This window comes from Crocodylus siamensis, chromosome 1 (assembly GCF_052110815.1).
Source record: "Crocodylus siamensis isolate JL-2025a chromosome 1, ASM5211081v1, whole genome shotgun sequence".
Taxonomy (NCBI): Eukaryota; Metazoa; Chordata; order Crocodylia; family Crocodylidae; genus Crocodylus; species Crocodylus siamensis.
Genome location: NC_143395.1, coordinates 424,193,887 through 424,322,844, shown reverse-complemented (window position 1 = coordinate 424,322,844; position 128,958 = coordinate 424,193,887). Strand labels below are relative to the sequence as shown.

At 51.5% G+C, this 128,958-nt stretch overlaps 1 protein-coding gene and 1 pseudogene across 2 annotated transcripts; both read right to left on the bottom strand.

Annotated features, from left to right (window-relative positions):
- Nucleotides 1-37,417: 37,417 nt before the first annotated feature.
- EPHX2 (epoxide hydrolase 2) lies at nt 37,418-120,365 on the bottom strand. Of its 2 annotated transcripts, XM_090031115.1 has the most exons (19): nt 120,125-120,358; nt 114,935-115,019; nt 114,300-114,459; nt 108,124-108,314; nt 107,810-107,932; nt 105,682-105,756; nt 105,085-105,180; nt 100,754-100,832; nt 96,847-96,881; nt 96,454-96,480; nt 65,281-65,366; nt 62,540-62,651; nt 54,726-54,800; nt 46,795-46,840; nt 43,030-43,132; nt 42,612-42,681; nt 41,075-41,155; nt 40,300-40,358; nt 37,418-38,373 (listed from the first exon to the last, which is right to left on the bottom strand). In XM_090031115.1, the coding sequence occupies exons 1-19, from the start codon at nt 120,223-120,225 to the stop codon at nt 38,289-38,291; spliced, it is 1,689 nt and encodes a 562-aa protein (XP_089887241.1). In that variant the 5' UTR covers nt 120,226-120,358; the 3' UTR covers nt 37,418-38,288. The 2 variants fall into 2 exon arrangements, 1 of the variants encoding a protein (XP_089887241.1); XR_016439749.1 differs by lacking the exon at nt 42,612-42,681 and having other exon boundaries at nt 38,293-38,373; nt 120,125-120,365.
- Nucleotides 120,366-124,036: 3,671 nt separating this feature from the next.
- Nucleotides 124,037-124,174, bottom strand: LOC149875719 (U2 spliceosomal RNA; annotated as a pseudogene).
- Nucleotides 124,175-128,958: the final 4,784 nt, after the last annotated feature.

Here is a 128,958-nt window from a genome sequence, read left to right as displayed (position 1 = left end):
GCAGCCGCTGCCAGAGGCCGCCCATTGTTCCCGTCTGGGCAAAGCGAGGCGGCTCCCGCTGGACAGTGCTCGCTGACGGGCGGGAGCCGCGGCTGTGCTGGGAACGCTGGGCCCGGCAGGGCCCTTGGGTCCCAGGCCGCTCACAGCCAGCTCCGCGCACGGGCCTGTCTGCTTAGGGCAGGTGCAAAACATGCATCAGGTGTGTTTTTCTTTTTAAATCTTGCTCAGAGGCTCTGGGTGCTGGCTGCAGCCCCGGCTGGAGACGGGGACTGGGCTGTGCCGATGCAACCCCGCAGGGTCCTGGCTGGAGGGTCTGGCCCCTCCGCTCAGGGTCAGACCGATGCTGTATTTGGGCTCAGGATGCAATTTCCCCTCCCTGGTACAGACTGGGGGGGTTGGCCTTCCTCCGTAGCAGGGGCACGGCCTCTACCTGGCATCTCTCGAGAGTCTACTAGCAACCTTCGCAGCAGCAGGACGTTGGCTGCCGCGGTCCCCCTGCTTCCCGTGGGGCAGGGCAGGCGCGATGCCCAGTGCCGTGTCAGAGCTGGCTGTAGTTTTGCTAAGAGGCTGGACCGCGGGCTTGACCAGGCTGGTTTGCACAGGGCAGATCCTGCCTCAGGCAGGGGTTGGACTAGATGGGACCTGTGCATCTCCCTGCCCGCCCCGTGTCTCTGGGATGTCTATGAAACACCCTTCCGTGCAAAAGATTAGCTCAGCTGCAATGGGATCACATCTCCCCCGATCGCCCAAGTTTCAAGGCATGCTGAGTAATCTCTGGCCCAGGCTATGGAGGAAGGCAGGATCCCACTGATCCCTTCTTCTGCCTTTACCACCTGCTCCGTGTATTAATTGCTTACAGCTTACTGCTTGCAGCCTCCCCAGAGCTGGCTGCATTTCTCTCCTCTGGTCTATATAATGTGCAGTAGGGCTTATTTCATGTGCTCGTACAGAGGAGGCTGCGCCGACACTGAACAAGGAGAAGGGCCCCGCCTGGAGCAGCTTGCACACGTGCACACACACACACACAGCCCGTGTCTGGCTCCAAGCAGCATCATTTTCAATGGGGAAACCATGCGCTTACCTGGCAGAGGATTTTGTGGTTGCAAAACTCATTAGAGGGCATAAAGCAAAGCTTCCTTAGAGGAGAACAAGTTGCAAAGCACTGGATGTGAAGAGAGAGGCCGAGTCCAGCTGCAGGGCACAGATGGCAAGGTACAGCTCTTGCAATACAGACCACTCCTGATCTGAATCACGGGCAGCAGCCACAAAAATACCCACGCTAGCTTTAAACAAGCTGGATCCCAGCAGCAGCCTGGCTGCACAGCCCAGGGGGAAGGCCACCAAGACTACACTGGGGTTGGTGCTGCTGCAGGACACAGAGGAGAGCATCCTCCGCGACCTGCAAGGGCCAAGCCCATCTCCTGCCAGGCTGGATCCACCCAGGGATTGACTCCAGCACTGAGAGAAGCCCAGGTGCCCTGCTTCAGCTAGAACTAATGGAGTTAATTAGCTAATTACAGGCGGCAGCAAGGGATGTGCTAGTGAACCGATGGGTCCCTGGCTGGAAATCTCCAATTTTGCCTTGAAATCCCCACCCCAACCCGCCTGACAGCAGCAATTACACGGAGGTGAGGCCGCCTCGGGAGCTGGGGCTCCTGGGCTCTCTAGGTCGCTGCAAGGCTGCCCATGCAGTTGTTTTAAACCCAGAGGGAAAAACCGGAGAAGGGGCTCGGCGGGGTCTGTTTGCTGAACCGGAGACTGAGCGGCTGCTGAGAGCAAGCTGCCGCCTTTGCTTGCATAAAGTCCCTTGTTCAGTGCTAGCAGAAAGCACTTCCTCCTGCGATTCCTTACCATGCTCCAGAGACCCAACCCTGCCCTGCGAGCTTGGCCCATCCTTGAACCTCTTCAGACTTCGTCTCCCCTGTCTGAAATGGTGAAACACAATACTGGAGAGACCCGGAGCGCTGGCACAGGAACATCGGCACAGCCCAGGCCCCATCCGCAGCTGCCTTCTGCAATGCAGAAATGAAACAGAGCAACCCAAAGCCTGTTAGGAGGAAACCAGAGCATCGGCGGTACCAGCTGGGCGGCTAAAGGAGTGGACGAGAAGGCACTCCTCCGCGGACGCCGCCCAGATGGACGCGCTCCTGGGGTCGAGCGCTGCAGCTGTGCCGAGCGGCTCTGAGCACCCCCAGCCCACCTCCAAGGGCAGTCGGTGCAAAGAGAGGGTCAGAGCGCTACCGGGCCCACCCGTGGCTGCGGAGAGCGAACGCCCTGCCGTGCGCTCAGCTCCTGGGTGCTGCCGCCCGCACCGACACGGCCTGGCCTCGCGCGAGCACAGCGAAACGCCAGCAGAAGTTACACAAACGCAAGGACAAGGGCCGACACAAAAGGTGGACGCAGGGAGGTACGCCGTCCTGCGCACGCACGTGCCGACCTATCAGATGGCCATTTAGCACGGTGCGCTTAAACCCCGATCTTCCTCGCTGCTCAGAGAGAATGGGCGCCATCCCTCTCCAGGCACCTCAGCTGGGATGATGGAGCCGGGGCTGCGCCTGCTTGGAGCAGGGGGCTGGGCGAGATGTGACCCCCTGAGCTCCCTTTCAGCCCTCGTTGTGTGTGATTGGTGTTTCCCTCCCCCCCCTTGCTACCTGCCCTACAAAACCCATGCACCTTCCACCAGCCCCGCTGCTCGGGAAGCCAGCAATGAACACACAAACCAGCCCCGGCTTCGGCTGGATGTCATTCAGGCGACTCTGTACCACGAGCAGCTGCCAGCTGCCAAGTGCGCTGCGATTTCAGGCAATCTGGAGAAGTCCGAGATAATATTGTTGTTATTAATATCCCCCGGCACCGAAGCCTGGCTGGAAATGAGGCGCACAAAAGGGGACAGGCCTTTTGTGTGCGAGACAAAAGGGACATGGCAGCGCCAGGCAGGGACTGCGAGCAAATTGGCGTGAAATAGATGGGCTGGGGGAGCTGCTTCCAAAGTCAGCCTCTGTCAGCGTGGGGGAGGGGAAGGAGCAAAGCAGGGACATAGGCTCCTGGGCGTGGGGAGGGAAGGAGAGATCCAAAACACAGGGCACATCACCCTAAATTTAAGGTGCATTGAAGTGCACATCGACACGTGCACACCCTTAGTGCACTTTAAAAATGGCAATCTGGGGCTAGTCGTGCCTAACTGTGCTACCTGCAAATGCAAGTATCATATTTAGGTTAAAAAAGTTAAAGCGCATTAACACGTGTAGACACGTTAAAGCGCATTCATGCTCTGTGCGTAGGGACTGACTTGGGACTAACTTTAGTCCAAAGTTGGTCCAAACACAGCATTAACGTGCTTTAATGTCTGCATGTGTAGACGCTTGCCTAAACCTGCTTAATCCGCAGTAAGCTACTGTATAGTCAATTTAGGCGTGCTTAATTGAATGTGTAGACATGCCCAGAGAGGTTAAAAGAGCGGCCAGACCTTGCATGGTAGGTTCCCCTTTAAAAACAGCTATTCATGCAGGGCTTCCCACCCTGTTTAGACTCGAGGCCCCCTCAGAAAACGCCGGCTCTTAGTTTTCACTGATTTGGGACTTACAGGAAAATAATTGAGCAATTCTCCTGTTGTGAAAAACGTAGTGAGCCCACAGCAGGACAGGATGGGTAACACAGTGGTGCTCAACCTTTTGGCCCTAAGGGCCACATGAGTGGCACAGGGCTGGTGCACGGGCTGGATCAGGTCTTGGGCCGCAGCACCACCGCCTTCTCCTCCCTGCGCGCGAAGACTGGATCCTGGGAACCAGGCACGCTCCCACCCTGATGTGCTGGGATCGGGTCCCAGCAGGGCTGGCGTCACGCTCTCCTACCTGCCATGTGCTGGGACTGAAGCCTGAGGCCTGATGCCTTCCTTGTCTGGCCCTGCGTGCTGGGATCTGGGATGCTGCCGGTGCTCTGGGCCCAGGGCACTCCATGGGTTCAGAAATTCGGGAGCAGGGGAACGAGGCCACAGCTCACCGTCACCAAATTTCCAGATTTGTGGGGCATCATGGGCTGGATTTGGCCCACGGGCCAGAGGTTAAGCAGTCCTGGATTAACACTGTCGGAAACCTCTGGGTTGAACTTGTGAATCATGTTCATGCACCGCACAGGGCACCCCACAGCCCCTTTGAAGGGATCCCAAGGCATCTCCGGGTGCAGAGACCCCTGGTCGAAAATCACTGCTTTAATGCCATGTCTTCCTGGGCTCTGCAGAGGTGGGATCCAGAAGGATATAAGGACAGGGCCAGAGCAAAGAGTATCCAGAAATCAGGTCAGAGGCACAAGTGCAGCCAGGTGGGAGCTCGCTTTGACCTAGGTGATTTGGGTGCTATCAGCAGCGCGGCTGCACTGGTGCAGCCCCCGCAAGACCGTGCCGACAGCCCACGGCTGCCAGCCCAGTCCAGTGTCCATGCCGCGGGGGCTTTGCTGTGGTTGCCTACGTGTTAGTTGAATGGTACTTCTGCAAAGAGGTGCTCGGAGAAGGACCATCAACTTTGCCTACAGAAGATCCTTCAAGTGCAGCGGGAAGACAGATGCACCGGTATTAATGTTCTCCCGCAAGCAAACACCATGGGCATTGAGGCCATGATCATTCGACTTTGCCGGGCTGGCCACATCATATCGATGTCTGCCTCCAGACTCCCAAAGCCAGCTTTATTCTCCCAGCTCAGACAAAGCTCAAGCGGAGGGCAGAGAAAGTTACTTAAAGATGTCCTCGAGGCCAGCTTGAAAAAATCCAACATCGACATCAACTCATGGGAGACGATTGCCCAGGACCGGCCCAGATGGAGGGAGCCCTCTATTTTGAAACTTCATGACGACAACAAGAGCTAGAAAAGTGGGAGCAACAGACACAGCATGTCATGGACCAAATCAAGAACCAAGAGCCACCCCCTTGCACGGAAACACGTGCCCGAGTTGCACCAGCAGATCCCAGATCAGCCTCGTCAGCCACTGATAAGAGTCATGGACGACAATCATCCTCAACTACAAGGATTTGGCCAAAAGAGCTGGATTAAAGTTCACTTGAGTAAAGTCCCGCACACAGTATGCTTATGCTGATGCAAGCAAGGCATGGACCCCTGATATACAGCCCTATCCCTGTGCCGCTTGTAGAGTCGTCCGGTGCAGAGTCCTCCGGGAGAAAACAGGGATACTCTGCACTGCTGCAAGTCACCCCAGGGCAGCATGTGTCTGTTTGCCCTTTAGCAAACAGGCTACCATATTTACTCGCATACAACTTGCCACCAAATAAGACGTGCACCTGGTTTTTCAGAAGGCAGAATGAAGAAAAAAAAGATTTCCCCAGAATTATGGCTGCATACGGCAGGGATGGAGCCAAATCTTCAGCTCACTCCCCCTCTCTTCTGTGCTCAGGCAAAAGCTGCAGCTTTAATCCTTTTGCAGCTGAACTGTTTGCAGCTCTTGGTTGTGCTGCCAAAAGCTGAAACCATAGCTGCTGCTGAAGCCTGGACTCCATGGGCAGATCTGGGGGTTTGGAAAGAGCTAAAACAGCAGCCTCCAGGGCTGTGAAATAAAGGGAGAGAGACCAGAAGTAGCTAAGTTGCAAATTCTCCAGCAAAAGTGCTGAAGAAATGATAGCTTCATCAGGGGAACAGCTAGACCATCACAAAAAGAAAGAGGGCTGTTATCACCTATTGAGGGAAGAGCAAGGCCCTCAGCACTGCTGAAGTAGAGATGCCACTGCTTGCTATTCTGGAAAGAAAAATCAGCTCCCCGCTAAGACACACATGCCCTTTTTGGAGGGCTAATATTCTGGGGGAAAGGTGCCTGGGGTATACTAGTAAATAGGGTATTTCCTGCTTTGCTACCACCCATCATGAGGCCAGTAATAACCAGGGATCCCAGTTTTCTCCCATTAAAAAAAAATCCCTAATTTTTGGTTTAAAAAAAATGTAACTCCAAATCCACATTTTTCCATGATTTAAATGAAACACCGCTGTATACATATCCATATATTAGTGGTGTTTCATTTCAATCATGGGGAAATGTGGTCACATTCAGTATTTTACCGACGTGCTATAAGCTGCTGGTGCCATGCAGTGTGCAAGAGGAGCTTTCCCTGGCATAGGAAAGTGGTTCCTGGCTCCCCACTGCCCCATCCTAGCACCAGGTGTGCGCCAAGGGCACGACTGAGACCAGGGTACATCTGATGCCCTTGCTTCAGTGGATTCCCCTGGAAGGCATTGCCATCAGGAACAACCCCAACGGCCTCGGGAAGACCTTAGGGTTGGAAACAAAACCGTGGCCTTGGCCCTCACTTGGGAAGGTGCAAGATGGACCTAGATGGGTGGTGGGAGAGGCCGTGTCCCCGCACCCTGTGCGGAGGATAGCTGGGCCAGACCTGCCATTCATTGCCGCGGTGTCTTTACCACACATAACAAATCTTTCGCCACAGACCACACTGAGGGCAAGGGGTGAGGGTAGCAGTGCGGTCCCTGGATCAGCACAGGGGTCTCCAACTCAAAGACAACCAACGATGGAGGACTCGACCTCGATCACACCCCAGCTTGCAAAGCAGCTTTGGAGAGGTGCAAGGCAGATGCGTGTGACTTAAGGGTGTCTGGTGGTCTCAGTCTAAGGACAGAGTTAAGGCTGTTGGGTGGCAGGGTGTGGGGGCAGAGTTAAGGACATCTGTGTGTGTCTCTTTTTCCCCCTGCCTGGTTTTCTTTTCAGAAACAACCAAGCTGGATTCTCCGCTCGGTGATGCCTGTCCCTCACTTAGCCATTGGGATGCAGTGCTTGACCATGAATTTGGCCCCCGGGGTCTGGGGGTCTCCAAGGGCTGGAGGTACAGCTACCACATCTCTGCAGGCGTCTTGCCCCTCACCCACTGAACCCAGCCTGGAGCAACGTTGCAAGGGTCTTTTCCTCCCCAGGGGGGGAACCTTTGCCCTTCATGGTTAATTGGTGACTCATAAACCAGAAAGGATGGGGCCTCTTTCGCTGCCTCTGCAAAATCCCCTTGACAAACTGAGGGATCAGCATCCCCCGGGCCACATGCTTCGTGGGAGTCAAGCACCAGGGCAGGGGGCTCCACCAGCCTGGCCCAGGCTGGGTCGGCATCGAGGGAGCATCCGCTATCAAGCCAAGCTCTTCCGCGTGCCGACGGCAGCCGGCTGGGGGTGGAAGGCAGCTGGCGCGGCGGCCGCAAGCGGCTGGCCCCAAACACAGCTCCTCGCACCAGCAAATGCAAATCAGGAGATACTTAGTGTCCGGCTGGCATAAACTTCTGGTGACAGAGAGCAGAGGAGGCCTCATTAGCAGGCTGTGAAGTTCGCCTGCCACTTGTACCAACTTTTGTGAGTTGGTCTAATAAAAGGTTTACCCAACGAACCTCGCCCACCTGTGTCCTTTGACCAACACGGCTACAACCCTGACTCTTTAAAGCACCTGTAGCCCCCTTTTACTGCAGGAAGCTCGCCTCGGGCTGACCGTCCACCCGGAGTCCTGGAGCTGCATTCAGGCACACGCGTGTCCCATTGGCAGCAGTAGTGTCCCTACTCGCCCCATGCGCCAGAGGGAAGGTGCAGAGATATCACTGGGGGGAGCTGCTGTCCCGCGTGCTGGAGTTTTCCCATACGGCTACTACCTGGATACCTGACACATGGAAGATATTGAATTTTAGCCGATTTTTTAAAATGAAATCTTCATAATTTCACAAGGTGAAAGCAACTTTGACCACCTGAGACCCTGCTCCTGCCTTTGCTCGAAGTCACGTGCCTCTTCGCCACGAAGCTCAGAGACACTGGACCACATAAGAAACGCCTGCCCGGAAGAGCATCCTCTCTCTTGCCTCCTCCGTGAAGTATGAAACGCCGCAACCAGAAGGGAACACGACTGCATCCTGCTGACCACCAAGACTGCTCCAGCTCGTCTCTGAGCCTACTCTGCATAGCAAACGAACTTTTCCCAACAGGAGATTTTACCGCCTTCGACTCTCCTATGACATATGAACTTTCATTTCCACCCAGGAGAACTTTTACAGTCTTTTCTCTCGTGACCGATGAAGGGTGTTTGTGCCCGAAAGCTTGCAATTAAAAAGAATTTTTTTGCAGAAATCTAGTTGGTCTAATAAAAGATACCACCTCCACCAGGAGTCCCAATTGCAGTTTTCCTTGCGCACTTCGGTGGCCGCCTGAGAATATGCAATAGGAAACTCTGGCATCTGTGGACTGGATGGGACTGATCTGCTCGCGGCGCCCCCCAGGCGTCCGTGTCGGCCGGGTGGGGGGATCCCTGCGTGGCGGGAGGAAGGCTGCACTGGCGTCGGCTGCCGAAAGACACACGGACCTGGCAGACACTTCAGCCCCCCCAGATGCTGCATTGCTGACCTCAGGGTGGCTGTTCTTTGGCAGCAAAGCTTTAAAAACTAATTTGAATGGGAAATTGTGGAGCAAGAAGCCACTTAGTCTGGACTGTGTTAAATGTGGCTCGAAAAGAGACTGCTGAGTCTTCTCCGATCACCTGATTTAGCTTTGGTGACCACTGTGTCCCTATGGATTTGCTGCTCGCTTGTTTGCCTCTCCCGGCACTGCCCCCCACCCCGTCCTTTCTCTCTCCCTCTCCCTTGCCTTTTGTATTCAACCCCCCTCCTTCTTGTCCGCTGCTTTGTGCACATCCTTTCACAGCAGCTGATGAAGTGAGCTCCAGCTCACGAAAGCTTGGGCTGCCTGTGTCTCTACTCTGGTTAGTCTGCAAGGTGCAAATCTCCCCGGCCTTCTTCTTGACTTCAGACTCACGCAGCTAGCGGAGCGGCTCTCGCCTAGCCCAGAGCTTGCCTTCAGCAGTGCCCAGTACCAGATGCATGAGGGGAAGGTCGAAGGACCACTCGATGCAGCCCTTAAGACATGAACTGTCTCATCTTGCCCCCCGGTAGGCAGTGGGGGGATCGGGGCTGGTGCAACCCCAGAAGGCTGGTCAGCGGGGGTGTGACTGCACAGAGGAGGATGCCCCGAGGGAAGGCACTTGACATCTGAGCCTCACCTCCATATGAAGGACGTGGCCTGGCCCCTGCCTAGACAGGTATGCAGGTTGTAGCCGTATTGGTCTAATCTCTACCAGGAGCCCCGCTTGCCCCTACCTATGCTGCATTTCAGGGGCAGGACTCTCAGCTCACACGAAGGAACTCCAATTTCAGACCTCTGCATACAACCCTGATAGAAATAATGGCTAGGTGAAGGCTTCCTCTGAGGGCTGATGTTTTGGCTAGGCACCTTCCCACTCAGATGCATGGTCAATGAGCCTCAGATGTCTTGAGGACCCCCAACAAGAAGCATCCCTTCCCTGCAGAGACCCCAAGCCTGGTCCATCTAGCGCAGTATCCAGATGTTGACAGCAGCAGGAGTGGATGCTTGACGCAGGCAGGAAATCGTGCGATCATACAGAAATCGGGTTGGACGGGAGCTCCAGAGCTCACGTCTAGTTCAACCCCTGGCTGAGGCCCTGTGCAAACCAGCCCAGACCATCGTCTAAACTCTTCATGAAACTACCGTCAATCCTGACACAATCACACCCGAATCTGCCATAGGTCAAGCAGGGGGACCGTGGCAATCAATGCCCTGCTTCTACAAAAGGTGCACTCACAGCATCCCAGGTAGAGGCCCTATCCGTCACTATAGAAGAAAGCAAACCTCATCTGGTCCATAACCTTTTGACCATGGGGTCAAAAAAATTCCTTCTTGGCCCCAACTATGATCAGTCTGACCCTGCGAGAGGGGCAAGAGCCTCTCGCAACCAACCTCTGGCTTTGGTGCCAGCAGGAGCACTGGCACAGCCCAGTCCCCATCCCCAGCCTGGGCCACAGCCGGCACCCAGCGAGCGGGGTCTATCTAGAGTGACGCATCCTCTGTCCGACCTCCCTTGGCACCCACCGGCCTTGATTTAGGACCGTCAGAGGAGACATATTCACTGCAATCGCTCTCTGCTCCCAACCCTGTTACATCATTTTAATGTGCGTTGGCTCCTTTCTCCAGCGCTATCTAATTGTGGCGTATCACATCCTGTTCGTCCCAGCGTCTGGACAGCTTAGGGCAGCTACGCCAGTGAAATTAGCTCTCAGCAATTAGCAGTGAGACTAAACAAACCTGCACAAGGGGAAAAACAGAGGTTGTGAATTGAACAGAAATGGAAAATAACGTGGGTGGGCTGGTGTTTTTCTCCTGGTAGCAGTTGTGTGTCCATAATGGAGCTGCGGGCGATGATAATGCAATTCCCCCATAACAGCTCTGTGGTTTTCAACCAACTCTTGCTTTAACGGTACATTGTTTTAAATGCAGCCACTGCAGCCATTAATACAGTGGCTGAGGCTGCTGTATTAATAAGAGGGTTTAGGAGACCTGGTGTGAGCACAGCTTGCATTTTTTCACACAATGGCCAGCAAGCCATAGGGTGCGGTGCTTTCTGCATTTAGCTCTTTCCCTCTGACCGTGGGTGACCAGCTGGGTCCTAGCAGAGGAGGTTTTGAATGCAAGAGGCAAGGAGGTGGCTGGGTCCGGCTGAGTGGAGCATGCTACATCACAGCATGACCAGGATGCAAGCCCACGTCTAGGTGCATATCGGTCCAAGCCGCACTATGCTGGCATCAGAAGGATTAAAAGGGGTACTGGCATTCACAAGGCTTTGCCAAAATCCTGTCCTCTGCCCAATTCAGGACATACCTGCCAGCCCGGAGCATCCTACAAGCCTGGCGTTCGCTAGATGGAAAAGGCTGCTTTTAATCGAGCTAACGCCAGTGAAAGGATACAAAATCCCCGTGCAGAGGAGGCAGCTGAGGGGGTTTCCAGCAAGCACCCAGGTCGACTAGGCCTGAGTCCCCCTCGCCTGCAATTTTTGACCTGTGTGGACAGCACAAAGTGCCCCCCTGTCCACCTTGGTCAGCCCCACTCGACAGCTGAGCAAGGCCACGAGTGGGCTCAAGCATCAGAAGGGGACCCCGAGGCCACCTTGCTCCAGATCAGCCTGTAGCACAGGGGTCACAACCATGTCTGGTAAAGTCAAGGAGTAACCCTAGTAGGAGACAGCTGTAGGAGGCTGTTATCCACCCATTTAGGCCTGCCACTCAAAAGGGAGGATACGATGCGCTGAGCGAAGGTCAAGGAGTCACTCAGGGTCGAGCGACTGAGGCTCTCTGAGGAGGAGAGGTGCCATGTAGATGCAATATATGCAGGCAGCGAAGGACTTTCCACGTGCGGGAGAACCCCCCCACCCAATGCAACAGACCTGACAGCAACGGCCTGCTGAGCAGGCAGGAAGAGTCTCATGGGGACGCCTAGTGAAAGGAAAGCCCAGGAGATGGGTTGGGTGAGGGCTGGGCGATGGACTGCCTCTGGATTCAGATCGTCCTCAGGCTGCTCCAAGCCCAAGGTCCAGCCCGAACCTAGGGTGCCCCTTGGGCCAGCAGCGCGAACGTAGGCGACAGGCTATAGCCAACAGCAGTGTCCGGCTGGTCCCAGTCGATGACCACTCAGCAGGGTGCAACAGCTGCCTGAAACAAGAGACCCCAGCTGGCATCACGCTCACCCTGGTTAGCCCACATCCCAGCCCCTGAACCGACCCAGCACCGCCCCCGCCCCGAGGAGCCTCCAAACCCCTCCGGGAGGCTGGATGGGGCGGTCCTGCCCAGACCGCTGATGCGTTGCAGACAAGTCCTGGGAGGTCTCCAGCCTCCTCCCAACCCACTGCCAGACTGGGCCCGAACGGGGGAAGGCGACTTGCTCAATGCAAGCCCTATGGCGAGGACCAGGACACCCGGGGTCCAATTCAGGTTGCGTTGGAGGCTTCCTGCACAACGTGGGCCAACTGTCTGGGACTCATCCCTTATTCCCAGCTTCCCAAGATGATGCAGCTAAAGCTGGAAGACCCCTTTAGGCAACTGCACAAGCATCCAGACTTTCCAAGACCTCATCCTGTTGGGTGCTGAGTTCCTTTAGGGAATCTAGACATGAGCTGATGCTTGACAACAGAGACTGAGCAGTCCCAGCACCCAGAGACTTCAACTGGAGTCTACAACCACCGCCGAGAGGCCAGGCCGTTCAGACCAGGCTCCATGTCACCAAGCAGATTTAGGCACCTTCCCACCCTACTCGTGTCAGACAGTCCACGAATGCACCTGCCTCTGTGACATGTCAGCGTCTGGCCTGCCCACGTGAGTCACGAAGCACTGCGAGGAGGAGAAGGACCCTCTGCCTTTTGCATGAACTGGTTTTCAGATTCAAGTGGGGTAGACCAGAATCACACTTAGAATCATTGAATCAGAAAATTCAGGCTGGAAGGGACCTCGGGAGGTCACATCTAGCCCAGCCCCCTGCTCCAAGCAGGACCACCCCCAGCTACATCATCCCAGCCAGGGCTTTGTCTTCCCGGGTCTTCAAAACCCCCAAGGATGGAGACTGCACCACTGCTCTGGGGAGCCTGCTCCAGTGCTTCATGAGAAAGTTTTTTCCTAATGTCCAACCTCAACTTCCCTTGCTGCAGCTTGAGCCCATTGCTCCTTCTGATATCTGCTACCACTGAGACCAGTCCAGCTCCATCCTCTTTGCAGCCCCCCGTCAGGGAGGTGAAGGCCGCTATTCAGTCCCCCTCGGCCTTCTCTTCTGCAGACTCAATCAGCCCAGTTCCCTCCTCCTCTCCTCACTAGTCCTGTGCCCCAAACCCTGAACCATTTTTGTTGCCCTCCACTGGACTCTCTTCGATGTGTTCACATCATTTCTGTAGCAGGGGGTCCAGAACCAGACACCGGACTCCAGATGCGACCTCCCCGGTGCTGAATAAAGGGGAGCAATCACATCCCTTCATCTGCTGGCACCGCTCCTCCCAACGCAGCCTTCCTGGCCCCAACGGCACACTGCTGGCTCCTGTTCAGCTTCTTGTCCCCCGTCCCCACCACTCAGGTACCTAGGTCCATTCAGATGCCTAAAAAGTGGAATAAACCTGGCCCTTCGCAGCTAGTGTGGGTCAAACGTGTCTCCAAGTTTGCACCCTCTGTGCCCCGTGAGCTTTCAGCCGTGGGAGTTCCCCAGCACGTAACACGGCTAACGTGGGGGTGGCGAAAGCAAAGACTGAGCTGGCACTCAGACCTCATGGGGGGGGGGTTCAGGGCTGGAAGGTCAAGAAACCAGCTCTCTGCCTTGCATTGCAGTCAGCAAAAGGAGCTGGCAATGCAACCCTCGATACAGCCCGTTTCACAACCTAGCCAGGCCTTTAAAGGCCCCCCATGGCAGCCTGCGGACAGTCAGCACTCTCCAGCCCAACTGCATCCCCCACCATTAGAGGAGCGGGGACAGGAGCACGTGGCCAGATGTCTGCTCTGCAAACTGCCGCGACTCCTTTTTGGCGGGGAGAAAGCAGCAGTAGAGCGGGCGACGCTGCTCAAGCAAGCGGGGCTGATCGTAAGCAGAGTCTCACCGATTGCCCGAGCTGCGCACGGCTGCGGGAGGAGAGGCCAGGTCACGTAGCATTGCCCTCCTCATCCGTGATGGGCGCTCCACCGCTTTGCTGAGGGGCCTTTTCCTTCCCACTCGGAGGACGCTTCATGATTTGTCAGGGGAGCCGAAGGCAACGTGTGGCGCTCGGGGAGCAGCCGGGCTCAGCCCCTTGATTACTGCTGGTCCTTGGGCAGGTGAAAACCAGGGTCAGGAATAGGATCGGGCGGCTTCTGGACCCTACAGTGCTGCACCCACTGCAAAGGCATGACCTGAAACAAATTACTTAACTTTGGCATCCTCCTCTTAAAATGGGGAGGATGGTATTTAACCTGGCTGAGAAGCAGGCATCCCTAAATGCTCTCCTGAGGTCCCTTCCGGCCCTGCTGCTGGATGATCCATCCGGGTAGGTGGAGCATTTTCTCACAGGGACGTACGATGTCCCATGAGTCATGTTGCAAGGGATGCTGGCGCGCTGGGATGCAGCAGCAACGGGAGCTACGCGGAGCTCTTCTGTCCGTCGGCGGGTAGGGAGACAAAGCACCAACCCTGCCGCTACCACCTTTCCACCGACTGCCTGAAGCTGAGTAGACGCTTGCTTTTGGGTTTACGTAAGATGCCAACCCACAACAAGCTGCTCAGGGGGTAGTTTGACTTGACTTGGCAATAAAAACGGAGCAGACATGTGACCCAGAGCCTAGGTTTGGTCTAAATCCCGTCATTGCGGCGTCACGTTGAGCCAGAACGGAGTGACCCTACCCCGGTGTAAGTCACAGCAGCGCACCGGCTGCGTCCCCACTCCCATAGCCCATCTCATCCCAGAACAGCCCATTTCACACAAGCCAGCTCCCCTACTCCAAGCTACAAGAGCACCCCCAAGCTCAGGGGAGTGAGTTGTGCGTCCGCTTCTGAACACGAATAAAATCCAGGGTAGATCCCTGCGTAATAACCCGGGCAGGCGTCTGCTCCCGTACACCAAGGGCCTGGGGCAGGGGCTGTATCCTGGTCTGTGCACAGCACCAGAGACAAGCTACAGATACGGGCAGGTGGAGGAGTGCAAGGAAACAACGGGCCAGCGTGGACCAGCATGACTGGCCAACGCATGGTGGTGAAGCTGGGCCGGCCACTGGCCCCAGGCAGGTTGGGGAGAGCATTTCTATGCCTGGGATCGTCAACCCAGAACAGAATCCATTTTTTCTTTTTGTTGCAAACAATAACCAAATTGGCCACTAACTAATGGGCAAATGAAGGCTTTTATTTCTGCCGACAGAGCCGAGCGCATGGATAAATCTTTTGTTGTGCGGAGATGTCATTTTCCGCCTCCGTCCCGGGAGAATTAATCGCCGGTGGAAGGCAGCCAGCCGTTTGCAGTAATCACAGCTATAGATTCAGGCGGCTTCGGGAAGCTGAAAAGATCAACCCCGCCGATGGATGCCTCTCTGACCTTTGGGAGACGTTTGCAAACGGTTTGATCTACGGTGGCAACGAGCTAGCTGACATCGTGGCGGACTGCGAGAACGCCCCCGTCCTTTGATGCATGTGCGGGGTGGGAGCAGCCCCCGACCACCCCACATCCCTCTGGACTGGGTGCTGTCCCCAAGGCGAGGGAGCATCTGCATCCAGGTGAGCAATGCGTGGGAAGGGAAACAGGCACAGAGAAGCAAAGTAACTCGCCCCTGGTCACACAGCGAGCCAGCCGCAGAGCGAGGAATAGAAATCAGCTCTGGCTTCTGCCCCCATCCAATCCTCTTGACCCCTAGTTAGCCACCAGGCTGGTTGCCACACCCTGGCACCGATACTCTGCAATGCCTGGATCCAGAGTGCACTCATGTACCCCAACAGAGGCCATGTCCTTTCCAAACCAGGGAGTTCCCCAGGGGATGAAGACAGGGATGCAGTACCAGCTCCTCGTCCTGTGGTCACTGGGTGCGTCTACACAAGACGCTTACTGCGCATTAGCCTAATAACACCGTGCAATAGCATGGCAGTTAAAATCGGTGCTAACAGCCTGCTGCATGGTGTTATGAGGTTAATGCACAGCGAGCAGCACAAAATAACTATGCACCGGTGCTACTGCACAGTAACTCTAGTTACCGTACATTAGTACTGAACTAAATTAGCCGTATCAAAGGTGCATTAATGAACGTGTAGACGCGCCCACTCCCCGGCTGCTTAGCACAGCACAGACTAGCAGCCAAAGGAGCAGGGGCTAGGACGGCGATGAATCTAGTTGCCACCTGAACAGCATAGAGTGAAATAATTCATCCCCAAACCCCTGGAGAGGCAGGAAATATTGTCTCCCCGGGGGCCTCGGCTTCCCCTTCCCTAATGACAGATTCTCCTCCTCTACATCACAGACAATGAGGGCTGAAGGAGGTCACATCGAGTCTAACCCGCTGCTCCAAGCAGGACCAGCCCCAACTTCATCATCCCAGCCAAGGCTTTGTCCACCCGGGGGTTACAACCTTGCCTGAGTCTGTGACTACCAAAGGAAACGAAGACAAATCTCTACACAGCAGCAGCACTGAGGGATGCCCTTGACTCGGGGCTTGGATGCAACCGTTTTCCTCCTTGACTCCACATCGTGAGCCACGGCGGGGGGTGGAGACCTGTAGCTACGTCATGCCTAGCTCCAAGCACCCACAGCTGAGGTGCCCTGGCGTCAGTTTAACCTCGTGCCCGACAATGCTCCTCTCCTCCGCTCAGGCGTTCCCACCTACTAGGCCCTGCTCTGCTTGGCCCAGGTCAGTCCACGAAAGGCCTTTCAAGGCATATCGGCCTCTGTGCCACAACCAGGAGGACCACCACGGAGCAGGCTCTGCCCACTTGCTCCCGGTCTCCAGCAAACTCATTAGCACGTGCTCAGCAATGCATCTGCCTCTTTTCATGCCGGCACCCACGGGACCTGCTACTTGGTCGTGCTCCAGGAGCTCAGCCCCGAGGGAGGATACAATCCCCTTGTAACCTATCATGGATGTTTCTTCCCAGTCCTACTCTGCCCACATCCAACCACTCGTGGCTCAGGTCCTTGTTCCTGGGGATAGAGGTGACGAGGGAAGGGAAAGGCCTCCTGGGGACAAGGGACAAGGCCCTCAAGTGTCCCCCTGCTCACGTGTCTGAACCGCTACCCCGTCAGGCCTCGGTGGGGGATGTCTGTGCCCCCCGTCACTGGCCTCAAGGCCAAAACCACTCATTGTGCCACGGACGCGTTGTCCCCGGGGTCCGGATGGAGAATCCACAAGGCTGGAGCCCGACTGCTCTCACCTCCTTGCTCCTCCCCTCCCAAATTACCCACCCAAAAAGCCTCAGCTTCCTTGCAGCAAACACAGGCGATGTCCCCTACTGGGACGAGCGGGATGGATTAATGGCTGTCGCCGGCATGATGGGGCTGGCCGGGGAAGCCACGTGCACCAGGAGCGGTGCTACGCCTCGGATGCGTCGTCCTCACGACACTCGGTGCCGAAGGAGCCCGAAACGCCGTCGGGCTGCCACAAAGGACCAGCAACCGAATCAGATGGGTAATCCATCTCGTGTCTGGCGGCAGTCAGGCGGGGATTTCCAGCGGAGGAAAAGCCTCGCCCTCCACCGAGTAATTACTGAGTTGTGCAATACAATAATGGGGTTTCCTCCTTCATCGCAGCTGTGGATTAGCTTATGCCTCAAGCGTGGGGGTCTGCGTAGCATTACAAGATATCTGCTAACCAGGAGTGACAGCTTCGCCTGGGGCTGGGATCCTCCTGCCACTGTCCTTAATGAACGGCACCTGGTACCACTTTACGCTCATCCTTGCACTGGGATCAGGCTCGCTCCTTGGCATCTGCTTCCCAACTGCAGCAGCGCCGGATAGCCTGGCGATGTGCACGCGCTGAAGGCAGTGACCCCAACCCCCATCACCCCGTGCAGGGAGCTGATAAGGGATTACGCAGCTTTTCCACCCATCTCACTGCCTCTCCAGCGCGGGCCTTGAGGCAACTCAAGGGATGCAGAAAGGGAGTCTTGTCATCGAAGTGGACCGCCGAGAGCCATCTCTCGTGGGCCTGAAGTCTTGCTCATATAGGAGCCTGTTTCACAAATGTATCCTACACGGCTTCGAGTCCAGCTTTGTCTCCCTCGTTTACCAGGCCTGACTTGAAGCTGAACCCCAGGCGACGTGTAGCGGTTGAAGACAAGTCCAATAAACACAATGCAGCGTACAGAAAACCACGTAACCCAGACCGAGCCTGCTTCAGGCTTTTTGAACGTCTGCACCTCACCATCGATATAGCAGCAGAAGGCATCTCCCCCTGCTCCCCCCACCCCTGCTCTCATAACCCCATCAGCCCGAAGAGCTGTGAAGCCTCATGGCAATACATAAAGCATCCGAGAAAAGTACAGCGGCTGAAAGGAGCCCAGGGCTGCAGATCAGGCCGGAGATGGATGGACTCAATTGAGGGCGGTTATACAGAGAAAGCAAAGTCTTTTCTACCCGTGTCACCCCTGGGCCCAGCTGCTCTTCCATCTTGCACCGCTGACTACAGCTGGTCTCTGGGAAAGCCAGGGGCTGGCGCTGGGTATGTCTGATGCATGGCTGGGCATCAGCTGCATGCTGCCAGCACTCCTCCATGGAGGCCCACGAGACCCCGACACTAATCGTCTCTGCCGGTAGCAAAGCCAGAGCCCATCACGCTGCAGTGCCCGAGACACGGCTAGCTCCCCAGCTAACACAGACTGCAGGAGGACCGCACGCACCCCTGGCAGCGAGCAGCGGACAGTGGCCAGTAGCTTCCTGCCTGCTGGTCCAGGGTCACTGTCCCGAGAGGGGAGGGGATAGCTGGTAGCCACAGCTCTGAATGAGAAGCCCTCCACCTCTCCAAGGAGAGGAAGCTGCATTGAACAGGGAGCTGAAGCCCAGAGGAAGCGATGGGCGCAGGTTATTGTGCCCTGTTGCCTTAGGAGTTGTTTCTTGCATGCCCGCCCGAATGCCCGGCTCGCTCCCTGCCATGCCTTGATGCTAGTAATGAAGGTGCCATCTGGTCTGAAGGCGACAACACTGAGCGCCCGTCCCGCTTTGCAATGCAGATTCCCCTTGGCCCGGCCCTTGCAATGCCCCGTCTTTGCAAACCTTGCTCCGTCCACCCAACAGCCCCAGAACAGTCCCAAAGACTTGTAGCTCCAAACCATCCCCCCGTCACGAGCCTGGGCTCGTTAGACCACCGGTTACAAGGCTTAGCATCCCCAAAGCGGTCTGCCAGTGGTACCCGAGCTGCACCCTGCCTGCTCCCCTTAGTCACCCCATGCCTCGCAGGTCAGAGGCAAACACCTCGGGGTATTTTCCAGCTCAGGTCTTACCCCAAGTCTTCTGAGACAAGGCTGGGCCTCACCCAGGTCCATCCCCACCACTGATTCGGGGAGCCAGCTCTGTCCCTAAGGAGCTCCTTTCCCTACTGCTGCCAGGACCCTTCTTGTCGAGTTTGTCCTAGCGGAGCTGGGCTTTTCATTGCCAATAGCCGAGCGGCTTTTGAATAACAAGCAGCAGGACGGCTGCGCTCTCTCCAAACGCAAGCGCCGGCCTGACCGTCTCTGTATCACTGGTCCCAGACACGGTGGGTGTCTTTGCGGTGACATAACCGTTCATTAGCCCAGCATCCAGCAGAGAACAAAGCCCTGAGGCTGGAGGGGGCACAGAGACGCTGGCACAGCTTGAGACAAAGGAAGCGTCACAATTTCCATCGTGATGTGGGTGATGCTTGCTGGTGGTAGAAAAAAAATCTCGTGACTTCCAAGGGGATTGTCCCTGAAGGACCAGTGCAAATGGAGTTGAAGGGAAGTATCTGAGTTTAGTCTCTGCCTGTTGTCTCTTTCTACAGATGTACAAGAAGAGAGCTATAAGCATCTTCCACTTATGGAAACCCAGAGGCGGGTCAGCCGCCTACGTACAGCTACTTAAGGTGGAAGCCCCTTCAAAGAGTCACAGACAAGGAGGGTTGAAGAGACCTCGGGAGGTCACATCCAGTCCAACCCCCTGCTCCAAGCAGGACCAGCTCCAACTACATCATCCCAGCCAAGGCTTTGCCTACCTGGGGCTTCAAAACCTCCAAGGATGGAGATCCCAAAACCTCCCTGAGGAGCCTGTCCCAGGGCTTCACCACCCTCCTACTGAGAAAGTCTTTTTTCCTCATATCCAACCTCAACCTCCCCTGCTGCAACTTGAGCCCGTTGCTCTTGTCCTGTCATCAGCCCCCACCGTGCCCTTGCGTTCTGTGTCCGTGCAGCACCGAACACCCAGTCCAGGAACTGTGGACTATTCGGGTCCGACTCCAGCCCCGGAGAGTGAATATTAACTAGGTTTGCCATCTGCTTCTATCCTTCTGGGCTGAAACAAGCCCAAAAGAGTCAACCCAAGGCAGACATCGAGCATAAGAAATTTTAGCCCCAAACAGTTAAAGTCTGGCAAAGATCTTAACAAGGGGGAAATTGGCTGAGGGCTTTGCTACAGACAGCCCTCCTGCTTCATCTCAAATGTCTGCAGGTGGAACTGGTAGCACGCAGCATATGGCTCTGGTCCTGCTTTGGGCAGGGGGTTGGACTAGATGAGCTCCTGAGGTCCCTAGGCACATCAATGGATTTAGGTACCTGTGGTGGTGTCACACGTTCAACTTAACACTTGCTAAGTGCAGTTAAAACTTAAGCCGCTGCATGCATTCAGTGCCCTTTTAAGCACTGCAAAGTCATTCCCTTCCAGTTGAGGATGATCTCCTTAATTAATGATCACCACAACTTTAATAGGTCACTGCATCCCAATAATTTGCAACCACTGGAAGGGAACTTGTGACCCAAAAAAAGTGTGATCACCCAAAAAAGTGTGATTCACTCGCTCTGCTCAAGTCCCTTAAAATAGTGAGTGCAAAAGGTATGGGCGGATCTAAGATTTTGGAAAGTGGGGGCAGGTGGTGCGGTGCATCATCGCACGCAACACAGATTTTCTCCAATTAAAGAGAAAATGCTTTACTAATATGGTAGGGGGCCAGCATTATATAATGCCATATCAGATCAAAGCAAAACCAAATATAACAATTGGAGTGTTTAATGTGACACGGCTACAACCTACACCCCTGTAACTACTGGAGTGTGCACTCACTTGCAGGAGTGGGAATCCCTCCCTCCAGAAGTGGAATTTGCACAGAAACAGAAATCCTGACACACTGGCACCATCCACATCCATGGGAAAATGGGTTCAGTTCCAAACATTTTAGTGAAACCAATACATGTCAATAAAACCAGTCGGATATCAGTACAAGCCATCAGTACAAGCCATCTATAACACGGGGTACGGTATGGGCTGGAGGGGAATCTGGAGAGCTCTGCAAATGCAGCTCTGCTGCCGATCCGCGTGACACCTTCCTCCCACCTCGCGAGTGTCTCCAGCCGGCAGAGCGAGAAACCATGTTGAGCTGGCACGGGTATCCGGGTAGACTCTGGGATAAAGGTTTGTTTCTGTTTTGGGCTGTTGGCCTGTTTCCACCTCTTTTATCAGTAGCCGACCTGCCGAGTGCCCTGTACTCTGGGTAACGGTCCCCGCTGCCCTGGTGAATGGATTGCACCCCGCCGTGGCAATCCTCCAGGGCCACAGCACCAGCACCAGGGAGCCAGACAGCTCCGGCGGCGAGAACAAGGCCCGGGCGCTGTTGATTCATCCCGTCGTACACCCGTGCGGGGGGGGCTGGCCATTTGCTCTGCCTTTTGACTACTGTGCGATCTCCCTCACATGCCCAGTCACTGCCTAGGCGCAGCGTCCCGGTGGAGAGACGCCTGCATGTTCGTCTCTGATTTGTTACGGCACTGTACTCTTTGCTCCTCATTAGGAAACATTATAGGACGTCATCTTCGCTGATACCTGCCCACTGGAGGGATAACGGAGGCACGAACACGTGCCCGCGAACGCTTGCAGAAAGCTGCCTAGAAACCAGAGATGGACGTAGGGTGAAATGAAATCCTCGTCAGAGGTCTAAAATTGGGCCCCCCTGCCCCCCTCCAACAGCGTTCAAAACAGACCTAAATTACACGGGTTACTTTTTTTTTTCTTACTATCATTTAAGATGGTCATTTATTTCACCTGAAAGCCCCACAGGGCTCCAACAAGCAGAATAGCAGGATCCAAACATCTCCCGTGTCGACACGTTAGCACAAGGGTGTTTTCAAGGTGGATGGGCTTTCCCCGCCAACAAAAACAATTCTGGTTGCAAACCCTCCACCGGCTCGACCGCAGGCGCAGCCTTGTCGAGCTGGCGAGTGAAACCAGCCCCCCAGACCGGAGGCTCCTACTCACTGCCAGCATGGGCAGAGGACATCCAGCCACTCCAGCTGGTAGACGCGGGGTCAGGAAGGAAACCTGCCCCTGGCTCAGTCATAGGATCAGAGAAATTAAGGGTTGCAAAGGACCTCAAAAGATCATCGAGCCCAAGCCCCTGCTCTGGGTAGGAATACGGCTGAGATCAAATGATCCCATCCAGGTGTCTGTCCAGTCTCCTCTTGAAGATTTCCAAGGTTGAGCACTGCACCACCTCCTTGGGACGTCTAGTCCAGATCCTGGTCACCCTCACTGTAAAAAAGCTCTTCCTTACGTCCAGCCTGAAACCATCCTCTAACAGTTTATGGCCATTGCCCCTTGTCCTCCCCTGGGCCGGTCCAGTGAACAGTTTATCTCCCAGCTCCCGATATGCACCCCTTTCACACTTACGGATGGCCACCAAGTCCCCCATCAGTCTTCTCTTCCCCAGGCTGAACAGTCCCAAATCTCTTAGTCTTTCCCCATAAAGTTTGTCCTCCAGGCCCTTAGTCATTCATGTGGCCCCTCTCTGGACCTTTTCATGGTTCTCCACTTCTTTTTTGAAATGCGGCACCCAGAACTGGACACAGTCCTCCAACTGGGTCTCACCAGCACTGAGTAGGGAGGAAGTATCACGTCCTTAGCCGTGCTTGCGACACATCGGCTAATGCATCCCAGCGTGCCATTAGCTCTGCTGACTGCAATGTCACTTTGGCACCTCCTGTTCATCCTGTGATCAACCATAACCCCGAGGTGCCTTTCAGCCATCATTGTGGCCAGGACGTCTCCTCCCAACCTAGATCGATGTTGCTGGTCACTTCTCCCCACATGAAGCACTCTGCATTTATCCTTATTGAACTGCATCCAGTTCTGCTCCGCTCGTTGCAGCTTGTCCAGGTCCACTTGGATCTGCATCCTATCCCCTAGCGTGACCGCTTTTCCCCATAACTTAGTATCATCTGCAAACTTGTCCGGCACGCTTTCAACATCCTAATCTAAATCACTGATAAAGATATTGAACAACATGGGGCCAAGAAGCAAACCCTGTGGGACACCAGTGGCCACCTCCCATCTATTAACGCTCTCTGGGTTCGACCCCTTTTTCCAAACCCCCCTCACCATGGACCCTGCCAGCCCACAATCCCCCAGGTTTTTAATAAGAGCATCACGGGAGACCACAACGAAGGCCTTTTTTAAATCCAAGTGTACGACATCAGCTGCGTCTCCCGCACCCAAGTGGTTGATTACATGATCATAGGAGTCCCGGTTGGTCAGACACGACCTGCCCGCAGTGAAACCACGTTGACTATCCTTCAGCATTGTGCCTTCTGCCAGTCTCTCACAAATGGACTTCTTGATCATTTTTTCCAAAATTTGGCCTGGTATTGAGGTCAAAGTGACCAGCTTATAGCTTCCTAGATCTTCCCTCCTCCCCTTCTTAAAGACTGGCACCACATTGCCCCTTTTCCAGTCTTTCAGGACCTCTCCCGAGCACCATGAGTCTTCAAATACCTTCACCAATGGTCCTGCAGTGTCTCCAGCTGATTCCCCCAGCAGATTCGGGTGTCGTCCATCCGGTCCTGCCGACTTGAGGACATTCAGCTGCTCTAAGTGCTCCCTCACCAGGTCAACACTGACCACTGGTTGGCAACTGCCCCCCACCCCGCTTGGCATCCGTCCAGTATCCGACCAGGTGGACGACCACCATTTATATGCCGCAACACCGACACAAATATTCTTGGACGAGTCAAGGCTTTCTCTTGACTGCCTGTTGCAGCTGTCCCATCCCGTCCTGCAAGGGCCCCCCAGTTCCCGGGGTCTTCCTCCTGCTCCCTATGTACTTAAAGGACTTCTTATATTGTTCTTGATTGCAGTGCTCGTCTTTGTCTTCCTTATCCTCTCCCTACAAATACGAGCGATACTTGTGTATTCCTCCTTGGTGAATACCCCTTGTTTCCACTGCTGTACGCCTCCTTTTTCTTCTTTAAGCACTCCTTGACTCCTCTGGTAAGCCAAGAGGGCACAAGAAGGGTTTACTAAATACTAAATGGCGAAGTGCAAACCAATGCCTCCATTGGTTAGGACATGTGAACCATACAAGCCATAGCTGAATCCCCAAGGACATACTCTACAGTGAGCTGGCCACCGGCAAATGTCAACTTGGGCGGCCCAAACTCTGTTTTGCTGACGTCTTCAAGAAAAACCTTCATGACCTGTGCATTGATGGCCAATGCTGGGCATCAACTGTGAGTGTAAAGCCGCCATGAAGCAGTCAGTGCCTGCATTGCTTGAAGATGAAGAGGGTCAATGATGAGCTAGAGAAGAGGCGTCCAAGGTGGGCAAGACCAAATGGTACTCAGCCTGCCAGTGCACGCTCAACTGAGTTTGTACGGGCAGCTTGCCGGAGGGTCTGCCAGCCATTCAAGAAGCCTACCAAAGGTACAACCCCATGGTCTCCGGAGACCGACAGCTGCCAATGAATGAATGAAATGGCACAAAGTTCATAGGGATTGATTCTTGACTGTCTCTCACCGAACAAGAAACAGGGGCCACAACATGAAAGAAGTAGGTCATAAGTTTAAAACTAACACCAGGAAGTTTTTTTTCCACCCAGCATGTCATTAAAGTGCGGGCTCGGGGCCACCAGATGCGGTGGGAGCTGCGAGTTCAGCCAGATTCACCGAGGGACTGGACACAGGTTTGGAGGAAAGGGGCAGCCGTTGCTATGAGCAGTGGCGTGAGGGGAATGGGACCTCACTCCTCTTCTGTATCGCACCTCATGCTTGACGGTCGGCTGGATCGCCTTCTGCACTGCCGTCTATCAGGATTCACCGTCCTTTGGGTATTTGTGTCTGCATCAAAGCAGAAAACAGGATGGCTGGGAGAGCTCCAAGGTCCAATGGTCCCAGCTATGAATCATATTAACTTTCCATCTACTTCCTTTTCCACATCATTAATGCGAAGGAGCCTAACCCCGATCCATCTAGCCATCTGCTTAACGAACCCGCCCTGGAAATACCGCGAGCTGCTGCGTGACCCCACCTCGATTGGAGCCAGCTGGAATTAATTTTTCAAGCTAAGACTTCATGAGACTCGGGAGCCAATAGCTTAATACTATCCCAATGCATCACAGCAACGGGCACCTTATCCATCGCCCTGTTTTAGCATCCTAGCAGGAAAGCAATCAGATTTGTCAAACAGGATTTATTCCTTGGAAACCCTTCGCTGCTCATGGCTTCTGAGGCTCTGTTATCCCAGAGATGCTCATCAATGTTTCCCTTTTTTTTTTCCATGAGGGATGAAATATAGATGCACAGAGCAGTAATTACCAGGGTTGTTCTTCTTAAACAAAACTGGCGCTGCATTTGTTTTTCTGTAATCCTTTCATACTTCTCCATGGGCTTTTTTGCATGGGGAATAAATTGCTGGTATCACGGTGGACTTGGTAGCTAATACTCGGAAGGAGCATGTCACAGAGACCAGTGGGTTTCACCAGATCCTGGGGCTGGACCAGACCTTCACCTGCGCTGTCCCTACCCCAGTCCGGGCAGACGCTGCTCGTCCTCCGGTACAAACCTGCGGGACGGAGACCCCCCCGCTCCCCCGGGCGGCTGGTTTCACCGTCCTGCTGCTCTGACTGCGGAGAAGTTTCTCTTAAGGCTTGATCTACATCTCTTTGGGTCCAGCTTAAACCCCTGACTTGCCCTCTGCAGCGGAGAGGATGGTGGTTCTCCCTCAATGGCAGCTTTTCAGATATTTGAGAGCTGTTGTCTCATCCCTCCTGAATCTCCTTGTAGCTAAACGAAACCCACCTTGCTCTCTGCGTCTTGCTTCAGACCCTTCTCCACCTCCACTGCTTGCATCTGGTTCCTCTCCAGTTTCTCCACTTTTTTCTTAAAATGCAGACTCAGAAGTGCACGCCATACTCCTGAGGAGGCCTGACCAGCACTTGGCAGAGTGGTGAACGTGTGCTGAGTTTTCCTGAGATTTCCTTACTTGTTCCCCCTCAAAGAAGTGAGCTGGGACCTGAGACCACAAGTCTAGACCCTAGGACATGGCCACACTGGAAGACATCCCATAGATTAAATGCCCCAAACCTAACACCTAAGCCACATCCACGCTAGAAGATATCCCATAGATGACATGCCACACACATCGGATGTACACACGAGGGCTGGGGACAGAAGTTACGCATAAACCGGTTTAAGTGAGCAGAAGCTGGTTCCAACTTGTAACAGAACAGAAGTTCAGCGTGCATAAACCAGCTTCAAAATGGCTGAAACTGGTTTAAGATAAACCTGGTTGAATGCAGCATCAGACTTACTAGTAACTGATTTGAGTCAAACCCATTGATGAAACTTCTGTCCCAGCCCCCTTCCTGGTTCAAGTTAAATCAGAGTCCCCTGGCATCCCAGCATGCTTTCCAGCCCTGGGCTGGGCTGTGCAGTTTTCCTGAGATTTCCTTACTTGTTCCCCCTCAAAGAAGTGAGCTGGGACCTGAGACCACAAGTCTAGACCCTAGGACATGGCCACACTGGAAGACATCCCATAGATTAAATGCCCCAAACCTAACACCTAAGCCACATCCACGCTAGAAGATATCCCATAGATGACATGCCACACACATCGGATCTGCTCCAGCCAAGGAGGGTCGGTGGGGGTAGAGGCAGGGACTTCCCCCTCCTCCCCTGCCAGCAAACCCCAGCCGGGGTCTGGGGCCAGGAAGTGGGGTTAAACTTCCCTTCCCCTCAGGACAGAGCTGCCCTGCCCTGCTAAATACTTACTGCTGGCTGTGATTGTGGACTACAAATCTACAACCTTATCGGGGCCAGCAGCAGGGACTCGGGGAAGTCTGTTCCCCAGGGCCCCCCTCGGAGTCACCAGGAGCAGTGGCCACAAGCTGAGGGAGGAGAGGTTTAGGTTGGATATTAGGAAGAACTACTTCACTGTGAGGGTGGCCAGAGCCTGGAACAGGCCCCCCAGAGCGGTGGTGCTCTCCCCTTCCCTGGGGATCTTCAAGAGGAGACTGGACAGGCACCTGGCTGGGGGCTTGTGACCCCTGTCACCCCCAGTGCTCCTTCCTGCCCATGGCGGGGGGTCGGACTCGATGATCTGTCTAGGTCCCTCCTGACTCATTGACTCTATGATTCTATGAAATCCCAGAGGCACCTGGAAGCAGGAAGAAGAACTGATGAGCAACTCTGCAGAGTCCCGCTGCTGTGATTCTGGATTGGAAATCCCAGAGACCTCGGGGGCAGCAGGAACAGGAAGCAAACACACAACCCCTGCCGGTTACATGCCAGAGCCATGCTCTAGCGCCCTCTGGCTTCTGTCCTGAGCCACTGCAGATATGCAGCTGCATTCCCCGAATCAAAAGGGAATGTCTGTTCAGTCATTTCTCAGTTTATTCTAACCTTGGGGTTTTTGACTGTCTGTCCTTAGCCCAAAAGGACATCCCATGGATTACACACCACATGTTGAGAACCACACTAGAAGACATCCCATAGGTTACATGCTCACTGACCTCTCTCTGCCATTGCTACTCACCCTCATTTTAAGTGTGTCAGCAAAAGGCTGTGCCAAGACAGTAGGCCTCCCAGCATCCTCCATGACACTACCAGCCTGCTGCCCCATTATTCATTATTGGTTTGAGTTACATGAGTCTCTTCCCAAGAAAGGCTCAGGGCAGCTTCCCAAAGAGAGCAAAACCATGCGTAAAGCAAGAGCACACCACAGGAGAGAAGCAAAATCCTCTTCTAAACTAGCAGAGAATTTGGATACAGAGTGCACGAGTGTAACGTTAGTGCACTACACTCCTGGATGACATACCACAAGCCCTGCACCTCAGCCACATCCACACTAGAAGACATCCCATAGGTTACACACCACATATATATACAGTGACTTCTACCGTAATTATGGGCTGACCCCCCAAACAATATCCCAGCTTAACCTTTCTTGCTAGACACCTGCTGTATAAATAGGAAGATCTCATAGTGCTTCCAGAAGAGGTCCAGGCCCAGGCTCTGATGTGGCTCAAGGGGGAGGGAGATCTAGATCTGGGAACAACTTCAGCCACATTTTTGCCAAGCAAACATGGTGCATTGGTGGCGTGTTCAGGAGGTTGCTCTTGACTGCATTGTGGGAGACTAGGACTGCCCTCTGGGAATCGGGGGAGGTCAGAGTCAAGTTCTCTTTCCTCCTTCCCATCATTTTCACCCTCCTCCCAAATTCCCACAGTCCCTGCCCTGCTTTTCAGCATCTCGGCCTGTCTGTCTAAAGCAGTAGATGCCCCATGACCTTGATTCAATCCCTGCCCTGCCTTAGGCAGAAGAAGACTCTTGACTCCCATAAAGACGTCCAGCCCATGAGACCTGCCTTTGGTTCAGGGATGGGACTCCCTTCGTGTCTTCTGGGGGAGCTGCCCTACTTTGAAGAATATGCTTATGTAACTGGAGGCTGGGAGGGTCTGATGGTGAACACGATCCCCAGGGACAGGGGACAGACGCGCTCCAGTCTTCGCTCCAGTGACTCCCTGCTCATCTAAATTAAAACAGCGTCTGCAAGGGAGATGAGCGCTCCCACTCCTTCCTGGCTGCCCTGAAGCATGCTCATGGCCTTGGGGATGGGGTGCTTTCCTTGGGGCAGGAGATGGAGGTTCAACCCCTCTCAAGCATAGCAGCTACTTGGACCCAGGTCTCCCCCCATCCCAGGGGTGTGCTTCAACCCCCGAGCTGCGGGGCAGGAAGGTGCTAGCAAAACCCCCTCGCATCCACTTTGAGAATCTACTTTATTTCCCCCCCAGGGTGAATTTCCAGTGAATTCCCCCCAAATCTGCAGATATTCTCAAGACATCAGATGCATTTTTGGCTCCTTCGCTATTATTCACCCGATTTCTTCTTCCTCCTGGCCCTACCTGCTCAGGGTATTGCAGGCAGTGGTGATCATAGCCAACCTGTCTGTCCCAGGATGGAAACAGCACAAGGAAAGGTGAGATGCTCAGCATCAGGTGCACCCCCTAGGTGTTCAAGGTGTCTACTGTGAAGGAACCAGCAAAGCAGGCTGGAAAAGGTGTCTTCCCAGAGAAGAAATGAGACCACCCTCTCTGGGAGTGGGTCCAGGGGTATCTTCTCGGACATTTAGTCTAGATCAGGTCTCAACACCCTGGGGCCTATTAGCTCCTTCCAAGGGCAATGCGCAAGATTAGCACCATTAGGTGTGCAAATACTTGCACACGATTCACCAGAGCTTTTCCAACAGGAATCCAGAGCATCCAAACCTTCCTGCCCTGTTGTGCAACAAAATGGCTCTAGGATTTTTCCGTGATCAAGAAAGGAGTGAAAGCTCAGAGCTGGCAGTTTCTAAGAAGGGTTTGAAGTCTAAAAAATAAATCTTTGGTCGAGATCAGGGCATGTCAAACTCACTCCCTGCCCCAGGCTGGATCTGGACCAGCCTTTGTGGGCCAGATCCATCCCAGAGCATGGGCTGGTGATGAGGGCATTGGGAGACCAGTGGCAGGGAGGGTGGTGGCTGTGACGAGGACACCAGTGGGTTGGTGGGGGAGAAGGTGACCGCTGCACTGGGACTCGTGGTGGCAGCTAAGCAGCTGCCAGATGAGTGCGGTCGTGTTGCATACCCCTCACGTGCCCTCCTGCCACCAAGCCCCGGGGCCCCAGTTTCTGCAGCAGGCTGTGTCCCCTCTAGCCCCAACACCACCGCTGGGAGCACAGCAGGCTGGATGAAGTGGCTTTATGGGGTGGATCCAGCCTGTGGGCCATATCTTTGACACCCCTTGTCTACTGATTGCAGAGAAGCAAAGCAGCACCGCATCCACACAACCCTGTCTGGGACTCGGCCCTGTGGCCAGGCTCGCTTCAGTCATGCTCGCTGCAATGCCAGGGGTGCCAGGGCGCCCTGCAGAGAGGATGCTACATTTCCTCTGTGTTTTAGGTGTAATTTTCAGCATCTTCCATCTGCTTTTCAAATTGCCCCTATCCTAGCTTTGGTTTTATGATCCAACCAAAGCTGACAGCTACGAGATGATTCTCCTCTTGCCTTTAAGAAAAAAAAGCAAATGAAAGAAATACTGCCATAATGTGGGTGTTTTAAAAGCCAAGTCCATCAGTCTCTGACCAGGTGCTAAGAGTCAGAAGAAGGAAGGAAGGAAGGAGAGGGGGGAGGTTAGACTAAGAAGAACCGGACTTGGAGAGGCCATTTCATCCAGACCCCTGCTCTCGGGAGGATCACACCCCTGACCAAACCAGTCCAGAAAAGCTTCGTCTAACAGGACTCAACAAAACACAAGGTCATTATACTCCCTCCCTGGTGCCCAGAGCTCCTTGCCTCTTCCTTGCAAGGCTCACATTGGACTCCCCCTTCCTCAGTTTCCCCCTCTCCAGCATGGCTTCTCCCTGCCGTGGCCAAGCTGTTTCAGTGTCTGCATAGCACTTAGGTATCCAGGTTGTAGCTGTGTTGGTCTAAAGGAAAAGGCAATCGGGACTGATAGTAGAGATGATATCTTTTATTAGACCAACAAAATTTTTGCAAAAAATTAAAAATTTTTTTGTTGTTGCAAAAATCTTGTTAGCCTAATATAAGATATCATCTCTACTACGAGCCCCAGTTGCACAGGACTTCCTCACTTTTGTTGCTACCCTGATGCTGCAACTCAATCAACTCATCAAGGAGGCCCAGGTCATCTTTCCTTGTCCAGGGAGCAGTTGGAGTCCTCTTTGCACTGAACTCTATTTTTTTTTCCCCATTACAGAGACTGGTTACTCGTCAGCACTGGGGAGGCCACATCTGGAGTCCTGTGTCCAGTTTTGGGCCCCTCACTACAGAAAGGATGTGGACACATTAGACAGAGTCCAGCGGAGGGCAGTGAAAATGGTTGTGGGCTGGGGGACAGGACTGGTGAGGGGAGGCTGAGGGAACTGGGCTGATTTAGTCTGCAGAACAGAAGACCGAGGGGGATTGAATAGCAGCCGTCACCTCCCTGCCGGGGGGCTGCAAAGAGGATGGAGCCGGGCTGTTCTCTGTGGGGGCAGGTGATGAACAAGGAGCAATGGGCTCAAGCTGTATCGAGGGAAGTTGAAGTTGGATATTAGGAAAAACTCTCACGAGGGTGGTGAAGAACTGGGACAGGTTACCCAGAGGTGGTGGAGTCTCCATCCTTGGAGGTTTTGAAGATCCAGGTGAACAAAGCCTTGGCTGGGATGATGTAGTTGGGGCTGGTCCTGCCTTGAGCAGGGGGTTGGACTAGATACAACTTCCTGAGGTCCCTGCAACCCTCATTTTCTATGATTATATGCAGTACTCAGCACCATCCAGCTATGGGACCAATGTAACAGCTACTCCTCCCCTTCCAACAACTTAGCAGATTCAAGCGAGCTTATTGCTGCCTGCTCCCACCTGCGTCCTCTGGAACCAGGGCTGTCGAACAGAAATCACCCGAGCAGTGTTTAGAATTGCTAAGTAAAACAGCCTGGAGGACTTACATCCCTGGCTAGATTTATTTTCCCATTTCCCACTTTCTTCCTTGCATGCAGCTACGGCACTGCACAGATAGGAGTCGGCAGTCACAGCCACCTGCGAGTCACAGTGGGGACAATTATTAGCTTGATACAGTGTGACCCATCACAGAGAAAAGAAATCTCTTTGGGTGCTCCACCGCCTACAGCTCATTTTTATGGCTTGTATATCGCTCCGAGTAATAAACCCTGGGAGAGAGGAGCAAGGACATCGGGGCTGGCTTGAGAGACAGGAAGCGTGGAGAGTCCCTGAATCTCTGTGATAGCCTTTGCATTGCGATGGAAGTCAGTCCCAGTCAATAGACACACACTGCATTAATGCACATTCGCGTGTCTACATGTTCGGCCCAAGTCAATGGACGTACACTGCATTAATGTGTGTTTGCACGTTTGGCCCAATGGACATGCACTGAATTAATGCGCATTAGTACATCTACACATTTGCTAATGCGATGTAACTATTTGCACAGAAATATGATACCTGCTTTATGCAGGTATCCAATTTAGCCTCAAACAGCCTTAAATCACCATTTTTAAGGCACATTAAGGGCATGCATATGCACATGCACACGCACCCTTAATGACCTTAAATTGAGCAAATGCTCATTAAATGTGCACATGTAGACATGCCCAGAGTGTACCATCTCAAGTAGGCAAAGGGTGCGGTATTTCCAGTGCAGACGCACAGAAACTTGCCCAAGGATGCATAGGAAGTCAGTAGCAGAGTGGGCCACTGAGGTTGCAGGTTCAACCAACGCAATTGTGCACAAATGAGAAGAGCTCAACCACCACTTTTTACGGTGGAGCAGTAGGTAACCTCTGCAGTCCCTGCATCTCTAACAAACCAACCACAAACTGAGGGACAATGTCTCAATTCTGAACTTCTTCAGCATTTTAGGTGGGGGAAGCGTTGCTAAATTATAATGTCTGCCACCACCAGCACTCTTGGGGGGTGACGGGCTGGGGTTAGCTCTGAGCCACTACTGGCCCACGGGTCTGAACCAAGCAAAGTCACATTTCCCAAGCAAACTGCACAAGTTAAAGTCTGAACTGCCCTTAGCTAGTGCTGCTCACTTTTCCAGGAGGCTTTTGGGTCTGGACAGCTAGCTGGTATCACTAGTGCACCAGGGGCTGAAGCCTCAACCAGTGCAACTCGGAGCCTCATTGCAAGGGAAGCTTTACCCCAGCTGTGGGGTTGGCCCAGCAGGCCCAGCTCAGAGCTGCAATACTTTCATAACAGCACAAGGAGCCCTCATACTCATTATCCTGCAGTACTGCGTATTTTTTTGCAGCTGGGACCCTACCCTCCAGCCAGCTGCTTTTAATGCACCCCACCCTGCCAGGATCTTCCCCCTCTCCACAAGCCCTGAAGCAAATGCCCCACAAACTTAGCAGTATGTATTCCAGTGCACAGGCACACATGTATATAATTAAGCCACCCTTGTTAGGAAAATCATCCTTATTCCTAGTCTAGACAAAGTCCCGGTGCGTCTGGGCTTTCCAGCTTTTCAGACTAAAAGCTCCCCTAAGCTGGCGCTGACTCTTTTGTGTTGTTTGCACGATGACAAACACAATTACTAGGAGCACAACTAGATGTTACTCCGAATCAGCTATCCAGAGGAGGGAGCAGTGGGTATTTTGGCACAGGTACACACAAAGCCTTGGCTGGGATGATGTAGCTGGGGCTGGTCCTGCTTTGAGCAGGGGGTTGGACTAGATGTTTTTCCAACATCCATTTAAGAAGGACAAACGTCAGGAAAACATTCATTTGTTTGAAATGTGGCCACACTTGATCATCACTATTGCAATTATTTTTACATTACAGCATGTCAGTGTATAAAATGCCCTTCAATTTTAGTAGAGGGTGGGCTGCGTATTATGCACTGGAAAATCCAGTTGTGCCCACCTTGGAAACTGCTGCTGGACGTCTCCCCCTGAGGAGCCACGGCTACATACATGTAGCCCTATATGGCTTCTTTGCAACCGCCCTTCATGTCTCTCTTGGAGTCCTGCCACATACCCTCTCCCGGGACACCCATGAAAAGACGACAGCACCCACAGGTGCTCTTTGCAGCTCAGTCCTTGCTGAGCCCAATCACCCACACCATGCACAATGGCAAGCTCTTTGGCTGGGTTACTATTATCCACATGGGGAAACTGAGGCACGGACAGCAGTCGCACATCACATCAGCACAGATTCCCAAGGACTGCAGCCTTTCTCCCTGGACAGCCTTGATATGCCTCATGGTCCCTCCATCTGACTGTCTAGGTAGCATCCAGCACGGCAGCATCTTAGCACTAAGCCTTTATTAACTAATTGATGAGTCCAACCTCTCTCACAGGTGTGGGCATACTGGCTCCACGGATGGGGAGCAGAGGCAGGATGGAGTTGAGTGACTTGACTAGGCCGCGTGGGGAAGTCAGTGGCACGTGCCAGGACTCCAACTCCCCTTCTACCGCCTTGTAACTCCAAACAGCTCCATGCACAGCATCTCAGCCTCTGCCTGACACCAGACCTTGCAATCTGGATGGCTTTGGCATGGACACATCACTCAGGCCAGCGGGGTTCAGTTCTGGATCATCCACAGATCCCCGCTGTGACGCTGGCTGAACTGTTCTGTCTCCCTGACCCTTTGCCCCTGCCTGGAAAACACAGAGGTTCATCTTTTCCTTGCCCATTTACTTCCTACCATGTACAGCACCTAGCGCGCTGGGCTCCAACCTCCGACTGGGATTCCTGAGTTCCCCTCCCACGCCCAGGAGGGTAGCATGGTTTAGCAGTGCCAGCATGGGAGGCAGTAGGGAAGAAGAACAGCTCTGCTGCCTTCTGGGCTCTCCCACCGACTCACCCTGCAACCTTGGCCAAGTCCATTTACCTCTTGGCATCGTGTTTGGCTCAGAACCTGGCATTAACAATGTTCCTTGACTCGGAGAGCCTTGTTCCTGAAGTCCAATACGACCAATTGCCTAACTGGCCGATAACTGCACGGTCCCCATCAACGGCGCCTGTTCTTTGACAGCAAACTCTTTAAGGCAGCTCATAAAATCCATTTCCAGGGCCGGCGGCTGGCGGTAATTGCCAGCTCGCTCGGATCACACGGTTGTAGCTCAGCCTGCCAAGGGCTGGGAGCTGAGATCAGAACAAGGGAAGCTGGCTGCGATCCCATGCGATGGCTGGGGACGGCTCCAGGATGATCCAGAGCTGGGGGGAGTCTGTGGGGCTTACCTTCATGCTGACGAGAGGATAGATGCAACTCTTAGCCTTCAAGCTAGTGGAGTAGGAAACGGGCATCAGGTGTTCTGATGGGACCACTGCCACTGTGTGCCCCCGTAGGCAACCCGGGGAGCTAAAATCCCTGCAGCTTTCACCCTTTACAAAACAGGGTTAACATTGCACTGGTCTCACTACACTTATATTGGTATGGGGACATGCAGTCCACTTAGAGGGGACATGGGTTGATGCCAATACAGTTGCTACGTTTTTCTATTTTCTTCATAAACTTATTATGAATGATCATGTTCATCTTCTCATCCATCATATATAAATGTATTAAGCCCTCTCTTATCCTGGAGCTAAGCTACACCCACAATGCATTTCACCCTATTCTAAGTGCAGCTGGAGATTGTATTCCTAAAACCTCTGATTTTTAGCTTGGGTGCGGTGGCAAGTGCTGCAAGATCCTCTTAAGGGTGCTGCATGCTATTCGCACTGTCAGGTGTACAAATGCCTAGATGTGATACACAAGGTCAAGCAACAGGAGTCCACCGTGTCCAAACCCTCCTGCCCTGCTGTGGGCTTATAAAATCCTAGATGGTGAGGGCTGGAAGGACCTCAGGATGTAGCATCTAGTCCAACCCCCTGCTCCAAGCAGGACCAGCCCCAACTACATCATTCCAGCTGAGGGCTCAGGTCCCTGAGTTTGCAACAGAATTTATCTGGGGTTTTTCCATACTCAAAAAAAAGGGAGTGAATGCTTAGAGCTGGCATTTTCTGAGTGGTGCCTTCAGAAGTTGGTGCGATGCTCAAGAAACGCCTCTGCTGATTTTCTAATCAAGGGCATCGCCTCGGGGACGAACTAGCACAAAGTGAAATCACTCATTTACTATGTATGTAACCCTGGGGTTAGAGCGAAGATAAATCATTCCCAGATAAACCCATCTGGGGAAAGCCTAGGACCTTACAGATGACAGACGGTTAGGACGTAGTCATTTCACAATGTAATTGGTTTCAAATATTAAATAAAATTGGTACACCTTACAAGAAATGCACACCCTATACACTTTTAATCATTTGCTTAACATCTTGGCTCTGTGCTGTTTAGTCAGTCATAGCAAGTTTAATATTAACATATGGAGAAGCTATTAAAAGGGCTATGTCTTCTTATGTTGCATTTAATTTGACTAGACTGGCTCTTTGAACTGTTCTTGGTTCTCAACACCTATCTGAAGGTCAGCAAACTTCTCCTGGTCTGCTGGGCCCTCCAAGGATGGAGACTGCACCACCTCTCTAGGGGGCCTGTTCAGGTGCTTCCCCACCATCTTAGTGAGAAATAATTTCATAATATCCAACCTCAGCTTCCCTGGCTGCAGCTTGAACCCATTGCTCCTTGTCCTGTCGTCTGCCCCCACTGAGACCAGTCCAGCTCTGTCCTCTTTGCAGCCCCCCTGCAGGGAGGTGAAGGCAGCTATTCAATCCCCCTCGGTCTTCTCTTCTCCAGACTAAATCAGCCCAGTTCCCTCAGCCTCTCCTCACCAGTCCTGTCTCCCAGCCCCACAACTATTTTCATTGCCCTTCACTGGACTCTCTCCAATGTGTCCACATCCTTTCTGTAATAGGGAGCCCACAATTGGATGCAGGACTCCAGATCTGGCCTCACCAGTACAAAACGGAGGGGAAGAATCACTGCCCTCGACCTGATGGCACCGCTCCTCCCAACGCAGCCCTGGATGCCGTTACCCTTCCTGGCACCAAGGGCACACTGCTGGCTCCTGTTCAGCTTCTTGTCCCCTGTCCCCCAGGCCCTTTTCTGCAGAGCTGCTGCCCAGCCCATCCCCCCCAGCCTGCACCGGTGCATGGGATTGCTCCCTCCTACGTGCAGGACTTTGCACTTGTCCTTGCTGAACCTCAGGAGACTCCTCTTGGCCCAATCCTCCAATTTCTCCAAGTCACACTGAATCCTAGCCGTACCCTCCAGTGTACCTACTATACACCCCAGCTCAATGTTATCCACAAAGGGTGAGAGCAGGGCCAGGGGCCCAGAAGCTGAGGTCCAGGGCAGTAGACCTAGGATGAAGGGGGCACAGCTGGAGAAAAGCAGCCAAAGCCAGGAAGGTTGAAGCCCCAACAAAGGCTTGAGGCCTGAGGGGGCAAGTGTTGCAATGGGGGCCAGGGGACACCTCCAAAATGATCAAGTACCACCTGCAAGGCATGGGCATGACTGTATGGGTGGACAGAGGCCACAAATAGCCCATAAGGTGACTAGCACCCTGGGGCAATAATAAGGCTAGATGGAGGGCCACAACTAAGGGCCCCAGGGGCAAGTGGAGCTGGACCTTGGGAGCAGGTTCTCTTTCACATTAAAAGTACATCAAGGCATGGCAGACAAGGGAGAAAGGAGGGCACCCCAAGGAGCCAGACTGAACGGCAGGAGTTGAGGGGCTGCCCTCAGATGCTTGGACATGCTCCAGGGACATATACACACTCCTCAGGAGGCTGGTTGTGCAGGTAGCTCCCTGCTCGCTGCTTCTAAGGCTGAGACTGTGGCAGAGTTGGCCATCAAGTCCTGGCCAACGCTGATGCCAGGCCACCAGAAAGATGGCTCAACCCCAGCTGGTGCAGTGACTCCTCACAGGTACATGGCTACAGGGTTGGGTATGTTGCCATAGCCCAGCTCGCTGGGACGTCAGACAGATGTGATATCAGTCCCCCATTACCATGAGCACATGCACACAGAAATGCTGTCATATTTGGCTTAGAAGAGTCCCTTACTGGGCCCATCCGACATGCACGCCACAGGATGAGCTAGGGAGTCATCTCCAGCATGCACCTCCATGCACTGGGGCATGCCTGGCAAAGTATCTCTACCGCCCCCGGAAAAAACACGGGACACCACAAGAGCATTTTTCTGTTTTATACCGATTACTCATTCACAAAAGACTGTCAAGGTGATGAAAGCAAAATCTCATTTCCAAAATACTTATTAACAGTTATACATAGCAAACTCCATGTACAGATCTTGCCTTCCCAATGCGCACGGGAAGGGAGCAAAACGACTGTCCAGGCGTCTCAAATCACAGCAGAAATTAATGGCAGTAGACCAAGCAAATCACTCTTTGGGTCCTGACCCCCATCATCTAATATGCAAGGTGACAAGCACATGCCTGTAGCTGCTCTTGCAAGATTTCCGCTATCCCGAGACATACTCCTGGCTACGTTTTGGATATCAGATGAACTAGAAGGCAAGCCTCTTCTGCTTCAGGATCCAACCCAAACCCACAGCACTAGAATTTGAAGCTTAACCCTGGAAAATTCCCACAGGGCTTTAGATTAGAAAAGCAGTATCATTAATAGCACATTATCGATGCATGAGGGCACAGAGTTCAGAAGTCACCTCTCCCCTCAAGCAACCTTTTCCTCTTGAAACCCTCTTCCTCAGGGGCTATTCCCCCTCCTCTTCTGGCCCCCCTGGTAAAGGCTGCCTGCCACTTTGAGATCGAAGTGTAGCTTCTTCTACAGATAAGAGACCCATCGGCGTTCAGTGCCATATGCCAGAAAAAAAGGAGGGAAAAAACAGCCCCAAATGCAACACAGATGTGCAAAGGAGAGACCAACAAGCTTAGTAAGAAAAGCTAAACCCTGCTTGACCCCTAATTTCCACCAACAAAACCCCAGTCCAATGGCAAAGATCCAACTTATCGAGAGAGCAATGGCCCTGAAAATAGAAAGGGCCCTGCCACTACCATGGCACCAGCAAGGAGAGGACAATCTCAGAGCCGGGAGATCCTTTGCAGCAAAGCCTTGCTGTGAATGTCCTCCAGCCACTTGATGAGGATCTTGTTCAGCGCAGCTGGCCTGGAAGGAGAGCACACAGCGTTGAGCTTGGAGGCTAGGGCTGTTCTTTACAGTCTTCTAGCTGTCATGTCCCAAGTGACCCGAGCTCCCTTTACAGCCCCATGGGAGCCCAGAACAGCTAAATGGGCTTCAAGGCCAAGCTGGAGTTGGTTGGGGGAGCTCTTTCCCTATCCCCTCACCCTCAACAGTCATTATTAAGCCAGAAGAGCTGTTATAGAAAAGGACAATCCTCTTCCTCCTCCCTTCCTACCTGTGGCAGCTCCCTGCTACCAACGTTCACAGCCTCCAAACACCTTGGGCACAGGTTCTCATTCCCCTTGGCCTCCCATGCGTCCCACTAGGCTTCATCTCTCCTTCTCCAAGACCAGCCCTCTGGCCCCTCCACTGCTCCTACTGAGGGAGGCTTACAGTCTGGGATCAAGTCACCCATAAACCCTTGCCGACTGTCATTAGCTACATCTTTTTCTTTGCATCTTTATTCATAGAGTCATATCAGCCATCCCAGTGTCTTCCCTGGCATTGACATTGGGCTAACAGGCTTGCATTATCCTGTTCAGTGTTTAGCAGCACTGCCATTACTTCAGCTTTCTTTTAGTCCACTGTAAATTCCTCATTATCCCCAGAGTAAGTTACAAAGAAAAAAAAAAGAATCAGTATTAAGGATCCACAATACACCTTGGCCAGATCCTTTAAAGTTCTTGGAGGCAAGTGACCTAGAAATATCTGATTTCAAATATCTGAAATAGCCCAAATTCTTGGGTCTGCTGACCTAGACGGATCTGATTTCAGTCACTGCTGCTTCACGCGCTCTTTAGGCACCGCATGAAGGGAAAGCATCATCATCATCATCGTATCATTGGACTTCGCCTGCCTTTTCCCTACATGCAGGTCAGCACCGACTCCCTTCCTGCCTGTCCCCATCAATACGGACAGCAGAGAGGAAAAGCATATTTGGGCTCACTGAGAATGAGCCCAAGCAGCCCTGATGAAGTACCACGCAATATAACTTCCCCAAAAGCCAGCTGAGGTTGGGAGTGCCCCAGCCACAAGGATCAGAGCGATAAAGAGAAGTGCAGCTCATGCACCTGCTGTCGGGAGAGCCAAAACTCCCCATAACACTGGTCCTTGTTACAAAGCCAGGTCCTTTCCAGGATGTAGCTGCAAACAGGGGATTACTCTTCACTACAGCTCTATCCCTGGAGTCATATTGGCTACAAGCCCTTCATGCACCTCAGGGGATTGCCAAGAGCCAGTATGCCCAGAAAGGAGGCACCTAGGTCAGAGATGACATGTAGAGCGGGATGGGGTGGGGGGGACACTGAGGCCCTGCCCCTCAGCAGTTCATTAAGGAGCTGTCTCTACTTGGGGAGCTCAGTCCTTGCTCAGAGAACCCCCCCGACTTAAATGGGAGCTCTGCCTGAGCAGGTACCACAGAAGCCAGCCCTGCCATGCAATGTCACAGTCCAGAAACAAAGGATTGTGGATAAAACCAGTTTGTGCTCAGCTCAGCTCCCCCAAGAGCCACAGCTGTGCAGGTAAGGTGCCCTGCTGCATGCATATAAAGGCCTCCAGAGGCTGCTGGCAACAATTAGGGTCAAACGCTCCTTACTCTGCCCCCAGGCTGCCCCACGCAGCACTGGCCAAGGAAAGGGGTTGCAAGCTTATAACCCATTTAACTCACTGGCCACGGTGGCATCATCTGCTGGACAAAGTCTTTGCTGAACCCTCCAAGCAAATCAGCTTCTGCCTCCTCCTAGCCTGTCGGGCTCCGAAAAGTTTCAGCAGCCTTTGAGCCACCCTGCCTACAGAAGCTGTCTCTGAATCAACATGGACCCAGCCCAAGTACTGGTCACATTCATGGGCCCATTAGGGGATGAAGACACGAGTTTCTGAGCTAGCAACCCTCCCAGCAATGACCGTGGGTACCTCTCCATCTGCGTCCAGTGTCCGCACTCCTCGATGTGCCCCCGGGTCAGCTGGGGAATCTGGAAAGAAATGCACAAGAGCCATGAGATGCCATTGGGACTTCTCAAAGCTAAGGAGGCTTTTAAACACCGTTGGAGCTGCAGCCCAGGTCAGGATACTGACCCACCCCTCTGGTCAACCACTGACGTTGCAGAGGCACTGTCCTCCTAGACCTCACCCATCCCTGCGCGAGGGGCAGCTCTTCCCTGACCGCTGCATGAAGGGGTCTGAAGCGGGAGAATCAACTGCCCTTCTCCACAGCTCCAGCATCCATTTGTGACACTCAGGCCCCAGCCACATGTTACATGTATTGCACAATAAACTGGTAATCACGCAATAAATTTAGAAAGGCCATAAGTGCGAAGTAGAGACCAGCTATGTGTGCCAAGTAATGATTACCTTATTAACTGGCGAATCGCACAATAAATGTAGATCAGCCATATGTTCAGAGTACTTACCATGCTAAAAAAATGGCTGTCCAGCTATGAAAAAGCTGCCCAGCTACACTATTAGTGCTAGAAAATGTATAATGACTTCATAGCTGGTTTCTATCCAGCTTTCATTTGAGGGCCGTGTGCCGTCCCATTTTAGTAACAGCTGCAGGACTCTTGTGACCTGCTACTGGAAGCCTACCCGGGGCAGCTTTACACCATGAGTGATTCAACACGGTCCTCTCAAGCCGCATGAGGATGGTCGGGATGCATCACAGCCCAGGAGGGAAACACTGGTCACTTACCCATGTCTCCATGCCTTTGCTCATTTTGTGATGGAGGATCTGGTCCTTACCAGTGGTCACCATCAGAGCGGGGACCATGATCTGCAAAGGACACAGACAGAATGGGAGGAATTGAAACAGGAGGCACCCATGGGTCTGACTTTCCAACCAGCAATGTTGTGCTCTCCCCCACGCCTTCACTCCTGCCTGGGGGCAGCTCCTTGTCATCTTGGCTGCCCCACTCCAAACTCTCTTTCTCTGCAAACCCTGCAGGGAACCAGGGGCTGCAGGAGTCACTGCCTGACCACGGTGTCATTGTCTCCTTGAATCCCCCATCTCCTCCATTATCCCTCGTCTTGCACTGTCAGGTCTTTGGTGACTATCGCTGGGCTCTGGGGGTGAATGACACTGAGCGCGGGATGCTCTAGAGCTAGGACTGGGGCTCCTTGCTGCTAGGGTGACCCAAACAATAAGGTACCTCTCCAGGAGGCTGGTAGCTGCTGCTCAGAAGCACAGCTCTGCCTCATTTACCATAGGGAGATGGATCTCTCCCCTCTGTTTGGGCTGAGTGGGACAACACATACAGGAAATGGGGTTGGTGAGGACAGTGTTGGGACGAACCATCCAGATTTGCATCACCTGGAAATGATCTGTGAGGATGGGACAGGGGACATGACCCCAGTAAATTACCCCTGCTTGGAGCAGCATCCTTTCCCCTGTCTGGGGCCCACAAGGACCAGTCAGGATCGGGGCCACGATGCAGTGCACAGAACTGGCAGCCTCAGCTCCTTGTTGCCAGTCAGGGGGTGATGAACTGCCCACGACACCCTAGGAAGGGCTCTTTAAAACCCATGCACGAGGGCAGCCTGGGTTGTGCTGCGGATGGTCCTGGCTGGGACTGCCAGCCTGACTAACACAGCACGGGGACAGCCATCACCCTGGTCTGGGATGCAGCAGACACTCTCCCTAGGTAGAGTAAGAGGATCCCAGGGCTGGAAGGGACCTCAGAAGTCATCCAGACCCAGGCTGTGCAGCCCTTACTCCAGTCCAGACAGACTCCTGCCCACCCCTTCTGGGACTCCCCAGGGATGGAGACTTCTCCAGTACCCTGGGCAGCTTGCCTCGTGTTTCTTAGTCTCAAAGCTTTTTCCAATTTGCTCTCTAGCTTGACTGCACCTAGCTCAGAGGTGTCCCACAAGCCCACCCCATCCACGGACAGGCTCAAGGTAGGAGGCCTCTATCCCATGGCTGGCCAGAGGTCATCCCTTCTCAAGGGGATCCAGCCCTAAAAGGCCACCAGATCTCTGGACTGGGCTCATTGTACCCTGCAATCACCCACCAGGTCAGTGCTAGATAGGTGCAATCACCCACCCACCAGGTCAGTGCAATCACGACCAAATCAGTGCTTCTCCAAGTAATGAAGAAGGCCTGGGCTGGTCTCAACACAATCCCTCCTTGTTCTGGACAGCAGGCTGCTAGGTAGGTCACGCTCCCTGGCCGAAGGTCCTGGGGCTGGAGTACAGACAGCAGCTCCTAAGGCAACCCCGGCAGCTCTTACCTTCCTGCCCCTTGCAGAGCACCTCCAGCTCCAGTTGGTTTGCATGTTCCGGTACCAGTTCAACGGTCCTCTGAGAGAGAGGAGAAGGGCCAGGGGAGGGGGAAGGATGGACATCGTTATGGGGAACCCTGCAACGCTGCTCTACCTTGGAGGGGCACCTGCTACCATGAGCCAAGGTCTTGCCTGACTTTATTGGCACAGCCCTCCCCATCTGCTCCACAGGGATGCATTAAGGAAGCCGGTCAACACTGGGTGCCCATGGAAACCTCAGCTAGACTCTAGTGTAGACAGCTCATCTGCAAGCATGGCGAGATTTCTACAGCACCCTGCAGAGAGCAGTCCATTTGCATCAGAACCAGTCCACAGGATGGTAACTGCATCCGTGGTGCTATACACCTGGCCCCCACCATCCTCGTACCTGAAGCCGGACTTCTTGTACTGCTGGATGTAGTACTGCAGGTCAGGTTCTGGGAGGATCAGGCTCGGAGGGGGGTCTTTGGGCAGGCCGACCAGGACGCCTCCTGCAGAAAGGGGCAGAGGAGGGAGACCATCTCACAAGCAGTTGGAGAGGCCATGTGGCCAAAGCACCAACAAGCAACTGAGGCCTTGAAGCGGGATTCGGCTGCAATGGAACAAGTCACCTCTTCTTCCTCTTTATCCCTCTGTAGGTCTTTCCTGCTTGTCCCACCTCACCCAGGGATGCAACGCTGTGCTACGCGACCCCCGCCATCTCCTTGCTGGACATCCTTTCCTCTAGCAGCCAATCTACGCTAATACACCAGTGCAGCTCTCTCCAGCAACACCTCGCTTTGTTATGGTAGAGAGGCCTGTGGCGGGCCAGTAGGGGGCGCTCCTGCGTTGAGCCGCCCACCTCCCTGCGCCCGACCACCTTCCCGGCTCCGAATGCCTCCCTAGGGGCGCCTTATGCTCGGCCGACCCCTCTCCCGGAGCACACTCGCTAGCCTGGGGGTAACATCGCCGCCACCACCCTGAGAAGGGACTGTCTCGGCCCTGTGTCCTCGAGGAAACACAGGCCTAATGTCCGACGGGTACTCGACCCAGTACAGGCACTTGGGGCACTTCCCCAAGTCAGGGGGCAAAAAGTAAAGTCTCCCTTAGTCCACAGACCTAAGGGGTCTCTTGGGCATAATTTAGACCCACCCCTCAATAAGTCTCCCACACCAGTCAAAAAGGAGACCTTCATTGATTACAAGGGGTAGGGGAAACTAGGGTACAGGGTTGAGCAATATCTTAGAAATCCTAAAGCGCAAACAGTCTGGCGGAGGTGGCCTTTTGATCACACATCTGTGTTACTGCCAGCTAGATATCTACCCAGATCTCGAGTAGCTTACTCACAAGCATCTTCTGAAGGCAGGTGAAGTTTCCCTTTGGAGGCAGGCAGTTCCTTGCTCATGAGTTTTGGGGTGAGAGAGAGCTAGTTTCAGATGGTTAAGCTCCTCTGTGTCCCCCGCATGGCTGCTGCTTCACCTCATGGCCCAAGAGAGAGCCTGCCTCCTTCCCCCCCCCAACTTATATAGCCCCTGTGACCTCATTCACCTGGTCCAGTGGAGGTCAGCCCCAGTTGGCTGCCAGCCAACCAACTTGAAATACATCACCTGTTACCAGGCAGATCCCAGCCCACCAGGTAGATGCCCCTCACCCAGGTGGCTGATGCCAGTCCCGTGGGCAGAGGGAGCAGGTTTCCCCCCTCCCTCAGGAATGCAGCCAGCTCCGGTTACCTAAAGAGACCGGCTGAGGTGTGAATCCTCTGTGCTGGGCCTATTTTAATCTCATTGTCACAGGGCAGAGAATCTGGGGAGAAACCAAGGTGGCTTTCTGCCACAAGGCTGACACTTGCTGTGGCATGGATGGATCACCAAGTGTGGCCTCTGCACTGCCCCTTTCAGGCCCAGGAACAGTGCAGGCTCCAAAAACCCAGTGGGGAGCTCCAATGGATCCATATCTCCCACCATAAAGGACCCACCACCCCATGTCATAGATTTCATAGACATTCGGGCTGGAAGGGACCCCGGAAGATCATCAAGTCCAGCCCCCCACCCGAAGGGCAGGAAGTCAGCTGGGGTCATAGGAGCCCAGCAAGATAAGCATCCAAATTTCTCTTGAAGGTGTTCAATGTAGGTGCTTGAACCACCTCCGCTGGCAGGCTGTTCCAGACCTTGGGGGCTCGGACAGTAAAGAAATTCGTCCTTATGTCCAGCCTGAAATGGTCTCGCAGGAGTTTGTGACCGTTCGACCTCGTCATCCCTTGGGGCGCTCTGGTGAACAAACGTTCCCCCAGATCCTGGTGGGCACCCCTGATAAACTTACAGGTGGCCATCAGATCACCCCTGAGCCTGCGCTTTTCCAGGCTAAAGAGTCCCGTGGCTCTCAGCCTGTCGTCGTAAGATCTGTTTTCCTGATCTCTGATCATGCGCGTGGCTCTCCTCTGGACTCTCTCCAGCTTCTCCACATCCTTTTTGAATTGTGGAGCCCAAAACTGGACGCAGCACTCCAGCTGTGGCCTCACCAAGGCCGAGTACAAGGGGAGAACGACGTCCCGGGATTTGCTTGAGAAGCATCTATGGATGCACGCCAGCATTTTGGTCGCTTTACTAGCCGCAGCATCGCATTGCAGGCTCATGTTCATCTTGTGGTCAGTGATGACCCCCAAGTCTCTTTCTTCCGTAGCGCTAGCCAGCGTAGCACTGCCGAGCCTATAAGGGTGCTGCAGGTTTTTCCTCCCAAGGTGGAGAACCTTCCATTTTTCGGTGTTAAACACTATCAGGTTCTCATCTGCCCATTTGCTGAGCCTGTCCAGGTCTGCCTGGATCACCCGCCTATCTTCTGGCGTGGATGCTTTGCCCCAAAGTTTGGTGTCATTGGCGAACTTGGCCAGTCCACTCCTGACTCCAATGTCCACATCATTAATGAAGATGTTGAACAGGATGGGTCCAAGGACAGAGCCCTGGGGGACCCCACTGGTAACCGCACACCAAGGAAATTGGCTCCCATTGACCATCACCCTCTGGGTCCTACCACGGAGCCAGGTCCCCAGCCAGCGGATCATGGTGTGGTTGAGGGCACAATTGGCCAGTTTTGCCAAGAGGTGATCATTGGATACCAGACTGAATGCTTTTTTGAAGTCAAGATATATGACATCAATCTCTTCTCCCTTGTGCAGGTGATAGGTCACCTGGTCATAGAAGGAAATGAGATTGGTTAAGCAATATCTACCCGCAACAAACCCGTGCTGGCTATCCCTCAGGATGCTGCCATCACTCTGTTAAGATGGCCTCTTTGATAATCTTTTCTAAGACCTTCCCCAGGATAGAGCTCAGGCTGATGGGCACCAGAGGCTGGAAGAAGGCACCACATTGGCCTTCTTTCAGTCTTCGGGCACTTCACCAGAGCCCCAGGAGCTCTCGAAGACCCGTGCCAGGGGCTGGGCTATGATGCTCGCCAGCTCCTTGAGTACCCTGGGGTGGAGACTGTCAGGGCCGGCTGACTTGAACGTGTCCAGCCTCTCAAGGTGTTCCTTCACAAGGTCAGCACTGATGAAGGGCAGGGGATCTCCCTCACTTGGGCCTCCCTGTCCTGTAATGGGCAGGGGCATCCCATGGGACTGATGAAAGACCGGTGCAAAGTACCCATTTAACAGGTTGTCATAGAACTGTGGAGTCATAGAAAATTAAGTTTGAAAATTAAGGGATCTCTAGTCCAATCCCCTGCTCAAAGGCTCAAAGCAGGACAAGCCCCAACTACATCATCCCAGCCACGGCTTTGTCTACCTGGGTCTTCAAAACCTCCAAGGATGGAGAGTCCCCCACCTCCCAGAGTAACCTGTTCCAGTACTTTACTACCCTCCTGGTGAGAAAATTCATCCTAATATCCAACCTCAATTTCCCTCGCTGCAGCTTGAGCCCATTGCTCCTTATTCACCACCTGCCCCCACTGAGACCAGCCCAGCTCTGTCCTCTTTGCACCCCCCTGCAGGGAGGTGACGGCTGCTATTCAGTCCCCCTCGGTCTTCTCTTCTGCAGACTGAATCAGCCCATTTCCCCCAGCCTCTCCTCACCAGTCCTGTCCCCCAGCCCCACAACCATTTTCAATGCCCTCCTCTGGACTCTCTCCAATGTGCCCACATCCCTTCTGTATTGGGGCCCAAAACTGGACACGGCCTTACCTCGTTGCTGGACATTGTTGAGTTTGAGTGGGACAGTCAACCAGTCCTGAAAGGGAAGCACCTCTAATTAGCCTAGATCAGCCTGGCAGAGGAGAGGGGTAGAGCAGAGCCCCCAAAATGGGATGGAAGGATGTGCTTTGGCACTGACTGAGGCATGAAGCCAGGGGAAGATGGTAGGGACGTGAGAACAATCCATGATGGGTGCAAGGAAGGGAGTAAGAATATAAACAGTGCCACACTGCATCAGGCCAATGGTCCATCCAGATCAGGGGGGGCTAACCCGTGGCACACGTCACTGCACAGCATGTGAAACCCCATGTGAGTAGACGGAGGTACCAGGATGGAGGCAGGTGGGCTTGAGTCTCTGGCCATGCAGGGTTTGGGATGGAGGAAAGGGCAGGATGCTGCTGTGAGAGACATCAGGTGTCATGACCAAGGGCCACCAAATTCAAGGCTTTGGATGCTCTCTTGCCATATAAATTTGCAGTCACCACAGGTCAGGGAAAGATAAACCTGGGTCTCAGCTGGGACACTTTTCCAGTGCTCCGGGGGGAAACCATTAGATAAGCCAGCAGAAAAGAGGGGGGTGGCAGCTTAGTCCATGGCACGCCTGCCAAAACCATTAGTTACCACTGACTGAGCCCAGCACCCCAACTCTGACACTGGTAGCAGACATTTAGAGAAAGAGCAGATGAACAGGGTGTATCTAGAGCGATCCATCCCCGTCAGACCCTCCATGGTCTCCACCAACGTTGGTGTAGGGATGTCCAACTGGTTTGCCAAACAGCTCTCAATAGACCTGCCCTCTATGCGCATGGCTAGTCCCCTTAGACCAGGGACCCTCAACTAGGGTGCTGCCACACCCTGGGGTGGCTTGAGATCCTGCCAAGGGTGCTGCAGGGTACCGTACCGTGTTCACACTGTTCGTTCGGCACATGACAAGATACACCCAGAAACCTCCAACTGGAGCAGATGTCCCTACCCCATTAGTAATGGTTCTACAAAAGTGATGCTCAAACTTCCAGCCCCATGGCCCGGAGAAGGGGTGCACAGTGAGTTTGGGCCCATGGGTTCAGACATTTGGCAGCAGGGGAATGGCAATTCACACCACCAAGTTTCTGGACCTATCGGGGGACTCTCAGGCTGGATAATATGGCCTCACAGGCTGGATCCAGCCCACTGAGTGCTCCTGGTCTAAAGGATGCTCAGTGAAGGCCAGTGGTGGGACTGCAGTCCCTATGGGAGAAGCACAATACAGGCACCTGGGTGGGTGCAATAATCTAAGAGGCCTCTTGTGATTTCCCCAGTGCCACAAGCCTGATTGCAACTTGCTGGGAACGGACATGACTATGGCACTGAGCGCCGGAGAGGATGCTGCCCTTGCTAGCACCCCTCTCCCCCTACAAAAACTGCAGGGCTACGGCCCAGTTTGGAGTTGGACGTCAAGCCCATCTGCATGGAATTGAGGAGGGAGAGGAAATCCCAGCTCCGCGCCTCGGGCAGGGGGTTGGACTGGACAACTTCTCAAAGTCCTCTCTAGCCCCACTCCTCTCTGACTCTTCCCAGCTATCCCATCTCCCCCCTAGAGCTGTTCCCTGTAGATGCTGGTTTGTTCCACCCTAGGATCCCGTTCCCAATTAAAGACATCTCCTAGCTAAAAGGGAGGCGCACACCTGATGACAGGGAGGGGTCATCCCCAGGGAGGATTATACTGCAGTTGCTCGGGGATGCGGGGGAGGAGGGTCAGGAAGGCCAAGGCGGAGATGGGACTGGGACTAGCTTCCTGGATCAAGCACAACAAGAAGTCCTTTTTTAAATACATCGGGGGTAAAAAGACGGTACCGGGTAACATGGGGCCCCTGCAAAACACGCTAGGAAATCCAGTCGTCACATCAGATGACAAAGCCAACATATTTAACCATTTCTTTGCCTCCATTTTCCTGAGCAGGGACCAAATCAGCCCCCCCACCGGGACCCCCTCAGGCCCCAGGGGAGGCGCACCCAGGCCCAGGGTCAGGCGGATCTAGTCAGGAGATGTCTGGAGGGACTGGACGTATTTAAATCAGTGGGTCCTGACGATCTCCACCCCCGAGTGCTGCGGGAATTAGCTGCGGTCATTGCGGGACCCCCGGCACGGCTGTACGAGCACTCGTGGGGCTCTGGTGTGGGGCCGGGGGACTGGACGAGGCCAAGGTGGTTCCCATCTTTAAAAAGGGGAGGAAGGAGGACCCGGGAACTATAGGCCAGTTAGTCTTACCTCGATCTGTGGCGGAAAGCCACCTTGTTTCTCCCCAAAATCTCTGCCCTGTGACACTGACTAAAATCTCTGAGCAGCAACCATTTGATTAGGGCGGGTCAGCACGGAGGGGACCGCACCCTGGCCCGTCTCTTTAGGTAACTTGAACTGGCTGCAGTCCTGAGGGAGGGGGGACCTGCTCCCTCTGCCTCTGTGACTGGCATCAATGACCTGGGTGGGGGGTTTCTACCTGGGGAGCTGGAATCTGCCTGGTAACAGGTGATGTATTTCGAATTGGTTGGCTGACAGCCAGCTGGGGCTGACCTCCACCCACCTGATGTCCTAAATACACTACCTCAGATAGTGCCCACTGGCACTTCTTAGCTTTCACGGTAAGACCAGCGTGCTTGATCTTGCCTAACAGGGTGGTCAGATGGCTCAGGTGCGATTCGAAGTCTTGACTAAAGATGGCGATGTCATCGATGTACGCCATGGCAAACTGCTCGCACCCTTGTAGCAGGTTATTAATCAGCCTTTGGAAGGATGCAGCAGAGTTGCGCATACCAAAAGGTAAAACTGTGAACTCATACAGTCCCACCGGGGTGGTAAAGGCAGACTTGGCTATGGCATCCGGATCCAGCGCCATCTGCCAGAATCCTTTGCACAGATCAAGGGTAGAGATGATCTTGGCTGGGCCCAGGCGATCGAGCGAAGTGTCCGTCCTGGGCATAGGGTATGCATCGGGGTGGTGATAGCGTTCAGCTTCCCGTAGTCCACACAGAACCGGACGGGCCCGTCCTGCTTCCGGACGAGTACCACCGGGCTGGCCCAGGGACTCCCTGAAGGCCGGATTACCCCTAACCCCTCCATCTCTGTGATCTCTCGCAGTATCGCTTGCTTCACATTCTCATTAATTGAGTACAGTCTAGAGTGTACGGGGCAATGGCTGCCTGTGTCTATGGATTGCACCGCCAGGTCCGTTTTACCTGGTTTGTTGGAGAACACTGGCCCAAAGTCTTTGAGTACTGCCAGCAGCTTGTCCTTGTCCTGGGAGGGCAGACGGTCCGGCAGGCGCGGTTCCTCCATTCCTGCCTCTCCATCCCAGTCACCGGACACGACCGGCTCCTCGGGGTCCTCGGGCGATCCTTCTACTGAGGAAATCCAGAGCACCACATCCCCTCTATCAAAGTACGGTTTAAGCATGTTCACGTGAACAGTCTCAGGCTTGCTCCCACTCCTGGCCACAACATAGGTCACATCATCCAGGTTGTCCAGGACAACATGAGGACCTTCCCAAGCGGCTTGCAGCTTGTCTGTCTTTAGTGGCAGGAAAACCATAACCTTATCACCGTGGTCAAAGGTACGCAAACGAGCCTTTTCATCGTACCAGGATCTTTGCTTCTCCTGGGCCTGTCCCAGGGACTCCCGTGCCACTTTCGTCACGTCAGTCAGTGTCTGACGAAAGTTCAGCACATACTCCACCACGGAGGTCTTGGTGGGAGGGATTTTCCCTTCCCACTCCTCTCTCACCAAATCGAGAGGACCTCGAACTCGCCTCCCAAACATCAGTTCGACTGGGGAGAACCCCGTGGGCTCCTGGCGCACCTCCCGGGAGGCAAAGAGCAAATGCGGCAGTTTCTCATCCCAGTCATTGGGGTTAGAGTCCACAGAGGCCTTTAGCATCCCTTTCAAGGTCCCACTGAACCTCTCCACTAGCCCATTTGTCTGAGGGTGGGAGGCTGCGGTCTTGAGGTGTTTCACCCCACAGCACTCCCACAGGCACTTCATCACCTCCGCCAGGAAGTTTCCACCCCGGTCGGTCAGGATCTCGGAGGGAAAACCCAGCTGACAGAAGATTTTGGTTAGGGCATCAGCAACCACAGGTGCCTCGGTGGAGGTCAGCCCCAGCTGGCTGCCAGCCAACCAATTCGAAATACATCACCTGTTACCAGGCAGATTCCAGCTCCCCAGGTAGAAACCCCCGACCCGGGTAATTGATGCCAGTCCCGTGGGCAGAGGGAGCAGGTTCCCCCCCCCCCAGGACTGCAGCCAGCTCAGGTTACCTAAAGAGACCGGCCAGGGTGTGGTCCCCTCCATGCTCGGCCCACCCTAGTCAAACGGTTGCTGCTCAGAGATTTTAGTCACAGTGTCACAGGGGAGAGATTCTGGGGAGAAACAAGGTGGCTTTCCGCCACAGATCCTCAGAAAGCTTTTTGAGAGAGTTATCCTGGCACACATCCAGGAGGGGCCAGCAGGGGACTGCATGCTCAGGGGCAACCAGCACGGGGTCATCAGCGGCAGGTCCTGTCAGACCAACCTGGCGGCCTTCTATGCCCAGGTCATCAAATCCTTAGACGCAGGGGGAGCAGTGGACATCGTCTTCCTGGACTTTCGGGAGGCCTTGGACACTGTCGCTCACCCCGTTCTCATTAAGAAACTGGGGGGGCTGTGGTGTGGACACCCACACAGTCAGACGTGTCGCCAACTGGCTGGAGGGCCGCACCCAGAGGGCGGTGGTGGACGACCTGGAAGGACGTGGGCAGTGGAGGCCCCCAGGGCTCGGTCCTCGGGCCCGCACTGCTCAACTTCTTCATCAGTGACTTGGACGAGGGGGTAAAAAGCACCTGTTCAAATCTGCTGATGACACTAAGATGTGGGGGGGGGGGCCACACTAGAAGAGAGGAATAGGCTACAATCAGATCTGGACAGGTTACAGGGGTGGGCGAATGAGAACAGGATGGGATTCAACACCGACAAGTGCAAGGTGCTGCACCTGGGGAGGAACAACCAGCACCAGACCTACAGGCTGGGGAACTCCCTTCTCGTCAGGGCAGAGGCGGAAAAGGATCTTGGAGTCATCATTGATGCCAACATGAACATGGGCCGGCAGTGTGGGGCCGCGGTCAGGAAGGCCAACCGCACCTTGTCGTGCATCCACAGATGCATCTCGAGCAGGGCCAGGGAGGTGATCCTCCCCCTCTGTGCGGCCCTGGTCAGGCCGCAGCTGGAGTCCTGCGTCCAGTTCAGGGCGCTGCACTTCAGGAGGGACGTGGACAGCATGGAGAGGGGCCAGAGGAGGCCACTCGCATGGTCGGGGGCAGCAGGGCAGGCCCTACGAGGAGAGGCGACGGGACCTGAACCTGTTCAGCCTCCACAAGAGAAGGCTGAGGGGGATCTAGTGGCCTGTTACAAACTAGTCAGGGGGGACCAGCAGGCACTGGGGGAGTCCCTGTTCCCGAGCACCGCCAGGAGTGACCAGGAATAACAGTCACAAGGTGACAGAGGGGAGGTTTAGGTTAGATATCAGGAGGCGCGACTTCACGGTCAGGGCGGCTAGGGTCTGGAACCAACTTCCCAGAGAAGTGGTGCTGGCTCCTACCCTGGGGGGCTTTAAGAGGAGGCTAGACGTACACCTTCCTGGGGTCGTTTGACCCCAGTACTCTTTCCTGCCATGGCAGGGCGTCGGACTCGATGATCTGCTCAGGTCCCTTCTGACCCTACAAACTATGAAACATCAGCTGCACCTGAACGAGAACCTAACCAGCTTGGAAATGCAGCGTTTACCAGCAAAGGCCTTCGGGTAATGGAGCTAGATGGGGCTGGAAACTAATCCAGCCATGAGGCAGCTCGTTGGCATGCATGCGAAGTGAGGCAAATTGCACAATGGGGCAAACAGAGCCTCGCGCAATGAAGACAGGTTTCACAGCTTGTACCAGAGCGTGAAAGAGCTGCTGAAAGAGAATTGGTCCAAAGGACAAGGAGCCTGTGAGGTCACACATGCAGCTCCTGGGAAAGAGGAGAGATGGTGCCGAAGGGGTCCAGGGCAATCAGGACCCTCTGGGGGTTCAGGCCCATCAGGCAGGAGGTTATTTCCTTCTCCTCCCCCACTTGTTACTGTCCCACTTGTGTCCATAACGGGCATGATGAGAGCTCCAAGCAAGGCTGCCCACAGAAATGTAGGGGCTGGGGACCCATCCTTGAATTTCAGGGGAACATGGGCTGGAGGGTGCCAGCTGGGACATCAAGTCCAGCCCCCTGCATTCAGAAGGCAAGGGGATCATCCCCCAGAGCTAACAGCAAGGTGCCTCCATGGCCCGCAGACCTCGTGTACCTCACCCAGCCCCTCCTAGCCCAACGAATGGCCAAAGCATGCTGGGGAAGCAGAGCTCCCTAACCCACCGAACCCAGACAAGAGCAGGGCAGGAGGTGCAGGTCCAAGCACACAGGGCTCAATGCTCTTTCAAAGTCAACTGCTTTGGCACACTGCACATAGCTGAGTGCCTCAGCCCCAGACAGCCAGGGCTCCCCATGCCAGGCTGAGACACTACAACAAGATCAATTGCTCTGATCAAGCCAGATAACAAGGGCAGGAACTTCAGGGTAGGAACTGCCATTACCCCGGGTGCATCAGGCAGGCAGTGAGCTGGCTCTGGTTAACGTGCCCATAGCTCTCCACTCTCCGTTCAGGAGAGAGGCTCCTCTTACAAGCCTGCGGGATGTTGGATGGTGCATGTAGAGGAGAGACCACCCAAGCCAAGCTGTGCATGTAGGAGCTGATCTGCCTCCCTCCATCCTCCCTTGGAGCCACCTGGGAGGGACCTTACTTTCTGCTGGGACAAAGGAGGAAAGAGAGGTACCCCTGCTTTCCTCCTGGCACCTCATCCTGATCTGAGAGCTGGCACCAATTCCCAGCCCTCCTCAGGATTGATGCCAGGAGCTGGCTGAGACCCCCACAGGGCAGCTGTGATGGGCTGTATGTGCCTTGATTTAGGTAAACAGCTTTACCGCCCGTCTCCATCAATAACACAGAGCACAACAGTCAAGGACCTTGCAATTCAAGGCCAGGCAGGGAGGGAGCTGGGATTTAAACATATTCCCCCTCCCAGTGCAACAACCTTGGAATTGTAACTGCGGAGCTGCTGCCTTTTAGACTCAGGAGAGATCTATTGAAGGTTTTTGCCCTGAAGTGCCTAGTGACTATTTAGAGCTGCCGTTCAACGCTAATGAAGTTATTTGTATTGATGATGTTCTTGCAGAAGAGCTACTGAAAGACCTCAGGAAGCCCTTGGAGAAAGTTTTGGGGGGGGGGATGTATGTCCCAGGCATTGTCTGTCCCATTATCCACGAGGCCAGGCCGCTGACAGCGAGAACATCAGGGCAGGACATGGATGCAAGCCAACACACTGTTGTCTGTCTACATCCAAAGTGAGCCTAAAATATCACCCCCAAGAGTGGGGTGAATGCAGATGCTCTTCACTTCACTAGTGTGTTGACTCTGAAGCCTACTGTTGGCAATGTATGTTCCAGCATTAAATGGGCATCCTCTGGATCCAGATGCCTCAGCAGAGCTTCCGGCTCCTGACTGGGTGGTGAGGGCAGCAGGGAGAAGGGGAAGGTGGGAAAGAGGGTGAAGGAGACGGGGGAAGTCGCCAGCACCAGCACTTAAGCGACTCTCATACTTAGGATGTCCAGCCAAGGGACACAAGAGGGAGCAGCATTACCACATCTCTTCTTCCTCCATGCCTGTCTGTTCATCCTTTGGGTTGCGAGTGGGAAGCTTTGGCTACAAAGAAGGCTGTCTACTGATGCAACCCTAGGGACTAGTCTCAGGAAAGCCAGGATTGGATCCCCTGCCTTTGCTGCCCGTGAAGTTGCTCCCAGGCCCCTCCCTACACAGCCACATGTCCAGACCTACCTCCTTCTTGATGGACCGGATCATGATCTTGAATGTCCTAGCCAGGTCCTCCTCCAGCTCGGCCTCGGCCACCCCCTGAGAGGGAAATAAAAGACCAGCTGCTTTAAAGTCAACCAGCGCAAACAAGATTGCTGATGGGCCTCTGTGGGAACAGGTCTTCTCGGTGCTAGGCATCAGTGGGGTAACATGGAGGAATCTTAGTCTAAGAAGGCGACAGATCAGGGCTTTGGGGAATGGATTATGGACCTGCTGAATCTCTGGGTTACCTGGTGAGACCTGGTCCATAGTGCCAAGGACAGCTGGCTGTGCAGTGATTGGTTAAAAAAGGCACATGAAACAGTTTAGGGGGGATGGAGACAGTGTGGAAGACAGGATCCTGTTCCTCCAACCCAATCAGGGATCAGACACATGACATGCTTACTCTGGAGTAAACTGACTACTGCCTAATAAGAGTGAGGCAGACACACATGCAAACACTCTTTATTATGGAGCAAATCACTCAAATCCAGGATCAAACTACCCAAGTAACACACACTGGGTGTGTTTACACGTGCATTTAAGAGCGCCTAAATTTAATGCGCATTAGCTTAATGCACATTAACCAGGTTTAGGCAGGCGCCTACATGCGCAGGCGTTAAAGCACATTAACATTGCGTGTAGACTGACTTGAGACTCAAGATGGCCCCAAGTCAATCCACACGCACATTGTTAACGCACTTTAACATGTCTACATGTGCATTAACATGCTTTAACTATCTGCGCCTAAATTTGATACCTGTCTTTGCGGGTATCAAATTTAAGTGCGAATAGCTTAAATTTTGCCATTTTTAATGTGCATTAGGGTACACATATGTAGACACATTCCCTTAATCTGCATTAATTTAGGCTAATGCACATTAAAGCATCCTGTGTAGACGTGCTCAGTAGCTTCCATACTACGTGTCCGTGTTTTATCCTGGGACAGCTGTTTGCTCAATGCAAAATGGCTAACTCACCCCTTAGTGGCTAGGTGCTGTACTAGCACCTATAGTGAGCATCTAACTTGGGAGATACTGCTCATGTGTCTGCTCCTTACTCCAGAATCAATTTACTATGGATTAAAATCCAGGGTAAATTCCTTTGTAATAACAGGTTTGTGGGCCCTTAAGAGGAGCCATATCCCAGGCTGAGAGGGTGGTTCAATTCTGCTAGCATCCTCCTCCGTGTTTCTGCAGCTCCCTGACCCACAATTTCCACTGTACAGCATGGCGATACATCCCTGATATAGAGTTAACCCAAGGTGGAGAGAGAAGTCAAGCCACACCAGACAATCCAGGAGTCCTGGCTCCTAGTCATCTGCTGTAACCCTGAAAGGAGAACGAGAGTGGCAGCTAAGGAGCCAGGCAGGGAAGCAGTCTGGTAGCACATGTACCCACCCTCGAGGACTGAGACTCAGTCATATCCCAGAGAGGCACTGAGCAGAGCAACACAAACACCTCTGGCAGCTGCAATCTTATCACAGACTCATAGGGCTGGAAGGGGCTGTGAAGGTCTCCTGGTCCAAGCCCTGGCCCCTATCCATCACCTAACGCCATCCACCCACCTTGTCCCAACCTCCTCCAGAAGTCAGTCCCAGACCCAGGGGACTGGCTGTCTGAGCTGGCTCTTGGTTGGGCAGACCCCCAGTGCAATATATCTAATGGCTCTGGCCCTTCGGTTCCACTTTTGATGTCTCGAGCCGTCAGCAAAAACAAAGCGCCAATTCCAGGAGCAATTTGTTTGGGAAGAAGCCGAATGCTCGCAGGAGAAAAGAGAAGGAAAAGATTAATTAGTTCAGCACTGGGCAATTATCTTGCTGCATTGCACCGCACCACCGGCAGTGACAACGTATCAGGCCAGCAAACACCAGCGTCAAGCCACAAGGTCTCTCCCACAGCAAGCCCAGTGGGGATACTGGGTTGTGCAGTGGTCACACGTGCACCGAAGACAGGGGAAAGAAGGATTTACAGGGATAGGGCGGGGGGTCTCTCTCTCTCCTCCTGTCCATGCTGGGCAGAGCCAAGGAGCCCTGACATTTGGCGAGGTGAATACAAGGCTGGATCCCACAACTCAAAAAGGATGTGGAAGAGCTAGAGAAGGTCCAGAGAAGGGCAAAAAAAATGATTATCCCTACGGTGGTTTCTATATGAGGCTAAAGAGGCCAGGCCTGTTCAGTGTAGAAAAGATGCTCAAGGGGAGACCGGAGAAGGGTTTACAACATAGTAAATGGTGAAGAAAGTCAAGAGGGGTGTATTATTGACTGTCTCTTACCATGCAAGAACTAGGGAGTCACAAAATGAAACAAGCAGGCAGCCAGTTTAAAACCAACACAAGGAAGTCCTTTCTCCCAGCATGTCATTGAAGCGGGGCTTGCACTCATGAGTGCAAGGGCGTCTGGCATAGAGCCGAGGGCTCAAAGAAAGGGGCTTCAGCCCTGTCACCTCTCCAAGACAGTGCTGCTTTTCAGCAACCCTGTGCAGGGCTGGGGCGCCTGTCACCCTGCCGGAGATTGGCCCCTTCCCCAATGCACCAACACTGAGGGCTCAGACTACAAGCACCTGAATAACCGCACTGAGGAAGGGCCTGCCAGGCAGTTCGTTTGGTTCTGCACAACACAATCGTTCGTCAGCGCGGAGCGTGGATAAATAGCAAGTGACAGGCTCTAACGCTCCAGCTGTTCAGAAGTGAGCAGCATGGGAGCAACCTGCCTACTGCAGCCCGGCGCGGTGCGGGAAGATCAATCGTGCCTGTCACACGTGCTTGGGGCCTTAAGGACGGCTGCAGCATGTGCCAGGCATAGGGGACGTGGGGGGAGCCTGCGTGGCTACCTCAGCGCCTTCTGCAAGGGGTATTGTGAACTGCAAGCTTTGGTGGGGGAAATGCCTCCATGCTCTGGTAGGAAAGGGGGGCATTATCCTCATGTATTTAGCCACACAAACCAAGGCATGAAGAGGTTGAGGACCTTGCCCAAGTGAGGGAGCAGAGAGACCAACCACGTTGCTTTAGGGGAATGTACTTGCCACTTTTGAGCATGCATCAGTGGAGGTATTACCTATGACATCTGTCACAGCTTCACTGATTTACCCCAAAAATGAAACACATCATAATTTGTACCAGTTTGACTTCCACTTACCATGGGATAGAGAGGACAGATTAAACCATTTTGGCAGTATGCGCATCGCTGCCTTTGAAGCAGTAGGATGGTTTCATCTGTTCGCACCTGGATTTAGCAGCAGAGCCCAGGACCAAACCGAAAAGCCCTGGCTCCCTATCCCATCAGCCACTGGCAAACCACGCTCCAAGAAATGCTGGGAAATCGTGATTTTTCCTGCAGTCGCTGGGAGCTGGAAGGAATGAGGAGCAACAGGAGCCGGGAACTAGGACATGGAAGGAGCTTAGATGTTTCTTTAGAGACACCCTAGGGAGACGGGAAGTAAGGATCCAATCCCAGCAGGAGAGGGAGGTCCAGCATGGGGGAACAGGAGAGCCAGGCGCTGTACCCAGGGATGCCGGGAGAGAACCCAGGCCTGCGAAGCAGGTATGAGGAAAGAGAAGAAAGACCAGGAGAATCACAGAAAAATGAGGGTTGAAGGGACCTCGAGAGGTTACATCTAGTCCAACCCCCTGCTCCAAGCAGGACCAGCCCCAACTACATCATCCCAGCCAAGGCTTTGTCTACGCGGGTCTTCAACACCTCTGAGGATGGAGAGTGCACCACCTCTCTGGGTAATCTGCCCCAGTGCTTCACCACCCTCCTAGTGAGAAAGTTTTTCCTAATATCCAACCTCAACTTTCCTTGATGCAGCTTGAGGCCATTGCTCCTTGTCCTGTCGTCTGCTCCCACTGAGACCAGCCCAGCTCCATCCTCTTCGCAACCCCCTGCAGGGAGGTGGAGGCTGCTATTCAATCTCCCTCGGTCTTCTCTTCTGCAGACTAAATCAGCCCAGTTCCCTCAGCCTCTCCTCACCAGCCCTGTCCTCCAGCCCACAACCATTTTCACTGCCCTCCACTGGACTCTCTCCAATGTGTCCACATCCTTTCTGTCGTGGGGGGTCCACAGCTGGACACAGGACTCCAGATGTGGCCTCCCCAGTGCAGAACAGAGGGGAAGAATCTCTGCCCTCCATCTGCTGGCACCACTCCTCCCAATGCAGCCCTAAATGCCGTTAGCTTTCTTCAATGAAAGGAGATGAAACATCAGCCCCAAGGGAATGGGGGCGACCAGCTTCAACCCAAAGAGCCAAGCACCAGATCAAAGACATGAACATCTTGCTGGGGTAGTTTGACCCCAGTACTCTTTCCTGCCATGGCAGGGGGTCGGACTAGATGATCTGCTCAGGTCCCTTCTGACCCTACAAACTATGAAAGACAGAAGTTCACAGAGCGATGCTTTCTGGGCCCAGTCTTCCTGTGTCAGTGATTAGAGAGGCACTTAGTTGTGTTAGGCTGAAGCCAGGCAGAAGGCAGGGTAGAGGTGCACCTTATATCCTGAATCAGTGATGAATAAGCTTTTGTGAGCCACAGCCCCCTCCATCAGATGCTCTGATATAGCATCACTGCAGACAAGATTGGCCTAGAGACTAAAATTGTTCCTTCCCCTTCTACTTCCTGCACATTGTCCCACCAACACGACTCCCAGCACAGTCCAGATTCAAGCCCTCGCAGGCTTCAGGTCTCATCTTAGCATGCCCGTTGCAACACCACCGCATGATTCGATCTGATGGGTGCATCGTAGGCAAATCTTGGGAGGGAAACAGCTGGGGTGCACGAAGCCCAACACACCGCTTTGTGTCAAAAGACCAGACCATTTCCATCTCTCTGCCTGGACACAGTGCTACCATGCACTTCCCATTAGCAGCCAATTATTAATAATTCACTGCCCAGTCCAGTGATGAGGAACAGGTGGCCAGTCTGGAGCCGTGACATGCCAAGGCCTACTCACATCTGCGCGACCCCAGGTGGGTTTATGGCAAGTGTGTGGACACGACTTGACACTGATGCTAAAGACTGCTGATCTGCTAATGCCCACAGGGACCCAAGCATGTCCACAGCACAGGCAGAGCAGTGCCAGAAAAAGCTCCAACAGGCATCACACTTCAGCAGTTTCCACCGCTTCCAAGTCTTTCGCCAACTCCCCATGGGACAAATGCAGACCTGGTCCACTGTATAGATCCCAGCTCACTAGGAAACTAAGCAGAAAGCTCAAAACAACTGATTAAGCACATGCTGCGACTCCACTGTTAGGGTTTTGACTCAAAACTCAGGCAAGGCAGGCAGGAGAGGCCACCAAACCACAGCTGGCCAGCAGGTGATGGAGGGAAAAGTGCTTTCCATACAAAATGCAATCGGTATCCCTGTTTCTTTTAGAAACATGTAAACTGAGGCAACTGTGAACTGACTAAGCCAAGACAACAGGGAAAGTCTGTGCCAGACCAGGAATGTAATGAGTGGTCTCAGAGCCCATGAGAGAGGGTGGGCAGTGCTGGTACCCCCGTTACAATCGGGGAAGGAGGTCATTTATCTATGGGGGATTCGCGGGTCAAATGGCAAAGCAGAGCATGGATGAAGACAGGATTCCAGCCAGGAGGCTGCAGCATCTGGGGGTGCAACGAAATCCTCTGAAGGATGCAATGGGATGCTGAACACTACCAGCACTGTTAGGTGTACAGACACCTGTACATAAATTCACAAGGTAAATCCAGAGATTTCCCATAGGAATCTACCATGCCCAAACCCTCCTGCCCTGCTCGGGGCTGGTCAAGGCCTTTGCAACAGCAAAATTGCACTAGGATTTTTCTGCAGTCAAAAAATGAGTGGAAGCTCAGAGCTGGCATTTTTGCAGAGGTGCCTTGAGTCTAACAAGGTTGAAAAACCACTAGACATGGGTCTTGCATGTGCCAGGCCATTAGTGCCAGGTTACACTGTTCTACTTCTTCATTTATCCCACGATGGAAGATATTATAGTAGAGGCAAGAAGCATGCAACACACGTGGGCAAACAGCTGTCTAGCTGACCTAGCTGTGTTTGGAGCTATGCTCCAAACAGCATTTTTGCTTCTCATGTTTGGCCTCCCATCTCCAGAAAGCAAAGACGTACTCTGGCATGGCTCTGTGTTCTGTCCCCAGGCCGCGAGAGCATCGCTTTGGCTGAAAATCAAGCATCCTTGCACCACCTTCTCCATATGACCCCTGTCCAAAGCAGTTCATTCTGCTCCCACCAGCGGGCCGTGACCAAGTGCAGCTCCAAACACAGTATTTGTACTTCTCATGTACTCCCTCCTAGGGTCTGAAAGAGACCCTCAACCAACTCAGCCTGACTGGTCGCCCCTGCTGTGAGGTGCAATGAATTGTAAAGCCACACACTTGCAAAGAGGTGACAGAGTAAGAGCACAGTCCCCATCCCTGCCTGGTCAGACCTGTTCACAGCCCCACACTGAAGACCAGGGGCTAGAAAATACTTACCAGGGTGTGGTACACCTGCCCTTATTGAAGTCTGGCCTAGCAGCCAGGAAATAAATGCAACACATGTCATGGGGATCACAACATACATGTCATGACTGCCACAACAGGGCACCTACCAGCTGCACTGGACCAGAAGATAGATTAGGGCATAGAAAAACCTTAGCAAGACAATCCTTGCTTAGCCCAGTGTGGATTTGCTCCTCTGTCACAGCCTCTCAAGCTTTCCAGGCTTTGTCTGTGCTCCAAAAGGCCATCAAAACCCTTTCCTAGCCTCTTGGCCTTGTCACCATTACAGCCCATGCCTGTCACCTCCTTTTATGACCGCTGCCTATGTCCAAGACTGTTGTTGCATATACATAACCCCCACTTAAAACCCCATGATGCCCTGTAAGCTGTAATGCCTGCATAGCATTTTCCAGCAAAAGCCCCATTGGCTTCAAAAGTGATAGCAGGAACTAGCTACTTGGGAGGCTCTTCAAAAGCTCACATGCAAGCTCCTGAGTTCAGGATCCTTGAGGAAGCCCCGTGGCTCCTTCCATTATTAGATGATGATTTCTACATCCTTGGGGCCAGTCCTCTTTGATCCAATAGACACATACATGGACTTAGGCAAAAACAAAAAACACTTTGTGCAAGAGGGAATTCCTCCTCCTCACCACTGCGTGACTTACGTCTGAAGGGTCAGATGATGGCACACTGCAGAAGTAGATGGGCTAATATTTTTCCAGGGACTTGAGCAGGCTGGAATGGAGTCACACTTGGGCACCTTAGAGGCCAGAACCCATCCATGTACCATGAACAGACTTTCAAATGCCTAGTGGCCAAAGTGGAGGGGGCGTGCTGCACATGAGCTAGGAGCTTAAACCAGCTGCCTTGCTATGCTGGAAGTGGGTCCTGGGATCTCTTGAGTCTCTCAAGACGTGGGACTGAAGACAAGAGTAGGTGAATCTTGCTTCGAACCACCTCTGTTGGAGGCAGCATACCAGCCAGTATAAGCCCCAGCATCAGTGGTAAACTGGAAAATCAAGGCACGGACATTTCCAATGGAGACACCCATAAACACTGCACCGTGCAAGCAGGTCCTCACCTTTTTGCTCCACCCACGAGACTAGAAGTTAGGTCGTCAGCTAGCATAAAATCTTCATTCCATTCACTTCAACAAACTCCGTCACTTTAATGCAGCTTCCATTCACTGAACCTTTTTAAACTACATTTTCTTAAAATAAGAATTAGGATCGCCCCCCCTCTGCAAACCTCCAACCATCTGGTATGGTCAGGGAAATGAATAGAGCCCAACCAGCACACTTAGCAGAGGTATCACTTGTTTGTACTCACCGGCTTCTGGAAAAATAGCTGGTAATCAAAGGCTGGATGGGCTTTGATGGCCTCCATGATATCCACGTTGGGGTCTGCAGATTTGTAGGGAGTGTTCAGCGAAGCCACGGCTCTGTAACGCAGGAAAAAGGGATTGGGGCAGAGGCATCAGAGACACTCAAACTTCACTCAGCCTGGGAATCTGCATGCTGGAGTTGGAGCAGCAGGTACATGGGGAGGAAAGCAGAGCAGAAGCAAGGAAAGGAGAGGCAGGTGTTTCCAGCTGTCGCACCTGAGCGACATATTTGGAATTTATAACCCTTTTTCCTTAATTGGGTGGGGGGAGGTTTGCCCTTTCAAAAGCCAGCAGAGCTGCCTTCTGTGCTGGGATGGCAGCAAGGAGCTGGACAGTGAGTGGAGACTGCTGCACGCATGGGGCACAGCGAGCACATGGGCTGTGTTCTCAGACAGGAGAAACACCAGAGCCAAGCTGGCCTAAACAGGGCAACATTTAGTTGGCACATGGATATGTCCAGATCATCTCCTGTTGGGGGAGGTGCTGCTTCCCAGGGAGGGGGAAGACTGGAAGAAAGAGCCCCAGACCCCAAACAGTCACCAGCAAAGCAAATCTGCTGCAAAGCACATTGTGCTAGCCCAGGGCTTCAGTTATTTCATCCCTTGAGGAGTATAAGCTATTTGTCTTCATCTGCAAGGGCACATCCTCACCCGGACATCCCAGCACTAACTAGAGGTTAGCTCCTACCTACTTGTACTCAGCTGAGGGTCCCAGACTCCATTATCCATGTGTTAGATTGTCAAGACTGTGCCCCTCTGGGACAGGAAGTGTTTTATTCCCAAACTGGGACAAAGGAAGATTACTTTGTCAGAATAAAGAGAGACTGCACTTGTCTCTTCTCAAGAGCATCACTTCACTGGAGAGCTAAACATGAGTGTGACTAGCATTTGGACCAGGCAATGGAAATGCAAAGAAATACTAACACCTAGGAAGATGGGTGTAGGCCGGGATCTTGCTCTGTTCTTCCACAGCTCAGGTTTACAATTCTCCACTTCCCCTGGGTTTACAAATCACTTCCATACAATCATTAATGACATGCATCTATCTACAACCTGATCAGGTCTATGGCAATGCAAGGGGTTGATCATAAAGACCTCCCCACCTCAGCACAGCAAGGAATTTAGGACAAATTCTTAACAACTCTTGAACTAGGATGGCCTTACAAGTTATCAGTCCAGCTACTGCTCTGAACAATGCTTGCTCTTCTTTATAGTCATGGGTTTCAGTTGCTTTGTGTGAACCCCTAAATCAGCATTTACATTAGTAAAAATATGGATGCTGGCCTTGCAAGCCTATTTCTCTACAAGGTTACCCAAAGTTCCAATCTTTACATAATGGAGGATGTCTACAAGACAGAAGCACCTATGTCAAGGCCTCCAATATGTTCCTTGCACCCTGCCCTCTCACCGAGTTGCCTGGTCCTTGCTTAGGACTCCCACATGCTACAATAACATCAGCAAACCCTCAGCATCTACCACCGCCTTCCACGCCTTCCCCTGCCAGCTTGGCAGGCAGCTCCCACACTTGGCCAAGATCAGCAGGGACAGCCGTAGCCTCAAGAAAAACATCTCTGATGCAGAGCATTAATGGAGGGTCAGAAGTGGAAAGGAGCCCATTAGTGTATCCAGGAGAGATGGTACAGCAGACGCGCAGGATAATGCAAAGAGGCAGCTTATTATAACATTTGTACCATACTTATGCCTAAATAGCAAGCCTGCCTTCACAGCTGGCCAGCTTTCCCCAGCATCAGCATCACCTAGCACAGCTCTGCTTCAAAGAGCTGATGCTTAAAAGGGTGCTCGACCTTCTCAGGGCATGGGCTGGATGAGCGGGGTGCAGCCAGTTCATGGGCTAGACATGGTGCACAAACCAACCCTACATGCCAGATCTGTCCTGTGAACCATTAGATCCAGACCCACACCCTGGCTCAATGTGGCACATGGGGCCGTGTCATCCAGCCTCCCCATGGGTCCAAAAATTTAGCATCAGGGAAGCAGTGGAGGCAATAATTATCTCCTGGAGTCAGGGCAATAAACACCGCTACTTCTCCTGTATCACCAACTTTTTGGACCCTTTTCAGGCCAGAGGACTCTGCTCCATGGGCAGGATGCAGCTCGGGGGCACACTGGTCTGGAGGTCTAGCCAGGAGCAAGCAACTGACTGACATCAAATTCATCAAGTGGCACCAGGCTGAATACTTTTCTTTGTCAAAGAAACTAGTAGGACAGTATTCAGACAACGCTAATGCGTTTCCTTAGCAAAGCAATAGTTATTTAACAGGAAGCCACTCAGAGGGACGGAGAATCCAGCCAGGTCTCGGATGCGTGTCACTTCTGCACAGTCACCAGTCACCAAAATCCCTTTTATCCCTCAAGAGAGTCAGAACAACTGACACATGGGAAACAGGGAGGAAGAACTGGTGAGTAAGATGACAAGAGTCATTTTTCAGGCTGAAAAAATGCATTTCAAGTAATATTTTCAAAATTCAATGTTAGCTGGGCCAATGAGATATAACCTAGCAAAAAAATGATGGTGATAGCAGGGGCATTTCCTTAGCAATGTGTTTCAAAATTATCCTGTTTCAGAAACGATTAGGGGTGGACGGGGCAGGAACGGAGGTGGGTCAGAGAGCTCCAGAACTCCCTCTAAGGCTAATGACTAGGTGAGCGATCACAAGGAGACTTACTTCACTCGCTCTGGGTAGAAGAGAGACATGTTCCACACCACAGAGCCACCCCAGTCGTGGCCGATGAACACGGCCTGGAAAATGCCCTGTAGAAAAAAAGGGGACCTGTGAGTGGGTTGGCAGAGCAGAGCTGCAAGGTCTGTGCAGTCACCAAAAGCATGAAGCAGCCTCAGGAAGGAGGGCTGGAAGCCCTAGACAAGTTGAGCCAAGGCGAGGGACACGGAGGAATGGGGAAGGAGAAGTGGGGGGTATTCTCTCAGTCAAAGGACAGGTGTTAAGCATCTTCTGGGCACCATTTCCCCCTGCTGCCCAAGGCTCTCTACAGACCCAGGGGTCTGGACAGCAAGGTGTGGGGGAAAGGGGTGCCCATCACTCCCCAACCCTGTGGAGATCAGCTGTAGCTGTGTGTAATATCTCTCTATATATTACATATACACACACACAGGTTGGCCCTTCCTTGATAGCGTATGTTTTCATACACACATGTATGTATGTACTTATATGTATACATGAACATCTGTATACACACACACACATTATATATATATGTATATGCATCTGTGCATAGATTACACACATTGCACACACAAATACATACACATGTGGGTGGATATATTAGACACAAATACATATACATAGAATATGAGGGTTGGAAGGGACCTCAGGAGTCATTCAGGGATCAAATTTATGCCCAAGTCAGTGCAAGTCACCATCATTACTGGGCAGTACGGGCGTGCATGTGTAGATGCACACCTGTACTGTGCAGTAATTTTCAGTTTGTGTGCAGTAACCTAAATTACTACACAGTAAATGTGCCCGTGTAGACATACCCAGTGTAAACCAATTTCCTGGTGACTTCTTAATCCTCTGAGCACTAAATTTAGTGCATCAGGCTATTACAAATAATTTCCACTCGCAATGCCCTGGCTTTATTCAGAGACAGGGGCTACAGTAGAGGGAACAAAGCTATCTTCTCACCCATTCACGGGCAGGCTGATGGCAGGGACAACAACTGCAGGTCAATGAGCTGCTTGCTTGAGCTTTGCTGCTTCTGAGAAAGGAAGTCAACAGCTCTGAGGGAGCTGGGAAGTCTCAAGGCAAGGACCCAATGCAGAAGAGATGCATGATGTGTTAGCCAGATTCTGTGGCAAGTAGCTCGGCCGGCCAGGTCCCAGCCCCGCATGGTTTGACTTTGTCTCTGGTTTCTTGCACATGGTACTTATTAGACCTAAGGAAGTGACTGGCAGGCATGACCAGAGAGCCTGTAATGTTAGCCGGCTGATTAGACCAGCTGCCAGAAGGAAAACATGCAGGGGTTTCATGTCTGAAGAATGCTAGGATAGTTTCATTCATTATACACACCGGATAACAAAAGAAACTAAATCAGATTCTAATGACTGTATAAGACAACCAATTGCCAGCCACCACCCAGGGACCCATGGAGCTGTACTCTATTTTACCACTTCTACCAACTAGTTGCCCCATCAGTGTTGAACCTTCCTTCAAACCTTCCTCTCCTCCTGGGAGATGTGTCAACTGGTATATTCTCCAGGTGCAATCTTCAAAGGCCTCGAAACTCCCTTCTCATCACACTTCTGGCAGCTCAACCCAGCCTGGTGCTAGCTTCCAGGAACGAGGAGGAAAGGGGTAACTTGATTGGAAGCAGAGACTTTATTAAAACTACGGAAAGAGGGAAAGATGTCTGCTAGAAGGTGAGGCCTCCAAGGTGTTGCTAAAACATTAGCAAGACAATGCTAGGGCACAGGGTCTATCTCCTGGTCTGTTCATGGCTATCACTGTAAAGCCGTCATAATTAGCATGATTTATAAATAAAGGAGCTAGGAGAAGACCCATCTTGAGTCTCATACAGACATTCAGTTTCTCCTGGGAGAGTCACTGCTTTCCCAGGAGAAACCATGAGTGTTCAGATGTTCAGGGTTTTTCCTCCCAGAATAAAAATGGCCACTCCAGCAGAGAAATAACCCAGGAGCAACCAGAGTTAAAGCACTCCCAGCAGAGTTTCTCCTGGGAAAGTGAATGTCTGTATAGGCTGTGGCTTCTCTTAGAAGAGAAACAGAATGTTTCTGCATCTGGGTCTGATCTATGTACTGCCACCTCCTGTTGCAAGGCAGACTAAAGGGAGAGTGCAAAGCAGCATCAGCACTGCAAGCTCTCCACTCTTTAAAGCCTCAGTATTTGCATATCTGTACATGCAGCTCTAAGTAAAGTTTCTATACCAGGAGAGCAAGCCTGGGAGAATTTTCCCAGATTATCTGATTGTGTGCACGAAGCCTTGGATAGTTACTACTTTAACTTGAGCCTTCTGACTATCTCCTATAGAGCTGTCCTCATCAGGGCCACCCCTAAGTGGGTGTGAATCGGGGCAACCGCCCCACGCCCCATGCTGTATAGGACCCGTTGCAGCTGCCACGCACCGCTGCTGCCTTGAGCCGCCGACTCTGCCACCGCTGTTGCCAAGTGCTGCTGGCTCCAGCTGCTTGCCACCCAAGGATGTGCCACATTTTAGTGGCCATTTTCCCAGCAGCCATTTTCAAAGCTGGAGTGGAAGTCACATATCAGTGAACAGGTATGAAACAGACCCACCCTCAAACTGAACTGACATGATGGTCTTCATGTTTCTACAGAAGGCAAAAGTCTGTTCTCTTACAGGTTGGCTGATCTCCTATGCAGGGCTTTAAACTAGGTTAATCGGGGGACAGGGATGCAGACACAGAGAACCTAGGATCAATAAGCCACGAGCCATGTGCTGGAACAGCCCACGTAAGTACTAAGGGGCCCAATGGGCATCAGGACACGGGGGCAACAAGGGCACGAATCAGGGACTTAAATGTATTTACACTAATGCTAAAAGCATGGGGAATAAGCAGGAGGAACTCACACCCCTGCTTGCAAACAAAAATTTTGATTTATTTGGGCTAACTGAAACTTGGTGGGACCCTACCTATGATTGGGCAGTAAGCATTGAGGGCTATAGGCTGTACAGATGTCATAAAGTAGGGAGAAAGGGGGGGGGTGTTGCTGTCTCTGTGAAGGAGCAATATATATCTTCCATAATCAAAATGGGAGCAAAGAAGGGGCAAACTGAGGTACTGTGGGTCAGAATATAAGGGGGTCAGGTGGAAAGAGACTTGGTAGTGAGGGTGTATTACAGGTCACCACATCAGGAGGATGAGTTGGACATGGAATTCTCCAGACAGCTCCCAGAGGCCATATGGTCACAGGACATGGTTGTCACAAGTGACCTAAACTACCCAGACATCTGCTGGGAGGAGCAGTCAGCCAGGACTAACCGTTCATGTAGGTTCTTAACCTGCTTACAGGACCTTCACCTAGTGCAGGAGGTATACGGTCCCACTAGGGGAGATGCCTTGCTGGACTTGGTCCTGGCTACAGGGGATGACTTGGTGTGGGATCTACTGACACAAGGTAACCTAGGGGACAGTGACCATCACTTGATTGAATTCACTATCTGCCATAGGGAGGCAAAGATAACCGGTAGGGCAGAAGTGTTAGACTTCAGAAAGGCTAACTTCAGTATGCTCAGGAGACTAGTTAGTGAGGCACTGAAGAACAGGAGCATTGGTGAGCTGGGAGCCCAGGAAGGGTGGTCATTCCTAAAGGAAGCAATCCTATGGGCACAGATGGAGACAATCCCATTGTGCAGAAAAGGGGGGGCAAAGGGGTCAAGAAATCTTTTTGGCTGAAAGGAAAGCCTAGGGGCAAAATAAGAGGCATTAACAGGCTGTGGAAGCAGGGGGTGACTACCAAGGCAGAGTATACCTACTTGGCCTGCATTTGCAGGGGGCAGTCAGGAAGGCCAAAGCAGCAATGGAACAAAAATTAAAGACAACAAAAAGTCATTCTTCAGATATACAGGGAGCAAAAAGAAGGCACAGGGTAGCACAGGACCCCTACGGGACAAACTAGGGCAATTTGTGACAGATAGGGCTATTTCTAACCCTAACAACCATGAAAATATAGAGGGGATAAAGCCCTGCTCTTCAATGAGTTTTTTGCTTCAGTATTCCTGAACTCAGAGCAAGACAAATCTCCCAATTGGATCATAGACAGGCACAAAAGGGAAACCAGTCCACCAACTGCTAGCACTCACTTAGTGAAGAGACACTTGGAGGGGCTGGATGTGTTCAAATCAGTGGGCCCAGATGATCTTCATCCAAGGGTGTGGAAGGAATTGGCCAGTGTCATAGCAGAGCTGCTGGCATGGCTGTTCGAGCACACATGGTGCTCAGGTCAGGTCCCAGAGGGCTGGAAAAGGGCCAGCGTGGCCCCTATTTTCAAGAAGGGGGAGGAAGGAGGATCCAGGTAACTACAGACTGGCTAATCTCATCTCTATCCTCAGGAAAAGCTTTGAAAAAATTAAGGTTTACATTTGTGGGAGTCCAGAGGTGAAAGCAACGCTAAAGGGCAAACAGCATAGGTTCATAGCAGGTAGATCCTACCTGACTAAACTTGTTTCTTTATATGACCAGGTCATAAAATGCTAAGACACAGGAATCATGGTGGATGTCATCTACTTGGATTTTAAGAACACCTTCGACATGGTATCTTATTATAGTCACACAGATAAACTGAGTGGTTGTGACATAGATGATTACACGGTCAGGTGGGTGGCAAATTGGCTTAGGGGTCACACCCAGACAGTGGTGGAGGATGGGTTGGTATCGAGCTGGAATCCCAGAAGGCTCGGTCCTTGGACTGGTGCTATTCAATGTCTTCATCAGTGACTTGGATAAGGGCGTGGAAAGCAGTCTCTCCAAATTCGCAGATGATACCAAATTATGGGGTAAAGATAACACACTAGAGGATAGGGAATCAATCCAGGAAGATCTGGACAGGTTAGAAGAGTGGGTGGAACACAATAGAATGAAGTTCAGTAAGGACAAGTGCAAGGTGCTGCACCTAGGAAGAAAGAATCACCAACACACTTACAGGCTAGGGGATGACCCTCAGCAGCACAGCAGCAGAAAGGGATCTCGGAGCCATTACTGACTCCAAGATGAACATGAGTGGTCAGTGGGACGAAGCGATCAGTAAAGCCAAACGCACTTCATCGTGCATTAGCAGGTGCGTGACAAACAGGTCCAGAGAGGTGATACTTCCCCTCTGTGCAGTATTGGTCGGGCCGCAGCTGGAGTACTGCATCCAGTTTAGGTGCCGCACTTCAAGAGGGATGTGGACAACCTTGAGAGGGTTCAGAGGAGGCCACTCATATGGTCAGGGGCCTGCAGGCAAAGACCTACAAAGTGAGAATGAGGAACCTGGATCTCTTCAGCTTCCACAAGAGAAGGCTGAGAGGGGATGTTGTGGCCGCCTACAAATTCATCGTGGAGATGAGCAGCAAGGAACAGGAGATGCTCTGTTCACCAGGGCACCCCTTGGAGTAACTAGCAACAATGACCACAAACTGATGGAGAGCAGATTTAGGTTGGACGTCAGGAAGAACTTCACAGTAAGGGTTGCCAGACTCTGGAACGGGCTCTAAGGGAGGTGGTGCTCTACCCTACCCTGGGGGCCTTTAAGAGGAGGCTGGACATGCACCTAGACGGGGTCATCTGACCCCAGCACTCTTTCCTGCCCAGGGCTGGGGGTCGGACTCGATGCTCTACGCAGCTCCCTTCCGACCCAAACATCTACGAAAGAAAGTTTTCAGATCAAAGGCTGAAAGGCCTCAGGAAAATGAGCTTAAGCTGATTTAGCTCAATTCAGCAGGTCTTGTGCGGTTTAAATATGGGCATTAAATAGGATCAGACTGGATTGAAACACTGAGAGGGGTGCCCCGCTTCAATATAGCCTGAACACATGGCCAACAGACAAAAGAGGGGGCACTTGGGGTAGCAGCCAAGACAGCTCAAGTCCAACTTCCAGCCCTGCTACAGATCCTACACAAACCTTTGTGCCCCCAATTCTGCATTGCTACCACAGGACAGGAAAGACTTGGAAAGCAACAGCTGGAGAGTATCAGGAGAGCCGCATACTGCTATCCTCCACTGCCTTGTAACCATCTCACAGGGCAGCTCAGCAGCTGCTAATAGTCATGGCAGTGCCCAACAGTGCCGTGGCACAAGGTCAAGGGGGCTGGCTCTGATGAGAAGCCACTAAACCTCTGAGAAATTGCAGCAAGGGAGCACGAGAAGGAAGACGATTTGTTCTGGTTCCCACCGGCCAGGTTCTCTGTGAACTTGAAAGGGCTGTCTCCTGTTGTTCAGCAGCATGTGTTTTGCAAAGATATGGCTCAATCCACTGAGCTCTGCTAATGCTCCGTGTCCGGACTTCACTGAGCAAGGACACCACCTCTTCACCACCCTCCAGAGCATCCTTAGGTCAACCGTTGCCCATGAATGCCAGGAACTGGACATGGTGGGCCCAGTAAGCCGCTCCCTCTTTTTGGGCACATCTCTTGGTAGTCAGTCCTGATGCGCTTTCTGATTAGAGCAGATGTGATCCATCCCTGGACCCAAAGTCACCACTACAAACCCTCTTGCAGCTATAAAACCTGATGGGCCAAGAGCACCTACAACGGGCCAGAGGGAAAAACAGAAATGCCCTGCAAAGCAAGAAAGTTGCTGTTTCTTAGATGCTCAGAAAACCCGAAGAAGAGGACCCTGCCCCAGGCTACCAAAGGTGGAAACCCTATAGTCCACACCAGTCAGACCTAGGGGAAAAATCCTTCCTGAGCCCACACTGGGCACTGAGTGGAAGAGCAAGACCTTCAAGGCAGGAACTTCAGAGGTTTGCTATATATTGGCAGAAGCATCAGCACACTGTGGATAACATCCCACTGCTTCAGAAGAAAGGGAGACAAGCCAGCAGCATGCAGGGGGAAGCAAAAAATCCTACCCCAACGCTTTCAGGTGACCAGCAAAAGCCTTGAAGCCTACTGGTCAAACTTCATCTACACCCCGTTTTAGCTGGAGCACACGGGGCGAATTTAGATGTAAGGGTATTTTGTCTGAACAGTTCAGCCGTAAGCGAGAAAGCTCAGGACACTGCTGCAGCAATAAAGCAGGATCAAGGGCTTGTCAAAAGGTTTTACAACCCGCAGCTGCCAACAGGCTTGGAGAGGGAGCAAGCAAGTAATGAAAACGTATCCGGCTGGGGCTGAAGGAGGAAGGGAAAATGTCAGTGGGGAAATAATAAGGGTGCCCAGAGAAATGAGTCTTAGCCAAAGGTCAGGAGTGAGCCAGAGAAGTGAAGAGCAGAGCTGCTCACCCGCGAAACGACTGGCTCGTGGCAGCTGCCAGTGCTCAGAGATAAAGACAGAAAGGTACTTCAATAGATCCGTCTTTCCATAAGACCCCCCTTGTCCTCCAGAGATTAACATACAGACAGTTGGCCACAGGCAAGCAGCTCATCTTCATGAAATCCTAGAGAAGTAGGGCTGGAGGTCGCATCTCGTCCAAGGACAGGACCAGCCCTGTCCAAACCAACCCAGACACATCCATCGTCTCTTCTTCTTTGGCAATCCCTTACAGTGGAGGGTGACTGTCTTCCACGATAGTCTTATCTGTGTGTCCGAAGAGGGCTGATGCTGGCTATCTGGGATCAGCAGACTCTGCTGCAGCTTGGACACGTGCTTCCGTGCGGGGTGGGTGGCTCTGGATTCCCGATTTGGTCCGCAACACGCTGTTTCTGCTGCTCCCGCTTTTCCATCTCCTATTGTCGTCGTGAGGTTTCAAAGTACTGAGGTCGCTGCAGCAGACTCTTCCTCTATTTGGGGTGGTCCTGGGCAATCGTCTCCAATGAACTGACACAGGTGTTGAACTTTTTCAAGCTGGCCTTGAGGACGTCCTTGAAGCACTTGCTCTGCCCTACTTTTGAGCATGCACCTTGGCTGAGCAGGGAGAATAAAACTTCCTTTAGGAGTTTGGAGTCAGACATCCAGGTGATGTGGCTGGCTCAGCGAAGTTGATGTTGGATGATTGTCGCCTCGATACTTGTGGCATTTTCCTTGCAAGAGGACACTGATGTTGGCGAGTCGGTCTTCCCATTGGATTCAGAGGACCTTCCGCACGCAGCTTTCATGGTACTTCTCCAACAATTTTAGATGTCTCCTGTACCTTGTCCATGCCTCAGCTCCATACAGCAAGGTGGAGATCACAATTAAACCATAGATTTGTTTCAAACGCATGTCATGATCTTTGAACACCTGCTTCTTCAGGCATCCAAAGGCTGCACTTACACATTTGAGGCGATGTTGGATTTCTTCATCGACATCAGCCTTCTGCGAGAGGGTGCTTTCAAGGGAAGGGAAATACTCGATGTTCTCCAGAGTCGACGAATCCACTGTCTAAACTCTTCATAAAATGACTGACAATCCCACCACAGCACTAGACACCACACCTGGCCCTGCCGTGGGTACAGCAGGGGAACTACAGCAGCCAATGTCCTGCTGCTGCAAAGGTTGTTAATATACACTCAAGAGATCCCAGGTAGAGCCGTGCCCTCGCTACAGGAAAAGGCAAACTCCCCCCAGTCTGTACTAATCTGACCGGGGGGGGACCTCCAGTATGGTTTTGGCCTGACTCTGAGCAAAGGGGCAAGACCCTCCAGGGTTGGTCCCAGCAGGAGCACTGGCACAGCCCAGTGCACATCCCCTGCCTGGCCTGCAACCAACACCCAGTACCTCCAAGGGAGGCTTAAAACCCCCCTGACACATGGAGCAGAAAGGCGTGGAGGGGACAACTAGCAAAACCCAAAACCCTCAGAAATCCTTGCAGTAGAAGATAGGCATCACCACACCTAGATGAGCCCCGGTCAGTAGTTGTCCCACCTCTTCTCGAACTCCTCCAGTGATGGAAAGTCTGCACCTCCCCTGGGCAACCTGTTTCACTGCCTCCCGGCTCCAACAGCAAAGAAGTTTGTTTTTTTCCCCTGAAATCCAATCTAAACCTATCTGGCTGCAACTTCAAGCCATTGGTCTGCATCCTTCATGTATCAGAGGCAGGGAAAGGGCATAGGGAGGGGGGGTTTCCAGTCTCTTATGATGCTCCTGGACCATCACAAGCAGCTGAGTCATGGGGGCATGGCTGAGGGATAGCAGCAGGGGTGGGAGACCCTTTCAGCATCAGTCGCTGTGTGCAGCCCTGGCCTGGCTTTAGATAAGGCCTAACTGGGCCTTATTTAAGTGCTATCCTAAGACTGGGTGGGCCCAATAAGGGTACAAGTGGCTGGGACTAAAGTGCATTGGCAGAGCTGGGCCTTAGGACTGAAATGGCAGGAGATGCTGGCAGTCAGGAAGGAGTCAGGGAGCCTAGTGGAGGGCAATGGATAACCAGTGGATACAGCCTTTTGGGAAATTGTGGGCCCTTAAGATCATCTAATAACAAAAAAGGTGTTAGTGCAGGGTGAAGAATTCAAGGGGCTCGGTCAAATTTTAAGCCGACAGGTATTCCCTTTCCAGTCGGCACAGGTTACTCATTAAGTGTTAGGAGAGAGGCCAAGAGCCAGTAGGTCTTGGAGGAAATGAATATGTTACTCACTCACCCTCTTCTCCCCAACAACCTCCCCCCATCTCTTTAATCCTCGGATACCGCACGCTTTGCAGAAATGGGGACACACAAGCCTCAGGAGGCATCAGCTGCAACCTCCTGCCCAGACACAGGCTGCACTGTCCCTACCCAAGCCCAGATGATGCCTGGAAACCATCAAAGAAGAGACCCTATGAATCTCTGGGAAGTTTGTGCCATTGCTCCAGTGCTCTCACAGTCAGGAACTTTCTCTAAAACCTGCTCTGCTCCAGTTGGGGTCTCATAGCCTTGTCTCCTGCTTTCTGTGGCAGAAAGAATAGTTGTACTCCATCTTCTTTCAAACAGTTGACTACTGCTATCACGACCCCATGAAATCTTTTCTCTGCATGAAACCGCCTTGTTCTTCTCAGCCCATATACAACTCACAGGCCAACCCCCTCTATATCCTCTCAGCATCCTTCTGATGACAGGGTGACCATAGCTGGGCACCAGCTCCAGTCTCCAAGGAGCAGAACCAGTGCCAATGCAAGAGACAGACAAGATGAAGATATTCTGACCTTGAGGCAAATCCATCTTTACCTAAACCCCTCAACCATGTCCTCCACCCACCCAACTTCTATTCAACGGGCCCTGTCCAACTTGCACAGGGAGAACAGAACACATCCACCTAAGTGCCTGCTTTCCCTGAACAGCTATTAAAACCTGGTGTGATGCATCTCCAAAAGTAATGCAACCCAACAGTCAGCCTCACTCCTGCAACTAACTAAAAGGTAACAGATACCCCTTTCAACAGCTCAACACCATAAAAGATTTATGTTTGGTGGGAAGACTGAGGTCCATCTGCCAACTGGCACGTCGATAGCCGAGTATATTCCATCTGGCTGATAAACACGCGCTACGGCTGCACGGAGATTTATTTCAGCCGGTCTTCACAACGCAATTGTTCTGTGGACAGAAAAATGGATGAGCCAGCTCGGAGGCTGGGGAGGGATGAGCATAATAGCTTGTCAGCTCGTCTTAAGGCATTCTGTAAATCAGACACAGATATTGATGCTTGGGGCCCTGGTTTCCAAAAAAAAAAAAAAAAAAAAAAAAATCGTGTTATCCAAGTCATAAGGAAATCAGCTCTGTGCTCAGCGTACCGCAGCGAGCAGGCATTCAAGATGTCCATGGCTGCTGTTGGCTCCCGTTGCCTTTTTTTTTTTTCTGTCAAAGCAGGAAGGTTGCAGAAGGATATTGGTACAAGTCTTGAGGGTGGAAGGAACAGATAAGAGGTCAAAAATTTGTTTCTTGTGATAAAGGCACTGAACCAGGACTCAGAAACCAAATTCAGCATCACGTCCAAGGTGGCCAAAGCCCCATGTATTCCCAGGGTTCACATCAAACGTATGAGCTTAGTGTAGCAGCCTTACAAGCCGGCAAGGTAGGGAAATGCCGTTAACCCCATTGCACAGAGACTAAGCAACTTGCCTAAGTTTAGACAAGGTGCCTACAGCAAAGCAAGGGTCTTGAGTCCCAGACCTAATCCCCTACACACTGAACTGCTTCATCCCCACTATACCCACCATTTCCATGACCAGCAAATTCCCTCAAGTGATCTAAGCGGCACTACCGAGGATAGGAGCCCACCATGAATCTTGAATGTATCCCCCCCCTTGATATAATTACACTATCCAGAAGCAACAAAGATGCATGACTAGAACATCTGCTTCTCTCATCTGGAGAAAGGCTCACTTAGGAGGACAACTAAGACTACGAGACCCCTGGGTTGAATCTTAGCTGAGCCACACACACTATGGCTGCCAGTGGAAGTCACCCAGAGGAAAAAACCAGGGAGATGCAACACACACTGAAGGTAAATATCAACTGGTAGGTAATACCAGCAACCTGACAATGAGCACATCTACACAGGAACATTTACTGTGCAGTACAGGCACATGTCAACATACGAATGACCATAGTGTGCAGTCAATATGGAGATTTATGCCAACTTGAATGTAAATTTCATAGATTTCATAGACATTAGGGCTGGAAAGGACCTCGGGAGATCGAGTCCAGCCCCCTGCCCAAAGGGCAGGAAGTCAGCTGGGGTCATAGGATCCCAGCAAGATAAGCATCCAATTTACCTGCAACATGCAGGTACCAGATTTACGCCCAATTAGTTACTGTACATTAACACACATGTTGACGCCTTACTGTGCAGTAACACTGTGTATGGACTGACTTGGGAATAACTTTAGTATCAAGTCAGTCCGCACACAGCGTTAATGTACTTTAACGCGTACACGTGTAGATGTCAGCTTATTTCTGCTTACTGCGCAGTAAATTTAGGCCAGTGTAAAAGCACTGGGCATGTCTGCACATGCATAGGTATTAGAGCACACAGCACAGGAACCCTACAATAAGACGACCACCTGTGCATGCAAACTCACATTCAGGGCTAACCCTGCTATAAACAGGCTGCTAGCTCTCCCAAGAGCCAGTCTGCATACACACAACAACATCCCAGTGACCCAGTGTCACATCTTTGTGGATTAGGAAGACAGCACAAACCGAAGATTTCAAGAGTCATAAATATCTTGCTCGTGTCTCCTTAAAGGAATTCATTCAGGCATTCAGGGAGCTTTATCGTCTGTCATTAACCTCGTACTCTCATTTGAGTTTGAAGTGGATGTGAACACTGTTCTTGGACTGAACCTAGTCAGAACGCTCCAATCCTTCCAAAATCACCTCATCATGGCACAGAGTCATGAAATTAATGGGATAAAATAATAGGACAGAGACATGGAGGATATAGGGCAGAAGGCACCCCATGCAATCCTTTGCTTGGAGGAGGACCCCATGGGAGAGACATGATGCAGATCACCAGAATCTCCTGCAAAGTATTGGTGTTGCCTTTTAAGGAATCCCAGGTTTAATATAAACAGGCTTCATTCTCCCCTGCCCCATCTAGTCTCGTCCACACCTGGACAAAGCAGGGGAAACACCCTGTCCTCCACCTATCCAGTGTAAAATGCTGTTCACTCCAAGAAGGCATAAGCCATCCTCTTCAAGGGCAGCCATCATTAGATGATTTGATCCTTAGCTATGGATAACTCATTCTCAATGAATCAGACTCTCTGCTAAAACACCATAACTAACCCCTTCTCTTTGGTAGATCAATGTCGTTCCATCTGCTGCTTTAAATCCAGCACTTGCAGGGTACTCCATCCAAATGAGGCCACAAAGGCATGGACCAGCTTGGTATATAGCAGCAGGGCTAAAGAACTGGAAGAAGCAAAGAGCCTGAGGCTAAGTTACAAAGCAGCATGGAGAGGCTAATAAATATGGGCACAGTCCTGTGGGAACTGAAGGGAGGGACAGGGAAAGTCAAACATTTGAGACTAGCTAAAAGGAGAGTAGTGCTGGAGTGATGTTACAGTCGTGACGGTGCAAGAGACAAGGACTGTTGCGGGTGATCTCTTTTCAGGGATCAGCTGCATGGCTGAGATAGACTTAGACAAGCTGCAGAACGCAAGGCAATTCTTCTTCAACTCCCCTGTCTTCAAAAACTTGTCTACAGTCTATCCCAGGGGTGTCAAACTTATCTGGCCCCCAGATCATGCATGGCCCAGACTGGGCCCTTCTGCTATAAGCAGGGCCAAATGCAGCATGCAGGGCAGGGCCACTGCATGCAGTGCACTGGGTCAGTCCACAGGCTGGATCCAACCCACGGACCATACCTTTGACATCTCTAATCTATCCCACCCATGCAGTTGGTCCAGTGAAAGATCACTCACAAAGCCCTTGCTTCATGCATAATGGGAGAACTGTGGTGTAGAGAAAGGTAAAACGGGGCCTGTGCTCCATCACCCATCGAAAGCCCCTAGCAATGAAGCTGGCATAAACTACTAGACATGGCCTCTAGAAGGTACAAAGACAACAAAATGTTAAAACAGGCTAAAACTGGAGACATATCCTACCCTCCTGACTGTCATTCCACATAAAAGTTTTTAAAGGGCAGCACAGCACTTGGGACATCTGCGTGGTCTACTGAGGATGTGGGATTTCACTGTGGGCTCCACCAGTTCAACCTTGGCAAGTCAGTCCACCTCCCTGCCTTAGTTCCCCTTCCCATTTCCTGTCGTGGATATTTAGCTAGGAAATAGCATCAGAGAGAAGTGGGGCTAAAAAGGCTCCAGAGCTCACTTGTAGGCCAACCCCTGCCCAAGGCAGGATCAGCCCTGCCGAAACCATCCTAGACAACTCCCACCATCTAACCTCTTAGTAAAACTACCATCACTCCTAACACAACACCAGACACAGCACTCGAACCTGCCACCGGTCAGGCAGAGGACCAAGGTGGCTAACGTCCTGGTGTTGCAAGGGTTGTTAATATACACTCGAGAGATCCCATGTACAGAGCCATGAGCCAGTGGAGAGGAAAGCAACCCCTTCCCACCCACCCCCCCCCCCCCCCACACACACATACACACCATACCAATCCGACCAAGGGGATAATATTCCTTCCTGACCCTAAATGCAGCATTAGTCTGACATTAAGCAGAGGGGCAAGACCCTCCCCTTAGCCTGTACAGAAGGCAGCGAGCACAACCCCTATGGCTGTGGCAGCTCCTCCAGGGACTTGAATACGCTGCTGCCGCTCCCACCGGGTCCAGAAGCATGGGATGAGAGGGGGAAGGATCCAGGCTGGAAAAGCCTCATTCCCTTGCTCCTCCCGTGCTCCCAGAGCAGGTGAGAGGGGCTGCAGGGTGGGCTGCCAGGTCCCTGGGGCAGACGCAGGATCCCAGGCAGTTGCCTCTTCTCTCAAGAGCCGGATGTCATGGCAGTCCTCAAAAGGACCTCACAGCACCCCAGGGTGCTGCAATACCCTGACTGAGAACCGCTCTTCTAGAAAGATGGACACTGAAAGAAAAGCCCAATTAGGGACAAACCTTCATTATCTGGGTTCAACAGATCCAATAGGTTTCCTTCACTCCTAAAATTGTGATTATTAGAATAAGCTCCCCTCCCACAAACCCCTGGCTTACAGCTGCAATCTAAGCAAATCGCTAGCATAATTAATTTATACAACCAGCAGTTCAGGCCCGTTGAGATCCCCCAGGTGTACAAGGCATCATTAATTACAACTCCTAAATGCACTATAAGCATTCTTAATGGAGCAGAGAATTTCCAAAACAGGCCTTTGGGGAGTTTTGTATTCAAACGCTAGCACTACGCTCCCAGACAGTGCTGCTGTCAATCCAGACAATTATTAAGAGGAGGAAGAGATCTTCCTTCCAGGATCAAACCCAGCTAAGAATAAAGACTGGATTTTTCCAGATGGGATCTGTATCGAATGATCAAATGGTATTCTCTCAGCGTCAATCACTCCCATTAAATACAGCCAGCCTCTCCAGGGAAGCAGTTTGATACTATCTACTGCAAACATTTTTAGATAAAGTGTCTTCTGGGGTCGGGGTTACAGTCTTTATCAGACACATCCCTCCCTGCCAACCCCCTCTGCAGCTCTATCAGAGCAGCAGATGGTGCAGAGAACATTTAATCTGCAAGCGAATTAGGTAAACTGCTGAACATACACCTCTGTGAACAGGTCAGGTGTTTGCACATTCAGAGCGCTGTACCAAAAAATTAATTAAAATTGAGGAAGAGGCTGAGCACTGCAGGCAGGATTGGGGCAAAAACCCAAAACAAGACAGGGATGGAGAACAGTTGCCTGTGAAATTAGGAAATGGTCAAGAAAAGCAATGGAATAAAATAATCAAGAAGAAAGGAAAGACAGGTTGCAAAAGTTCAAGGCAAAGGGCTCCGTGGCATGGATCAGAAGATGGGAGAGGAGACAGACTTTCATTATGGGAACATAAGGCTGGAAGGGACGCAGGACTGCAGAAAGGACCTGGGGAGACAGGGGACAAGAAGCTGGACAGGAGCCAGCAGTGCGCCCTTGGTGCCAAGAAGGCTACCGGCATCCAGGGCTGCATTGGCAGGAGCGGTGCCAGCAGATTGAGGGACGTGATTCTTCCCCTCTGTTCAGCACTGGGGAGGCCACATCTGGAGTCCCGTGTCCAGATGTGGGCCCCCCACTGCAGAAAGGATGTGGACAAGTTGGAGAGAGTCCAGTGGAGGGCAATGAAAATGGTTGTGGGGCTGGGGGACAGGACTGGTGAGGAGAGGCTGAGGGAACTGGGCTGACAGTCTGGAGAAGAGAAGAGGAGACCAAAGGGGACTGAATAGCAGCCGTCACCTCCCTGCAGGGGGGCTGCAAAGAGACTGGAGCTGGACTGGTGGGGGCAAACAGGACAAAGAGCAATGGGCTCAAGTTGCAGCAAGGGAGGTTTAGTTTGGATATTAGGAAAAAAAAAAACCTCTCTCAATAGCAGGGTGGTGAAGCACTGGAACGGGCTCCCCAGAGAGGTGGTGAAGTCTCCATCCTTGGAGGTTTTGAAGACCCAGGTAGACAAAGCCTTGGCTGGGATGATGTAGCTGGGGCTGATCCTGCTTGGAGCGGGGGGTTGGACTAGAGGCGACTTCTGAGGTCCCTTCAACCCTCATTTTCTATGAGTCTATATGAAATGACCTCACAGGGTCATCTAGTCCAGCCCTGTGCTCAAGGAAGGAGGACCCCCAACTAAAATCAGCCTAGACAAGTGTCTATCCAGCCTTCACTTGAACATTTCCAGGGATGAAGAAGCCACAGCTTCTCTAGGAGGCTGTTCCATTGCTTGATCACCCTTAGAGTTAGAAAGCTTCTCCTTATTTCCAACCTTAATTTCCCCTGTTGCAATTTGAATTCATCGCCGATGTCCCCTGTGGCCACAAAACAAGCCCATCTCCATCCTCTCTAATTGCCCTTCAGGTATTTGAAAGCTTATCAAATCCCCCTCAGCCTTCTCTTCTCCAAACTAGCTTATTCAGCCTTTCCTCATACAAGTCTTGCTTCCCAGGCCTCCAGTCATTTTCACTCCTCGCTGCTGGACTCTCTCTGAACTGTCCACATCTTTTTAAAGTGTAGGACCTAGAACTGGACACAGTACTCCAGGGGAGGCCTCACCAGTGCTGAGTGGAGAGGGTCATCAAGGTTTCCATTCCAAAATCTGGCCAAAGTTGGTCGTTGGTCAAGGTGTCATCCTTGTCACGGTCATGGCCAAGTGACAGCACCTCTAGACATGTTAGCCCACGCAAAGGGCCAGCAGCCAGGTGAAACCCAGAAACTCTAGAGCTACACAGGGATCATGTACACACACACACACACACACACACACTATATAAGCGGATGTTGCAGGCACAGGACATTAGCAGTACCCACATCTCCCCTGCTTTATAGCTGTTGTACACTGGAAGGTTGTTTCTGTAACAGAGTTGGTAGCTGTGGTGGGTAAAAGGATAGAGTAGACAATTTTTAGGCCTCTTTGATTAGATGGCTGCTTGTCAATGCAGAGGACTGAACTCTCTGGCCCAAGAGACCCGTTGTTCACTCATGTCCCTAAAAAGCTACTCCTAGATGATTGCCAGGGCTCTGGCAGTAGACCTCACCCAAAAGATAGCACTTCAAACAGCACAGCACGCTCCTCACACCAGGCGTAGGCACCATTCCCATTTCTTAGGCAAAACAAATAAGGCCACGCAACTAAAACCCTACAAACGTGCCTATCCAAGCACTCTCTCAACCCAAGCCTGGCTCGAGAGTGAAAACAGTTGACATAGTAACTTGTCTAGTATTTGGCAATTTGCTTTTCTACCATGTCTTCTGCTCTTCTGTGTGATTCTGGAAGCTGGAGACTGGGGAAAGATGAGACCTTTGAACAATACGCAGATGTATTTCCTCATCTCTGAACAAAATCAGTGTGGGCGTTTATTGAAAATAATGGAGCAAAGAGTTCCCCATTAGCCAGCTGATATTTAAGAAGTAATTAAAATTCCCCTTCAAGCTGCAAAGCTAAAGTCATCACGTTCTCTGGAGCCGCGAGCAAGATCTGATAAATGGCAATAGCTGTGCTTCACGGCAGCAATTGTTGGATTTCTCTTTCAGTAAGGATTTCCTCTGAGGGAAGAGTCAGCAGCCCAGGTACCAGGGCGATGGCTAGAGAAAGGAGGCACAGAACAGCTAACAAGCACAGAGCAGCTTGTCATTTGTCTCCCTCCGGCCAGCATGTTCATCAATTCTCTCTGCACTAAAAATCCCATGGAATTAGAGCAATGAGAAACAAAAGAACACCTCATAGGTTATCTCCTCATACAGCATGTCAAGAACATCTGCTCCACTGTGCAGTGAAACGTGTTAATCAAATCTAAATGAACGGAAGCAAAGCCAATAAATAGAGCATGTTCCCAAGGGTCGACAGGAGTTTGTGCACATGGCCTAGAGACTTTTGGGCATCGGAGGAAAGCTGGAAGGCACCTCTAGATGCACTGGGCATGTCTACGTGAGCATTTATGCCAGTTTAAATTTATTGCACAATAAGTTACTGCACAGTAAGCAGGAAGGCTGGTGTCTATACATGCAGGTGTTAAAGTGCATTAACACTGAGTGTGGTTTGACATGGGATTAAAGTTATTCCCACGTCAGTCCGTACACACAGTGCTACTGCGCAGTATGATGTCTACCGCACATGCGTTACTGCACATTAAATAAATCCAGTGTAAATTTGATACTTCCATAATGCAAGTATCAAATTTACTTGCAAATCAGCATAAGTTGCCATATTTACTGTGCAGTATGGGCATGCACATTTAAAAGTACACCCTTGCTGCTTAGTAATTTCGATTACTGCCCACTAAATGTACACGTGTAGACACACCTACTGTGTAGGGGAGTACAGTTAAACACCAAACTCTACCTACACTTCCGCATCTCATGTGACCCTTTGTTTCATGACTGCCATAAGTAGGCATCTGATCCCTCCCACCCCTACCCCAAGCCTCACGAGACCCAGAGCTCCAAGCAAGAATGGCAGTGATTTAACATCTCAAGATCAAGCCCATAGAAGGCAAGGAGAAAATGTCTAGCTTCCTGAAATGAAAAGAACAGCAGTTCTTCCCAAAAAGGGAAGGGTGCTTTCAATTCGGTACGCGAGGCTCTCGCTAGCAAGCCAGTTTCCGAAACCAGTGCATACAGATCAAATACTCCTAGCCTCAATAAAAACCGACAGTCACCTCCTTTAAATCGAGTGCAACCACTTGCAATTAAGATGGCTGAAAGTGTGAAAAAGAGCAATCATGATCAAGGAAAGAGAATGCCTTTCATTTCCTCAGAGGCATTTTCTGCTCTCCCTCTGCAAGAAGAAAGCCTCAGTCTTGTAAAATTACAGACGCAATTAAAAGAGCCATGTTAGCAACAGATGAAAGCCTGCTCGCGTGTGCCCTGGATGCACTCGTGCCTGGGCTGACAACTCACCTTCTGCTTTGAAGCACGTGGTGTATGTGGGATGTTTTTCAATGTGGAAGGAGCAGCTGTAGCAAAGCAGAGGGGGAGTGAGATTTGCTTTGGAGTTTCTCTCACTGGTGAACGTGCCCCTTGGCCAGAATCCACTATGCCACATTACGTGTGAAGCCAGGAGGGACAGACATTTGGGGAACATATGGACAAACTATGGCTACACTTCTCTCAAGTACCTGTACGGTAGTACCGTCCAGGGCTGTGCTTCTAAAACCACAGTGCTCAGATGACTGTAACTCCACAGGATCTGCCCAAGAAAGCCTGCAATCAAATTGCTACCTTTCTGAGGACAAAGCCCAGGTATCAGAGAGTGACAACGAGACCACGTGGGCCTCCGAGATGAGTTTAATAAGGTATTTGTCCGGACCCAACAACAACAAAAAAGGGCATGTACCTGCACCCCAAGACATTTCACTGGGGTTGGCCCCTGGGTAGAGAGGCCAAGACTTGAATGGCCCGAGGAACTGAATTCCCCTCCTGGCTCAGTTCTTTCAGTTAAAGCACACTGGGCACATCTACATGTGCGCTTTAATGCGCATTAGCCTATTTTAACATGCATTCAAGTGTCACAAAAAACTGTGCTCTTTAGCCAATGTGCATTAAAATAGCCTAGTGCACATTTTTCTAGCACTTCACAATGGAGGCCATTTTTACATGTGTATGTGTCACAGCACTGGGTGCTTTGAAAAGTGTCTGGCGCTGTGATGCATGCAGTTGTATAAACAGCAAAATGTGCATCAGCACTGAGAAAATGGCAGCAGCATGCTTTTGAACTAAAACCTCTCAGAGATGCGTTAGTCCAAAAGCACACCACTGCCATTTTCTGTGTGCTGATGAGCATTTTTTGCCACTTATACAACTGCACGTGGTGCAGTGCAATTCCCTTCAGCTTGTGTACAGAGCAGACTCGATTAATCGAGCCTCCTCCGAAGCAGCAGATCTCCGGTGTGTCGCTAGAAAAAAAGTATGTGTATAAATCTGGTACCTCTAGGCATTTAATGTGCACACTAATGAATGTGTAGATATGCCCACTGACCTGAGTAAAGGGATTGAGTTCCAGCCCCTTGCAGCCCTGTGGATTGCCATACATGCGGCAGCAAAAAGCCCCTGCCCACAGAACTTGAATTGGTAAGGCAAAGGATGCTTTTGTGGGAACAGGAATAAGGAAGTAATATTTACAAAGGCTTCAAAACAAGCCAGGGACACAGGTGGAAATTGAATCCAGGTGTCCCGAGTGAGAGCCCCAGGTCTTGTGACGGCCTCTTGTAAGCACACTTCCCGAGCCCCCTTTTGGGCCTCACTCCACATCCACCTGTCCAGTCTCCTTCTGTAGCCCTAAGGCTGAAGAAAAGCCAGAAAGGACCCGAAAAGAGGACAAGGAGCCAGAAGAGCAAGCTCCAGCATGTCTTTGTTCAGTGACATTTGGGCTCTGAGCTCATGTGTAGAAAAAAAACTGCTATCGAGAATATGGCGCTAGATGGGGGGTGGCCAGAGGTCTCTCCTCTCAGCTAGTCTCTTGCTTGCTGCCCTTGGCATTCTGGGAGACAAAGCTAGCTTTGAAATAGCAAATGCAGCTCAGATAGTGATACCACCCCCCAGCCCGGCTCTCTAGACTCCTATCCCACTGCGGTAATTGCCTTGCAACTCACTTTATTTTCCAATCAGGCCATGGGAAATGAACACGAGCAACTACAGCAGCCTGGCGGGATGCTCCATTTGCACAAACAAGGCCACCCAAGTCTGGGGCACGGAGGTCAGGAACAAAAACCATGTGCAGAGAGGAGGAAATTATAAATCAGTGAAGCGACAAGCTCTGCCCTACACCCACCACCCCAAGGTTGAATTACTGTTTTCCAAGCCCATGCTAGGATAGCCTCCCTGTAACCTTGGACAAGTCACTTAGGCCAGTGGGACCCCCAAAAATTCACCCCACACCCTCCAAGCACCACTTTAATCCCTGCCTCCTGCCCGCTCTGCTTTCTGCTCCTTATTCCTTCCTGGATATCCTCCTCTGCTTTCTGCCCAGTCTGCTACTGTGCTGCCTGTCCCCACCCCAATGGGCCACATGCAGAGGCTGCCCATGCCATGTGTGTTGGTTGGCCACCCCGAGATTAAGCCATCTGCACTGTAAGTAAGGAGAAAGTGTTAAGTGCTACCTAGTCCTAGGTCACCTTCCTCCAGTCTCGCACATGCAAAGGGGTTGCAAGCGCCCAGCAGAAAAGACCACGAGTTGCAATCCCACAGTGCACTCCACCTGCATTCCTGCCCTTCTGCACCCCGTTTTCCCATTGCTTGTGTGCAATTTGAGCCAAGCACAGAAAGAGAGACAAGTAATGGACAGACTTCTTCCAAGAAGGGCTCTACTGCATTGCTGAAGCATAGGCTACAAGGCAGAGATAAGGAGGAGCAGCTCATGGGCCTAAGGGGGTAGAAGATAACCCTGAAGCTTGATTTCAGTATGAAGGCATGTTTAAGACTATTCCCATCTGTCAATGAGGACAGCACCTCTCTGCCTCAGCAGCACACTGTAAAGTTAAGCAACTTCCTACTCTCCTAAGAAAATGAGCTTTCATTTCTACCAAGAAGAACTTTACAATCTTTTCTCTGATGCCTGATGAAGGGTGTTCATGCCTGAAAGTTTGCAATTAAAGAATTTTTTTATGCAAAAATCTAGTTGGTCTAATAAAAGATATCACCTCTACTAGGAATCCCGATTACTTTTCCCTCTGGGCCAATATGGCTACAACCTGGATACCATAACATTATCACAGCATAGGAGCACTTCACAAAGGAAGACAGTACAAAAGATGCCAAAACCTTATGTTTCCTCTGGTGACTCCTGCGTTGAGTGTAGTAACTTGTATAGTTAATGGAAATCATAGTTTCCAGCAAGCTTTTGGATCTAGGTGTGATGCCACCAAGACTGTGAGAATGCGCTACTCCCCTTGTACCAAGGTTATAATCAGCTTCACCGACTTTGTGCCGCATTTCTAACTTGAATTCATCTGGCCACTGATCCTTGTTATGGCTTTGTCCATTACTTTTGAGTAACCAGTGACTTCAGGACTCTTTTTCTTTTACATGAAGGTATTCTGCATCACTTGTAGTTTTAGTTTACAAAAAAATCTGGATAAGAGCTGAGGTTTCACAGTAAAAAGTATTCCCCCCTCCGCCAAGCTCCCACATGCATTTCAGAGGGCTCTTTTCTACACCCTTTCCCAATCTTTTTTCATTTCACACCACAAAACTGTCCATGCTATTCTAGTATCTCATGAGTACAAAAACACCACTCTTCCTCCTACTCACTACTGCTTCTTTGCTACCAAATCTCCGAGAGCCGGAACTCTATAGGCTGGATCCTGCCTGCAGGCCATAGGTTGCCTGCCCCAGATATGGAGTCATCAGTCCACCATGATGCTCAAGTCACTTCTTCCCAGGATACCATGCCCCATACAGCCTGGAGCTATAATCCATGTTCCTGATTCTAAAATGCACAGCTTGGCACTTGGCTGCATGAAAAAGCCTTTGGTTTTAAGACAAGGTTCTTTGGGTAAATTGGATATCTTTTATTAGACAAACTCAAATAGTTAGAAAAATTCTTCTTTGCAAGCTTTCGGGTATAAATACTCTTCGTTGGGCTAAGATACCTGGCTTTCCCAGCTATCCAGCCTGCTTCATACAAATGTCCCATCTTTGTCATTCACTACTCTGCCACTTCTAAATCAGCAGCAGTTTTAAAGCCATTTCCCAGATCATTGATTAAAGTGTTGAATAGTGTGAGATCCATTACTGAGCCCTGTGAAATTCTCCATCAATGCTTCCATTCAACCATTCCCCACTGGCAGAGACTTGAGAATTGTCAGCCAGTTCTTAATCAAATTAAAATGTTCATTGCTGCTATCGCACAGGTCTATAATTTTTTTAAAAAATTTATTTTAAAAATGCACAGTGAAGTGTATTAAAACCATCTAAAACTAGCTACTGACTCTCCATGCAATTACCTGCATTAGCCAGCCCGGTCATCCCAAATCAGGTTAATAGGCCCTCCTCTTTTTTCCATAAAACCAAATCAACTGGCATTACCAATTCCATCCTTCAGTTCTTTAGAGCCCTGCCACATGTTCAAATGAAAGCTGGATAGAAAACATTTACAAAGTTGTTACACATTCTCAAGCACTAACTTGGTAGATGGTTGGCTCTTTTATAGTGGGATGGCATTTTTATGGTGTAATAATTATATCCCATGTGTGGCTGGTCTACATATATTATGTAATGAACTGAGGGATCGTGCAATAAAATGTAATGTGTGGCAGGGGCCTTACAGAGTGAACCTGATACCTTCTCTCCCACTCCCCCCCATTATTTTACTTATATTTACCCAAGTCACCCCACCCCCTTTTTTTTTTTTTTCTAATCCTGGACGTTAGTATCTTTACAGTTTTCTGGAGTTTTTGAAGCATTCAGTGATGTTATAAGAGTTATGAGTGGGCCAGAGATGGCTTCAAAAGATGGCTAAGAACAATTGGGTACAAATTAATCTGGACCTGTAACAAAATGCTTCTGTCCTAGTGGATGGTGTTTGACATCTTGGGTTACAAATGGCCGGAGACAGACTTCAATCTCACTCTTGCAGAGAGTAGATCCTGCTTATAAGTATAAAATGGACTCTTTAAATTAATAAAGAGATGCATGTACTCGGCATAGGCTGAGTTTGAACTACATGTGCGCCAGCCCTGCTTTGTGCTGCTAGCTTAATAGCCAGACTACACCAACTAGTCACCAGCCAAAATGAGCCTTCCCTCACTAAGAGATGCCAGCAGTCCTTGTCATACATACCTACACTCTGGGATGTGGCCCCAGCATCTCACAGAACCCAAGCCTTCAGCTGCACAAGTCCAACTAGTCACTTCCAGTATTTTCTGCCTCATCACAGGACTGGAAGGGGCTGAAAATGGGTCATTCTGATGTCCTTCAACCCCAACCCTTCCAAGATCCTGGAGGTCTTCATTAAGGTCCACAGGGCCGGAAGGTACCCCAAGGGTTCCCAAGTCTAACCCTTGGCAGAGATGCAGGATTAGCTGGTCCCGAACCATCCTGAATGGATACCTGCCTAATCACAGTGGCCACAAGAGGTGTGGTTCATTGGTTCCAACATGCATCACCTCCCACGAAGGCTTTGCCACACAGCTTCGTATCTGTACAGTCATATTTAGGGACACATCACTACTTTCCGAAAGCCTTGTTCCTCACCCAGTCCAACCTGCTCCCTGTAAGGAGGGTTATCCATTAGACTTCAAACCACTGTGCTGGTCAACAGAACCACTTAACACAGGGCTTATACCTTCAGTCCAGACTCGGGATTCAAGTCTTATCCTACCCTGTCAGCACTCTTTCCATGTCTCCAGAACAGACATTTTTGCAAGGTTTCTATCGTAAAGAGCAGCTGTTATTTTAAGGCCTAGAGAGATGTTGATTTAAGAGATGCTGAGCACCTCTACACATAATGCTTTATTCCGCATTAAGCTAATCTAAAGCACAGTAAATAAAGCATCACCAATGCACATGCACAGAACTTACTGTGCAGTAAGTTAGGCTAATGTGCTGTTTGCTTGTACCAGGAAAAACAGATACTAGATCCATGATGTATTAGCTACTGTGCACATGTAGATGCTGACCAGGAGCAATTTACTCCCAGTCAGCCCAGGCAGCAGGGGGCCTGCTGCTGCCTGGATAAGCCCAATGCCAGAGGGGGGAGCTATGCTAGCTCTAGGGGCAGCCATCTCCTCACCACATGCGGAATTGGGACCTATCCTAAACCCTACCCCACATGGCCATGAGAGCTGTCGTGGCAGCTGTGACTGCTGCATTTCCCATAGAGGCTAGTTGGGACAATGTGCAATTTGCTCCTGATGTGGGGAGGGGAATTGCACCCTGGAGCACTTAATGAGTCTGAATTTTCTCCAAAGAAAATCCAGGTCTATTAATTGCATATGTAGGCCAGCAGGTCAGATTGAGGATTTAAGTATTCCTACCCAAAAAAAAAAAAAAAAAAAAAAGACTAAGAACATGCTTGTGTGCCCTGGGAACTACATGTGTACTTAAGAGATTAACTGGAACACTTGATCTCCCTCACCTCTGATCTCTCCTAGTCTGAGCCTAAGGCCCCTGGCAGATGTTACACTTAAATGACTAACTGGTTAATCGCATTTTGTGTAGTAACCCAGCCACATGTTCATGTAACGAAGGGTGCAATAAAATAGGGAATAAGCTGAAAGTTATTACACAAAATGCATCACAAAAAACTTTGTGGCTTGTTCCCATCACACCCTAAATTGAAGGTGTGGCCAGCACTGATCAGCTGATTAGTGCTTTCAGCCTCAGATGTGCACCAGAGCCCTTCAGGGCTCTCAGCTGACTGGTGCTCAGAGCTATGGGTACACTGGGCACCTAGCTCTCTACCTGCCGGTGCTCCACCTGTACCAGCAATAGGGTGCAATTGGGATCTGATCCCCAATCCCACAATCACACCTCCTGCCATATGTGCATGGCAGGGGACAACTATTGGGATGGCTGGGGATCATATTGTACCATGCCTTTAACTGAATGTCTGTCAGTGGCTTAATGCTTTCTAAAGCTAGAAAATCCACTACGAGTCCATCAGCACAAGTCCATCATGAGCACCAAAGGGGACAGGACCTGGGAAGAGGAGAGGGCTGCCTCCAATGTCGTGATCCTCCAATGCACAAATGCTATGTAGGAACCCTCCATTTACACATGCTGCTCCTGGACTCAAAGGCTGGTCTTTCTGCACAACATCTGTTTGGCTGACGTGAAAGCAAAAGGCAAAAAAAAAAATCCAATTTTTTGCAGGTAGCATTAGACATGAGGCTGGCCTCTCTTCCCTTCTCCCCTCACTGTCAAACCAATTTACTGATCCCAAGCTCAGCACCAAAGGTGGGCTCTGCTCCACAAGAGACATCGAGCAGCAGGTCACTGCAGGAGAGATGTATGGCGCCAACTACAAAACAACATGATTACATGGAGGAAATTTTCCACAGCGAGGTGCAGAATCACCGGCCTCACTGCAGCCTGATGGGAATGAAGGGACATGTTGCCACCGAATCACTAGCTTGGCATGGGAGGTGGCCCACAAGCATGGAGGCCATCCCCAGCTATTTTATCCATGCTTCAAATGCAACTGTGCTTCTCAGTTTCAAGCCTCCCCGCCTTCCCCCCCACTCCCTTTGCACTCCCTGCTAAGAGCAGCTTCAGTGAGATGATGCTCTGCAGGAAGATCTAGCCAAGAGAGGAAGACAGGGCAGCATCTGTGCAGCTGGAGACAGCATCCCTCCATCCCTACCTAGAACACAAGAACTGCAATGTGCTGGATCAGCAAGTCCGTCTTGCCCAGTCTGTGTCATGGGGGCAGAGAGCGGAGGCTGAAAGGGAGAGTGAACAGGGTCTGAGCAGGGTTTTTCCACTGTTCCTCTCTCCCTTGCAGCCTCCAGCATCGAAGGTCCAGGCAGGTCTGATGCAGAGGCCGTGCTTACTCCCTGCTCAATAGTGATGGATGCCCCTTTCCTCCAAGGCCATGTCCAATCCCACGTCCCACCTACAGATGCACATTACATGCACAAGGCCACTGAGGGTGGTTTGGAAGCCTCCCATTTCCTGAGCTAGCTTTATCTACATTGGGGGCAGGGGGGAGGGAAGAGAGCCTTTAAAAAGCAGTGGACCCCTGAGTAGTATTTAACATGGCATTATCCACCACACCATACCTAGCCCTTGTCTACACAAGGCTATTTCTGCCACCAGAACTTCAGGAACCACACAGGAATCAGTCACAGAAAATTCAGGTTGGAAGGGACCTCAGGAGGTCAACCCCCTGCTTAAAGCAGGACTAGCCTCAACTACATCATCCCAGACAAGGCTTTGTCTACCCAGCTCTTCAAAACCTCCAAGGATGGAGGCTGCACCACCTAAAGAGACACCAAGCACATACACAGGGAACTTCAGGGGCAGCTCCATCATGCCGACAGTTGCCAAGTACGCTCTGGGAAGGGGCTGCAGGACTCAGCCAAAGACACAGACATCTCCACGTCCCTCCAGCCACTTGAGGGCTACTCTCAGCCCATGAGCTGGTGGTGCTGAACCAGCAAAAAGAAGGGGGGCCACCACCATGGGACAGCTTTCAGTGTGGACACTTGCAGTTCCACGCCAGAACTACATGATCAGTCCAGATCAGGTTTAAAACCCTAATGGGTCTGCTCATTCAATCCAAGGAAGAAAAACGCCCAGAGGAGACTGGGGCCGACCTGGTGAGACGTAAAAATTAGGAAACATTGGGCTGGGAAGTTCATAAGCAATCCAAGGAAAGCACCCCTCGCCTCTCCCCCCACCCAAAAAAAATAAATAAATAAAATCACCACTTACAAACCTCATCCACCACATTCCACAAGCCAGAAACACCAAGAACGGCCTACAGCAGTGACCCCGGCATTGCCAATGCCTGTGGCAAAAGGGCAATAATTGCTTAGTATACACGCCTGTTCTCCCAAACATTGCATCCTTTATCAAAAACCTGTTCAGAAAGAACAAGGAACTCATTAGACTGATTTGCTCTCAGGCATTTTAAATATTGGCATCATGAGAGTAAATAGAAATGAGTCACTGAAATGGCCACATTTTTAAGAAACCTCCCTCAAGTCCAAACCTCGCAGCTGTTGCCTAAAAGAATTGGCCTCCAGAGAAAGTCAGTACAAGCTCCAGAACTTAAGCTCTGAGGCTTCAAGCATGAAGAGAAAGAAGAACCGCGCAGGTGATAATCAAACTCCTTGGTTTTTTTTTAATTTTTGTTTGTTTGTTTTTTTAATTTTAAGCCATTTGAACTTAAAAATGAGCCTAAAAAGAATGTATTACAGGCTTTGATTCCATACAAGGATGCTCTCACCCCTTCAAAATAACCAAACGTTCCTAGATATTGGTATTGTCCTCAAAAAACGAGCATAAAAATTGGGAAAATTAGATTAAAAAAATTAGCAAAATGTTGCATTAAAGCCACAGGTGCCGTCAGAGCTCATGTGTTGGTCAAGTTTTACCCAACTCTAGCTGGGACGAGAAAAAAAAACTGCTGAGCAGTAGCCAGTTATTAAAAGGGCCATTTCATGAAGGAACAGCCAGCCCTTTAATACCACATTAAAAGTTCGGGAGGTTTTTTTTAAATGAGCTAAACGGGAAAATCCCCTGCAGGTATCGACATTTGCACCTCTCTCTTCTTCATCTCATTTGATGAAATGGAGATTGATTCAGTTCTGGCAGCAGGATGAAGCCACCGGCCTAATTACATTGTCAAGGTAGACAGATGGCCCACAGGGTGCGAGAAGAGGGAACGTTATATTTAATATAGGCTGCAACAATTTGCTGGCCTTGTCATCAGCTTCTCTTCCACGCGCTGCACCATCGATCAGAGAGGAGCGTGCCCCCTCCCTCGCTGCAGAAGGCCAGCGAGATGGGAACTGCATAGGAGAGGAGACTGATCACCCATCCTGTTAATCTAGCAATGGCAGACTGGGTTCAACCAGGACCTAGTCCCATGCTCCCCCTCCAAGGTGAAAGGAGCTCTCCATGGAAGGGTTTCCTCTGAAATCACAGCAGCAAGTCAGAGGTTGCATGCCTCAAATGCTGTACTGTCACCTATTCAAAATGCCCATGCTCACTGCATCTGCAAAGCCCATTCAACTGTAACCCTGATGCATTTAGGGTTCAAGCAATGGGAATTTAGCTTGGTTGTGTCCTTACAGGGACATGCAGAGGCAATAGCCGAGACACGTTCCCAGAGAGAGAATCTCCCAGTTTGAAAGAGATTAAAATGCCATCCATAGCCTCAACCAGGGGTGCTCAGCCTCCAGCCTGTGGGCCACATCCAGCCCACAAGTCTGGAAATTGGTGGACCTGTTGTCCTGCTGCCAACCCCACAACCATTTTCATTGCCCTCCGCTGGACTCTCTCCAATGTGTCCACATCCTTTCTGTAGTGGGGGGCCACAGCTGGACTCAGGACTCCAGATGTGGCCTCCCCAGTGCCAAATAGAGGAGAAGAATCACTGCCCTCAATCTGCTGGCAATGCTCCTATATCTCCCAGGAGATTAGCCTGGGTTGTGTGGTCAGGCCATGAGAGGAGAATGGAGGAAGGAGGGGTCCCAAGCTGCAGTCCCCATGTTGGCCCTTCACAAGATTGCGTACATCATGTAAAATCATCCTTTTTCCACCTCAGACTTCATAGAGAAATCAGAAAAATGAGGGTTGAAGGGACCTCAGGGGGTCACAGCCAGTCCAACCCCCTGCTCCAAGCAGGACCAGCCCCAACTACATCATTCCAGCTGAGGCTTTGTCTACCCGGGGCTTCAAAACCTCCAAGGATGGAGACTCCACCACCTCTCTGCAGAGCCTGTTCCAGTGTTTCACCACCCTCCTAATGAGAAAGATTTTCCTAATATCCAACCTAAAACTTCCCTTGCTGCAACTTGAGCCCGTTCTGCAGACCAAATCAGCCCAGTTCCCTCAGCCCCTCCTCACCAGTCATGTGCCCCAGCCCCACAACCATTTTCATTGCCCTCCGCTGGACTCTTTCCAGTTTGTCCATGTTCACTCCCTTCACAAGCCTTTAGGCACCTTCCTCATTCCCCAATTGACCAGTCAAATCACAATCAACCAGCTGGTGACCACTGCCATGCAGCAACCCCAGCCATCAGAGGACTACCTGCTGTTAAGCCGTTCCTCCTCTTGATCAAGAGGCAGAATTGACTAAGACACCTGCTCTAGCTGCTCTGCAAGGCACCAGGGACCATCCTATTGTCTCTGTAATTCAAGTTTAAATGAAGCTGAATTTTACAGACGTTTCCCAGCTCATTTCTTCCCTCCCCAGGCAAGTGATCTAGGATGTCTCATAAGGAAGACAGGGAAGTTACACGCAAGATGCACAAATAAGAATAGGTTTAGTTCAGGCCAGGCAGGGAGGTAAGTTTTTTTTGATTTATGGAAGGCAACAGCATGGAGATGCATCTGTCACAGAGCAATGGGCCCGAGGGGCTGGAAACCCCAGTGCCAGGGACGGAGGAGCAGCAAGAGGACACCAGAGGCCCTGGCAAGCAGCCCAGAGGGGGCCAAAACCAGGAAAAAAGACAAACTTATCTGCCACAGGTTCAGCACCCAGAGGCACAGAACAGAGGCCAGGGCCACCTGTGTGATTAAGCATGCTCTCGGTACAGTTGGGGGGAGTGCAACATCAGCCAGCACTAGGAGGTGGCTACAAGAGCCAGCAAGGGACAGAGAAGTGGGAGGCAGTAGCGTGGCAGCTGCAGGCTCCCAGCCAGCACATCTAGTCATGCTGCATCCTGGAGATGCCAAGGGAGCGCCAACAGAAGGCACTACCCATACCGGGAAGGACGCCAGTGACTGGGAAGAACAGAGAGGCCAAGGACACAATGCTCCAGCAATCCACAGGGACGCACGAGTGGAAGGAAGGGCACTGCCTCCCTGTTTCTTCCACTTTATTTCTGTGGCTTGTTTCATTCTTTATACTGGGGAGATTAGTTTGCTGCCACTACCAGGGCCAGCAGCTCCTGGGAACTCCAGACAAAGAACTATACCTGGATAGGGTCAAATTGCCCATCCAACCAAGGAGAGCAGTCCCAGTGAGCTGGACTACATCCCTGAAGCGGACTTGAACTGTGAGTGGCGCCTGACACTCTGTTTAAGAATCATACACGGAGCTGGGGCTGGAAGTACTCCGGCCACTCCATGGCAGCCCTGTGGCTACAATTCTTGCCAACCAGCCTCACCTAGACAATGCCGTCAACCCAGCCAGGGTAAGAGGGCAGGCCTGACTGGGTAGCAGCCCAGGCCATCAACCACACAGCAAGATACCAACAAGCTGGCACATGGACGGAGTGTAGGGAAGGTGGAGCCCCAAGGGATGTCCATACGGAGTGTGCCTAAGTCAGTCTGTATCGCACAGGAGCCTCCTGCACCTACTTCTAAAGATCAATGCATGGCAGGAGAGGAGTGGGAGCTTCTCTTAGGAGAAGGCATCTGGCAGATGGTAGTGCTGAAGGTCACCAGGGCCCAAGTTTGGGTCTCCAAGCCCTGAGTCACTCGAGAGCACTTGCTCGGGCTCAGGCAGCACAGCATCTTGGAGCAATCAAAGGAAAATCATAAGTCATTTCTTACCAGCTTGTCCAGGAAGGCCACAAGATCCTGTGGGGTGAAGGGGAAACAAAAAAGGAGTCATATTTTTTATCCAATAAGAAATAAGATCCCAGGACATTCAAGAGTCCCTAGGCAAAGCTAGCTTAGTGGTATAAAATTTTGCAAGCCATCAGAAGAGCTGGATTTATACAACTTTCATTAGGGTCAACAACATTCAGATGAATCAATTAGCAGGCCTCCTCCCTACCCAGCCAGCTCAGGTATAAAAGAGACATCTGTCACCTGGACCTCTCCAAATAGGGGAGGAGGATATCAAGTGATATAAAGAAATCACCACTACTTTGAGAAACATGGTCTTAAGCTCCAGAGTGATAAGTATTTGCATGTCCTAGCAGCTACAATCTCATTTCTTACCTTGCATATTTCTTCCTGGGAATATTCTTTTATGTCTGCAAATAAAATCAGGGGTTATTTTGGTGTTGTACAATTAAATATTACAAAGCTGCCATATGCACTACACCCCCAGTCTGCACTCCCTGGCTGAATCAGGGAAGCACACAGAGCTAGATTTAGATGTCTGTTGCAGATAGGCAGCTGGCAAGACAGTAGACCCAGGCTAGTTTGTAGGATTAGGTTCCCTCGATGCCTGCAAAAAAGGATTTGTGCTACAAATACCACAATACTTGCAAGGCCTTAAATGCTTATATACCAATGCTCGCAGTATGGGGACTAAACAGGAGGAACTCACCTTCAGAATAGCCAGTTCAAACCCAGACATCATAAGGCTAACAGAAACATGGTGGGATTCATCCCACGACTGGGCAGTCAGCATTAGGGGCTATTGGCTTTACAGGCAGGAAAGAGAAGGAAGGAAAGGTGGGGGTGTGGCGCTGTATGTCAGGGAGCACTACGCATCTTCTGCCAGCAGAATGGGGTCAGAGGAAGTGCAGGCTGAAGTGCTCTGGGTCAAGATTCAAAGGGGCCATGGGGAGAACGATTTGACAGTGGGGGTCTACTACAGACCCCAAAACCAAGGGGAGGAGCTGGACTGGGAGTTTTCGGGCCAGCTTGCAGAGGCGCTTAAAAGGCAAGGGATGTAGTTGTCATGGGTGATTTTAATTACCTGGACATCTGCTGGGAGGAACAGTCAGCCAGGATGGACTGTCCCAGGAGGTTCCTGGCTGAGATACAGGACCTCCACTTAACCCAGGAGGTGCACGGTCCCACCAGAGTAAATGCCCTGTTGGACCTGGTCCTGGCCACAGGCGATGACCTGGTCAGGGGCCTCCAGGTTCTTGACCACCTGGGCGATAGCGATCATCGCTTGCTGGAATTCACCATCCAGCGCAGGGTGTCAAGGGCCTGCAGCAAGACGGTAGCCCTAGACTTTAGGAGGGCCAACTTCAACAAGTTGAAGAGACTAGTGGGAGAGGCGCTGGGGTCCTTGAGGGCAGGAGAACTCAGTGTCCAGGACGAGTGGTCGTTCCTTAAGGAAATGATACTCAGGGCCCAAGGGGTGACCATCCCAACAAGAAGCAAGGGGGGCAGGAGTGCCCGAAAGCCCCCCTGGCTCACCAAGGGGGTCCGGGAATGCCCAATTGCCAAAAAGGCAGTGTACACCCAGTGGAAGGGAGGTGCTATCTCCTCTGCTCGGGCCTGTAGGGGGGCTGTCAGGAAAGCTAAGGCCGACATAGAGCTAGGATTAGCGTCCAAGATCAAGGATAATAAAAAGTCTTTTTTCAAATATATAGGGAGGATGAAGAAGGCACCGGGTAACGCGGGGCCCCTGCAAGGTACGCTGGGCAATCTGGTGGTTGCACCAGAGGAGAAAGCAGACCTCTTTAACCAATTCTTCACGTCCGTTTTCTTATGCAGGGACCGGGGACTTCCCCTCAAGTACGTTTGGCATCGCAGGGGGGAACGCCTCCAGACCTCTGGTTGGGGAGGACCGGGTTAGAGAGCTTCTGGAGGGGTTGGACCTGTTCAAGTCAGCGGGTCCAGATGCTCTCCACCCCAGGGTGTTGAGGAAGCTAGCACGGGTTATTGCAGGGCCCTTGGCATGACTTTAAGAGCGCTCGGGCCAGGTGCCAAATGACTGGAAGGTAGCCAACGTGGTCCCCATCTTCAAAAAAGGGAAGAGAGAGGACCTGGACAATTATAGGCCCGTCAGTCTTACCTCTATCCTAGGGAAACTCTTTGAGAAGCTCCTCAAGAAGCACATCTGTGATGGGCCGGCTTCAGGGATGATGCTCAAAGGCAACCAGCATGGTTTCATTAGGGGCAGGTCATGTCAGACCAACCTGATTGCCTTTTATGATCAGGTCACTAAGGCAATGGATGCAGGTGTCACCGTGGACATAGTCTTTCTGGATTTCAGCAAGGCCTTTGACACCGTCTCCCACCCCATCCTCATTAAAAAACTAGGCAACTGTGGCATTGATGCCTACACAGTCAGATGGATTGCAGATTGGCTGTAGGGTCTCACTCAGAGGGTGGTGGTGGACGGGTCATATACGACCTGGGGGGAAGTGGGCAGCGGAGTACCCCAGGGCTCGGTCCTGGGGCCTGAGCTGTTCAATTTCTTCATCAGCGATTTGGACAACGGGGTGAAAAGTAACCTGTTTAAATTCGCTGATGATACCAAAATTTGGGGTGAGGTGAGCACGCTAGTAGAGAGGGAAAGATTGCAGCAAGATCTGGATAGGTTACAAGGGTGGGCTAGCAAAAACAGGATGCACTTCAATACTGACAAGCGCAGGGTGCTGCACGTGCGCAGTAGAAACCAGCAGCACACTTATAGAATGGGAAAGTCCCTTCTTGAGAGCACAGAGGCAGAAAGGGATCTTGGGGTCAGTAATGACTCCAAGATGAACATGGGCCGGCAATGCGAGGTCACGGTTGGCAGGGCTAACCGCACCTTGTTGTGCATCCACAGGTGCATCTCAAGTAGAGCCAGGGAGGTGATCCTCCCCCTCTATGCGATGCTGGTCAGGCCACAGCGGGAGTACTGCATCCAGGTCTGTGCGTCCCACTTCAGGAGGGATGTGGACAACATGGAGAGGGTCCAGAGGAGGCCACCCGCATGATCCGGGGACAATGGGGCAGACCCTACAATAAGAGACTGCCGGACCTGAACCTGTTCAGCCTTCACAAGAGAAGGCTGAGGGGGGACCTGGTGACTGTCTATAAACTCACTAGGGGGGACCAAAAGGGTTTGGGGGAGACGCTGTTTCCCCAAGCGCCCCCCTGGCATAACAAGAAATAATGGACACAAGTTGTTGGAGAGGAGGTTTGGATTAGACATCCGCAAGAACTACTTCACGGTCAGGGCAGCTAGGAGCTGGAACCAACTTCCTAGAGAAGTGGTGCTGGCTCCTACCCTGGGCATCTTTAAAAAGAGGCTTGATGCCTACTTAGCTGGAGTCATTTCAGCCCAGTTTTTCTCCTGCCCAGGCAGGGGGTCAGACTTGAAGATCTACAAGGTCCCTTCAACCCGACTTCTATGATTCTATGAATATAATATATTAACTTTTTATAGAAGCAGGACTATGGCTGCCTTGGTCTCCTTGCTTTCTCTGTGGCTGTCATGGTCCCCCTGTTTTGCCCATGGCAGGTTTGGGTATAAGGTCTTATGTTGTGCCAGAGCTGACGGTAATTTTATAAAAAGTTTATACAGTGGACATGTCTGAGCTGGTTTAGACAGGGCTGATTCTGCCTCAGGCAGGGAGTTGGACTAGATGTGACCGCTGGAGGTACCTTCCAGCCCCCCTTCTCTAGGACTCTGTGAAATACTATTTTAAAGCACCTAACTACCTTTGACACTGAAGACCATACTTAGGAGTGTGGCAGCAGTTCATGAACATCCAGCCATCTCTAAAGGAACACAGGTAGTCTAGAAGCTCAGGTCTTCTTGCCAACAATACCCACCACTTTTTAATTTGGCCAAAACTCTCAGTTTCTCAATATGACTCTAGCTAAATCCCAGCCCTGACCACACAGGGTAAGGGCAAAGCAAAGAATTTCATCCGCCCCTTTCCCGTCTTGAGCTGGATCTCAAGTTGCAGCAAGAGACGTCGAGGTTAGATTAGGAAGAACTTTTTCACTAGGAGGATAGTAAAGCACTGGACAAGATTACCCAAAGGATGGGGAATCTCCAGACTTGGAGATGTTGAAGACCCGGGTAGACAAAGCCTTGGCTGGGATGATGTAGTTGGGGCTGGTCCTGCTTTGAGCAGGGGGCTGGACTAGATGTGACCCACCTGGGGTCCCTTCCCACCCTCATTTTCTATAATCCTATGATCTTCCATTCCCACCCCCTCACCTGGTGGAGCAGAGGAATCTCCATAGCCTTTCATATCCAAAGCAATGACCCGGAAGCCAGCATCAGCCAGGGCAGGGATCTAGAGCAGAAACATATAACCTTAAATAAAAACCTTGAGCTTTAACTTGACTAATAGCTGGGAGCCTATATCAGCTTACATACAACCAGCTGCCTACTGTTTTCCCTCATTGCAGCCAAGGCTCTTGGGTTACAAAACCAGCATGATGTGCTGGGAAGGGGATTCATATGAACATTAAACAATGCAGTGCTCTAGTAAAGGAGCCAAGCTAGCCAACCATTAGTAGACTGGGGTTTCCTTACAAGCAGGGGATTCAAATGTCAAGTAAAAATAGCTTGATATAAAGTCTTGGCCAAGAGGTGGTGCAGAATCTAGAGCAGGCTTGTCCAACATACGGCCCGCGCCGCCAAGCCGTTTTCTGAGGCCCCTGGTGCTGCGACAGGAAACGAAAGTAAACACTGTTTACTTTCGTTCCCACCCCTTGTCCTTCCTCCAACCCCTCAGCAGCTTCCTAATGGCTGCTGAAGGGCTGGGGAAGGGACAAGGTTCCCACACACACCGCGTCAGCTTGACATTGCCGATGCGGTGCGCGTGGGAAAAGTAGCAGCCACGTGCCGCTCGGGACAGGATAAGCCCAGCCGGAGCGGCAGAGGCTCAGCTGCATTTTCCCCTACCTGCGCTGGTCAGTCCCGAGCAGCACACGGCTCCGCTGCCACTTCTCCTGGCTGGTGCCTGTGGTGGGCCAGTAGGGGGCGCTCCTGCGTTGGGCCGCCCACCTCCCTGCGCCCGACCCCCTGCCAGGCTCCGGATGCCTCCCTAGGGGCGCCTCACGTCCGGCCCGACCCCTTCCTGGAGCACACTCGCTAGCCTGGGGGTAACGTCGCCACCACCACCCCGAGAAGGGACTGTCTCGGCCCCGTGTCCTTGGGGAAACACAGGCCTAAAAGTCCTACGGGTACTCGACCCAGTACTGGCACTTGGGGCACTTCCCCAAGTCCGGGGGCAAAAAGGACAGTCTCCCTTAGTCCGCAGACCTAAGGGCCCTCTTAGGCATAATTTAGACCCACCCCTCAATAAGTCTTCCACGCCAGTCACAAAGGAGGACTTTATTGGTTACAGGGGCAGGGTGAAAATAGGGTACAAGATTGAGCAATATCCTAGAAATCCTAAAGAGCAAACAGTCTGGCTGAGGTAGCCTTTTGATCCCGCATCTGAGTTACTGCCAGCTCGATATCTAATCAGATCTTGAGTAGCTTGCTCACAAGCATCTTTCAGAGGCTGGTAAAGTTTCCCCTCTGGAGGCAGGCAGTTTCTAGCTCATGCGTTTGGGGGAGAGCGCCAATTTTAGATGGTCGTGCTCCTCTGTGTCCCCCGCTTGGCTGCTGCCTCACCTCATGGCCAAAGAGACCGCCTCCTCGCCCGTCCTAACTTATATAGCCCCTGTGACCTCATTCACTGGTCCAGTGGAGGCCAGCCCCGGTTGGCTGCCAGCCAACCAATTTGAAATACATCACCTGTTACCGGGCAGATTCCAGCTCCCCAGGTAGGAGCCCCTCACCCAGGTACCAGTCCCGTAGGCAGAGGGAGCGGGTTTCCGCCCCCTCAGGAAAGCAGCCAGCTCAGGTTACCTAAAGACAGGGCAAGGGTGCGGTCTCCTCTGCTGAGCCCACCCTGCTCAAATGGTCACAGCACAGAGATTTTATCACATTGTCACAGGGCAGAGATTTTGGGGAGAAACCAAGGTGGCTTTCTGCCACAGTCCCAACCCAGGCACATCCGTCCCTCCGGAGCAGCATGCAGCTGAAGCCGGCTTCCCACATCCTGAAATTCACATGTGGGAAGCCAGTTTAAATTCACTGATGATACCAAAATTTGGAGTGAGGTGAGCACGCTAGTAGGGAGGGAAAGACTGCAACAAGATCTGGACAGGTTACGGGAGTGGGCTGACATAAACAGGATGCATTTCAATACTGACAAGTGCAGGGTGCTGCACCTGGGCAGTAGAAACCAGCAGCACACTTACAGAATGGGAAACTCCCTTCTTGAGAGCACGGAGGCAGAAAGGGATCTGGGAGTCATTACTGACTCCAAGATGAACATGGGCCGACAATGCGAGGTCACGGTTGGCAGGGCTAACCGCACCTTGTCATGCACCCACAGATGCATCTCGAGCAGGTCCAAAGAGGTGATCCTCCCCCTCTATGCAACACTGGTCAGGCCGCAGCTGGAGTACTGCGTCCAGTTCTGGAGAGGGTCCAGAGGAGGCCATCCGCATGATCCGGGGACAACAGGGCAAACCTTACATTGAAAGGCTGGGGGACCTGAACCTGTTCAGCCTCCGCAAGAGAAGGCTGAGGGGGGACCTGGTGACTGTCTATAAACACACGAGGGGGGACCAGAAGGGTTTGGGGGAGACGCTGTTTCCCCAGCGCCCCCCTGGCATGACAAGGAACAATGGACACAAGTTACTAGAGAGTAGGTTTAGATTAGACATCCGCAAGAACGACTTCACAGTTAGGGCAGCTAGGAGCTGGAACCAACTTCTTAAGGAAGTGGTGCTGGCTCCTACCCTGGGGGTCTTTAAAAAGACGCTTGATGCCTACCTGGCTGGACTCATTTGAGTCCAGTCTTTTCTCCCGCCCAGGCGGGGGGTCAGGCTTGAAGATCTACAAGGTCCCTTCGACCCGACTTCTGTGATTCTATGCTGCTGGGGACAGGAGGAGCCCGGCCAGGTCAGCACTGGCCAGCAGAAGTGGTGGCAGAGCCGTGTGCCACTTGCTTGGGACTGACCAGCGCAGGCAGGGGGAAAATGCAGCTCAGCCCCTGCCGCTCTGGCCAGGCTCATCCCATCCCGAGCTCCGCCGCCACTTCTGCTGGCCGGTGCCAACGCAGCCAGGCTCCTCCTGTCCCCAGCAGCACATGGGAAGCCAGCTTCAGCTGCATGCTGCTCCACGTGGGACAGACCGCCCAGGTCAGCAGCAGCCAGCAGAAGCAGCAGAGGAGCCATGTGCCACTTGGGACTGACTGGCGCAGGTAGGAGGAAAGTGCAGCTGAGCCCCTGCTTCTCCGGCTGGGCTCATCCTGAGGTTCACTTAATGTTTGTAAAGTGTTTGGAGAGGCCCACATAGATGCACTGTATAGAAATGCAAAATATATTTTGACTTATTTGGTTGGCACCTTGGGCTGAGATTTTCAAAGCTGAGTCAAAAGGCCAACTTCCATTAAAATGAATGGGATTTAGAGGGCTCCAATTCTTTTATGACAACTTTGTAACAAGCCTATATACTCCTCAGCCACAGTTTGGAAGCTCAGCCAAAGAACATAAGAGCTTCTGAACATAAGAGCATAAAAAGAGCCATGCTTGGTCAGCCCCATGGTCCATCTAGCTCAGTATCCTGTGCCGAACAGTGGCAGAGGTGGATGCTATAGAGGGAGAGTTTTGAACTGGTTAGACCCATTTCATTGCCACTTCCTGCAACTTCATTGGTGTCAAAGGTCATGTGACTACTTCCTGATGCAATACCACTTACTGTGAGGTCTTTGAATATGGCTCGCCAGCCCACTGGGTAATAAAAAAGTTCATGATCCAGCCCCACATTCAAAAAGGCTGGACCCCCCTGGTCTAGAGGGAGAAGCAGAGACTGAAGGAGATGAAGTAGCACACATGGACCTGTATTAAACACCGAATCAGTGAGATAGCAGGAGGTTCAGGGAGCAGGGCCTGCCAATACACAACTGCGTCCTGGATACAGGTTCCAGAGTGGGCTTTAAAGGCTTTAAATGAACAGACATCAAGAGTGGATGGTGGCATGTGGTGCAGGTCACCAGCAAGGGCCAGAGATATGGGACAGCAGACCAGGATTGGTGTACAAAGCCATGGGTAGGCAGAGCACAGGACTAACAGAAGGGCCATGCTGAGTCAAAACACCACCCCTGCATTGAGATGTGAGCAGAGCATGGCACTGACCCCTTTATAAGACACCTTTCAGCAGAAGCCATTGAGATAGCCAGCCTGGCCCATGAGTCCAGGAAGTCTCCCAACTTGGCAAGGGATATTCCACCAGCCAGCACACTGGTGAAACACAGCATCCCATTACAGCTAGGTCTGCAAAGGCCAGGCCCCACGCCTCTGAGCTGCTGCTGGTCACGGCAGCTGTGGAGATGATGGAACCACGGAAGAGCACGACAAGAATCCATCCCTTCTGGTCCACGCGAGATGGGAAGACGTGGTGCTGCCCTACAGCTCGTTCCTCCCTCTTGGCTCCCACAGAAGCCAGACTTCTGGCAACTTTTGCCCAAGTATTAGCCTTACCTGATACCTCCAGGAGAACCAGGATTCAGGAAACCCGTGACACAGGCATACCACTGGGCCATGCCCCATCTCCACAAAGTGCAGCTGGACTCCAGGCTGGAGAAGAGACAGATCCTTATAATTCGTGTCCTAGCTACAGCTGAAAATCTGCCACATGTATTATACTCCAGGGTCTTTGGGTAGCTGAGCACACAACCCAGCTGCACAACCCAGATGTCAGGTACTTGGGGTCCTCAGCCTACAAAAGTGTTCCCTACCCTTCTGGACTCTACCTGTCCCTGGCCTAATCCACTGTAGCACCTGGACCGGTGCTCCCTCCTAGCCCAACTTAAGTGATTTATCTTCTAAAGAATGGCCTAGAGGGTAATGGCTAGCGTCACATGGTCAGAGCCCTTTTTGACCATCAGCCTATACCCGACTTGTATTAATTTTAGCCCACTGCATTTTACCCTTCCTTGGTCTTCACAACCTTTGGACACTTGCAATAGAAGCAAGAACATCCTCTTAGGAGTCCTGATGAGGCCATCCATCACTGTCATCATGTTGCTACACCCAGCTATCAATACAGGATAGGATTAGCCCCACTGGAAAGCCTACCTTGATTGGCACATATCCATGGCTCACACTGGCAGGGTCACAGGCAGTTGGAAATCCCTCCTCTTGGCCAAGAAGCTGTATGGTGAACAAAGGAAACTCAGTTCCACGCCAACACCGCTGTGTCTAACTCTGCTGCCAGCCACACAGTTACCACAGGGTATTTGCAGCAAATCATTTGAAGCCTCCTTAGGGCACACGCCTTGAAGCAACCTCACATTTTAAGACTTCCTTGAGGGTGGCTGCAGCTACCTCTGGCCCTTCATGGCCCAGTGCTACACTGCCAATGACCTTTGGCAAGACTTGTAAGTCCAACCAAAGCAATTATGATGAAGGCTACTTGCATGAGAGTAGCAACCCAGGAATACCCATCAGCTGAACCCCATGTTTGTGCTCAAACAGCATGCAAGACAAAATTTAGACAGTCTGTTTTCAGGGCAGTAATTAAATTTGAGGCCAGAAACAGCAGGCATAGACAGCTGGTAAGAAATGCAAGGAAACAGTGAGCATATTGACAAAGATGCACTTTGGCAGGACAGCATGTTTAAACCAGATTGTCAAAGACGTTAAACGACTTCCTCTTATAGTAGTGTCACCTGGCCCCGATTACCTACCAGGTGTGTAGATGTTGTATAGTTTCAAACTTCAAAGCATTTTGGAGATGGCAAATATTGTGTGGACATTGGATTTAGTGTGAAAACAAAAAGGTCAGTGTCACAGTACGCTCAGTGTAACGAAATCCACCCAAAGCTAACCAATAATTTGGGGAACCATTAGCTATAGGTAACTTTCCCCGTGCAACGCCAAATGAAGGGAGTGAGCTAGAAGGATCCAGCCCAGAGGAAAAGGGCAAAGGACCTGTTGAGAACAAGGACCCAGCTGCCCTAAGCCTTCGAAGGTATAAGCATTGCATCAGGCTAGGAAAAGCAGAAATGTGGAAAGCTTCTAAAATGCTCTGTGCTAACAGGATCCAGTCTCACAATGATTAAATAAGCCAATATGAGTAAGAGGCTTGGACTTACCGAATACTGTTACAAATAAGGAGGACCATAAGGCAGAAGCAGCAGCCTCTTTCTAGAGCGCAGGGCTTGACCTTATTAGCCTCATTCCACACTCATTAAAATTTCCCACTCCGCTTCATTTCTCAGACCGTTTTTAATCTCTTACAGGGCTTCACCTCTCAGGCTTATAGCCAAGTCTCCTTGGCAACTCCCTACCCAGGACCTTTGGAAGACCTGATTGGGGCTGCCAGATCTTTAACCTTCACTACTTAGCTAATGCTGCCACAAAATTCCCTGCAGACAAGAGGTCTGATTTGCTGTTTTAGAAGCTGGGCTGTCTTGTCCCCACTGTGAGATGCTTAAAAGAGGCTTCGGAACTGGAACCAAAACTCTAATCCCAGCTATAGTCACAGAACAATGGAGTTAGTGTCAACTGAGGCTAACATCGATAGTGTGCCCAGGAGTAAAATGTGGCTTTTTCCAAGACATATGTAAAGCAGAGCACTCGATTTGAAGAAAGCTCCATCAGAAAAGGAGTCTGATTTGCAAAAACCAGGAACCTGAAGCTTACTTTATCCAAATTTTTAGAGAAGGAGGACTCACCTTGTAGAGATTAAGCTCAAGAAATGGCCTTTAGGGTGGAAGTTATAGAACTGGGTTTGTATTTTTTAAAATCAGCCAAACAAACAAAAAAAAGCCCCAGGACCTTAAGAAGGAAAGGACCATCACAGTCAGAGCTGCAGCATTACTAGGGAAAAACCTCAGTAGTAGAAAGTCAAAGGTTGCTCCATGGAAACCAGTGTAAGTTATAGGATCCTTTTTCTTGCTCAGCCTACTATAAGTTACCCAGAGGAGTTGGGAAATCTCCATCCTTGGAGGTTTTTAAGACCCAGGTAGACAAAGCCTTGGCTGGGACGATGTAGTTGGGGCTGGTCCTGCTTGGAGCAGGGGGTTAGACTAGATGTGATCTCTTGAGGTCCCTCCAACCCTCATTTTTCCCTGATTGTATACAGAGATGCAGATTCCCTATGGCATCCCTCTCCACAGTATCCAAGCACCAAACTGATGATGTTTAGAGTGGAACAGGGAGACAGAAACAAAGGCCGGTACAGCCTTTAGCCACTGCGTACCTGAACACCAGACAAGTCCTGCAGCTCCTTCAAGGCCATCTCCAGGTCTCTAAAAAGGATTGTGGCTATCCCCATCTCCTGGGCAGGCTTCAAGTTTGTTCCGATGTCATCCAGAAAAATAACCTAGATTTAAAGAGAGAACATCTGAACTTAGGGCCAGGAGGGAAGTTTGGGGAAGAACACAAAGGGACTTAATGTGGACTTTTTTCTTTCTTTTTTTTTTTTTTCCTAAGCGGGGTACCCTGTAAAAATTAAGTCATTTGACCAGCACTGATCATGTCTGCCATCTCAAAAGAGAATGTTTTTTGCCTCACCTCATGCGGTTCTGCCTCCAGCATCCGCAGAGCATACTCATAGATTTTAGGGTCTGGTTTCTGGAGTCCAATACGACATGACTCGATCACCAGGTCAAAATGTCTCCTCAGCAGAGGAAGTATAAGAGCCACAGTGCCTTTCCAAAGGCTGTCATCGATCCAGTTGTTCGTTAGGACACAGGTCTTGAATCCTGGAATGGGCAAGATCAAGAGACTCTTACCAGGGGAGGGCAGAAGGAGAATTCTGTCTTTCCACCACCCAGCTGCCCAGTACATCACCATGTTTTTATCCCAGAGGATGGAAAAGAGCTTAACAAACTAGGGGCCTGAATTTGCAAATCTCTACTCATGTAAGAGACCCTAATGGCATCAAAGCAGCTACTCCTGGTAGTAAAGACTCCCTGTGGAAGCTCTCAGTCCAAGATCTTTCTGTCAACTGAATCACAGTACTCAACTTTGGGCACTCTCCTTAAAAGACATGGACCAACTGGACAGTCCAGAGGAGGACAACAGGAGTCAGAGGTCTAGGAAACAAGGTATGCAAGGAAAGTTTGAAAGAACTAGGATTATTCAATGGGGAGAAGACAAGCCTGGGAGAAAGGCAGGGAGCTGATAAGTCTTCAAGACAAAAAGGGTTGATATAAAGATGGCAAACAATTATTCTGGATCCACAGACAACTTGACAAGCAATGAGGGGTTTAAAAAACTGCAACCAGGGAGATGCAAGTTGGACATTAGGAAGAAGTCTCTCATTCTGTGGCTAAAGCAGGTGATTTAGGGAAAAGTTACACAATACTCTTAGACTATACTATGGGCACTTAAAAATGCAGGTGTCCACACTTTAAAAGCTCATTAACTCATGCAAAGTGAGATCTGAGCATCTTAGTGACACCATATCAGGTGAGGGTTAACTCTTGGGTTGTGCTACCCAGCTCGTACTAGGGTAACTTCTGTCTGCACCATAGAAATAAAATGGGCAATTTGCAGGTTTTTAGCATCCCAGGATGCACTGCTCCCAAATCCCCCCTCCACCCCCAGAGCACAGACAGAGCCCAGGTGCCCTGGCTCCTAGTCACACCCCTGCTCACTAGCCTTCTAATGACAAATAAGTGCTGTGCAGGCAAGAAACCACATTAACCCTTCATGTGCAACTACACACAGCACCTTCTAATTTTACTACCATTTCATATTGCACAAATTTAGTATGGACTGAGAGTGACACACAAATTCATCCTTAAAAGAGGCTGTTGAATCTGTCACTGGATGTTTTTCAGTGAAGGTTAGACCAGCGCTTGTCTGGGATGAATTAGACAGGGATGGTCCTGCTGTGAGCAAAGGATTGGATGAAATGGACTCCTAAGGTTCTTTTTCTGGCCCTTTTGTTCTAGGATTCCCTGAAGCACACTTGTACCATGCAGGAAAGGACACCTCTGACAACACAATTTCCCTGCGTTATTTAGAGCAATAAGTGTTTAATGCATCCAACCAAGATGGCCAATGGAACTGACGCAGGCAGAACAGAAGGTGGCCATTGGTAGAGACTTGTGTTTGACCAATTGGGCATCAAAAAGTAGCAGAATTTTGCTTGATCTCCCAAACCCTATCAACAGCTGCCACTATCAAAGACCAAGGCAATCACACCGGGGGAGCTCAATGTCATCTTTAAATCAAAAGCAGTAGTTTCTGCACCCATATCTTCCCACAGTATTCTCAACTGGTTTCCCATCAATCCAGGTGTTGCTAAAGCCAACAGGCTTCGAATCAGACTTATAGCTAATATAACATCAGAGGAGAGAGGAAATGGTCCATCAGCTGAAGGATGCAGACTTGAGAAGTGATAAACCATTTTGTTAACTGTTTGCTTGGTGACAGCACACCCGACTTAATTAGTATCCATGCAGGAAATATTTAAATTGGTGAAATTCTGTTAAGTAAACATCATCCAAGCCCTTTGAAAATGAATAGCACCATCTAAGCGTCAAGTCCCATAACTTCACTGGTTAGAAGATTTGCAACTGGTTGCTGATAAACACGGATTGCCGTAAGCTTCTAGAGAACACAGCTTTGGAAAGGTGTGCTGTGGGAATGATTCATGCGCTGGCCATGCTACGGCTTGAACCATAAGCAATAGCCACAATCAAACCTATTGACAGATAGCAGGATTTCACAGGAACTTCTCTGGCTGGAGAGCTCGTAAATATCTAAGATTTCATGACATGAGTTCAGAAGAAGCAGAGTGCAGGAGTGATGCTGACGAGAAAAGGATGAAAGAGCAAGCAGGTGAAAGGTGTGGGAAGATACACCAAGGGAGACACCTTGTTGGACCTGGTGCTGGCCACGGGTGAATACCTGGTGCGGGGGCTGCAGGTGCTCGACCCCCTGGGGGACAGCGATCATCGCCTGCTGGGTTTCACCATCCAGCGCAAGGTGGCAAAGGCCGGCACCAAGGCAGCAGCCCTGGACTTCAGGAGGGCGGACTTCAATGAGCTAAGGAGAATAGTCAGGGAAGCGCTGAGGTCCCATGGGGGAGGGGAGCCGGCTGTCCAAGGAGAGCGGTCGTTCCTTAAGGAGACGATCCTCCAGGCCCAAAGGGAAGTAATTCCAACGCAGATCAAAGGGGGCAGGAGGGCGCAAAAGCCCCCACGGCTCACCAAAAGCATCCAGGAATGTCTCCTAGCTAAAAGGGAGGTGCACACCCAAAGGCAGGGAGGGGCTGTCACCAGGGAGGACTATACTGCAGTTGCTCGGGGATGCAGGGGGGCGGCCAGGAAGGCCAAGGCAGAGATGGAACTGGGACTAGTGACCTGGATCAAGGACAAGAAGTCTTTTTTTAAATACACACGGGACAAAAAGACGGTACCAGGTAATGTGGGGTCCCTGCAACACATGCTAGGAAATTTCGTCGTCACACCAGACGACAAAGCTAACCTATTCAATGACTTCTTTGCCTCCATTTTCCTAAGCAGGGACCAGATCAGACCCCCCACTGGGCCCCCCTCAGGCCCCAGGGGAGGCGCACCCAGGCCAAGGGTCAGTGAGGATCTAGTCAGGGAACATCTGGAGGGACTGGACATATTCAAATCAGCTGGTCTGGATGATCTCCACCCCCCGAGTGCTCAGGGAATTGGCTGCAGTCTTTGCAGGACCCCTGGCACGGCTGTACGAGCACCCATGGTGCTCTGGTGTGGGGCCAGAGGACTGGAAGAGGGCCAACGTGGTTCCCATCTTCAAAAAGGGGAGGCAGGAGGACACAGGAAAATATAGTCCAGTTAGTCTTCCCTTGATCCTGGGAAAGCTTTTTAAGAGGGTTATCCTAGCACATATCCACGAGGGGCCAGCAGGGGAGATTATGTCTAGGGGCAACCAACACGGGTTCGTTAGCGGCACGTCCAGACCAACCTGGTGGCCTCCTATGACCAAGTCACCAAATCCTTAGACGCAGGGGGAGCAGTGGACATCGTCTTCCTGGACTTTTGGAAGGCCTTCGACACTGTCTCTCATCCCGTTTTCATCAAGAAACTGGGGGACTGTGGTGTCGACACCTACACAGTCAAATGGGTCACTAAATGGCTGGAGGGCCGCACCCAGAGAGTGGTGGTGGACGGGTCTTATTTGACCTGGAAGAACGTGGGCAGTGGGGTCCCCCAGGGCTCGGTTCCCAGGCCCGCACTGTTCAACATCTTCATCAGTGACTTGGACGAAGGGGTAAAAAGCACCTTGTTCAAATTTGCTGATGGCACTAAGATGTGGGGGGATGTGGGCACACTAGAAGGGAGCAATAGGCTGCAGTCGGACCTAGACAGGTTACAGGGGTGGGCGAATGAGAATAGGATGAGATTCAACACTGACAAGTGCAGGGTGCTGCACCTAGGGAGGAAGAACCGGCACCATACCTACAGGTTGGGGAACTCCCTTCTCGTCAGGGCAGAAGCAGAAAAGGATCTTGGAGTCGTCACTGATGCCAAGATGAACATGGGCCGGCAGTGTGGGGACGCGGTCAGGAAGGCCAACCGCGCCTTGTCCTGCATGCACAGATGCATCTCGAGCAGGGCCAGGGCGGTGATCCTCCCCCTCTATGCAGGACTGGTCAGGCCGCAGCAGGAGTATTGCGTCCAGTTCTGGGCGCCACACTTCAGGAGGGATGTGGACAATATGGAGAGGGTCCAGAGGAGGCCACTCGCATGATCGGGGCAGCAGGGCAGGCCCTACGAGGAGAGGCGACGGGACCTGAACCTGTTCAGCCTCCACAAGAGAAGGCTGAGGGGGGGATCTGGTGGCTGCCTACAAACTAGTTGGGGGGACCAGCAGGCACTGGGGGAGTCCCTGTCCCCCCGAGCACCGCCAGGAGTGACCAGGAATAACGGTCACAAGCTGTAGGAGGAGAGATTCAGACTAGACATCAGGAGGCACGACTTCACGGTCAGGGCAGCTAGGATCTGGAACCAACTTCCCAGAGAAGTGGTGCTGGCCCCTACTCTGGGGGTCTTTAAGAGGAGGCTAGATGTACACCTTGCTGGAGTCATTTGACCCCAGTACTCTTTCCTCTCATGGCAGGGGGTCAGACTTGATGATCTGCTCAGGTCCCTTCTGACCCTACTAACTATGAAACAGTGAAGAACAGCTGGAACAGGATGGGGACCAGGGACCAAAGGTACAGGTAAGAATAAGGTTAGCAAGGCCATTTTCCAGTACCACAGCAGATAAGAACTGCCATGCAGATCTATGGTCCATCTAGCCCAGCATCCTGCCTCTGTCAGCAACAAACAGCTGCTTTACAGCAGTGGCTTGCAACTTTAGATGCAAGGCACCCTGGGAAAGTCCCAAATGTTAGTTCTCTCTCTTTTTTTAATGCAGAGAGCGAATAAAGCTTTTGTTGTGCAAAGAGTTCAGCAAGTCCATAACAGGTCTGAATGTTTTTAACACTATTTAAAAGACTCTGGGTTTATCTTGTGAACCCTTCAAAGGATCTCAAGGCACCCCAGGGTACCACAGCACCCTGGCAGGGAATAACTGGTTTACAGGCAAGGTATACTATGCCTTATACACAGTGATCTCCTTTTTATCAAACCCACCCACTCACTAGCAGTCATAGATTTAGGGATATCCTGAAACAGAAGTTTTATCCCCGACTATCATATTAAGCATGATGGACTTGTCCTCCACGTACTTGGATCATCCCATTGGCTTCCACAAGTACCCCAGGGGCAACAAATTTAAAAAATAGTGCATATTGCAAAAGTATTCCCTGTATTTGTCTCAGCTTGCTGTTGGCAGTGGATTTATGACCCAGATGCAATGTATTCTGGGAAGATGGAGGACTTTAAGCTGTTCATAGCATCTCCATGGAGGAGACCAAAGTTACCTTAACATGACTTAGATGGCACAGCCCAGAAGTTAACCCCCTCCTGAAGTGGCATAAAGGTTTGAGATGCTCAGAGGGCACTGGCATGAGTTAACGAACTTTAACATTTTAAAGTACCCTTGGTATGATCTAAATGTAACATGCAACTTCACACTTAGAGCATGGCTTCTGCACCCACCTGGATCTCAATTTCCACCTCTAGCATGTTTCCAAACTGAAGCCATACTGCAGCCACTCAAGTTATAACATGAGCCAGCCCCCCAAAATTCTGCTTCCCCGCCTTCGAGCACACTAAATAGACAAGGCTCTTTGGCTAAATGTGATCTCTTTTATTAGAAGTTGGAAAAATTGTTCTCTGCAATCTTTGGGGCCCAAACACCCTTGGTGCCCAAAAGCTTGTAAAGAACAATTTTCCCAACTATTTAGCTGGTCTAATAAAAGATATCACATTTACCCCCAAACCTTACCTGCCTATGTCTCTAGGCCAACATGGGTATATCCAACACCCCCTTCAGGCAAGCTGTACATTTGGGGTTGCAGTATAAAGTCATTGGGGAAATAAAGTTGGGTTTACTGACAATGGAGGAAGGAAGAGACTTCACTATAGAAAGCAAACAAGTAGTCCAGCCATTGTCTTCTGGCCAGCAGGAAAAGTAGTAAGTTGAAGTTTTGACCTAGGAATCCAGGACAGTTAAAAGATGATCCTCTGGTGAGTTTGTGAGCTTTGTCTACTTTGTGACATGAATGGGCTGCGTTCCCAGTTCCTGGCATAATAGAGTTAGGATTTCCCATCTTATAAGTAACCAGCACTTACCATTTTTCCGGAGAGTTACAGCAGCATCCAATAAGGGTGTATTGAGCCTCCCTTCGTCCAAAAAGTCCCCAAAGATCTGAGCCACGGAAAATTTCTCTGGGAGAAAAGTCTCAGCAGCAGCAGCCGCCTTCTTGCAATCTTCATCCAGCTCAGTGACCAGCTTAAAAATTAGGGTGACATTCCCATCACCCAAAAAGGATCATGTTATATGTTAAAACAAGCAGGCATGAGAAACTGAACCCCCTCAAAACTGTCCATCTCTTGGGATACGGTGTTTCTAGTCCATCATGAGAAGTTTACTTCTGGTGAAGTCTAGGGTAACAGAACACAGCTGGGTCAATGACTCCAGCACTAGTAAAGGTTTTTTCTACATTACGGTCCTCACCAGATTCCTATTCATCTGAAATAGTTTGACAGCTTCTACCTCCCTGCCCTGAAGGCTAGAGGAACCCATAAAGTTACCACTGTTGAACCCAGTCCCGAAAAAATCTGAGGGCAATGATATTAGCACACGATTCAATAAGAACCTCTTAGCCAGCCAGGCCGGGTGCCAGCAAAGCCTGGGACCAAGCCACCACCACCGGCTGGTTTCACAATGCTCACGCTCTACAGGTTCACCCACAATAATCTCTTACCTGAGACAAAGTGATCTGTCCCGTCATCAGTCGGCCATAGGGACCAGTAGCACCTGCTTCCAGGATGACACTTGCTAGAAAGTTCCTAGAAATTAAAAGGTGCGTATGAACACAATGCAGCGGGGGAAGAGATGAGGACAAGCACTGGCTGCAGAGTTGGTCCTGTCAGGAAGCTTGGTCGCTGAACTCACCTATAGTGGAGTCCAACTTGGAAAAAGGGGTGGCAGAATGGCCTTGATGCCTATCGCCATGCACCCCATCACCTACGAACAGCAATGGGAATATATCACTAGCTCAAAGAGCCAGGGAGTGGTTGGTATAAAGGCACTGGTGACAAGCTCACCGAGCACAGATTCAGATATTTTTCTCTCCAGGACAGTGATTCTCCACCAGGATGTCACAGCACCTTGGTGTGCCCTGACACTTTTTCCAGACTGCTGCAGAGTGCCATGCAATGATAGATAGGATGGTTAGGTGTGCAAACACTTATACATAGTTTCATAGTTTGTAGGGTCAGAAGGGACCTGAGCAAATCATCAAGTCTGACCCCCTGCTATGGGCAGGAAAGAGTACTGGGGTCAAACGACCCCAGCAAGGTGTTCATCCAGCCTCCTCTTAAAGACCCCCAGGGCAGGAGCCTGCACCACTTCTCTGGGAAGTTGGTTCCAGATCCTAGCCACCCTGACCGTGAAGTCGCACCTCCTGATATCTAACCTAAATCTACCCTCCGCCAGTTTGTGACCGTTATTCCTGGTCACGCTTGGGGGGACAGGGACTCCCCCCAATGCCTGCTGGTCCCCCTTGACTAGTTTGTAACAGGCCACCCCCCTCAGAGGATAGCCACAGCTCAAGTACTAGGGAGGGCCTGTCTACATGAGATGCTTACTGCACATTAGCCTAATAACTCTGCTCAGTAGCACACCACAGCACAAACTGTGCTAATAGCCTACTGTGCATTGTTATTAGGCCAGTGCACAGTAAACATCACAAATAACCATGTGCCAGTGCTAATGAGCAGCAACTCTAGGTACTGCACATTTAGTTAGTACTTTATTAAGCAAGTGCTAAACAAAATGTGCAGTATTTAAGACACAGTAATGAATGTATAGACATGCCGGTTATGTTGCTTGCTCCTGGCACTGGAACACATTCTGCCTTACACCTACCCCTACGACCAGCCCATGCAGGATTGGGACCCTTATGTTCTGGTGCTTTTGTTGATAGCTTGTGAAGCTGGCAACAAGGATCCCAACAGGCCCTCTGGAAAGCTACTTAATGGATCCTGCAGTTACGTAGAACCATGGAAAATTAGGGCTGAAAGGGACCTCAGGAGTTCGTCTAGTCCCACCAAGGCTTTGTCTACCCAGGTCTTCAAAACCTCCAAGGATGGAGAGTCCACCACATCCCTGGGTAGCCGGTTCCAGTGCTTTACTACCCTCCTCATGAAAGAGTTTGTCCTAATATTAAACCTCGACTTCCCTTGCTGCAACTTAAGCTACTTCTTCCCCTTGATATTCAGTGGAGCTGCCCCTCACACCTGCACCCTAGTCTTCCTTTTTGCCCAAGGTAACAAAACCAGTCCTCACAAGTTAACCCAGGCTTTGACCTTGCACTGCATAGCAGATGGCATGTGCCAAACAGCACCATCAATATCAAGTTGCTCAGAGCCCTTAGGCGTAGTATCATCTCTGTGCTTATATCCTTCTGATGCCAGCAATATCACTATGCCTCTTTTCCCAGCTCTGGGATCCTTCCAGTTAATTTACAGGAAAAGCTTGGAACAGGGTTGAGAAATGTTTAACCTCAAAGCATGAAGCCTGTCCAGACTGATTGCACCCAATCTTGTCAGCCTAAGCCTCGCTATTTCTTGCATGGGAACAGCCCTTTGGAACCTCTTGCCTTGCAAGTACGACTGCAACTCTGCTTTGAACAGATGGTATTTACTAGTCTGGAGAAACAAGGCTTCTTTGGCTCCAAATCACTGATGGGGACCCAGTGGAGTAAGAGTGGGGAAGAGCAGCTCAAAATTCTCAGCAGTCTGATAGCATTATCTGCTGAAAGACTAGCTCCTTACTAGAGACAGTTCCACCTGGACATCAGATTTCTCTGCTTCTTCATGCTCTTGGGGAAGACTCTTACTGAAATACTGCAGCCCTCGCATATGAAGTGCCAGGACTGCAGGATTCAGATGCCAGGATCAGCTAAAACTAGGGTAGAACATGTCAAGCTTCATCCACATCCCAATACGAGCCTGGCACGCACAGCATTTCAGGGAAGATGACTAGCTCCAGCCATGATGGTCAAGCCTTGGAGCTTAGTCACTGAACTGAGGCTTGGGAGATCAGACTCCATTCCTGGCTCCGCCCCATAGGACCTCCATGGGCCTTGGCTCTCCATCTGTAAAATGGGCACAATGTTTTCCAACTTGTGGAATCAATCTATGCACCAGTTATCACCTCGTGAAATTGCAAACTCAAGCTGCATTGCAAAAAAAAAAAGTGGGCTCAGCCCATCTGCTGTCTTCCTACCTCCATTTTCCAAGTATGGTCTCAAGTTGCAGCAAGGGAAGTTGAGGTTGGATATTACAAGGAACTTGCTCACTAGGTGGGTAGTAAAACACCGGAACAGGCTCCCCAGAGAGGTAGTGGACTCTCCATCCTTTGGAGGTTTGGAAGACCTGGCTTGACAAAGACTTGGCTGGGATGATGGAGTTAGGGCTGGTCTCAATGTCACCTCGTGAGGTCCCTCCAACCCTCAGTTTCTGTGATTCTCAGATTTCAGGAGCTATTTAGAAGTGTCTAGCTGACAAACTCTAGACCCAAAACGGCGACCTCCCACAGCAAACCATAAGGAGGTAAAGGAACAGCTCATCAGACAAGACAGAGCACAGAGTCTCCTGATAAAAGGGAGATAGGAGGTTACAGAAAGGTCTCATGGACCACTTGAGGAAGAAATGGATTGGGAACCAAAAAGAAAAGAAACCAAGATTCAGGAGGAGAAAACAAGGGTTGGGCACATCCCATGGGCTGTCTGTTTCCCCAAGAAAGAAGGAAACTGAGGTGGGAAAACACACACAGGTACAGTTAAATGTGGAGTGTATTACTGAAATAGCTTTTAATTACAGCCAGCGATTAAGGGGGGGGGGGAAAATAATACAGATTCAACATCAACTTCTTTTTAAAACTAAAATAACCCAGCCCCCTCAAAACTACATGTTCTGCCCCAACCATTTAAGTCTTTGTTTCAAAACAAGCACAATCCAGAATAATCTCATTTTTCTACTGAGCCTCGTTTGTAGTAGGCACAAGATCTTCTGTTCCACTTGCTTAGCTCCACTGGGCATTTTTTGATCTCACAGAAATCTCAGCCCTTTTCAGTCACCATCACGAGGTCCAAGCCCCGTCAACCACATCTTCAAACTAGGTCAGAGGAAAGGACTGACATCTCCAGCTAAATCTCAACCTACAGTCTTCCAAGCAAATGTTAGCAACTAGCTTCTGAGCATCAACTTTGGCTTGGTTTTCCTGACAGGCTTTATGACTGTGTTGGGAGTGGATTTTTAGGGCTCTTTGGATAAATGATGGTCTACAGGCAGAGACTACCTGTTGTGTCCTGGGAAGACCCGGGAAGTCCTATGTCCCTCTAGCTCCATGAACCAGCACTAGAGGCAGGAAGCGTAGCTCCGACCTCTGCTATTCCTGTGGCCCATTTCATGGGAAAGAGGAAGTGAATTCAACAACAGTTCCAGGTCATCTGAACTAGACATCTCATCCCTTCTGCTAGGGAAACCAATAATCAAGCACGGGTTTTTTTTCTCCCTTACCATGCAAGAGATTGCAGGCAATGGGAATGAGGGATCACCTTAAAAGTCACCACAGTCCATACTTCCAATGCTTTAAACTCTTCTTTCTTCATTGTCCTATTAAGTTTTAATTGCAATTGTTGCAGTGAGAGGCAGTCATCAATAGGTCTAACAAAGAGCCGTCAACCATACTGTTACACAACTAGTTCAATACACAGGAGGTTGAACCAGCTCTCACCTTTGTTGTACACCCAATACACCCACTCCACACAAGACCTCTCCTTGCACTGCATATGTAGAAGGAGGAGAGATCAATTGTCATGAATGTACATGTCCTTGTTGAACCTCAGGAGATTCCTTTTGGCCCAATCCCCCAATTTGTCAAGGTCACTCTGAATCACAGCCTGACCCCCCAGCATATCTACTATTCCTGTCAACTTGGTGTCATCTGCAAACTTGCTGACGGTGTGCCCCATCCTATCTTCCAGGTCATTGATGAAGACATGGAACAAAACTAGCCCAGGACCAACCCCTGAGGTGCTCCACTTGATACCGCCTGCCAACTAGACATAGAGCCACTGATCACAACCCTCTGAGCCCAGTGCTCCAGCCAGCTTGCTGCCCACCTTACAGTCCAGTGCAATCACCTTGATTTTAGCAAGGCTTTTGATATGGTCTCCCACTGCATTCTTGCAGGCGAGCTAAGAAAGTATGCTTCCTAGCTTGCCTGAAGAATGGTGTGGGAGATTGCATCAAAAGCTTTGCTGAAATCAAGGTACACCACATCCACTGGTCTCCCTACATCCACAGAGCCAGTCATCTCACCATAGGGAGCTTGTACACGCCACGATTGCCAACTAGACATCGAGCTATTGATTACAACCCTCTGAGCCCAAATCCTCCAACCAGTTTTCTATCCACCTTACGGCTGGATGAATGCACCGCACTTCCTTAGCCTGCCTGCAACACTGTATCAAAAGCCTCGCTAAAATCAAGGCATCCTACCCCACATCCCCCTGCATCCACAAAGCCCGTCATCTCATCATAGAAGGCAGTCATTACTATACATCATAGACACTCATGCCACTCATTATTAATAAGTGCCAATCATCATTAATAATGCCAATAACAACACTTGATGTGTTATGATCATAACTAATTATCAAGCCCTCCTGGCCCGCCGCTACAGCTCGGTTTCCCGCCAATGCAGATCAGCGCCGGTTAAGTCACGGATGACGCCGCCTCATAGCCCCTTCCAGCAGCTGGAGCCGGCGGAGCGGCCGGGCGCGACACACAAGGAATGCACCGTGTCACTTCTGGGTTCCGCGCCCCGTCGCACCGCGAAGCACAGGCGGGCGGGCGAGGCCCCCACACACCCCGCCGCCTACCGGGGCAGGCCGGCCGCCTCCTCGTGCCGCCGTATGAAGGCCTGCGGGCCGGGGACCGCCAGCACCCCGCCCACGTCGAACAGCACGGCCCGCCGCGCCATGCCGCAGCCACGACGGGGTGCGCGCCGCCCGCTCCCCTCAAGAGGCGCCGCTGGCCCCGCCCACGCCCGGAAGGCGCCCGGCGCCCGGGGAGGCGGGACCCCTCCCGGTCTTAAAGGCGCCGCGTTCCCAAGCGGGCGGGACGCGGGGGGGGGGGGGGTGCTTCCCGCCCTCGCAAACCCCTTCCGGGCTTTTTACCCTCTTGAACTTTCCCTGAGCCCGATGAGGGGCCACGAGCCGGAAAGTTTGCAGAAAAAGTTTGGGTTTTGTTGTTGCGCAGTGTCTCAGTTGAGCTAATAAAAAGGATCGTTTTGGAACCGAGATTTCTAGATTTTTGCTAAGTGTTTTGCTAAGCGCCTTGCCCTGTGCGTGCTCTTCTGAGGCAGAAGGGGGGGCATGCTGCCCCCCCAAAAAAACAGCCCCCTCCTAGGCCACAGACTTCCTGTGTTGTGAGTGCCCCCCACCACCTTTTTTTTGTCCTTCAGCTGTCTTGCTGTCAGGGAGGATAGAGGATGCCTCCCTGCTTCACAGGGCTGCCTGGAGGAGATGTGCCACGCTATCACACGGAAAGCTGCGCAAGCGGGAGCTGAGAGTTGGAAGCAACCTCATGGGCTAGCCAACACCTTCCACCATTATCTCGGGCAACTGCTTCCTGCAGCCTTATTCGGGCAGGTATCCGGATCAGTCTTACGACCCATGAGACGTTTTGCCATCCCTGGGTGTGTCTACACGTGCATTTACTGCGCAATAAGTTACTACGCAGCAGGTTACTGCGCAGCAAGCGGCTTTCAGACTGGCGTCTAGACGTGCAGGCGTTACTGCAGAGTAACGCTGTGTGCGTGCTCCGACTTGAGTGTGAAGTTGCTCCCGAGTCAGAGCACGCACAGGATCACTGCGCTGTAACGCGTCTACATGTGCCTGACTGCGCAGTAACTGAGTGGGCATAAATTTGCTACATGCTGATTCACGTCCTCCCTGCTCAATGGGGAGGGACCTTCTCCTAATTCCCGGCCCTGTCTACGATGGCTTCAGCTGCACCAAAGCTGAACAGAGATCGTTTCCAACTCCCAGCTCCACAACACTGTGAACCGGTGCCTTCAGTGGGCCCACGGGTTGGTGTCAGTGCTGAGGAGGCATGGCTAGGATGTCCTGGTCCATTTTAGGATATAGCAACAAATCACCAGTGCACCCCACTCACCCACTTCTCTCTCTGCCCTAAAGGACATTTGGGTCCAGCTGCCTCTGGAAAATATTTATAAGACTCCGGAGGACACTGGACCTTGTACTCACATTTAATTCCTGTCCAGTTTCCCCTCTAGAACATTTTTGGTTGTGTTGCTTCTGGGGTTCCCCCTTCCCATCCCACACCGCTGCCATTTTCCCACCTGAGCCTTATTTTGCTCTACGCCTTGCATATCGCCAGCCTCTCTAGGGCATCCGGATGCCTCTGTTCTGCCGGGTTTTTGCAACCCTGAGCCATTCACTAGTATTAGTTAATATCATTAACATGGTTTGGTTGAGATTATTAGTGGAGACAAGCTTAATAAGCTGCCCCCCACACACCACTATGGTGATTTGTATGTTAATAGAGATGTGTCCTTAATCTTCCCTCACCTCCTCCCTACCACCTTGAGCAAACGAGCACCGTTTATCACGGCCTGTTGTCAGCAACGACATTTTTGCTCTCCCTCATCCAAGGACACTGTATCAAGCCATCTTGCAGCCAACCTGAAATGCATCTTTCTTTTTTTTATAATTGCCCATTTAAATATTCACGTTGAACTGCAAGGATACATTGCTTTCACGCTCACTCGCCTCATTGCTCACAGGGCTGGCTTGGACCTTACCTTCTGGCACAGAGCTAGCTCAGCAGCTTGAGTTCTTATGAAAGCAAACAAGCCCAAGCACAGGAAAGAAAATCCACCTCCTACATAACAGCTACAAAAAGATCTTATTCAAACAAAGTGCCCCATGGCACACTTCTCCTGTGGGAAGGCAATGACAGGCAAAGCACAGGAGCGATGCCAGGCATGTGCTGCAAAATGCTCAGACACTACAGTGGTGACGATGATACAAGGAAGTACCTGGGCTAAAATAGACTGGGGAGCTTTCACTCCTACCTCGTACAGGCCTCGTATTGATTTTCCCCACCCCTTGCTTCAACAAAAGTTGTTTCTTCATTAAGTTAAACAGAGGAAGGAACATACAGCCAGGTACACATGGGTATTTAGGGGCCTGGAACTGATTTAGGCATGGGTTTGTCTGATTTATCCCCATGGGAAGTTAAGTGCCTAAATACCTTTGGGGCCATAAATGCTGCCAGATGTGAACAGAGCCCAGGCCCACTCAATACAGTATCACATCTGGATCCTATGCACCCAAGCAAGTGAAAGAAAAGATCCTTCAGTGGATCATCCGGGTGAGGGAGATCCCCTGCCTGCCCTTCATCAATGCCGACCTTGTGGAGGAACAGCTTCAGAGTCTGGATACCTTCAAGTCAGCCGGCCCTGACAATCTCAGGGAGCTGGCGAGCATCATTGTCCAGCCCTTGGCACGGCTCTTTGAGAGCTCCTGGCGCTCTGGTGAAGTGTCCGAAGACTGGAAGAAGGCCAATGTGGTGCCGATCTTCCAGAAAGGGAGGAGAGTGGTTCCAGCTAACTATAGGCCCATCAGCCTGACTTCTATCCTGGGGAAGGTCTTAGAAAAGATTATTAAAGAGGCCATCCTTGATGGACTGGCCGACGCCAACATCCTAAGGCATAGCCAGCACGGGTTTGTTGCGGGTAGGTCTTACTTAACCAATCTCATTTCCTCCTACGACCAGGTGACCTATCACCTGGACAAGGGAGAAGAGATTGATGTCATATATCTTGACTTCAAAAAAGCCTTCGATCTGGTATCCCATGGTCACCTCTTGGTGAAACTGGCCACTTGTGGCCTTGGGGCCACCACGATCCGCTGGCTGGGAAATTGGCTCTGTGGTCGGACCCAGAGGGTGCTGGTTGATGGGAGTCAATCGTTGTGGTGCCCTGTGACCAGTGGGGTCCCCCAAGGCTCTGTCCTTGGACCCATATTGTTCAACATCTTCATTAACAATGTGGACATTGGAGTCAGGAGTGGACTGGCCAAGTTCGCCGATGACACCAAACTTTGGGGCATAGCGTCCACGCCAGAAGATAGGCGGGCGATCCAGGCTGACCTGGACAAGCTCAGCAAATGGGCAGACGAGAACCTGATGGTGTCTAACACCGAAAAATGCAAGGTCCTCCACCTTGGGAGGAAAAACCTGCAGCATCCGTATAGGCTCGGCAGTGCTACGCTGGCTAGCGCTACGGAAGAAAGAGACTTGGGGGTCATCACTGACCACAAGATGAACATGAGCCTGCAATGCGATGCTGCGGCTAGTAAAGCGACCAAAATGCTGGCGTGCATCCATAGATGCTTCTCGAGCAAATCCCGGGACGACATTCTCCCCCTTGTACTCGGCCTTGGTGAGGCCGCAGCTGGAGTACTGCGTCCAGTTTTGGGCTCCACAATTCAAAAAGGATGTGGAGAAGCTTGAGAGAGTCCAGAGGAGAGCCACGCGCATGATCAGAGGTCAGGAAAACAGACCTTACGATGACAGGCTGAGAGCCACGGGACTCTTTAGCCTGGAAAAGCGCAGGCTCAGGGGTGATCTGATGGCCACCTATAAGTTTATCAGGGGTGACCACCAGGATCTGGGGGAACGTCTGTTCACCAGAGCGCCCCAAGGGATGACGAGGTCGAACGGTCACAAACTCCTGCAAGACCTTTTTTTTTTTTTTTTTTCTGTTTTTTAGCACCGGTCCTGGAAGCACTGCAATACCAGGTCAATGCATGGAGTGGATGGAGCACGCTCCGGTTCCACCACCCAATACCAAAAAAAAACCTGCTCAATATTACTCCATATTGGGAACCAGCCACAAGGATAGATTATTGCTCCTGCAAGACCGTTTCAGGCTGGACATAAGGAAGAATTTCTTTCCTGTCCGAGCCCCCAAGGTCTGGAACAGCCTGCCAGCGGAGGTGGCTCAAGCACCTACACTGAACACCTTCAAGAGCAAATTGGATGCTTATCTTGCTGGGATCCTATGACCCCAGCTGACTTCCTGCCCCTTTGGTCAGGATGGTGGGGGGCTGGACTCGATGATCTCCCGAGGTCCCTTCCAGCCCTGATGTCTATGAAATCTATGAAATCCTGGAATCCTGCTCATCTTGGGGCAGTTTCTCCCTAACTATAGGCGATGATTGCCCTGAAGCCTGATGGGTGAATATTCGTTCTGGATGTTCTCTGCCCTGTTGGCTGTGATACTTCCCTTAGCTCAGTGAACCACAGTACCATGAGATCCTTTGAAGGGGATTGTGCAGTATCAGCACTGCCAGGTGTGCCAACACTTGCACGTGATTCACAAGATAAACCCGAAGATTTCCAATGAGAATCCAGTACGTGTGCAAACCATACTGACCTGTCATGGTCCATCAGCAGAATTGCTCCAGGGTTTTTCTGCAGTCAAAAAAGGAGTGACAGTTCAGAGCTGGCATTTTCTGACAAGGGCCTTGAGGGCCCTCGGGGTTCAATGAGGAGGAGGTACAAGAAGCAATGGTCTCAGTTCGAAATTGAGGTTGGATATTAGGGAGAACTTTCCCATGATGAAGGTGGTGAAGCACTGGAACAGGCTTTCCAGAGTGGTGGTGGGATCTCTATCCTTGGAGGTGCTGAAGCCCCGGGTAAACAAAACCTTGTCTGGGACGATGTAGCTGGGGCTGGTCCTGCTTGGAGCCAGGAGATGAACTAGATGTGACCCCTGAGCTCCCTCCCAACCTGCATTTTCTATGATTCTTTGATAACCTGGAGTCTAAAAACAGTGAGAACCTCTGCGTTAACCATATCTGTCCAAACCCTTTTTCTTTCAAAATCCTCCCAAACTCCCAACTTCTAAGATACCACATAGCTGTGACTTCCCTGATCTTGTTTTGAGATGCATAAGAAAGCTTCACCCTGGACCACTTTTAAGTTTGCTTCCCCCTCATTTGCACTGCCCCACATTCACATACCCTGCAGCAGGAATCACTGAAAATGAGGGCTGAAGGGACCTCAGGAGGTCAAATTTAGTCCAACCCCCTGCTCCCTGCCACTACATCATCCCAGCCAAGGTTTGGTCTAGCCGGAGTTTAAAAAGCTCGAAGGATGGAGACTCCACCACCTCTCCGGGTAACCCGCTTCACTGCTTCACTACCCTTCCCATGAGATAGTTTTTCCTAATATCCAACCTCAGCTTCCCTTGCTGCAGCTGGAGCCCATTGCTCCTTGTCCTGTCATCTGCTCCCACTGAGACCAGTCCAGCTCCATCCTCTTTGCACCCCCTGGCAGGGAGGTGACGGCTGCTATTCAATCCCCTTCAGTCTTCTCTTCTGCAGACTAAATCAGCCCAGTTCCCCCATCATCTCCTCACCAGTCCTGTAAAAATGTCTCCAACCCACAAGACCTTCTATTTCCAGCTGGGAAGCTTAGGCCCAGCCACCCACCCAGACCCAAACTCACAACCTTCTTGTCCCCACAGTGGTGAGCTGCTTGTGTCTTGCTTACCCACCAGTTTCTCCTGCATGAGCTTTCCCAGTGACGAATTACAGACCCTGTTTTTCCTGGCACGGACAAAAGCTTCATGTCTAATGTAACCTTTAAGCTTTCCATCAGAAAAGCAGCTTTGACTAGTACCACTCAGAGGGCCAGCTGCAACGTTTGTTCAGGCTCCTAACTGACCTGCATATGGTTTTGATCAGGGTCCAATACCTTTGATGTGCTTGGGTGTGCCTGCGAGTGGGCGAACACACACGCGGGCATGTTAGCGCCTGCACACAACGGCACAGAAGAGCTGGTCCTTCTGCAACGCTAAGTTCAGCTCGGTGCTGAAAGGAGTCTCGGCCTCTCTCTGGCTCGGAGCAAATAACTCTAATAACCAGCTAACGAGAAGCACTTAGCTAATGCATTCTTTACATGCGGCTTTTATGAAGGTGTCTGACGCTCGTCTGCGGTCCGCAGGGATCAAAAAGGAGCAGAGGGCAGGGAAGTTGCTGGAAACCCAGAAGAGAGGCTGCAAGACCATCAAAGCTTTGTGTGCCAGCTATAAGCTGCAGAGACGCAGATCTGGGCTCCTCGCCTGCCAGACTCTTCCGCCTGAGAGAGGACTTCAGAGAGAGAAATGCCAGAGCCCTGGCTGGAGTATAACACATCTGCCTGCTGCCAACTGCGTGCAAAACAACCTGATAGATTATGCCTGCATCTGGCCATGACCCTTTCTCTTCCCACTGCAAAAGCACAAGCCTCTGCTGCCAAGCCGCCCAAGGAGTCTCATTTCTTTCTGTCACACGCACGCCGTAATGGTGGCATCGATGCACGAGGCACCGAGATGGCGAGCCCTGCCCTTCTTCCCCGCAACCACCGCAAAAGGGTACAACAAACGCTGCCATACCACTGCTTTGGTTATCAGAGCGTCACCAGCATAGGTGAGGTCGGCCGGTCTGCAGCGCCAAATCAGGCCGGGACACAGACCCTGAGAGGTGATAGGTGAAAACAGGCGGCTCACCTTGAGCGCGTCACCTGAGTGCGATAAGGGAGCGCGCAGCCGCACCCAGGCGAGGTCGTTCATCACCCGCGTCGATTATCACGGGGGACGCTAGCCTGATCGCCTTGCGTCCCCCTCCCGTTCGCGACGAGCAACCGCCGGACGCCGCTTCGTTGCCGGCCCGACATGATTAGCAGTCTACTCCTCTGCATCTCGTTTCTCTCCTCAACGCTCGCTGTGAGTAAATAAACCTCTGCCTCCAACTCCTCTCCGCCTCCGTGACTATCGCCTCACCTCCGGTCTCTTCGGGCGACGTGAGCTGGACGCGCGTTCGCCGTCCCATAGGGAGCTAGCCGGCCCTCTACCCCGCCGCTCCGGTCCCTGCGCTGCGATCGGGCAGCTGCGTGACATGGCGTCACGAACAGGATTCACGGATCCGCTGGTCGCCGTACCACCGATGATGATACGCAACTTTGGGTGCATACGAGTTACCGCTCTGCAAGCTCGGCCCCAAAAGACTGCCGAGGGTCCTTGTCTCTAAAGAAGGGTCAAAAGGAGCGGGCCTTCGAGGGGTCCCCGGCTGCTCTCGGCTGCCTCTCAGACCCCAAGACCTTGCTCCGCCCATATGATGAGGGGCACACTGTGTCCTTGAAGAAAGTTAAGGGGTATGGGACAAGAGACCCCCCCACGCAGACATGGGCCAGAGGTCTGCCACATCTAAAAGGTCGAGGAGCTCCCATACCGGTCCATAATTTCCATTGCCCGCCTGTAAAAGAACGCTCCAGGGGGCACGAAATGGCCGGGGATCTCATCAGCGACCTGGAGACGCACGGAAAAGCCGCGCACAAATGGACTGGTCCGGCCTGGGATGAACGTAAGTGTCTGGGTATCCTCTACCAACACTTTGTAAATGCCGTGCGCTCATACTCCGATCTCGAGTCGCGGTTTTGTGCGGCAGTACAGCAAGCCGCGGATACAGAAAAAGGGGACGTGCAAAGACGGCACAGCCACCCGAGGCTGCACCTCCCGCGCCGTCCACCCCACCTCCACCATACGGGGGCCAGGACATAGAGCCATCAAAAGGGGCTTCGCCAACCTCTACCCGGACTGCCTCCCCTGCCGGACTTGCCGCGACCCGCCACGGCCCTCCTGATCAGCACCACTACGGTCACGGTGGGGTTAGACGGGCACCCGGTGACGACGACCTCCTGGCGAAGCAGGTCCCGGGTAGACATCCGTGACCTAATCACGTCCACCGCACGCCATCCAGGGGAACGGCCACTCGTCTGGCTGGGCCGGATGGTTATAGACTATGGTTATGACCGAGTCGATCAAGAAGAACCCACCATGACATTTCACAGTCCCATCTGGACGTCCGGACTGGGGGGATTATGTCAAACCTTAGGAGGCATCTACAACAACTCTGCCCCTCGCCTGCCCCTTAACCTACATGAGGACTTTGCAGACTGTTGCCTGCGATCCCATGGCCACAGTTTCAACCTCACCGATGTTTTAGGAGGAACAGACGTCGCTCGCAACCTCACGCACCAAGCTCGCAACGTAGGATCCAACCTCGAGTGGATGTCCGGCTGGCTCGACGTGTTCGGCCTCAGACACTTGAAGAAACTAGCGCTGACCGCCCTGATTATTTGCATGACGGGTATTACCGTTTGTTGTTTGTTCTGGTTTTTCTTACAATGGCTAAAGTCGCGCCTGATTCACCTATCCGCTTTCGTATATACACGCTTACCCAGAGCTGACCTAAATAGCTATGAGGCCGTACAAGCACCAGATAATGAAAGTGAATATGATGCTATGGTGTAGACACAGTCAACCCTTGCTGCCTCGCGCAAGGGGGCAGGTCACACGCACGCCGTAATGGTGGCATCGATGCGCGAGGCACCGAGATGGCGAGCCCTGCCCTTCTTCCCCGCAACCATCGCAAAAGGGTTACAACAAACGCTGCCATACCACTGCTTTGGTTATCAGAGCGTCACCAGCATAGGTGAGGTCGGCCGGTCTGCAGCGCCAAATCAGGCCGGGACACAGACCCTGAGAGGTGATAGGTGAAAGCAGGCAGCTCACCTTGAGCGCGTCACCTGAGTGCGATAAGGGAGCACGCAGCCGCACCCAGGCGAGGTCGTTCATCAC

Coding starts and splice junctions, on each gene's coding strand:
- EPHX2 (XM_090031115.1), bottom strand. CDS start 120,225: ATGGCGCGGCGGGCCGTGCTGTTCGACGTGGGCGGGGTGCTGGCGGTC. Junction 107,933..108,123: donor TGGAGGCAGAACCGCATGAG/GTGAGGCAAAAA, acceptor CTTTAAATCTAG/GTTATTTTTCTGGATGACAT. Junction 42,682..43,029: donor TACAAGAAGTCCGGCTTCAG/GTACGAGGATGG, acceptor CCTCTCTCTCAG/AGGACCGTTGAACTGGTACC.